At 36.5% G+C, this 125,115-nt stretch overlaps 8 protein-coding genes and 9 non-coding genes across 18 annotated transcripts; 12 read left to right on the top strand and 5 right to left on the bottom strand.

Moving 5' to 3' along the window:
* Positions 1–23,235: 23,235 nt before the first annotated feature.
* Trnay-gua (transfer RNA tyrosine (anticodon GUA)) lies at positions 23,236–23,342 on the bottom strand. The gene is made up of 2 exons: positions 23,306–23,342; positions 23,236–23,271 (listed from the first exon to the last, which is right to left on the bottom strand). It is a non-coding gene; the product is annotated as a tRNA-Tyr (tRNA).
* A 229-nt stretch (positions 23,343–23,571) lies between these two features.
* Positions 23,572–23,689, top strand: Trnay-gua (transfer RNA tyrosine (anticodon GUA)). Its single transcript has 2 exons — positions 23,572–23,608; positions 23,654–23,689. It is a non-coding gene; the product is annotated as a tRNA-Tyr (tRNA).
* Positions 23,690–27,964: 4,275 nt separating this feature from the next.
* Positions 27,965–28,078, bottom strand: Trnay-gua (transfer RNA tyrosine (anticodon GUA)). Its single transcript has 2 exons — positions 28,042–28,078; positions 27,965–28,000 (listed from the first exon to the last, which is right to left on the bottom strand). It is a non-coding gene; the product is annotated as a tRNA-Tyr (tRNA).
* Positions 28,079–28,193: 115 nt separating this feature from the next.
* On the top strand, positions 28,194–28,308 carry Trnay-gua (transfer RNA tyrosine (anticodon GUA)). The gene is made up of 2 exons: positions 28,194–28,230; positions 28,273–28,308. It is a non-coding gene; the product is annotated as a tRNA-Tyr (tRNA).
* Positions 28,309–28,744: 436 nt separating this feature from the next.
* On the top strand, positions 28,745–28,859 carry Trnay-gua (transfer RNA tyrosine (anticodon GUA)). The gene is made up of 2 exons: positions 28,745–28,781; positions 28,824–28,859. It is a non-coding gene; the product is annotated as a tRNA-Tyr (tRNA).
* A 1,326-nt stretch (positions 28,860–30,185) lies between these two features.
* Trnay-gua (transfer RNA tyrosine (anticodon GUA)) lies at positions 30,186–30,302 on the bottom strand. Its single transcript has 2 exons — positions 30,266–30,302; positions 30,186–30,221 (listed from the first exon to the last, which is right to left on the bottom strand). It is a non-coding gene; the product is annotated as a tRNA-Tyr (tRNA).
* A 156-nt stretch (positions 30,303–30,458) lies between these two features.
* On the top strand, positions 30,459–30,575 carry Trnay-gua (transfer RNA tyrosine (anticodon GUA)). The gene is made up of 2 exons: positions 30,459–30,495; positions 30,540–30,575. It is a non-coding gene; the product is annotated as a tRNA-Tyr (tRNA).
* A 7,104-nt stretch (positions 30,576–37,679) lies between these two features.
* On the top strand, positions 37,680–37,794 carry Trnay-gua (transfer RNA tyrosine (anticodon GUA)). The gene is made up of 2 exons: positions 37,680–37,716; positions 37,759–37,794. It is a non-coding gene; the product is annotated as a tRNA-Tyr (tRNA).
* Positions 37,795–39,365: 1,571 nt separating this feature from the next.
* Positions 39,366–39,482, top strand: Trnay-gua (transfer RNA tyrosine (anticodon GUA)). The gene is made up of 2 exons: positions 39,366–39,402; positions 39,447–39,482. It is a non-coding gene; the product is annotated as a tRNA-Tyr (tRNA).
* A 23,479-nt stretch (positions 39,483–62,961) lies between these two features.
* On the top strand, positions 62,962–66,823 carry LOC120412789 (tubulin monoglutamylase TTLL4). The gene is given in 7 exon segments (XM_039573378.2): positions 62,962–63,185; positions 63,278–64,462; positions 64,464–64,866; positions 64,921–65,843; positions 65,905–66,066; positions 66,127–66,405; positions 66,491–66,823. Coding segments are annotated over 7 exon segments (3,333 nt in total). The 5' UTR covers positions 62,962–63,056; the 3' UTR covers positions 66,743–66,823.
* A 3,698-nt stretch (positions 66,824–70,521) lies between these two features.
* Positions 70,522–72,561, top strand: LOC120412798 (uncharacterized). Its single transcript, XM_039573389.2, has 2 exons — positions 70,522–70,530; positions 71,531–72,561. Exons 1-2 carry the CDS (start codon positions 70,522–70,524, stop codon positions 71,849–71,851), a joined length of 330 nt encoding a protein of 109 aa, XP_039429323.2. The 3' UTR covers positions 71,852–72,561.
* Positions 72,562–75,041: 2,480 nt separating this feature from the next.
* LOC120412820 (uncharacterized) lies at positions 75,042–77,805 on the bottom strand. The gene is made up of 3 exons (XM_039573427.2): positions 77,002–77,805; positions 76,811–76,932; positions 75,042–76,746 (listed from the first exon to the last, which is right to left on the bottom strand). Exons 1-3 carry the CDS (start codon positions 77,507–77,509, stop codon positions 75,334–75,336), a joined length of 2,043 nt encoding a protein of 680 aa, XP_039429361.1. The 5' UTR covers positions 77,510–77,805; the 3' UTR covers positions 75,042–75,333.
* Positions 77,806–79,832: 2,027 nt separating this feature from the next.
* On the bottom strand, positions 79,833–81,059 carry LOC120412821 (uncharacterized). The gene is made up of 2 exons (XM_039573428.2): positions 80,891–81,059; positions 79,833–80,826 (listed from the first exon to the last, which is right to left on the bottom strand). The coding sequence occupies exons 1-2, from the start codon at positions 80,974–80,976 to the stop codon at positions 80,022–80,024; spliced, it is 891 nt and encodes a 296-aa protein (XP_039429362.1). The 5' UTR covers positions 80,977–81,059; the 3' UTR covers positions 79,833–80,021.
* Positions 81,060–81,073: 14 nt separating this feature from the next.
* Positions 81,074–81,711, top strand: LOC120412822 (28S ribosomal protein S21, mitochondrial). Its single transcript, XM_039573429.2, has 2 exons — positions 81,074–81,187; positions 81,320–81,711. The coding sequence occupies exon 2, from the start codon at positions 81,396–81,398 to the stop codon at positions 81,657–81,659; it is 264 nt and encodes an 87-aa protein (XP_039429363.1). The 5' UTR covers positions 81,074–81,187; positions 81,320–81,395; the 3' UTR covers positions 81,660–81,711.
* Positions 81,712–85,461: 3,750 nt separating this feature from the next.
* On the top strand, positions 85,462–106,015 carry LOC120412826 (probable actin-related protein 2/3 complex subunit 2). 2 transcript variants are annotated; one of them, XM_052707976.1, is made up of 8 exons: positions 85,462–86,195; positions 98,475–98,568; positions 98,816–99,114; positions 99,195–99,415; positions 99,491–99,582; positions 104,326–104,435; positions 104,509–104,571; positions 105,058–106,015. In XM_052707976.1, exons 1-7 carry the CDS (start codon positions 86,122–86,124, stop codon positions 104,534–104,536), a joined length of 918 nt encoding a protein of 305 aa, XP_052563936.1. In that variant the 5' UTR covers positions 85,462–86,121; the 3' UTR covers positions 104,537–104,571; positions 105,058–106,015. The 2 variants fall into 2 exon arrangements, with proteins under 2 accessions (XP_052563936.1, XP_039429366.1); XM_039573432.2 differs by having other exon boundaries at positions 104,509–106,015.
* A 2,954-nt stretch (positions 106,016–108,969) lies between these two features.
* On the top strand, positions 108,970–109,829 carry LOC120412782 (transmembrane inner ear expressed protein). The gene is made up of 2 exons (XM_039573369.2): positions 108,970–109,650; positions 109,701–109,829. Exons 1-2 carry the CDS (start codon positions 109,398–109,400, stop codon positions 109,808–109,810), a joined length of 363 nt encoding a protein of 120 aa, XP_039429303.1. The 5' UTR covers positions 108,970–109,397; the 3' UTR covers positions 109,811–109,829.
* A 3,302-nt stretch (positions 109,830–113,131) lies between these two features.
* On the top strand, positions 113,132–121,229 carry LOC120412812 (uncharacterized). The gene is made up of 4 exons (XM_039573414.2): positions 113,132–113,291; positions 113,386–113,517; positions 119,243–120,008; positions 120,063–121,229. The coding sequence occupies exons 2-4, from the start codon at positions 113,410–113,412 to the stop codon at positions 120,167–120,169; spliced, it is 981 nt and encodes a 326-aa protein (XP_039429348.1). The 5' UTR covers positions 113,132–113,291; positions 113,386–113,409; the 3' UTR covers positions 120,170–121,229.
* Positions 121,230–125,115: the final 3,886 nt, after the last annotated feature.

Consider the following 125,115-nt stretch of genomic DNA (forward strand, 5'->3'; position numbering starts at 1 on the left):
ATGATTCATTACTGCGTGTTTGATTTGGCGGAAATGTTACAATTTCTTCGGGCAAACTGTACTTGACAGTTTTCTTTCAGCTCGGTTTTTGGGTTTGAAGTTTTTTTTGGTACGTTTGAAGAAATAAGAAAAATAAATTTATGAAACTTTTTAAATAACAATATTTAAGCATATTTTTAAAGCTTTTTCTACTAAAATAATTACGCAACTATTTAAATCTATCAACAAATTAAATTAAAGGTCATTTTTTTAAATGAATAAGGCCGTTTTTTTTTCAAAATCATCCTAAAAAATCAAGGGGCAATTTTTTTCCAAAAAAAAAAACTTCAAAATTTTAATGGAAGTAGACGTGCAATTAGCTGAACACATTTTAAAGTGCATTTTCCCTCGTTAATAAACATTTTTAGCCTGTTTGAGTTTGCATAAAATTATTTTGAATATTTCAAAAACATCCTGTGTATTATCCCAAAAATATTTTTTTTTGCAAAAAAAAAATATTTTGTCGATACCAAACATTCTTGCATACAACATTTTAAAAATCCCAAATCATAAAAAAAAAATAAAGAAACATTACCAAAAAGCATACATTATATAATTTACATTCAAAAATTAAATTAAAAATACAGACTCGATTATCTGAAGTTACGATTATTCGAAGTTCGACTATCCGAAGGATTGTATGAGACTTTGGATAATGTTATCATGAAGGAATTTATTTTTCGTGTTTTTTTAAATATTTTCTTACTTTTAACATCAAATTCGAGTTCTGCGACCTCATTTTATTCAAATTTAAATGGTTGATTACCTTAAAAATGACTAAATCCATTTCCTCATCTGCATCACCGCCATTTTGGCAACCGTCTTGGATTTTCAAATTCTAAATCACTTTAGCATAGTTTACAAGTCACTTAAGCTCGTCAATCAAAAATAAGACGAAGTGATTTTTCCGATGCATTCGGATAATCGAGTTTGGGCAATTTTTTGTTCTTCCACTTTTTTTTCAGGGGAGTTCTTTTAAAATGTCTAACAATCAAACTAATTTTACAATACAAGTTGATAATAACTAGAACCTGCATGTATGTTTCCGATTAGGTAAACCATTATAACAAATATAAAATCAAAAAATATTTTTCTGCTAAAAGAACTCCAAAGTAAAGTCATATTTTCAATCAATATTTTAATTGCAATCATTTCAAGATACAAGTATTTTTTAAATACTTTACTTTATTTTTATTTTATATTAAAAAATATGATTTTTTATTATTATCATGCTCAATAATGATTTATTTCATACATGATTTCCTTAACTATTTTATTTACAAGTGGACACATATTTTCTCGAGTTGAAATTTGAAAAATGAGGTTGTTTGATTTGAGGTTGACGAAATTTGAAAAATGAGGTTGTTTGATTTGTTCTAACAACACACCGCTCGTGCAGCCACGCATGGCGTAAATTTGTTTTGATGAAAAATAAAAATTATGATAATTTTTAAGATTAAATTTTGAAAATGAAAATTATTAAATATAATTTGAATCATTTTATCCTTACTAACATTTCAGTCAATGGCATGAATATTTATTTTGCATTGATGAATTGAAATTTATTAGTTGCTAGATTTACATATGTTCCATACAGTTAACAATTCAAAAAATAAAAAAAGATTTGGTAATTGATAAAAAAAAACATTCTTTCTCTAATCACAATGTAATTTTATTATTTCTCAAAAATAAACGAAGAAAAAAGCAAACTATCAATGTTCTCAAAGAACTGTTCATCATTCTTCTATTTACCAAAATAATATTATTCATGCACTCCAAAAAAAATTTCAAACACAAATTTAAAATAAATTTTCCTTAAATGATTCCTTAGAAAAATAATAATACCTTTTAATAACTTGAAAATGCACAAATTTTAAATTAAAGTCGTTTAAATAAAATTTAAGTTTGAAAAATAATACATTTTTTTTCTATCTAAGTCAATTTTTATACACTGAAATTTTTACCACAAAGGAATCTAACAATTTTATGAGATTCGTGAGATTTGGCTATCCAGAAAATTTGATTCGATATCTTCTTTTAAAATAAATCAAAAAACAAAATCCTCAAAAAAAATGTGAAACTCAAAATCAACTTATTCTACGCAAAATTTCTGACTTTTTTAAGGAGTTGCTTTGGAGAATTTGAACGGTGCGGGTCGCGGTTAACACGCCGGATTTTCGTTGCCGTTTCCGTCTTTGTTTTTTCGCGATGTTTGCCAGTTGCTTTGGAGAATTTGAACGGTGCGCGTCGCGGTCATCACGCCGGATTTTCGTTGCTGTTTCCGTTTTTTTTTTTTTGCCCCCCGATTGTGTGTGTATTTCGACCCGGACGATTTCGCGATGTTTGACAGTTGCTTTGGAGAATTCGAACGGTGCGGGTCGCGGTTAACACGCCGGATTTTCGTTGCCGTTTCCGTCTTTGTTTTCCCCCCGATTGTGTGTGTATTTCGACCCGGACGATTTCGCGATGTTTGCCAGTTGCTTTGGAGAATTTGAACGGTGCGGGTCGCGGTCATCACGCCGGATTTTCGTTGCTGTTTCCGTCTTTGTTTTCCCCCCGATTGTGTGTGTTTTTCGGTCCGGGCGGTTTCGCGTTTTCGCATTTTATTTGGTTTTATCTTTCTACAGCCGGCTGTCTAAGATTGAATCATTTATGCTAAACTCAACACCAAATAACCGGGAACAATCTCATCCGCATCCTCCGACTGTTTGCCTTGAGAATGCATAATACATCACATCATTAAACAAAATTTATTGATTATTGGGTCGCATCATCATCCTCTATGATGAATCCTGGCCATTACCCTTTCCCACTAACAAAATCCCAAGTAGAAGTAGTTTTCCGGCACACGTGGGGGTGTGGATATCGTATAGAACCCACCCTTTGTAGCAACCTGTGCTAACTAACATTCCCGTCCCAATCCCCTCGAGATCTACAAACTGACATGGCGGGCGCCGTTGGTGGCCAATGACTGTTACCTATTTGCTTCAGATCTAGTTTTAATGATCTTGATGTTTTATCTTTTCAACGCATTTATACATGCTGTTGATAAGGGAAACACCATTAGATCGTTTAAGCGTATGCTCAGTTGTATTGATAGGAGATTACGGTCCTGTTCAGCAACGGAGAAGGACAACCATGGGTGGTCTCTCATGCTCATGCTCATGCAAAATTTCTGACTTTTTTAAGATAAAAAAAATCATAATTTTCAATTTTAAGAGGCAACCAAATATATCAATTAATTTACATTTTCTCGACAAGCCATCACTGGATGCGTCCTCGATGATTGTTTGACATCGACGATAAATGGCTGCACGGTCATTTGCATATTTAAATGGCTGTTGTCAGTCTGCCGGCAGCGGGTAAAAAAGAAGTGACGGCGTCAAGTCCAAGGGGTGAGCCGAGAGATGAGCGTGGAAAATCCGCGTGATTCGTGCGCTCTCTCCCGAAGCAGCGCACGTAAATTTACAGTCGTCCGTGTAATCCTGCGAGAGGGGAGCCCCGCGTCTTGAGAAATGTGTTGGTACAGCAACAATTGACGCAAATGAATAATGTAATATTTACGTTTTTTGTGTGTTTCTGTTGGTGAACGCTTTTGTTTGGTCGGGGGGATGAGGTGAGAAAATGGTCGTGCACATCGCATTTGCATATGAATTCGGGCTTGGAAGCAGTTCAAAAATGTCCAAAGAAAAGAGTTCGAGTCCGTTAAATTTCGGTGAGATTTTCAACCAAAATGTTTGATTTTGCCGCCCGAAGCCATTGTCCCCATTGACAGCCCATTGCTGGTTTTTGTAATCTCGGACAAATCACTTATTGCCTATTTATTTCCTCACCACGTTTCTCCATTCAGCAGCGTTGACAAGAAAAGACCCCGGTCGGACCGGTCCGACCATTTCTCCGTACACATTGTGTTGGTCGGCCCTTTTGGGAACCCTTCGAAATGACTTGTAAGTATTTCAATAAGCTCAAATAAATAAAAACATCTCCCCGCGTAACAATACCCGAAAAAACAGACCTGACTTGTAAAATGACTTTTTCGGCGCTCCGTTTGAAGTTTGCCGGCTTTCGGCAAACTTTCAAAAAGTTTGGGACAATTTCGGCTGAAATACGTGCGACTTTTGATCGGGATCGGATTGTCCTCCCGGAGAAAACGACACAAAAAGTAGATCATGTGAGGAAATATTGGCACTTACCGGTCGCCGCACGTATCCTTCTTGGTTCGTTGACAATCAAACTTTGAAAACTTTCATTCACAAGTGTGTGGAAGGGGCAAAGATTAAAGGACACTGCCGACTGTCTTGGTGCAGTTGGTCGGTGCCAACAGGTCTGAATGATCTGATTTTGTTTTTTTCGCATGATAGAAATCGGCACTCTCTTTCAACTTGTTCACTGTTCAAATATGTGAGAAAGCCGATTGGAGTGGTTTGATGGTTCGAATTTTATGACTTGTCATTGTCGCGATTTAATATGTGAACGAAATTCAATCAATGTGAAGGACAATTGTCATTCGGATGACATTTTTATTCGTCACAATTATTGATTTTTAACCTTTCTCCACCTACCAAACCAACTGTGGGAAATTTTCACGGTAAGTTTCCTTTTGTAACAGTGAAAATCTTTTTCAAATGATATAATTGATTGTATAAATTTATAGCTGAAACTGTTTAACTAATGGCTAAATTTTGGTAAAACGGATTCCTGACCTAATTGTTCTTACATTTTTTTTCAGAAGATGTTCCTGTTTGGAAGAGAAACTATTATTTGCATACAACAAAACCCAACAAAACAGAGGTTTATTTATAAAATAAAATCTTTGATGGTTTAATTTTGATCAAAAAATATGAGCAAAAAGTATTTAAAAAAATAAAACATCCAAATATTGACACAACACATTGACGGAACAAATGAATACAATCCAGACTCGATTATCCGAAGGTTTGTATGGGACTTCGGATAATCGAATCATGAAGAATAAATATTTTTTCGTTATTTTCTTATTTTCTGCGACCCAGATATGAAAATTGATTTTCCTCATACTTCAATACCGCCATTTACGCCAATACCGTCATCTTGAAATTAATCATTTTAAATCACTTTAGAGTAGTTTAGGGCTCATACTTATCGACAATTAAAAAGGGAGCAGTCGTGGCTGACTGGTTACGGTTTTCGCTTTGTAAGCGAATGATCGTGGGCTCGATTCCCATCTGCTCCCAACGAGAAAATTATGGAAATATGAATTTTTGAAAATCTAAACATGAACGAAAAATCAAAGTTGCTCGAACCGGGGTTCGATCCCCCGTTCTTTGGATTGGTAGAATTAGGAATACTATTACTAAAAACTATATACGCGCTGGGCCTTTGTCCATTTGAAAAGAGCTCGGAAGTTCTAAATAACGTTTGAATCCGATTGATGCAAACGTTCTTTAGGACGGGGCTTGTCGATTCAAGCTGAGGTACCTCGCGCATGGCTAGCCTGCGTAAAAAAGGGGCACCGAAGCTCGGGGGAGCTAACACCGTCCAAATGCTTATGCGAGTTATTTGCATATATAGAATACAAAATCTAAAATATATGGAAACAACTGAATTTGTAAGAAGCGACCGCGTGGTCCCGTTTGGTTAGTTGCACAAACACACTCGCACACACATACTTATCGACAATTAAAAATAAGACAATGAAAACATTTTTTTCGTGATTCGATTATCCGAAATGAAATTTTTCCTTCGGATAATCGAACTGGACTGCGTTTCCAAAAGAACCTTTGTTCCACAATACTTGAACAAAAAATAGGTATCAAAAAATTTCCAATAAATTTGTTTCAAAAGTTTTTTTTATGAAAATAAACAAATTGGAAAACAATATTCCGATGTTTTTAAAAGATTGTTATATTTCTGGAGCATCATTTGAAAGAAGCGGTACGACATTGCTCTTACGGCCTTTCATTACACGCGTTTAAATGGGACGAAAGGCCGTAAGAGCAATGTCGTACCGCCCCTTTCAAATGTTGCTCCAGATTTTTAACCCTTGAATTATTATTATTGTATTTTTATAGGTCAACTTTTTACGAACCAACAGAAGCAACATTTTTAGACGTGCTACGATCAAAATTTCACCAATAAAATTTTTTTAAACAAATTTTTAATCTTTTGAAAACTAGTTAGAAAACATTGGAAATAAAAAATGTTTTCCATCATCTTGGGTTTGATAATTTTACTTGTTTCTGTAACATTAACAATGTTTTTATGGGTCAAATTTGGCCGTTTATATGTATACCCCAAGTAACATTTTTTCCAGGAGTTCTACAAGAGCTCTTCAAGATAGCTACAGCATAGCAGTTTGGACCGCGGTAGGATAAAATTCTCTTCAAAACTTCTTCAGGAGTTTGGAAGAGTACTTGAAGAGAGTTTTATCCTACCGCGGTCCAAACTGCTATGCTGTAGCTATCTTGAAGAGCTCTTGTAGAACTCCTGGAAAAAAATGTTGCTTGGGTACATATAGTATCCCCTACTTTTTAAGTCAACATAAGTGCATACAGAAATTTGTGTTATGCCTATTGCTTCGTTTTAGCGAAATTTGCTACAAATTAAAAGCAATTGTGAAAATCACGTAAGAAAATGAAAAAACGACTTAGAAAATAAGAAATTATCAAATAGGCAAAATATAACAATTTGAGGTCGTAGAAAAGCCAAAAACTAGAACAAAAACACACAAAAAACAAATTTGATTAATGTACATAATAAAAAAAAACCAAGAAAAAATTAAACAGATTAATTAAAAATAATCAAAGAACAAAAGAAGAACTTGGTCAGACAAGAGCAAAAAAAAACAAAGCATTTATATATTCTCACAGCATTGTATGGTAAATTGTTATGTTGGACGGACAGTAAAAATAATTTTGCAATAAAGCAATGTTTTTGCCAAATGAAAAAATGCTTATTTTCTGAAGTCTCAGATAACGTTCAAATCATCTACCGATTTCTGAAAATAATTTAAATAAATCGTATATGAACCCTGTGTTGCAATAATAACTTTATTCAGTTAATCAGGCACGGCTACAACAAAGTCAATAAGTAATAAATACGCAAAAAGATGTGTTCTGATCTGTTCTGATTGATAATTTTTACATGAAATAATGCCATAGAAATAGATTCAACTTTTGTATTTCACACCGCTCAGAGAATCCTGAAATTTGATATGGCCCTGAAGCAGACGTTTTTTCTTCTATTCTAAAGCATCCTTCAGTAAAACGCACACACCCTTTCCTACTTATGTCTGCATAAGCTCTAGACACAGTACAAATTTATCGCGGCCATTAAAATAACTAAAACAGTTCATACTAGCGGGACGCACAGCACCCAATTCTGCCATCTTTTTCACCCTTCCGAAGCAAAAAAAAACTTACCCCCTCTAAACAATCAGATTTCGTTTAATTTCTCCAAAAGTTGTGTAAACTGTCAATCCGCGGGACGAACATGGGCTGAAATGTGAATCTGTGCGCGTTTTAAAGGGGTGCTTCTATCTGCTCGTGGAAAAAGGGTTCGCACTTAAATTCGGCAGAAGCTGTTTCGAAACGCACATTTGGTTGGCTGTCCTATTGACAATGAAAACAGTTTTTTAGTTATTCTTTTAAAAGGGGTGCCTTGCAACAGTCGCAGCAGTTTATGGCGGAACTGATTTGGTTGAAATAAACATAAATAAACAGTGCATGTACTCTGGTGCGTAATGCGAAGATCCGTTACACGATTAAGGATTTGGACGTGTGCGTTTGATTCGGGATGAAATGCTGTGTGTAATCGTGCAGCTGCCTGTTTTTTTTTTTATGGACGTGGCCATATCATCGAAAGCCTGTTCGTCTTATGGTCGTTTTACATGAACATTAGAATTTATCAGGAAAATACTAAAGACCGCTTCAAATGCACCATAACCTCAAACAACCACGCTTCTCCACCGCTGGATTCGCTTTGTCCTGATTGGCAACCGAAATATTCCAAATCGCATAAATATCACCGCTAACTACAAAAGGCAAAGAGCTTCGTCGCATCCCGACTGTTTGGAAACGTGCTCATGTTAATCTCTTAAACCTGTAAGAAATTCCCGTGATCAATTCTCATTTAAATTAAGCTACCCTCGGAGAGTGACGATTTCTGTTTTCCTCAGCCAAAGCCGCCAGTCAACTGCTGGTGATGAGGACATCAAACGAAGCCGATTCCTGGGGGCTTTCACTGGAACCAAGGGCAGGTTTGGCCGGCGAGGTGCAAAGCTGGCTGGCTTCCGAAGCGCTGCTGCCTTTTGATCCAACACGAGCCGACAGAAGGAATTTTCCTTCATTCATCGGTTGTTGTTGTTGCTTGATTCCACTGGGCCGATTTGGTCCTAATTCTGTAAATTATGATACTGGTGTTGCCTGGATGTGGACTGCGGTTGTGCAGATTACACGCTGAACTTGTTTGATCGACGCGGACGTGGAAAAGGGCAGCAGATTTGGGATTAAGCATGGAGTCTTCTCGAAGTGACCATTTCGCAATTTTTTTTTTTTTTTTTTTGAGTGTCTAAAATGGAAAATATAACTATGATTAGATCCCATTTGAACTTAAAAGCCGAAGCGCCAGGTATTCTCGCCATTTATTGATTTTTGTCCTATTTTGAATATCTAAAATGTCCACCAAATTGACTATTTTTTACATTATATTAACTATCAAGATTAATTAGATGCAAAATCATCTTGTATAATATGATTATGAGACACCAATTTGCAGTTCAACGTTCTGTCAGTCAATGTTCCATCCTAAACATCAGCCCGTAATTAAATTCGGTTTCTCCTCTACGCCACCACGTTGCATAATCACGTATTTGCTGATTATTTGCAAAATGTTGACTAATAGCACCTGTGGGCAGTGCATTCGCCAAACTGTGCAGTGCACCCACAAAAAAGTCCGACTAATGAGAGAACCGCGCTGCTAAATTGCTGCCCAAGCTTATGCGCTCGAAGTTGCGATCAACACTTATACGTCTCTGGCAGGTAATCACCACCGCCGGCGTGATTCGTGTCATGTCTATTTTTGCAACACCGCAACCGTACCGCTGCAAGTACCTTTTCATCAACACGGCGAGAGAAAGTTTCCAAATTCGAGAAGCATTAATAACGGGCCCTATGCGATCGTACCGCCAGCATCAATCAATCGAAGGGTTGCCGAAAAAAAATCGAACTCAAAAGATGCCGGCGTCGAGGCTTCAATAAACAAAAACGCACTCATTAGTTATTTATGTCACCACAGCTCCCCCCTCTGGGTTCCCTTCGCACCCCTGGGGGTATTCCGCGGCCAACGGCATAGATAATTATAGACTAGTCGCCGTTCGGACAGCAATGGCCGATGAACCGGACTCGCGAGCCGCAACCAGAAGCTGAATCAACCAATCAGCAGCCTTTGCGCGGGTGCCTTAAGGGGGGCCATTAAGCATGCTACACTCTCGGACCTCAGACTCGTGGAAGTACTTCAGGTGAGTGGAGTGGGGGATATCGGCAAACACTTCTCTTGGATGGTTGTCTCGTAATCCGATAGGCACGACGGTCGAGACACTGATTTTGAGAAGAGCTGAGTGGAGCTTGGAAGAACATTGCACCGGGCGCAGATTAGCATACTGATGGAGGCCACTGTTGAGACAGGTGATGATATTTTTTGTTATATGGCAAATTGCAATGGTAGAAGTTCTGAAAATTGGTATTTAAGGCATTTTTCTATATAAATCTCAGAATTTTTTATAACTATGCATGTCCTATATTTTAGTGAAAAGTGTTTTTTTTTTTAAATCAGAAAGTATTTACAATGTAAAGTTCAAAGCGTTTTCCGGCCAAATCCGAATACTTTAAAAAGAAAAAAACAATTTTAATACGTAGGTGAATGAGTAAAAAAATGCCCATAAGTTGAAGTAAAAAGAAAATATGTTGAGTCGAATGCATGTGTGAACCACATTTAAGGAATTTTATTACTTGGAGCCTAACATCCAGAGTCCCATTCACTCAAATGGCAGGTGTGAGAGGGATACACGTTTGTTTACAAAAGTTATGTGCCTTATTGAAATAGAAGGCACGACTTGTGCTTTGGTTCTTTATTTAACATACAGGATATTTTTTATTTTATTTTTTTTTCGAAACGAAACCATTTAATTTTCTTCATTCATAGAAAAAGGATCCGCATGTTTAAGCCTCGTCGAATTCTTCAGAAATCATTTTATTTCATTTGTTTGAAAATGCAAAATCGTCAAATAAAAGAAAAGAAAAGGCGCATTTCCAACTCCAAGAGGATTATTTATTTAAAGTTTAAAAATAATTTTAAAAAGCTTTTTTATCGTCCGTAAACCACGTGGTCATCTTAGGGAGAGGGGGGGGGGGGGCTTGGCGATTGTCCACGCTCCATACAAAAAAGATTTTTTTTGCTATACAATTGTCAACAAGGGGGGTTTATGGATGATCCGAAGAGAACGTTCATGGAAACATAACTACTGCAAGGCTTCATCCATGAAGTACGTCACGCTAAAATCAGCCATAATTTACCCCCCCCCCCTCCCCCCCTTTGTCACGCTTTTCCTATACTTATAACATGCAATGTCACACTTGATCAGACCCCCCCTCCCCCCCCCTAAAGCGTGACATACTTTCTGGATGACGCCCAATATATTTTAGATTTTGTAAGTATTCAAAGATTTGTATAGCATTTCACTTCAATACTCCGTTATTTACGGTACAAGACAATAACCGGGCGTATTAGATGATTCGACAATTAAAAAAAATGTTTATTTCTTATGAGTTTCAAGAGAATGGGAAAAAAATTCGTAGGTTTAAAAAACATTTAAACAATTATTGAATGGTTCCAAGTTTAAAAAAAAGATTATTAATAATTAATTAATAGCTAAGTATTAAATCCATTAACCGTAACTAAGGCTACCAACTGTACGGATTTTTTTCCTTTTAGTACGAATTTTCGACTTTCTTCGCGGATTTTTAACAGGCCGGAATTTTCGTACGGAATTTTTAGCATGATACGGATTTGTACGGAATTTCTCAGTTTAAAGTTGATTATCAATAATTCAAGAGTTTTTTAATATGTCCTATAAACATATAAAACACAATGGCTCATGGGACCTTTTAAAAAAAACTCTAGAATTGTTCTTTTCAAGTTTTTACATAACATATTTACTATTTACCCAATAAAAGATCCAAAGGCTTTCTAAAGCTAGTGAAAACCTGTGATATTTTGAATTAAAACAATGTTAATCTAAAAGCAAACTTAAAAATTTCGTAACATTTTAAGCTGCAAAAACGACACAGTTTTATAATTTCAATTCTCAAATTCCAAATTTATTCAAATAATTCCTTGACAGTTTTTGTTATACCATATCGGCAAAGTGTACGGATTTTCGCTCAGCAAGAGTTGGTAGCCATAACCATAACTACACATTTCTATATGTTTTGTACCGAGTTCGTTGGTTGGAAATCGTTAACCAGCTGTCAAAATAAACTAAATTTTATTTTATCAACCATCAGTTAAAATATTAATAGTACAGTCCAGACTTAATGATCCGAAGGCCTTAGACAAATTTCACTTCGAACAATCGAGTCTTTTTTTTGTTTTCTTATTTTTGATTGTGGAGCTTATGTTTAAAGCTAACTATGCTAAAGTGACCTAGAACTTTAAAATCGAAGATGGCGGCCAAAATGGCGATGATGAAATATTTAAAAACTTATTTTGTTATTTAATAAGCAAACAATTATTCAAATTTCACTATAATGGGGTTCCCTAACTCTAATTTTAAATAAAAAAATTGTTTTTCCTTGTTCGTGATTTGATTATTCGGGAGTTGGAATAATACAAACCCTCGGATAATCAAACTTCGGATAATCGAAACTTGGGATAATCGAGTCTTCGGATAATCGAGTCTGGACTGTAATAATGAACTTTAATATAGTCCAGACTCGATTATCCGAAGGCCTCAAATATTTTGTCTTCAGATAATTGAATCACAATTTTATTTTTTTCGTTGTCAACTACTCTAACGTGATTTAGAATTTGACAACTCAAGATGGCAGCCAAAATGGCGGTTTTTAAATATTGATAAAATTCATTTGCTTCATTCTAAATGCCAATTAACCTCTCAAATTTTATTGAAATGTGGTCGCCGATTTCGAATTTAAAACCAAAATAACATGTTGTATCACAGCTGTTCTTGAATTTGCTATTCCCATCAAACGTCAGCTTTTGTACCGTAACATAAGACGCAGCACATTTGCAACAAACAAACAATTCTCACACCACTAACGAAAACAATTCACATCAGTTTTGTTACTCCAGCACGCGTCCATCCAACATAAAAATGATCAAGTTAACTGACGCACATTTACCCCTACTTACCGAAGGCCCATGAATGTTCCCTTGCTTTAGGACCTGCAAAACACCCGTACCAACCAACACCACCAAGCATTTGCACCAAAACCCGTTTAATGTTCCATAATACCGTAATGTTGTTACTTCTGCGCTGCACAAATGTGTTGTTGTTGTTGTTGTTGTTGCTGCTGCATGTTCATCGCACCCATCGCCCCTCCAAACTGTGGCAACTTCCCTCCTCATCAACAACAACTTCTGCGCCAACTCCTCACTCACACACACCTAAATACAGCGGAATAATGTCTTTATTAGCTCCCGATTCGACTCTCTCTGTTCCGCGAGAGAAAATCTCGCGCTCGCGCGAGTTTCTCTGGAAATTCGTCGCTCTCTGCACACACACACCAAAGTTGCACCCCAGCCATCAAACTCCGCCCTTAATTTTCACACCTTGAATTTATGCTGTTACACAGTTACCTTCGCCGAATGCTGCGCTGAAGAAGGCAGCTGCTGGTCGTTGTTACCTCTGCGTTCAACGGTGTGGAACGTAAATTAAAACATAATAAAACATTATCCGCATCGTGGAACGCATGGCAGCAGCAGCAGAGCAACACCCAGTGTGATGGTGCGAGTGGAGTGTGAATTCATGATGAAAGGTAATGTTGCTACTGACAAAACCTGGTACTGGTTAGGGGGTAATCTTGTGGTGTTTTTTTTTGTAGAGTGCGCTTGTATTTATGGATTAAACCAATTTAAAACTGACATTCAAAAAAAACTGAAGAATAATCAGAAAATGTAAATACAGTCCAGACTCGATTATCCGAAGCCTCGATTATCCGAAGCCTCGATTATCCGAATTTCTATTATCAGAAGGTTTGTATTGGACTTCTGATCATTGAATCACGAACAAAAATAATCGTTTTTTCTTTTTCTTGTTTTGACATCAAATTCGAGTTCTGCGACCCCATTTTAGACATTTTTGAATAGTTGATTGCCTATTAAATATTAAAATGCATTTTTAAAATTTTATAATCGCCATTTTGGCCGCCATCTTGAATTTAAAAAAAATCATCTCAGGAATATTTTTCTTCTTATTCATTATTATTACACAACCCGACACTTTTGAATTTGATGTCAGTAAGCGCTTCAGTTTCGCCGAGATATGATAGATTTGGGCTCCTTGAACACGCTCCAATCGACAGAATTGAATTTTTGGTTTGGGTTACCCTCATACAAAAACGTGGGTGCGCATGGTTGCTTAAAATAAATCCATATAATTTATACCCAAAATTTAAAATAATTACTTCTTAGCAGGGAATCCACTAACATTCAATTCTGTCGATTGGAGCGTGTTCAGAGAGCCCAAATCTTTCATACCTTGACGGAACTGAAGGGTTTACTGACATCAACTTCAAAAATGTCGAGTTGGGTTATTATTATTATTCAGCAATTCCATTTGAAAAGAGCCTAAACCGAAAAAAAAGTTCTCCGATCGAGCTCAAAAATTTTTTGGGGGTTCCTTGGCCAAAATAATTAGACCCGTATTTTTTTTATTTGGCCATTAGGGTGACCTACATCGTGCTAGGGTGGTTCAAAAAATGGCAATTTTCGTAATTTTTCGCAAAAACCACTTTTTTTAAAAAATCATATCTCCGCGTCATTTCATCCGATTTTAGTTGTCTTAGACGCTAAAGAAAGGTGATTAGTTTGGCTATTTAAGAAAAATAGTAAGAAGTTTCAAAAATCTAGCTTAACATTTGAAAAAGTCGTATGAAAACTTAAAATGGCGTTTGGACCGTGTCTGGACCAAAGAGCTTATGTCTGAATATATTTTTATCGGATTCCTCGGAAAATTTCGCATAATTTAACAAAAATTGGCGATGTCAAACCGTACGTTTCCGAGATATGATTTTTTGAAAATAAAAACTGAGTTTTTCGACGTGCTACGCGCAAAAACAGGAAAATGACGAAATCGGCAAAAAATCAACTTTTTACACTAAAACTGCGATAACTTAAAAATTTCAGCGATGACCTATACATGTTAGGGTACCAAAAGTTGCGTATTTTAATTACGAAATTTCCGAGGTCGAGGGGGGAGAGATGGCAAACAAATAAAAAATAAATAAAAATTTGAACAACAAGCCATGGTCTCAACATTTAAATAAAAAAAATGTTTTAAAATGCATTTTACACTAGTTTAGTTGTACTGCAATCATTAGTGTTAAAAAAATGTAAGATTTGACGAAAAAAAATTTCAGTGAAAAAAAAGTTTTTGCACATCGAAAATTTTCTAAAATTTTTGAATTTTATTTTTGAACAATCCCAAACATGCTAAAAATGATTTTAAATGCAGAGAAATGCATTTTAATAAATTGATTTCAGCTGATTGCACTTGCGTTTCCATCGATTCCATTTTTTTGCACCCTGATTTTTTGAGCCGATTTTTAAGGGTTTTTTTAGCTTTTTGAAAAATACCAAGAAGGTCAAAAGCAATAAAACGAAATTAAATTGAACATTGTATAAAAATAAAAATAAACAATCATTTGAGTTAAAAAAACATTTTTGTTAAATTTTCAATTTTATTTCGTTTTTCTTCTTTTTTCAGAAGATTTTGATTAGATTTTCAATTTGAATTCAATTTAAACTTGTCAAAACTTTCATTGCTAACACATCTTCACAACTATGCCAGCTGAATAATAAAACCATTCGCTGAAAATCATCCCCGCGAAAAAAAAAACCTCTCAAACCCTTTGATCAAAACTAGCGGAACCGACCGATGTTTGAAAACAATCCGAAAATATTGTGAAATGACGTGTAATAACAGAGCGCTACTTTCTTTTCAATTCTCCGCAAAATTGCAGCCGCCAACCTCGCCGCACCGCTGCCATCATCATCAAATCAATTGAATATCCGTGCGCTGGCATCAACAGGATAATTGGGAACCAGTCAGCAGTCTTGGGATGAAAATGAAGGAAAAAAAATGTTCTTTGAATTAATAAAAAAAGGAGAGTGTCACACTTTCAACGCACAAGGAAATCGCTCACAGTGGGATTTTAAATTACGATTTGCGGTCAAAATTTGTTGATTTGTTTTGTTTTTTAAACAATATATTCAAAAGTATATAAAAAATAGTTTAACAAAAATATTTAATTTATGAAATATTTTCTTCAAAGAATGGAGTCCACTGTGCACCAGAAATCTGTGTCGGCATTTGGTCCTTGCATCTTTCCGCGCAGAGAGCATTTCAATTCCCTGATTGCTCGGTATCATCCCACAAGTTTCCCCTTTCTGGCAACGCGAAACCCCGGAAAGCAGGCAGGAATCCTTTCGTCGGCGGCGAGGACACACAAGTGAAATGGGTAGGCAGGATAAAATTATCCCAATAATGATAGGACAACAGAAGCCATATACCTTGCCCCGGGTTCAGAACCAACGTACAGATCGGAGGGAAGAAGTGTATTGCGACTCGCACACCGGGGAAGCTTTATTAACCCCAAAATTAAAGCCGCCGGGGGTTGCCGAAGTGTCGAATGTACCAAAGCAAATGCCGCCCTGCCACGGTTTTTCGATTCAGAGCAAAAGGGGTTTGCACGGGAGAGTTTTTGCTTATGGTTTCGGGACGTTTATTGCAGATTACGCATACTGCTTTTTCAAATATGATGTGTAATCTCATTGAATACACAGAAAAAAAATCATGGTAATATTACATCTGGAAAAGGGTACATCTTTTATGTCAGAAAAAAGGTGTAATTTTACCTCTGGAAATGTGTAATTTTACCACTTTTCTGGTGTAATGTCCCTTTTTCAGTCTAAATTGAGGTAAAATTAGATCATAAAAGAGGTAATATTCAACCTTCCAAAATTACACCTTCCAAATTTACATTTTTTTTCTGTGTATGTAAATAAACAATAAACTTTTTTTTTCGCATATTACCTTTAGGTTAAAATTTATTATTTTTACGCTATCATGTTCTTCGTTAAATTTCGCACAGTAATCATACAAAACCTCAAAGTAAAACGAGTCCTTCCCAAGTTTCAGCAATTTTGATGACAGCTATATCAAGGAGACAATTGCGGCACCCCTGTGGTGTAACCGATCAACTTCGGATGAAGACACATCGGCATCAGCTTCGTAACAAACCGTACAGTTTCCTCAAACAATACCTGCAGATGATCCCTCGAAAAGTTTCAAAAGTCAGAAAAGTTCAGCTTTGGCCGGCGGCACGGCTCGAAGACATCTGAAGACCCGAAACTTTGCCATTATTCGACCAACAATAGACAACGAACCCGCAACTACACAATGCTTTGTCGGTCAGGCTTCTTTTGGGTGATTGGTCGTCGTCGCTTACCTAATAATAGTTCGTCTTCGGTTTTCTTAGACCGTTGTTGCAGTTGCAGTCGGCTGCACGAGTCTTGGACGGAAAAGTTCGAGACTCTATTGAGTCCAAAAAATATGTTTAATTTATCATCTCCGAATGATACCAAACAAAACCACAGGGCCAAGAGGTGTGGTTTGATGACAGCTTCTCCGCCATTGAATGCTACCGCTCTATTTATACTTTGCCACATTTTTGGGCACCAAATCCGACTTTGGGTTTGCAGCTTGCATCTGCGTTGACACCTCGGAAGCACCACATGTCCGCCGAACACGTGTCGTCCCCCTGAGATTCGGCTAAAGTCGCCGCTATAAATTTCATTGGATTAAGTGCACGAATTAAAAATGTGTCGCGGGCCGCGACCATCTTTTATGGCCGTTTGGGTAAACTTAGTAAATTTTCTGTACGACAAGAGTCCGTTGACTTTTGAAATAAAATGGTTCAGCTGGCAGCCGTAACTTGGCCCAAAAGTCGAAACATTTTGAAAAAGTTTGCGCACTTCTAGGACACAGAACGGGCAAACAAAACATGGGTGGTTCGAGTTTTTTTAGCGGCGTTGGTATTTGGGTCGTTAAAACAAGCTTTAATAAATATTAATCTGAGTTTGTTGAACGACAGCAACATTTTATTACAAGCATGGCATGGTTGAAAAAAATTGAAATACTATTATGAATGCTGTCACTGAAAAAAAAGAAGCAAGTTCTGCGTAATTTTGAATATGGTTTTAATCAGAAACCTCCATACCTCCACTTAGTTTTACACTTCCATTATTGATTGTCACAAAACTATCAATTAATTTTTGTGCATGATTTTTTGTTGCAAAATCTCAAGCAAACTAATTACTTACAACCTTTTTGGCAGACTTATGGACGACATGTAAATTAGCATTATGGAATAACTTGTGGGTTGATCACGCATTTTTTTTATTTTTTGCAAAATCAATATTCTTAATTATATACATTATCTACTTTTTAATTTAATTTTTTTTTATCCAAATTAATTTATATTATTCAATTAAAATTATCGTCCAAACATAATAACTTTAAAAAAAAGCTACTTTTCAATGTTGCAATATTTTTTATCATGTTCTGTCATGCATTCCCAACAATCAACAGTAAAGTGTTTCTGGAAGTCATATTATATAAGGTTATAACTTGCGATTAACTGATGATATCTCAGGTTCATCAGAATGGATTACTAATCAGAAAAAAAATATCAAACACGAAAAAACACACAACGATTAATGAACGCATTGTTTTAGATATTCCTTTTATAAAAATCAAATTGTTCAGATTTATGATGAATTTGGCGAGTTTTAAGCATGCTATTTTTGAACGGATGAGTTTCAGGATTTATTTTGAAAAAAATAACTTCAGCTAACTAAGTTAAAAAAGTGTGCCATATTTTTGAGTTGTTGAATGTGATTATTTTCAAAAAAAAAATACGATTCGACATTAACACACTAAACTACGGTACTGGTTGAATGTGTTATTGTTGAGTAGATTTTTTTAATAATCATATTTAACTTGAATTGGTCCAAAGCTTTAAAAGTTTGGTCAACAAAAACCCAGTTAGAAAACATCGACCTTAACTAAACCTCGAACGTAATTTTCCGAGTCAAAACTATTAAAATATTGATCATTAAACTGACAGCAAGTTGAATAAACATTTACCATGATGGCGGCAGCCAGCAGAAATGAAAATGGAAGCTTACCAAGTGGAACTAGAGCCCGAACATTAACCGGTTTAATTGCCCCAGAGGTTGTTCATGATTCATGTCGTTACGATGTCTCGGGACTTAAGTTGATCCAGTTTGGCACGAAATTCATAAACAATACTCTCTGATGACGTCTGTTTTTTTATTCGATTCGCAACAAAGTTAAACCAGGTGACGGAACTATAGGTGTACATAAATTCCCCTTTCTCAACAAATTATTCGCTCAATGGAGCCGTAATTTCCGTAACACTCCTTTTCCCCCTAGAGGTTCCAGCGAGGTCAACCGACGCGGCGCGATGAAAGACGCCGAACTATCGGTTTGGACGAAGTATCGGTGCTGCCGTTCGCCGCCGATAATAAACTAAATAATAGAGAAAATAGGAAAATTACCCGCCCTCAAAGTGTCTGGTGAATAGAGAGCGGCTACCAACAACCCCGTCATCTCAATACATACCGCGAAGAAGACGCCAGAGGACGTACCCTCTGGGCACTTTGTTGAAGCTGCTGCTGACGATGAAGCTGCCGACGACGATGCCGTATTGTTTGCCAGAGAGCTCTTCTCACCTTTCGGATTCCCTGCTGAACCTCTTCCAGCGCACCGTGTTATGATGTCTAACGAAACGGAACGATTCCCTATTATTCAAATCCAAAATACACAACATAAACATCCAGCCAACCCCGGGGCCGAAGCAGAAGGGCTGCACTAACCAAACTCCAGGGAAAAAAAGAGGCCGAGAACTTACCGCAAATCTGTCTATCATAACTCGGGAGATTATTAATTTTCCGTCGCGCTTTGCGCCGGGCCGCCAGAGCTCGTGGTCTATCATCAATAATATTTGCCGCTGAGGTTCCCATTCACAGGAGTTGGCGCGGCATCTTCCAATACAACATTCTTTCAACTCTTGAATTACGCCCGCGAGGAACCCTCTGAACCCGCTCCTCGCTGCCTTTCTTTTCGAATTAATTTATTTGCTTTGCTGGTAGCTGCTATATGGTATCAGAGGGAAAATCATCCTCCTTTCGCGCACTCTTCATTTCCCTGGGATTCACGCAAAAGAAGTGTCGAATTACAACCTTGAATTTCGGCTCCAGAATCCCGGCAGCAGATTCTCGGGGACGACTTGCGGTGGCTTTGATCTGGCAAACTGGGTCGCTGGCGGAGCCACGCTGCGAATGTTGATCAAATTGATTCTGGTTAAAATCGATTTATGATGGACAAATAATCATCTAAATTTTGGGAATTTGTTTTTACATTTTCATTTCTGATCCAATACAAACTACACAAATTCAACTTTTCATGTCCCAATAAAATCTGCCCCTTCAACACGTGTTGCTTTTTCAAAATTCAAACATATCGCGCGGTTTTATGGTTTTAGAGCTCGACACCAGATGGCTGTTAAATTATGGATTACCGTGTCTCGGCTAGGATAAGGTTTGTGTAAACAATAACTGTAGCCCTGAGGCTGAACTTCTCAAGGTTACATGTGACCCAGGTTAGAGTAAAGTGCCTAATAGAAAGTGGGGACACGAGAAACTGAGAACCCAGCGATTTTCTGTCAAAAAATTGAGCACCTCCAAGATCTTACACATAAGGTGCTTACAATCTCTCCTTTGTCCATAGGATTTGTCAAAAAATGAACACCTTTTATTTAAACGCTTGGTAAAATTTGAGTGACCAACTGTGAGTGGTATTGCACTTTGAGTGCCTTGTCCTCACTTTCTATTAGGCACTTTAAGGTTAGAGAATCTAAAGAGAAACGGTTAGAGAATCTAAAGAGAAACGACATGGCACTCAGACACAAAAATGTAAAGTTTTTCATATTCAACAAGACACTCAGAATGTCATGCCACTCACAATGGAATACCCGATTCGAGTGGTAGTTTGACAGTTCGCTCCATAAGAAATACATTGCTCACTACCAATCGCGTCGGGTACTCCATTGATTGCTCATATGTTAACAACACCCTTTGTGCGGCGTTACACTCGATCCGAGGGTCTCCCATAAACCGAAGTCGCAGCCCTCGGCGTGGTAAAAAAGGTTCCGATAATTTCCCCGAAACACGCACGTGACACATCACAGTGTTCAAGGTAGCCTTGATCAGCCGAGTCAGCTTATCCGGGAATCCGTTCTCGTGCATAATCTGCCATAGCTGCTCACGGTTCAATCCAGCTTATCTCCATTTTTTGTAGATGAGACACACGACACCATCCATCCTCTGGTAGCTACTCCTTTCCAGATCTTGGAAATCATACAGTGAAGCGCCCTCGACAGTTTCCCTCCTCCATATTTGAAGAGCTCACCTGGTACCCGATCCTTGCCGACAGCTCTGTTATTCTTTACCTTCCTGATCTCCCTCTTTACCTTCTCCAGATCGGGTGCTGGAAACTGTTCATCAGCAGCGGGCGCTCTTAGGTCCGGAACAGACCCCAAAAAAATTAGGCAGCAAGTTTGCACTGATTTGACATTTGCTGGGGGAGTCGAAAAGATTGGTTATATTTCTGCGAAAGACAAAAAATAAACTAAGTTTTCAGTCACAGGGCGAGTTGGCACAGCCCTACTCCCGGCTCCCGCGCTGAATCTGAAACGTCAAAACGAATTTATTTTCAAAAAGTTTACTCTCTCTGCCATCTTTGAAACCGCGGCGATTGAGCAAGTTGTGGTGCGGAAGTTTGTCGCGGCAGTGCGCGTTTATTTTGCGTTTTACTTTATATTTTTTATCGGAATTTCAACCTTCAGAGTGTGCTCGCCAAGAAGCTGTAAAATGTAGGGAAAAATTGTGCAAGTGCAACCCAAATAAACGCAAAAGAAGTTCCACCTGACAGGAAAGAAAAAGAATTTCAAACACCCGCGACTGACATCTCCGTTCTTCGGGAGCGAGTGTGCGTGATTTATTTACACCCTGCTCGCGGAGCTGTGTGAGTGTGCTGCGAAATTCCCGCGCACGCGAGGCCAAAACGTAAACAAATGTACCGTACGGCAACGAACACAAACACGAAAAGTGCGTAAGTTTTGTTTACAACTACTCACGACGAAGATCGCGATTGTGTTGGTGTTGTCAGTTTTTGAACCTCGTCGTTTGTGTGGTGTCACTCGGCGCACTTTTTTGTAGCACCAATCAATAAAAAGAAAACGAGCTGATTTTAATTGGCAAAACGGCAAATTAATCGGGGAAAAGCGATAGTTTAGTGATTGTGACCAAGTGCGTGGGATGAAGTGTGCATAAACCGATAGGAAGACCAAGGATTAAGTGGATTAACCTGTCCGATAAAGGCTGCTTTGCCGAGAGCAAAAAAAATCCATCGGGCGGAAGTGCAGGGTAAGCATCATAATGGCCATCGATTACAGTCAAATTCAAGTTCAAAGGATAGAGAGCTGATTTTATTCCTAAATTACGACGAACCTTCTGAAAATCAAATTATCAATACAAATATTTTTTTTATTTAAAACATGTAATTTTAATGATTCTGGAAAGGCTTCATAAATAATATGTAAAATTTGTTGTGTTATGTACTGTCACGATTTACCCCATAAGGTCATTTTGAGCACCATTTGTTGTACAAAAAACTAATCTAATTTTTTGTCTAATTTTTAGTATTTTAATTTGTATTAACTTATTGGCCTATTCTGCCACCTCTTACCTTCTTTCCTGTTGACTTCTTATTTATTTCATATTATTATTTTTTATGTGTTTAAACGTTTTCTGCTATAGAATAATACATTAAAAAACATGGTAATATTTCATCTAGGAATGAGTACATCTTGAATCTCAGAAAGAATTTGTAATTTTAACTCTCAAAATATGTTAACATGTATATCACTTTTCCATTGCAATGCTACTTTTGAGTCTAAATTGATGTAATATTACATCATAAATGAGGTAATATTCAACCTTACAATTTTTAAAACATCCAGATTTACTTAATTTTTTACTGAGTACCAAAAAAACCTGAAAATTAAAAAAAACAGCCAAACTTGACCCCTTTCAAAATGACATTTAATAAAACAATAAAAAAAAGTCACATATTTTTTTAAATCAAATTAAACCCTAGAATTTTCTCAAATTTTGTTAGTTTCATACAAAGTCAATATAAAGACTTTTTAAAAATCTAAAAAAAAAATGTTGAAGATTTATTTTTTGAAGAATTTTTAGAGTTTCTATAAAGATAAATGAAATTCGGCATAAAAAAAATAACGAAAATATCACTTAAGTGGCCACACCCATGAACAGAGTTGCCAGATTTTATGTTTTTTAGACTCATTAGAAAGGCATTTCAATTACCTATCCAACAACGAGTAATATGACTGTATTGAGTCGATTTCTGACCACTTATTTAACATTAGGCTTTTACGGGTAATTTATTTCTGGTTTTACTTTTTTATCATAACTTATCAGCATAGGACAACCACAGCAGACAGGTTTGAATGAAAAACTAGTCCAGACCTCTAAGTACAGTTTAAAAATCAATCCAGAGAATGTATGAGCTAGAAATAATGGCATTTAGATTTAGAACATTAGTGATTTTATTTCAAAACCAATGTTTCAAAATAGTTTTACAGTCAACTCCTTGGTTGTCGATCTCTGATTTGTTGATAAATCTTCCTATTTCGATGGATTCTTCAATCCCTTCAATCAGCATACTTTGATTATTTCGTTCATCGATCCCTTCAATGTCGACAGATAGAGTTCAACTGTATTAAGAAAAAAAGAGTCAAAGTTAAAAAAATCTCCTTCGAGCCGGATTTGAACCAGCGACCTATGGATTACTATTGATGCCCCGTGAAATGACACTCCAAATCTACAGTCCACCGCTCTACCAACTGAGCTATCGAAGGCTTCAAAAACGTGATTTTTTTCAACCAAACAAGCCACTCCGCTGCCTTACGTAGAGTGAATTTAAAAGTCTACCGAATCAGCTGACCGCAGCTGCTTGGGGAGGGTAAAACGAAAACAAGTTCCACGCGATCGCCGATCGCGGTTCCATGTTTTCTGATGACCTTGCGGCGGCGGCGCAGACAAAAATCAATCATTGCATGCGGTGCAACGTTCGGGAAAGGTAACCTGCCTTCGATAGCTCAGTTGGTAGAGCGGTGGACTGTAGATGGAATTGAAATTGTTCGTACAACAATTGGAACAATTCGCAGTTATCCATAGGTCGCTGGTTCAAATCCGGCTCGAAGGAGCAGCGCAATCTTTTTTTTTTAATTAATTACTTCAGATGTCTACGCTAAAGTCGCGCGCGATGTCTTTGAACGATATCAAGGTTATAAGTACTCGGGTCGGATCGATCGTGTATGTTGCGTAACGTGCGTGATGATCATGCCGAAAATATACACACTCTCGACTTGACGCCGGAACCAGTCTCGAAGTCGTCGTTTTGCTATGGTACTCGTGGCCTAAGCCACGAGTTAGTAGTCGCGACTAAGTCGGGGTGACACCTAAATTTCTGTCCTGAATTTGGCACTTGCTGCTGTATACAAACAAACCGAAGAACCACTACCCTTACACGACCTCCGGCGGCGCGCAAATGTGAGTTGTATCAATCATTCGCGTAAGTTTGATTTGATTTTTGCCAGCGGCCGCTCTTCAAATGAGACAGCAGCACGCGCTCTGTGAACACATTCTCACATGTTGGCAAGTTTCCGGCCAGTTAGATGTCAAGGTCAGCTCGGCACTGTCAGGTCAGGAATTTAAAATCGTGTTGAAATAACGGCCTGATGTTTTGCAGGTTGAGACTCCTCTTCCTTCCTTGGGCAGAGTGGCATGACTCGTTTAGAAGGGGTAATAAAATGCACTTCGAACAAAAGTTGCACCTCTATAGTTGGCCCGGATTTATGCAAATTACGTGTTGTCACGTTTCAACACCGAAATGAAGATAAAACTGTAAGGACCTTTCCGCTTGAAGGATTGCGTGTTACTGCAAAGCAGCGTAAACTATAAAATTACCCTTTTGCCGTCGTCCTTGGCCAGGGTCAAGCTAAAATTGAAGCGATTTGTCTGGCAAAAGAGGGGTATCGTAAAATAAAATATTTATCAAAGTTGAGGAAAATCGACATCATTTAAAAGCAGCATTTTTTGTCGCGACATCGAAATGCGTTTCTGCAACTTTGTCTGAAGTGATCGCAAAATCGAATAGTTCGACACGGTACTGAAATAGACAGAAAAGTCAATCGCGGCTGATCTTGCGTTTTCTAGGTCGCCACGAAAAGGGGCTGGTCGTGTCACGGTGTTAGCAAACAATGCATGGCACACCGTGCATTCTATACATTAAATGATTAGGATTTTACATGAATGGCTCAAAATGTGTCAATTTCAATCTTGAAGAATTGTTGTATTACCTAACAAACGATAAGTCAGATGACGGTTCCGGATATAATTTACAAGCAGAGCAGTTCTCTCGAGTTTTCCGAAAAAAATAACTTTTGTATATTTTGATTTGTATGAAAGTTCATCGATTCCTTCTGTCCAAATAAGCCATTACGCATAATTAGTTTCTTCACACAAGTCTACATGCAAATTCGGGGGCTGTCCATAGAAAAAGTGCTATGTAAACATTCGCAAATCTGTATCTCGAGAAGGGATTTTCTGATCGATTTGATGTCTTCGTTTAAAGTTATGATTAGGACTATTCACACTATAAAAAACAACGCTAAAAAGATTTTGAATTTTTAAATCCAAGATGGCGGCCAAAATAACGGTAATATAATATTGAAAAAATGCATTTTATTTCTTAATAGGCAACAAACCTTCGGATAATCGAGTCTGCACCATTTTTGAGTTATAGCTTTTCTTAGGCTAAATCATTCAACAAAATTATCTTTTTTACTTAAATAAAAATAGTGTCCACCTTTGAAAAAAATATATATATTCGAAAAGCTGTGAAAATTCTCTACAATTAGCTTTTTGGACTTTGTTGGCCCGACATTTGGTTGCTGAAATATTAACTTGCAAAGAATGAATACAGTCCAGACTCGATTATCCAAAGCCTCGATTATCCGAAGTTCGATTACCCGGAGGTTTGTCTGGGACTCCGAATAATCGAACCACGATAAAAAAAATACTAAAGAGTAGTTCAGAGGTCATACTTGAGCTCGACAATAAAAAAAAGACAAAGAAAAAAAATCGCGTGATTCGATTATCCAAAGTGAATTTTTTCAGAGGCCTTAGGATAATCGAGTCTGGACTGTATCACCAAAAATGAGTTATTTTAAGCCCTCCATATTCAATTGAAAACCATTGATCAGATTTTCAATGTTAGAAAGAGAACCCTGTGTGAACTTTTCTCAACCAATTTAAAAAAAAATATGATAAAATCAAGACTTACATTTCAGAAGGTTGTAATTTATATTTTTGGGCATTTTTTGGCCCGGTCGTTAATCTTAGATAAGCTAGCTAAAAATTATCCAATTTTAAATTACAAAATCAGACCTTGTTTCCTTTAAAGTTGAATTTGTCCACCTTTGAGGTAATCTAAGCAAATTATTACTCTGGACGATAATTGACAAATGAGTAATTGTCTACGGAGATTAAAAAAAACATTTTTCGAAAATAAAAATCTCAAAACGGAACACTTTATCAAAATATTTACGACTGCAAATTTAATGTTTAGCTTAGCTTAGCTTAGCTTAGTTGACCGTACTCTAGCCGAGCATACAGCTCGCAATAGCTAGGTTGGCGCCGATAAGGAAAATAAATGCGTCAGGAATGTGCCGAATGACACATTACCACTCATTTGCCCTTTTGGTCGACTCCTCACGATCAGCGGGGGAGGGATGTGATGATTGGATACTAGGGTGCCCAGAATATGGGACTTTTTTTCAAAACCACGCTCCACAAGTTGAATATTGTTCCTTGACTAATTTTAGGACTCTGGGCCAAATATGAGCAAAATCGTTCATCATTTACCCATTGATACTCGGAGGTGAAGTTTGTATGGGAAAAATCGAAAAAATGTATGGAAAACCCAAGTTTCTTACGGTTTGGTCTGCACGGTGCGCTACTTCCATCCAAATATTCTCAAAAGTGAGATTCTTATTGGAAATTTAATGCTCTACAACTTTGTAGAACATACCAAAGCTGTAAAACTCGATCCTGAAAAGTTATTAGCGATTTAAAATAGTCATTTTTGTATGAAAAACATTTTTTTCACCAACTTTAGGCTCGGGTATCAATGGGTTAATCTCAACCAATTTCGCTCAAAATTTACAGAGATGCTTAAAATAACCCAATAAACCGTTTTCCGCTTGTGGAGCAGGGGGTCATTTTTTCTGGGCACCCTATTGGATACCCTATAGAGATGCCTAAGAACTTAGACGACCTCCAAGATATCCGGATTTGGAAGGGGAATGGGATTGATGGAATACTTCACCGACGAATGAAGTAGTGGGCATTGGTTGTTAAATATAATTAAAATTGAAATGCAGTACAATAATAAGGACATAACTAGAACGCTCTCACCAAATTCTGGGATCATCCAAACCGCTCCGTAAACTCCGATGTAAACCCCCGCTTCCTTGGCATCTCTGCCGCCGTCACCGTTGAACAGCTTCCGCAGCCACCTAGCCCTGATTTCTTCCGGAGTGAGCTCCATCTCGAATTCTTCTTAGCTTGAGATACTTCCACTTCACGGCAAATTCTTTTTATGCAAAATCAATAAGCCGGACATTTTTTTAAAATACGTGACGGATCGAAAAATAAACGCGCCCGCACACCACGACTACTACGATCCTTTACGACTGCAAATTTAATGTTGCATCTAAAATATATTTTTAAATTTAGTTTGACAATATTTTCGTTTTGTTTTTAATCTCAATTTCTTCAAAAATTAAAATCTTTGAAACCAGATTTTGCACTAAAAGATGCATTTTTTAAAGTCCCCTAGAACATAAAAAAATCAAACATAAAATATTACTTTTTTAAGGAATTTAAATGTTAGCGATTAAAAGAGAAAAATTAAAAAATCGGGATTTTTTTCGGCATACCTATTTTCTGAAAAGTCCTTATCATAACCAAAACCTTTTTTGAAGACATCAAATCGATCAGAAAATCCCTTCTCAAGATACAGATTTTTAAATATTCACATGGCGATTTTGTATAACCAGCCCAAAAAATTGTATGGATGTTTATCCAATGCAAAATGGCTTCTTTTGACATAAGGAATGCATGGACAAAATTTCATTCGAATAAATATATACAAAATTAAAAATCTCGAATAAATTTTTCTACAAAACAAACGTAAGTTTTTGAAATGAAACATCAAATTTGAATTTTTATTCAAATACACATACATAATCACTTGAAAAACGTTTAGAAAATTAGTCTAACATAATGGTTTGCATCATTTGAAGCCAAAAGTGGTATATTTCCAAAACGTTGTAACGCGTTGTTCTCCTGTAATCAATTTAAGAAAGGGAGTTATCATAATCTTTTAAATATCCTACTAAAGTTTTAAAATTTATCCATCGAGCCGGATTTGAACCAGCGACCTATGGATTACTGCGAATTGCTCAAATTTTGTATGACCAATTGTTTCATCTACAGTCCACCGCTCTACCAACTGAGCTATCGAAGGTTCACTTTTCCCTGTGGTAAAATGAGTGTCCATGAATTGCAATTTTGAATCATGGGAAAAGGTAAAGTTGAATAAATCAAATTTTGTTCAGTTGCATTGACCAGAGTCCATCGCCCCTTCGATAGCTCAGTTGGTAGAGCGGTGGACTGTAGATGAAACAATTGTTCAAGTTGTCATTTGAACAATCCGCAGTAATCCATAGGTCACTGGTTCAAATCCGGTTCGAAGGATATTTATTTTCAAGAAAGCAAAAAAAAAACAGAATGTGATCATAAGGATAAGGATATTTATTACTTCTAACTGCTTTTGAATTTTTGAACACATTTTGCTGTTTTTTTAAATCAAAATTATTGTCCCTGAATTTTTGAGTTGTGCATAAACTTAGGAAATGTCAACAAAGATCTAAAAAATATATCCTTCGAGCCGGGTTTGAACCAGCGACCTATGGATTACTGCGAGTACTTCATCAAATGATAGCTTGAAACAATAATTTTATCTACAGTCCACCGCTCTACAAACTGAACTATCGAAATTACATTATGTCGACAAAAGTTGATAGTTCATGAGTTGGTAATCTCGATGTTGGGAAAGATAATGTTCATTTTAAAGCTACAAGACAAGGGCATCTTGATTTCGTACGAAATGCACTTACGAAAATACATCGCCCCTTCGATAGCTCAGTTGGTAGAGCGGTGGACTGTAGATGATACAATTGTTCAAAGTAACATTCGAACAATTCGCAGTAATCCATAGGTCGCTGGTTCAAATCCGGCTCGAAGGAGTCTATCTATTTTGGCTTCTCCTACTCTTTCCTATAATACACCTTTTTGACTGTCAAAAATCTAAAAGGAAGGGTTCGTTAACCGACCGCATGTGTGTGTTTACGTTAGGGAAAATATCAATATAATCACTATTGGTTTCTAAACATTTGGTGAGTTTTTTTAAGTACGCAAACACCACGCTTCCGACCAACGAAAGTCCTTCCGCGCCACACTCAGCACACGTTGTTGTCGGGCATCAGAACTTCGTGTCCACACGCAGCACTTCCTCGCACAGTACGCCAACCCTAGTGCAAAACCATGACGACGACACGCGGTGCAACCCTTCGCGTATTTAGTGGGCGAAGTTTAGTTTTTAGTTCGACTAGTGAAAAGGGCTTAATGTTGAACCTGACATGAGTTTTTTTTTATGAATTGATTTTCAGCAAAAAAAATAAGTTTCTGTTTTGTAAAAAATAGTGTTGTTAATAGTTTCTTACTAAAACCAAGTCAAACTGAAAAACAGTGCCAACAATAAGGCACCATCCCCTTCCGCTATCCTGGCCGAGGAAAATAGCATGTTTTCCTTCTGCTCTGTCTGTTGCTGCTACACGCCGAGAGAAGAGTTTTCCGACCCGAGCGAGGCGGAAAAGCGCTGCTCGACAGAATTTACGATTAAAACAAAAATTTGAATCGTCCCCTCGGCACAGTCAGCTTGTGACTCGCGAACGTGCCGAACGTCGTGTTCGCCCTCAAAGCTCTCAGGAGCTGCTTCGGTTTCGAGTGTCGTTTGGAAAGTGACTTCTTTTTTTTTCCTTCTGTGAAAGTGATCATGTGAACCTTTAAGGATTTTGCAGATGATGAAAATGCAATAAAGTGGGAATTTGAACCGACTCCAGCTTTAGAAAAAAAGCTGGAAACTTTGTAGAAGAGAAGAAAGTGGAATTTTAGTGAACAGTTTTGGTGGAAGAAATCTTCAACACTGCCAAAAAAATAACTGCAAACTTATGTAGCAAGTGATTGTTGTTTGTCATTTTAAGACCAGTTGAACTGTTATTGTCATCTTGGTTTGTTACATAGAGTAAAAAAAAAAGTTTGAAGAGTAAAAATTAAACATAGAAAGTACGCTGCAAATTTTTTTTCTGAAAAATGGCCTGTCACGCTAATTTTTCTTGCGTCTGCACCTATGTAAGTAAATTAATTTAATTAGTCATACAAAATTGACGACATTGAAATTGCAGTAGTGAAAATTTGCCTGTAATCATTCCTCTTATTTGTTAGTCTTTTATTAAACTAATGCAATTGCTTACAGATTACTTTGAAAATACCCACCAAAAAAGTAATTCAACTCCTTCGAGCCGGATTTGAACCAGCGACCTATGGATTACTATTGTTAATTGCACAAATCGTGTTTGAACAATTGTTTCATCTACAGTCCACCGCTCTACCAACTGAGCTATCGAAGGTACACTTACTTAGTGAATTGAGTGCGTTCCCCAACTGCTGCCAAGTTGATCCAAGGAAAGCAGTGATTATACAGTTGAGGTTTTTCGGCCTGATCTTGACCAAACAAGGACACACGGTTCACGTACGCGAACGAATTGCCAAAATTGCATCGCACACCTTCGATAGCTCAGTTGGTAGAGCGGTGGACTGTAGATGAAACAATTGTTCAAGCACGATTTGTACAATTTTCAATAGAAATCCATAGGTCGCTGGTTCAAATTCGGCTCGAATGATTGTTTTTGGATATTTTTTCAAAATGTTATGTTTGTTTGATTGTCTACATCTAAAAAATGTTCATAAAGACTTTTTTTTAGCACTTATAACTTTTGTTAATCGAAAAATGATTGAACTTTTTTTTAATTAATTAGTTTGAATAAACACTAAACTGATTTATTATACTTCGCTAATACTAATAGGTTTAATAATATTTTTAAACCAATTTATTCTGCGGATAACAATTTTTATTGAAAGAGAGAAAAAAAAATCAAAATCAAATTATTCGCTCTACAGCATTGCCTTGGCGTTCTCGATTGCGAGATTCCTACTCGAAACTAGGTGTTCGAAGGCTTGATTGTTGAGGCAATTGCAAACCTCTTTTTACACCTCAGTTTCCATCCACCCCGGGATTCGAACTGACGACCTTTGGATTGTTAGTCCAACTGCCTACCAGCGACTCCACCGAGACAGGACCCAGGGAGACGACTCCTACACCTGGACTGAGCTAACGACCTAACCTCTAGGTTAGACCGGGGCCAACATCTACTTCCCGTCCGACGGAAGGCGTGATCAGACAAATCTCGTCTCAAAAAATGCCACCGGGACCGGGAGAGAAAACGGGTTCTAATTTATTAGACTTTCCAACGTCAAGGTACAAGTTCTTTGCCACCAAATTTATGAAGAAAATGCAAAGACCTAAAATCATGTCAGCATAAAATTAAAAAAACAGTAAGATTTTTTGGGTTTCAGCAAATTATCGAATTGTGACAAATGAAGAGTAACACTTATTTTGGACGTTTTCAAAAGAAAGGCTAGATTTTAAAATTTCGAAATAATTTGTATTGAAAAGAGCAGCAAATTTCACAAAACTTTCACAAATTAACATTTAAAAATTTAATTTGAATTGAATGGTTTCCGACTTCCGAGATATCGCGAGTTTAAAAATTAGGGTTAATGAGAAAAAATAATTTTACACAAAATTTTAACTTCAAGAGGCTGTAACTCATCAACCGGCAGTCCAATCAACAATGTCCAATAAGGAAAATTGTAGGAAATTTTCTTAACTCATCGACTAAAATATTGCAGAGGTGCTTTTCTTTCATATTTTCATGTGTTAAAATTGCAAAAAACTGAGCATTTTTGGAAAAAAAAATACCTAAAGGTACCCATTTTGAAAACAATTAATCTTTTCAAAAAATGTCCCTGGGCTTTGTCATAATGAGTGTCATAGGTTTGATGCTTGTTTGGCAAAGAGTATGATTTGATTCGATGTGGAATTAAAATCGAAGTGTTCAGCATATTGCTGAAGCTTCCATTTTTACACATGGACACCACTTCATGCTGCGAGAACCCACTTTGGCGCAGTCTCAGGGCTTAATCGATGGCCGGTAAGCTGTCATCGAGACAAGGAGGTTCTCCGATAGTGGAAATATCACATTTGTACAATGAACCGCTACATATGTGATTTTTCCCTATCTTAATGTGGGTGTCAGGTTAGGATGCGGGTTTTAAAAAAAATAGTTTTTGTAGAATTTAGGATTTTAACTATAAATATCAAGATCGGGACTGGCAACACCAGCCAGCAACAGTCTACTGTTCGGAGCTCCTCAAACTTTTCGATTTTTTTCGCCGTAATTTACCGTGATTATCCGCGAGTTTGCTGCTCCAGCATGCCAAGGGCCGGCCGTGGCCGTGGCAGTTCGAGTGCGGCCTCGAAAAACCCGCGAAGCTCATCTACCGGCAGAGTGCAGAAAGGTAAACACACCAACGCTGCATCGACCGCCATCGCGCACGGGAGCGTGCCCAGTGACGTCATCGATGAATCGCTATTACACGTGTCATACCGTCCACGTGAGTCCCCTGTACGGACGAGACAATCCACCCGGGCATCCGGGAGCACTTCCGGCCAGCAGCAGCAGCAGCAGTCCACAAGCACCACGACGACAACCACTTCCAACGTTCCCACCAGAAACGAATTTGAGATTCTGAGTGGAGAAGAAAACAACACCGACAGTGACAGCAGCAATGCTAGCGACGACGATTACGATGATAAACTTGCGCGCAAGCAAGAAAAGAAGAAAAAATGCAACTCTCCGAAGGAACGACGTCCACCTCCAATTTTTGTTTTGGAAACGTTGGCAGACGATATTGACGAGTTGCTTGAGGGACTCCAATATTGTCTGAAAATAAGTAAAACTTCTGTGCAAGTTATTACGCACAATAAACAGAATTTCGACCTGGTGGTGAAGAAGATGAAGTTGCGAAACTTCAAATTCTTCACATTTGATCCTGCAGAGAAGGTCCCTGTGAAGATCGTCCTTCAGGGATATCCGGACCGCCCGATCTCCGACCTGGAAGAACACCTGTCGGGCATCAAGGTTAAGCCTCGAGAGGTTAAGGTGCTCTCGAAATCGACAACAGTGACAGGTACGTACACATTGTACCTCCTGTACTTCGATCGTGGGTCCGTCAAAATCCAGGACTTACGGCGGATCAAAGCACTGGACGGCTTCTTCGTGACGTGGCGATTCTACACGAAGAATCCGACCGACGCAGCGCAATGCCACCGCTGTCAAAAATTCGGACACGGTTCAAGAAACTGTAATCTTCCGCCCCGGTGCGTAAAGTGCGGTGAGACCCACTTCACCGAAAGGTGCAATCTTCCGCGGAAAGACCAGCTGGGGGAAAACGCCCAGCAGCACAAAGCGCGCGTCAAGTGCGCGAACTGTGGTGGAAACCACACGGCGAATTTTCGTGGCTATGCCGCGCGGAAAAAGTACCTCGAGGAGCAGGACAAGAAGAAGAAAGCGCCAGCGTCCCGCCAACCTCCGAAGACTTCGAGCTCGAACGCTGCAGCAGCTGGCGGCGGAGCGGTTCCATCGACCAACCCAGCGTTTCCTCCCGGTTGGGGAGGTTCGTACGCTAGAGTAGCCGCTTCTGGGAGCGGTACTTCACCGGGACAAGCAGACGTCACCGGAGATGACCTCTTCACGCTTCCCGAGTTTTTCGCTCTTGCTGGAGAGATGCTCACGCGCTTTCGTGCCTGCCGGAACAAGGCAGAACAATTCCAAGCTCTTAGTGAGCTGATGATGAAGTATATCTACAACGGATAAGCTGCCTAGTGCAGCGCAGTTTTTTCGACGTCAACAGACAAAACAAATTGTGATCTAGTTTTAAGCTTTTCTATTTCTATCCTTTTCCTTAGCAAATTTCGAAGGTTTTTTTTTTAAATAATTTTTCCTTCTCTTGGCAAATCCATTGTTAGAATATCCAATTACATCAAAATGAACTATAGTACAAATCATAGTTGAAAGGTACTCCAAAACTCTATTAGGTTATAAAAATTACGATATTGTGAATTGATTATTTACTAATAAAAACTAATTGAATTGAATTGAACTATAAATATCAACTTTTTATACTTTGCATTTAGTTATTTAGGGACAAAATTAGTAACAGTGAATTTAGTAATTCTATCAGAATCGGTGATTTTCATTCAAGTAGCATAAAAACCATTATGATTTGTCAAAATTTCCGTAGAGTCTCGATCAATCAATAGTGAAATGATATCGGACTTAATTCGTTGATCTGTTGAACTAACGGTTGTCGGATTATGATTGTATCGATCATTGTTGCGAATCGAGGATCTACTGGAATTCTGACGATCAAATGGTCGTCTCTTTTTCAATTCACGACTTGTAAAATATGAACTGTTATTTTTTTTTTGTTTTTTAAAAGAAGCCAGACTTTTAAAATGTCGGGGATTTGAGATAAGAGTAGCTTTCGGATAGGGTCTTTAAATCTTGTATTCAATTCAAGTTAGGTAGTTATCCGCAAATGAATATTTGGACTTATATGAATAATTGAACATTTTGGACTTATGAATAACACACAACTGTGCATTTATTTTAGAGTCAGATCCATACAGCGTCAGTGTTTATTTGGTCGAAGTGTACTAATTCATTGGCAGATCTGGTTCTAGTTGTAATGTACGACAAGACTACTGACGGACGTGACAGGACAAGGGCCCAGTTTGGAAGTTTCGACATCAACGATGTGCGGCTGGATCACCCCCCTAAAAAAAAAAAAAAAAAAAACAAAAAAAAAAAATTGGCTTAACATTTGAAAAAGTCGTATGAAAACTTAAAATGGCGTTTTTACCGTGTCTGGACCAAAGAGTCTAGTCTGAACATATTTTTATCAGATTCTTCGGAAAATTTCACATATTAAAAATTTGGCGTATTCGAACCGTACGTTTCCGAGATATGATTTTTGCCTCCCTCACCTTACTGAGGAAAGGCTATAAAATCACTCGAAAAACGAAATTCTTAATTTGACCTCTTAGACCCAACTTCATGTATACATATCGACTCAGAATCAAATTCTGTGGGTGGGATGTTGATCAAAAAAATTGCACTGGATTATCTCGGCACTGGCTGAACCGATTTTGACCGTCTTGGTCTCATTCGATCCGTCTTGGGGTTCCATAGGTCGCTATTGTAAATGATAAAGTTTAGTTAAGTACTTCAAAAGCTATGCTAAAAAAACGATTTTCACCAAAGTCCGGAAGATTGTAAAAAGGGTGGTTTTTGTAAGAAACCCCGTCATGTTATACATTTTTAGAAAGGTATTTAAAAGACCTTTTCAACGAGTTCAAAAGATTGAAGATCTGACAACCCTATCAAAAGTTATAAGCACATAAGTGCCCTGAATTATGAAGATCTGACTACCCAATCTGATGTTATGAATAATGAATCAAGTTGATAGAACACTGAAAGGTTCGCCCTTTTGTATCTATTTTGGATATCATTACCCTCTAAATGTGAGGAAGGCACCAACCATCTAAGGGTGGATTAAGTAACGTTTTGAAAATAAAAACTGAGGTTTTCGACGCGCCATGCGCAAAAACAGAAAAATTACGAAAACTAGAAAAAAAACTCCATTTCACTAAAACTGCGATAACTTTAAAACTTCAGCGATAACCAATACATGTTTGGGTGAAAATTTTGATACCCGAGATGTCTTAGAAGATTAAAAAATACATTTTTCTAAAACGTGGCCTATTACGTGAAAACGGAACAATTTATCAAAATAATTTTGAATTTATTTTCGACTGCAAATTAAATTTTGTACGTAAAATTGATTTTTAAAATTTAGTTTGACTATATTTTTGATTTTTTTCCCAAAATTTAAATTCCTTAAAAAATTTGGTAAAAAAATACCTTTTTTTAATCCTAAAGCTGATAAAAATTTTATTTAATGTTTTTTGTCAACCCCTCAAAGTTGGCCCTGAAATTGATTTAAAATGCATTCCCCTGCGTTTAAAATCATTTTTAGCATGTTTGGGTTGATTTAAACATCCTTTGAATATTTTTTTTTTAATTTCGATGTTTAGTGTCGCAAAAAGTATTTTTTCGTTTTTTCTTACTTTTTTGAAAACTAATGATTGGAAAACAACTGAACTAGTGAAAAATGCATTTTAAAACGCTTTTTGCATACAAATGTTGGGACTGTGGGTTGTTATTTCATTTTTTTTTTTACTTTTTTTGATTATTATGTAAAATTGTCCGGGGAACATGATGGTGATAAAATAAAACAAATAAAATTTAAGGAGTTGGTCAAAACTAAATGTTAATACTTGAATCGTTAAAATATAATATTAGTGGGCATTCAAGGGTTAAAATTTTATTTTTATCGAATTCCTTTTTTTCTATAAAATGCAACCTGTAGAAAGTCTTTTGCTCAAATAGTTGCAAAGTTATGATTAAAAGAAAAAAAGTTTAAAAAAAACCTGAAAAAAGAGGGCGGTGCCAAAAATAGAGGGATGGTCCAATCAGCACCAAACTTGGGATTTCTGTTAACTATCGATAGATGAACGTTCCCTCCAAGTTTGCTCCAAATCGGTGAAGGTCGAGTCCAAAAGTGTACTCAGTTGACCTAGAATAACCCATGTTTAATTTAAGTTTTTTTAATGAAACATCATATTTGAATTTTTATTCAAATACACATAGGGGAAATCTACCCATTTTAATCCTAATAAGCGGTCGTGTTTGAATGATGCTGGATAATCTAGAGTCTCCCTTGAATTTTACTAAAACCAAGTACACCAACGAGTAGAGCAAGTTTTTGTGAACATTTCTGTTTATTTTCACTTTCACTAAAAGTTATTCTATTTCTTTACCAAGCATTTAACAAAAAAAAATTCCCAAGGGTATTCTAATCGAGGCGAATGCATTGGGCCACGCCCATTTTTCTAATATCGGCTTAGTTCTTTTTTCTTCCAACACTCTGTCGAGTGTTGCCATTTGCGCTGACAGTTCAAACGAACACTCACGAAAAGTGGCATTTATAGGGAAAGTTTCCTGGCATCGCTGGCTGTGCTGCTGGTGGTGTTGACGGCCAGCCTTTGTTCTTTTTTGCCTTCGTCTCTCGCCCGGTTTTCTTCAGCCTTCGTTTGGAATGCAAAGTGAAAATTGAAACGTCAAACGACTTGGCGCGTTTGTTTTTTTGATGGCGCTTGCTAATTTATTACATTTTTCGGGATTATTCTTCAAGTGAGTGCCTTACTAATGATCAAAAGAACATGTTGCCGGTAGTTGGAAGCCATTTCATATCTTAAGCGCCGTGAAAAAGTAAGCGAAAGTGAAAAGTTAATTTTGGCGATATTCATTAAGCGTTTGAGGGATTCTCGTGTGTGTCACTGTGTGTGCCAACAAAATGATGAGAAGTGGTCTCGCAAAATACAAATTATGATCAAAAGTGCATTAAATGTGATCTTTTTGGCCAGTAAGTGGCATACATTTGCGTGCTTACTCGAGGCGGTGCTGTTGCTGGTAAGTTTATAGCCCAAATAGTATTTTTGGAGCTTTAATCGAGCATCAAACTCTCCATATGACGAAGATAGGTGTTTGATTGGAAAGGGTAGATTTCCCCTACATAATCACTTGAAAAGCGTTTACAAAATTAGTGTAACATAATGGTTTGCATCATTTGAAGCCAAATGTGGTATAATTCCAAAACGTTGTAACGCGTTGTTCTCCTGTAGTCAATTGAAGGCTTCATATTGACAAGACAAGAGCGTCTTGTTCACGTACGAATTGCACAAACAAAAATACATCGCCCCTTCGATAGCTCAGTTGGTAGAGCGGTGGACTGTAGATGAAATCATTGTTCAAGCTATAATTTGAACAGCTCGCAGTAATCCATAGGTCGCTGGTTCAAATCCGGCTCGAAGGAGTTCTATCTATTTTGGCTTCCCCTACTCTTTTGTCTCAAACACCTTTTCGATGTTCAAGCTCAGAAGCAATTTAGGGTTCGTTAACCGACCGCATGTGTGTCTGTGTGTGTACGTTAGGGAAAATATCAATATAATCACTATTGGTTTCTCTAAACATTTGGTGAGTTTTTTTTAAGGACGCAAACACCACGCTTCCGACCAACGAAAGTCCTTCCGCGCCACACGTTGTGTCGGGCATCAGAACTTCGTGTCCACACGCAGCACTTCCTCGCACAGTACGCCTACCGTAGTGCAAAACCATGACGATGACGACGACACGCGGTGCAACCCTTCGCGTATTTAGTGGGCGAAGTTTAGTTTTTAGTTGGACTAGTGAAAAGGGCTTTATTATTAACCCTGTCATTAGTGTTTTTTTCAGAATTGACCAACAAAAAAAAATCTGCTTTTGTTTTGTAAAAAAATAGTTTGTTATGAATAGTTTCTTACTAAACTGAAATAACAGTGCCAACAATAGGGCACCTTCCCCTCCCGCTGTACTGGCCGAGGAAAATAGCATGTTTTCCTTCTGCTCTGTCTGTTGCTGCTACTCGCCAAGAGAAGAGTTTTCCGACCCGAGCGAGGCGGAAAAGCGCTGCTCAACAGAATTTACGATTAAAACAAAAATTTGAATCGTCCCCTCGGCACAGTCAGCTTGTGACTCGCGAACGTGCCGAACGTCGTGTTCGCCCTCAAAGCTCTCAAGAACTGCTTCGGTTTCGAGTGTCGTTTGGAAAGTGACTTCTTTTTTTTTGCTTCTGTGAAAGTGATCATGTGAACCTTTAAGGATTTTGCAGATGAAGAAAATGCAATAAAGTGGGAATTTAAACTGATTTCATCTGTAGCAAAAACGGTGAAAATTTTGTAGAAGAGAAGAAAGTGGAATTTTTAGTGAACAGTTTTAGTGAAAGAAATCTTCAACACTGCCAAAAAAATAACTGCAAACTTATGTAGCAAGTGATTGTTGTTTGTCATTTTAAGTCCAGTTAAACTGTTATTGTAATCTTGGTTTGTGAATAAGTTCAAAAGTTTGAAGAGTGAAAATTAAACATAGAAAGTACGCTGCAAAATTTAATTCTGAAAAATGGCCTGTCACGCTAATTTTTCTTGCGTCTGCACCTATGTAAGTAAATTAATTTAATTAGTCATATAAAATTGACAACATTGAAATTGCAGTAGTGAAAATTTGCCTTAAACATTTTAAATTTAAATAAATCCATTTACTTACAGAGTACTTAAAATATACCTAACAAAAACATATAGATTTTTCCCACCAAAAAAGTAATTCAACTCCTTCGAGCCGGATTTGAACCAGCGACCTATGGATTATTATTGAAAGTTGTACAAATCATGTTTGTACCAACTGAGCTATCGAAGGTACACTCACTTAGTGAATTGAGTGCGTTCCCCAACTGCTGCCAAGTTGATCCAAGGAAAGCAGTGATTGTACAGTTGAGTGTTTTCGGCCTGATCTTGACCAAACAAGGACGCACGGTTCACGTACGCGAACGCATTGCCAAAATTGCATCGCACACCTTCGATAGCTCAGTTGGTAGAGCGGTGGACTGTAGATGAAACAATTGTTCAAACACGATTTGTACAATTGTCGATAGTTATCCATAGGTCGCTGGTTCAAATCCGGCTCGAAGGATTGTTTTAAGATTTTTTTATTGTTATGGCTGTTTGATTATCTACTTAAACAAAAAATCCAGGAATAGTTTTTTTTTGCATTTATAACTTTTGTTAATTGATAAATGATTGTATTTTTTTATAATTCATTGGGTTGAATAAACACTAAACTGATTTACTATACTTCGCTAATACTCATTGGTTTATTCAATGTTTGAAAACCAATTTATTCTACGGATAAATTTTTTAATTGAAAGAGGGAAAACGGGTTCTAATTTGTTAGACTTTCCAACGTCAAAGTACAAGTTCTTTGCCACCAAATTTATGAAGAAAATGCAAAGACCTAAAATCATGTTAACAGTATAAAATTATAAAAACAGTAAGATTTTTTGGGTTTCAGCAAATTCTCGAATTGTTAATATGAAAAGTAACACTTATTTTGGACATTTTCAAAAGAAAGGCTAGATTTTAATATTTCGAAATAATTTGTATTAAAAAGAGCAGCAAATTTCACAAAACTTTCACAATTTATCATTAAAAATTTAATTTGAATTGAATAGTTTCCGACCTCCGAGATATCGTGAGTTTTAAAAACAGGGTTTATTAGGTGACACCACTAGCGTGCCCAGATCCTCAAGGAAGGTGGGGCAACAATATGAGCGTTTTGAAAATTTCGTCGTTTATGGACACCCCCTTGGCAATTTTAAAACAAATTTCTGAGGATGGTGAGGCAACTGCCCCATGTTGCCCCACCCTGTGCACGCTAGTGGGTGACTCTGAGAATACGTAATTTTACACAAAATTTGAACTTTAAGAGGCTGTAACTCATCAACCAGCAGTCCAATCAACAAAAAAATGTTGGAAATTTTCTCAGCCTTTCGAAAAGAATTTTGTAAAATTTTATATTTAAAAAAAAATACCTAAAAATGCTTATAATTTGAGAACAATGCACCTTTTCAAAAAATGCGTTAAGTCATTAGAGACTGTAAATTTGATTTTGCATTTCAAAATGATTTTGAAATTTAGTTTGACAATATTTTAGATTTTTTTTTAAAAACAACATTTTGTATTCATAAAATTCGAAGATGTGCCAAATTTTGCACCATCTCAAACTCTAGCGCAAAAGAAGTATTTTTTTAGTCCCCTAAAACTTATCAGAAAATTTCCAAAATAAAAAAAATACTAAAAATTGCTTCTTTTGACAATAGATGGCCAAAAATATAAAAAAAAAGATCTGCGAAAAAAAATTGAGAATTACTCATGAGTTTTCAAACGTATTTTTTCGGAAGTTCAATAAATTTAGCATTAGGTTGACCCTTTGGACGTTTGACTGGGGGAGTTTTTTAGTCCTCTAAAACTTATCCTAAAATTTCCAAAATTTAAAAAATACTAAAAATTGCTTCTTTTGACAATGAATGGACAAAAAAACGATTTGCGAAAAAAAAAATTAGAATTCCTCATTAGTTTTCAAACGTATTTTTTTCGGAAGTTCAGCAAATTTCGCATAAGATTGGCCCTTTGGAGGTTTGTTGTGACTCTTTTATTGCTTTTATTAATGTGGAGATTTTGTTTCAAATATTGAATATAAAGAATCGCATTGAAAATGTTACAATTTTTTAGTGGCCTACTGCGTAATATTTACCGCAGAGATGATTCGTTGAATGGGATTGAGCTTGAGCACGGGGTGCTCAAACAACAAGACGGTTTTAAATCAACAGAGGAGAAAGAAGGGTCATTAAAAACACTTTTTTGAGCAAAAACACGTTTCAGACTAGTTTTGACGACGCTGTATCTTTTGACAAGAGCAAGATAGCACCTTACTTTCTTCGGGAAAGTTCTAAAGGATTTACACAATTTTAACGCTATTGTAATGATTTTAAAATTCAATTCCAAATTACAGAAATAAAAATCCAAAAAAACAGGGTTTTCCATACAAATTTCTTTAAAAAAATAGGTTTTGTCTGATTTGACTTGATAATTTAAAAAATCATATAACGACAAGCCATTCTAATGTACAGTACAATATTTGGTTGAGTAGACATTTCTCTATTTGTGTTACTTTTAATAACCTTTAAACTAGATTTTTCGGATAAAAGGACTGTAAAAATTTCAAGAAATACTAAACAAAGACCGATGCATTAAGTTACGTTTTTCACTTAATTTTAGGATTTTTGAAATTATAGGGGCGAAAAAATAAAAAGTTAAAAAAATTAAATTGCAGGCCACGGTGTCAACACTTACACCTGTCCAGTTGTTTTGCAATCATTAATTTCCAAAATTTCTCAGTATTGACGAATGTAATTTGTAATTTCATAAAAGTTCAAAATATTTTTAAACAAGCCCAAACATGCTAAATATGATTATCAATGCAGAAAAAGGCATTTTAGATTGTTCTCAGTTGATTAGACTTCTATTTCCATTGAAATTTTGATGTTTTTTGAAAAAAAAATGGTTTTGTCCCCTTATTTTTCGGACCAATTTTGAAGGGGGGGATGACATAAACTTTGAAAAATATTTGCAACGGCCTTATTGGGACAAAATCATTAAAATAAATACAGTGATAACCTTTATCAATGCAAAAAAAAAACTATCACCAAGCAAATATTAGTGCACCGGTTGATGTGGGGACATGGAGGACATAAAATTTTGTCACCCTTGATCCACTTCCAGAGTGCTGAAAACATACAACTTGCTCACCGGCTGCAACCTGGCCTACCCCACCAGCTATCGGTTGGCTCTCGGCTCCCCCGGAAAGTGGAGAACACTTTGGGTGTGTCCTTTTCACGGCTGCCAGGAAAAACTTCATCAAGACAAAGTTCGGTGACAGTCTACTGTTGATGAGGTGGCCGGAATCATAAATCAAGTTGACACGCGATTTTTTGTTTCATTTTGGTGGGTTTTGCTGTAATAAAGAGCGCTTTCCAGACATTAGTCACTATGTGGCATGCCAGTTGCACACCAGACTATATGGGGATTAAGTGTGTTGAAAGTGTCATTAGAACTCATAACTCACACAACCAGCCTTGGCAACATAGTATATGGTATCGATAGCATAGAAACGACGGGCACACAATGTTGGCGAAGGTGAGTCCTTCCAAAAGTGCCTGCCACTGTGCTTGAACTGCCACTATGGAAATGATACATGAACACAAAATAAACAAGAACACTCGATTTGTGCCTACCTTCCGCTTCCCCTCCCAGCTGCAAGAGGTGGTACAAATTCATGGTCCCTGCCCCATACTCCCGAAAGTCAATGAACTGTTGTACCAGGTTGCACCCTCTACCAAAAAAAGAAAAAAACGTTTACGTGCTACATTTTGCTGGAGTTTGATTGACGGAACCGCAACTTCTCGCAATTTGTGCAACGCTCACCCCCCGCCCCATTCCAAGTCAAGTATATTTTTACACCTTTATCAGCGTTTATTTTCGGTGTGGTGGTAACCCAAAAATACACTTTAGACGTCGAAAATATATACATCGGTGACCTACAAAAGTAACAGTTGAGGCTTTTGATTGGTGTGACGTTTCTCGGGAGGAGGCTCGATTTCAACGTTCATTGCTCCAAAGTTGCAACAACAACAACAACGACGAAACTAGGGCAGCAAACTCCGATGTGCTCTGGGAAGGATTGCATTCTTCGAGTTGAGTGTTGAGCACTTTTAATTAAAAATTTCTGACAGGCAAATTTCGGCTTCGTCTAGACAAGTTGCTTGGAATCGCGTTCGAGTGCTCTTTCAGCAGCACTCGCAGAACATAAAGTCGGCAACCTCAGTCCGTTATCCTTTACCTAACCGGAAACTAAAGTTTTCGCTAGGCTGCAGAGTACTTGTCTAACACAGGGTAATCAAGGTGCAAGCCTTTTCGTGACTTTCAAATCCTTGCTCTTTCTTGACTATTAGGGAAAACTTGAAAAAAAGGTTCAAACATGTCTCACTACTTTTTAAGACAACTTTAATATTCTGAAAACTTTCAAACTTTGCTTCAAATACTTAAAAGAGGCATACTTGAAACACTTATTTTATAGAGCGGGTTCGATCTACTGCCCAATTTATTTCATTTTTTTATTTTTCCCGTGTTTAGGAGGTAATTTTGAGCAACTTTTGTTCTACGAAAAACTTGACTTCTCTTGTTTTATATTTTTCTTGTTTTATTTTTAGTATTTAAATTTGCTTTTATCTTGTTCAGTTTATGTATGTTTTAAGTAGTATTTGGCATATTCTACCGCCTCCTATCATAAAAATTTGCCTGTTTAATTTTTTTATGTTTTTACAGTCACTTTTTCATTTTTTTGCTTGTTTTTCACATTTTGTGCTATAAAATGGCACCATTATCATTTAACTTGTAACAAAATGCGTAGAGGCAAAGTCACATAAAACAAGTAAAACTTCCAACCCATAAATTTTCTAAAATTTTAAGAGTTCTTCTTTCCAATGCTTTTTTAAATCAAAAATTGTTTGAAAAATGGATTTTTGGCGATTTTTTAAATCGAAGCCCGTTTAAAGGCGGGGTTGGGTTGTAGAGGGTTAATTTGACTAAATTATTGTTTTTTTAAGTAGAAATCAAAACTGTACCGAAATTGGTCTGCAAATTCCTTCCTTAAATATATTCTATTCAAGGGTCCTGATTTTCGGCTCAAGATCAAAAAATCATTCAATCATCAACGAACGAATATTTGCCAACTGAAGCGCGCAATCATTCACGAGCGAACACGAACCGTTAGCTGCCAGCGCCTTGGCCAATCGCTTCACACAGCAAAACAAATAGGGCAAATATACCCTTTCTAATCAAACACCTATCTTCGTCATATGGAGAGTTTGATGCTAGATTAAAGCTCCAAAAATATTATTTAGGCTATAAACTTACCAGCAACAGCACCGCCTATAGTAAGCACGCAAATTTACTTACTGGCCAAAAAGATCAAATTTAATGCATTTTTGGTCATAATTTCTATTTTGCGAGACCATTTCTCATCATTTTGGTGGCACACACATCCACACGCAAGATGAAAGGTTAACTGCTTAACGATAGTCGCCATCAATATCTTTTCACTTGCGCTAACGATTTCAAAGCGCTTAAGATATAAAATTGCTTCCAACTACCGGCAACATGTTCTTTTGCACATTAGTTAGTCACTCACTTGAAAAATAATCCCGAAACATGTAAATAATTAGCAAGCACCATCAAAAAAACAAACGCGCCAAGTCGTTTGACGTTTCAATTTTGAATACCCATTCCAATCGAAGGCTGAAGAAAACCGAGCGAGGAGCGAAGGCAAATAAAGAACAAAGGGTGGCCACCAACACCACCAACATGCTGGTGCAGCGCCTGTTGGAGTGAGCAAGTGCTGCCAGGAAACTTTCGCTATAAATGCTACTTTTCGTGAGTGTTCGCTTAAAATTTCATCAATTTTGGCAGCACTAAGCAGACCCAAAAGAGCGCTGGAAGAAAAAAAGAACTAAGCTGAAAATAGAAAAATGGGCGTGGCCCAATGCACTCGACTGATTAGAATGCATTTTTGAAATATTTTTTTTAAATGCTTGTAAAAGGAATAGCATAACTTTTAATAAAAGTGAAAATTAACAGAAATGTTCACAAAAAGTTGCTCTACTCGTTGGTGTACTTGGTTTTAATAAATTTCAAGGAACAATCCAGATTATCCAGCATCATTCAAACACGACCGCTTATTAGGCTTAAAATGGGCATATTTCCCCTACTTTGTGAATTTCTTTGCCTACTTCGTCCGTCGACCCAACGAATATGTTCAGAGAGGAGAGAATCTAGCAAAATACCAGCGAGGCGCTCATCTGACCTGCTCTACCACAGTTTGCCTTCGATTTGTATTTGGCATGTTTGAAACTGCTGTTAAATGTGTCTTTAAACGTTGTGTTATCAACAAAGTTGCAAAACATTTTTGATTTTTTTTTTTTTTTTTTTTTGTAAACAATAACTATCACTTTTAAGCCCAAACTTCCCTACAATTTCCGTCTACCGCCTTTCGGCGATCGATTCCAAAGCAAATTAAATCCTGTCTAATGACCTAGTTAAAACAGTACCGCCTGATTGGCTCGTTGATAATAAACACTGCCACATTTTATTATTTAGACCTTTCTTTGTTTCGACGTTGATTAGCGCATTTTAGTGGGAGTTCAATGACATGACCACTTCTCGGCGATGGCGTTGAGTTCATTTTTGTTTTGAAACAAAACAGAAATCTGAAGCTTCGCGTGTAGTTGCGCTGCTGTCAGACGTCCAAAATCTAATAACTTTCCATCATGAAGTCGCTTCCACACGCAACTCCTCCGAAAGCTCTACTTAGAGTGACGTAACGCAGCTAAAAAGGATTATACGCTGCTGATTAGCGTCAAACGAGGAAGCATTTTTTCCAGGTTGATGTGCTTTTTGAACACATTTTCCCTTAAGCTCATTTGCATGCGGAACAGCCATATGCGCGGCCTGGGAAATTGGATATCCAACCCTTACCCAACAACATGAACGTACAGAGTGTGTAAACACACCAGGTCGTTTATAATAGCTGCCCTAACTTTGTGTCAAGCTCCTCGCATAATGTTAGCTTTAGGGTGATATTATCTTTTTAAAAGTTGGATACTAAATATTTTTTTGAATTCAATGCAAATCGAATATTTTACAAATATTTTGAAAAAAAATAATATATTAGTTAATCACACGCAAGTTCCGCTTCACCACCCTAAGCAGCTTATTCCAGACCATGCTCACCCAACCCCCGCAGGTTGACTGGTTGAATGTTTTGACGTGTTTTGCCTCTCTGGGTATATTCTTCGTTGGAAATCCTTATAACTTCCTGCCAAGGACGACCCTGGATGTTAATGCCACTTAGGCAAAGAAGAGGGAAAACGAGCATCTACTTAACATACTTTGCCCAAGTACGCCGCCGCCGCCACTATCATACCTGTCGTTGTTGTTTATTCCAGCAATTTACTCTACCTTTGATCAGGTCTCGTGCGATTCATGGGCTTGAAGGAAAAACTGACGAGCTACCCTCAGAGACGAAAGGTGCTTGAAGCTTTTCTTCGTGTGCTGTCAGAGACAGAGAGAGAAAACGGCGAACTTTTACGAACCATAGGAAAATATGGTTCGGAGCGTTTCGCGACGAAGAGAAAAGTCGCGTTAGGGAAAACGCACACACACAGTTTTGTTCGTGCAAATTGTCCCCCAAAGAGAAGAGTTCTTTGCAGGCGATTCTTTACGGTGACTGCCGATTAGGAACGAATAAAAGTGGCACTGCATTAAAATGGTGTAATTTTGACGATTTTTTTCACTAAATTACTTAAAACTATTGAATTTATTGCAAAAAATTGTGAACAAGTTTTGAATCTTTTACCTAAGGGTGCCCAAAAGCGAGACCTTTTGCTCCCCCAAAATGTTGGCACTTACCATTGGCGAGATAGGCTGCCAACCCAAAAAAGTTCTTGGTAAATAAAAAAAAATCATTTTTAGATGAAAAATCTAATTTGTAATTGAAAATAACGTTATTTTAATTTAATTTATTTTTTATTATTTACTCATCTATCTCTATTATCATTTTTTTTCTTTTTGATAAAAAGGATCGGTTTCAAGTTATAACATCCCAAGTTTATATTTTTCGAAAAATATTCAGTTTTTTTCTATTTAAATATATTTCATGAAGGAGATGCATTTTTTTGTTTTTATGATCAAGTGACCTTTGGAAAGGGCTAAAACGCTTATTTTGGACATTTAAAAATGTTGTATGTAGAAAAAAGAAGACAATTAAAAAACTTATAATGTTTACATTGAAAATTATACCAATAGTTTCCGAGATATCTGAGATTTTAAAATTTTGTTTGACAATATTTCAGAATTTCCTGAGCCAAATCGATAAGAAAATCCTTTTCAAAATAATGACTAACCCGCAAAATGGGATGGAGGACAAAATTTCATCTCAATGGAAAACATAGAACATTAAAAATCTCGTAAAAACTACATATTTCTAAAGCAGGGCTGCCCAACCTCCGGCCCGCATAGCCATTTTATCCGGCACGCAACATCTTTTGATTTTTTCCAATGGCTTGTCTTTTTTAAGTTCAAAAAATGTTTAAGTTCAATTGTTTAAACTTTAAAATAAAAAAATAAGTAGAAATTACACCTGAAAACTTTTTTTTTATTTCGTAAAAATGTGAAATATATTTGAAAACTTGGATTGTTGGCTAGTTTTTGTTGCGTATTTTTCAAATTGAAGGATATCTTTTTCAAGGATGAATAAAAATTGTATTTTGAAAGAATGGGTGAGCATGCTTGTAATAGAAAAAAATAGAATAAATTTTAAGGGATAAAATTTAGCTTGAAAAAGGTTTAAAGTTTAAAGCTATTTCATCAATCTTAAAATGAAGATCGCTGCAAATATTTAAAAAAATTAAAATCTTTCTGAAGAAATCAGGGAGCAATAAAGTATTTTTCATATTTAACATTAAAAAAATAAGAATAATAAATTGAAAACTTTATACATTTTTCTACATTGCACAGTGGGCCAAATCGGACCCAAAATCGTACTTAATTAAACACGGCTGGTTTCCATGTATGAAAACTAATGTGTCTTATGTAAAAAAAATCCGGGAAATCGATTGGTGATCCACTACGCGAAACGGCAAAGGGTCAATTTTGCCCCAATTGGGTCCTAAAATGAAGCTTAGATTGCTGATATTATTGTTTACAGCGATAAAGCTTATTTTTCTGAGTACAATGACCCTTTGTACGACCACAAAGAGTTTAAAATGAATTTTTAACCTCGCGGTCCTTCTTGACAGAAAAGTTCCTACTTGACAGCTCGTTCCAAGGGGACCATAGTTGATCCATCGAAAAAATGTTGTCTTGTCATTTTTTTTGCATTAAGGGTGCACAGCAACGAAGGAAGTTGTTGTCTTATTTTTCCAAAATTGTCAAACTTACGGACCCAATCCTGCAACAACGGGATTGTAAAATAAGTCAAACTTTGTTGTAAATTACTTTATGGACAGTACTTTAGGGGATGAATGAAAAATCATATCGATAGTTCCCGTAGTTTTTAAGATACTAAAATGTCTGTAACAAAAATCTGGGTGCAGAAGCTCTGGTTGATGTGCACCGTTAAAATGAAAAAAAAAGTGATCAGAAATGGTTTTTTATCGTGTTTTTTACCGTTGTACATAAAAATTGACATAGGGCTTTAGTACCCAATTCCCAATGTTTCAACATTTTTTTCTTAAAAATCGCTCTGTATTTAGAAAGGAGGCTTTATGCGGCCATCCAAAATGCACTTAACTTATGTGAAAATGTCCCAGGAATTCAGTAAAAATAACCACTTGCATCGCAAAAATCATCTAGGGTCCATTTAATCCAAATTTTGCCATAAAGAATTTTTGGACGTTTTCAAATGTTAGGTAAGATTAAAAAAAAATAAAATATTTTTATCGGAAAGATCAGACAATTTTACATAAGAATGACTATATCTCGGGTGAGTTTTCAAAAAGCCGTAAAAGCCCAAGAGGGAGCTGTGTGCTATCCCTCGCCATGTCCAGACTAAAATCCATGCTAGAGCTCTCAGACCAAAAAGCAAAAAATAAACAATCTTGGTTTTGGACATAGGTACTCACAAATCGTCCCGCTCGTGTGGATCAATCGGACCGCGCACTGGACTCACAATCCAGAGGTTGCTGGTTCGAATCCCGCGGCGGGCGCTCTAAAATTCTAAGTGTAAATATGGGTATCCGGCGCCGTCGCTCCGTGCCGTACTCAAACATTTAGGAGCCCAGGGCGGCGAAGTCCTTGTAGTTAAAAGTAAGACACTAGTGGTTGGTACTAGCAATGGTGGCAGACAGCTATAAAGTCAACTTCATTCACTCACAAATCTAGCTAAGACAATTTAAAAAAAAAAAATTGTATTTCATTTAAACATTCTTTTCACGACGGGAAATTATTGAATATTTCGGCGTCGTGAACACAAACATTTAAATTAAGCAGTTTAGAGCCTTACTCGTCCAATTTAATTTTTGATCGCGTTTTTGGTGTCCACCTAAACAATTTTGAAATTAGTTATGCGGATTTATGATTCCTCACGTTTCATCATTCCCTTTTAAGAGCCACCATGACCTCCGACATTAATATTCGTTTTTCTTCAAATTGAAACAATATTTCATTTGTTTTTAGTTTAGGGCACTTGAAAGACGTGTAGATGAACAATCTCAATCATTTTTTAAATTGATTTTTTGTGAGTATGTCGAATGCCGATACAATAAGGGCTTTGTTTACTAATCTTACGTCCTTTTGAGAACTAATCCGAGACATACACTTGATAGTTTGTCACATTTACGATGATCAAGAAGCCTCAAGTTTAAAAAATTGATAATATTTCAGGACAGTGTTGCCAGCGTTTGAAATTTAATGGTTATTGTAAAGGCATTTCAAAATCTTCTCCGGAAAAAATATTAAATAAATTCAAATTTCCCACACCGTGCCAAACTGTCCCTTTCAGCTTCGCCAACTTATCCTTGCCCTGCTTTGCGGAGGCTCCTTCATTCATTGAGAAGACGACGACGAAAATTAAAAAAGCTCTTTCACAGGACTCGTGAGCAACGGTTGAGAGTGCCATTATAGATGATGGCGGCGACGATGGTGTGTGTGCTCTCTTTCATTGTCGTCGTCGGCGTTGATGAACGAACGTGCACTTTGTGCCACGGACAACAAACGAAAATTTTCTGTGACTGTGTGCAGTTGAGCAGTTATGACTATTTTGCAGTGAATTGTGATATTTTTGCTTGGATGGACGCCTTCGTTTTGTTGTTGAAATTAGTGTGAGGAAATTTTGCTAAAGTGCTCCCTTGTTTGTGCGATATTTGGAGTGAGTAATTCCACAGAAATGTGAATTCGTCCTAAATTAAACTTTCTTAACGAGGGTGTAGGAAAATTTTGGATTAATTTCCAGTGCCAAAAATAGACGCATAAAATAAAAGGAACGAAAAACCTAAAATATTCCAATTACACCTGACATAATTCGCCTGCCAATTAGCAGCCACTCAGAAAGAGCTTGGCTGGGGAAAATTAGTCATCGGATTATTGACGCTGTTACAGGTGAAAATCTGGCTGGTGACAGCACGCGAGTGGGTGGGTGGCCATTACAAGCAAATTCGGGGAAAATTTGTCACCCGCTGATGATGTGAAGGGAAATGGAAAATGTCTCACAAGACGTGACTTTTTTTTACTTCTGCAATTTCGCTCTGTTTTTCGCGACGACCCTCAAGAACGTTCTCTCGAATAGTGTTTCATTGTGTGCGCGTGCAAAATCTCTCAATGTGCTGGTAAAGTGAAGGTGGATGAACAACAACAATACATAAAACCAGCATGGCGACAAACATAAAAAAAAGATACGCGCGAATTTCGTTGTCACGATCTTGACACGAACGAAACGTGGGTTCTAGGTGTGACGTCTGATGGCGAGATAAGATTGTATTTGTATGTTTACAATGTTTGACGGGGGAAAATTTGGCGCGATTGCGACATGTGCTTTGAGGAGGGCTTCCGTAAAGTGGTGGGAATCCAATTTGTGAAGCGATAATGTATATTATTAGAAGGGAAATGGGTCTGTTTATGTTGTAATTAAATTATTTAGTTATTTTGTGTCCAATTGTTCAAAATTTGCCGATTTAAGTACTTTTTCTGTAGATTTGTTATGTTTTACAATTTTTATCGTTCGAAATTTTCTTTTTTTTGTTGTATATGATTTTTTTTCTATTTTCTCATACTTTTGTTCTATTTGAATGAACGATAGAAAATTAATGATATTTGTAAATTCCATTGAATTTTTCATTAATTATTTTTTCATGTCCTGGCAAGCAACGAAACGGCCTTCTTTTTTAACACAACAGGAGTTCAGAAAAAATCATCTTGAACGATTTGATGCTCCCACCAGCTTGCTTGGTTGCATATGCGTATGCGGACGAATCTGTTTATACTCTTGGACAAAGTTGTTCCCTGGAACACGGACTAGGGCATAAAGTTTTTGAAAATTCAAAAAAAAAATCTTTTACTAATTTTTATTAGATCTAAAAATTGTTGTGAGATTCAAAAATAACAATTACATAAACAATATTTGAAGGGTTTATTTAAACTAAAAATACTTGATGTCTTTTAACCGACCTGTACTTTAGAAAAAAAAAATGAGAAGTTGCAAAGTTCTGAATACTTTAGAATCGATTGAAAAAGTAATTCAGTGGACATTTCTATTTTTAATTATTTTTTATTGCGCTCTGTTTTTTTGGGAAAAATAATAATAGAAGTACGAATACTAATTCTTTTTGCCTTCTTCCTTTGCTTATAATCTTAAATAAGTCTCCAAGATATACCTTTAGATACAACAAAAAGGGTGATTATTTACACAATTTGAAAGCTCCGATAAATAGCTCGTCTGAACTTTCGAGTTCTGCGTCCCTATTTTAAATAAATTAAAAAAGTTAAATGTCTATTAAAATACAAAAAGCATTTTTCAACATTTCATCACCGCCTTTGGAAATTTCAGTCTATGAAAATTTATGCTCGATAATCAAAATTAAGCCAAAGAAAAAATAATGTGATTTGATTATCCAAAGAGGAACTTTCCTTGGCGTTCGGAAAATCGAGTATTTTGCTTGAAATTCAAATTTATTTATTTTTTCAAAGAATTAAAAATGGGCGGCATTTTTGCAATGCTTCACAAAAACATAAAAATACAGATTTTGGGAATAATTTTTTTGTGTTGTTTTATTTAATTAGTCAACACTGTGAAGAAACCAAATCGGTCAGAAAATTCCTTCACGAGCTATAGATTTTCAAAATATTGGCATAGCATTTTTTTATAGAAAAAAAATATGGAGAGGAAAACTTTTATGCAAAATTGCTTCTTTTTCCGATGGAAGAATCCGTTCAAAAAATAAATCAAGTATTCTTAAAATTTGGTCAAAAGTTTTAAATTCACAATTTGATTTGATTTGATTTGATTTGATTTGATTTGATTTGATTTGATTTGATTTGATTTGATTTGATTTGATTTGATTTGATTTTTTTCAGAATTTAAAAAAAGTCCGTGAAAAAGTCGGCATTATATATAAAAAAAAATATCCTCAAAAGAGAATTGAAAATTATTCAAATATGAGCTCATACCAACCCTCTTTTTTACCGATTTACCAAAAATACAAAACAAATAAAATCAGGATGTCAAAAAGGTCTCTAGTATCGTGGAAAAAGTGGTTAGAATCCAATTTGTGAAGCAAAAATGTATATTATTAGAAGGGAAATGGGTCAAGATGTCAAAAAGGTCTCTAGTATCGTGGAAATATAAATATCAGATAATTGATGTTTTGGTTGGATAATCGAGTTTAAAAAAATCACTAAACATGGCTTTTTATTTTTTTTTATTGACTTTTAAAATTTAACTTAAAGTGAAAAATCATGTTTTCATTCTAAATAAACAACAAGCAACATCTTCTCTCACGGCGAAATATTCCACAACTCATCTATAAATCACTTTTCGCTGGCATTTCCACAAAAACATTCCTCCTACGCACCACACTTCAAATATTTATTAAGAAAAATAAAAACACCGTCCAAAGAGGTGCTGGTGCCCCTGAAAAACACGTTCGCTTAGTCACATTTTCCATGCCGCCGAGACGAGACGCGGTGGAAAATCTGACGAAGAAGAAAATAAAAACTCATTCTCGATTGATGTGTCGCAAATACCTTCCTCCTCCCCAGTTGTCGAAATAACCGGTAACGCGGAACATTCCTGGCTGGCCACGGACGGACGCGTGGAGATATTTTTAGTCCTAATGGCCACTGCTGGCTGACTGGTTATTTTGTTACCAGGCCCCAAAGTGTAGTGGGGGGGAAGGAAAAGATCGAATTTCGCCCAGCAATTTTGAAAAGTGGCGGGACCTTGACTCCTCGTGACACGGTCTGCGCACGTGGCTAGAAACTTTTGAGCCGCACTGTGAACGCGTGGAGTTGAAGTGATACGGGAAACGTGTTTGATAACAGGTCTAGCTTTAACACACACCACAAAGACGAATGTCAGTTTATCAAACCTTTGTTATACACATACGCTATCACTTCTAGAATAAGATTTGAAAATGACGAAGGAAAATATCACAATATTTTTTTTTATTCGGTCATCCCACTTTGTCATTAAAATCAATAAAGAGTTAGAAATTTGAATCTTCAAAAATTTGATTACAATTTCATCGATTGATGAGCCACGATTATTTTGGCTGTTAAACTCAATGATTTCAAAATGTTGCCCCATCGTTATCACCAACACGTCGAAGGCACATGGGAGCGAGAATCGCTTGTTGACTCTTCTCAACAATAATAACATGTTGTGTCCGATTCACTCTTTCTCTCTCTTTCGATGTGAGAAAGTCGCGCTTTTGTTGTTGTTCAATCGAAATCTCGCCACTATCGCAAGCATACGAACATTTTCATTCAGTAGTTGTACAATGGATTGGGTTTTTTATTGTTGTATATGTTTCTCATCAGACGCTCTCACCAAGTCTCATGAGCACCATACGTGTAGGTTTGAATCGAGTGCGGTTGTTGCCATCGCAGGATTCTTGATTCAGTTAACTGTGGGCTGAGGTTCTAATTGGAACGAATTTTAAAAAAATGCGTAAAAAATTGTTTGAATACTTATTTTATAATCGAATACGAAATTATTTTAAGATTATTTTCAATCATTTAAACCTTCATTCTGAAATGGATGCTTTAACATCTTCAGCCATCATTCAAAAAATGTAAGATTTTATGAAAACATTTTTTTTTTGCGAAAAAAACACTTTTTGTGGTACTGTGAGGTACTGTGCACCGACAATTCTCAAAAAATTTAGAGATTTTTTAATAAACCTAAACTGCCCATGTTCGCATAAATGTCCCATATGCAAAAACAGCAAGCTGAGAAAAACGCATTTGAAGTTTGTCCCATACATCCCATACATATGGGACATTTATGCGATCAGGGGCAGTAAACATGCTCAAAAAATTTCTAAACGCAGGGGAATGAGGGGAATGCGTTTTAAATTGATTTCAGCTGATTGCACCTTATTTTTATCAAAATTTGGATGTTTTTTGAAAAAATATATTTTTTTGCTCCCTGATTTTTCGGGCCGACTTTGAAAGGGGGGTGACAGAAACTTTTAAAAATATTTGTACCCGCCTAAGAGATAACTGTTGCAAATATGATTCATTCCTACATCTTAATTTTAAGAAAGAGAGATAAAAAAATAAAAATTGTTCATTTCTATTTTGACTTTTTTTTCCGATTGGGCTGAAATAACATGAAATCATAGACTTTAAAAAAATCATAAAAAATTTGGTCGTTGCAAATATTTTTTAGGTCAAAGTTTCTTACACACAACAATATAAAAAAAAAATCCAAATTCCAGTAAGGCAAGATTGCTGTTGTCTTGTCATTATTATGTTATTTAAAAAAATCTTATTTTGGGATAACTTTTTCACGAAAAATACACAGCAAACAAGTAGTAATCCAATAGTAAATGGCCTGGGTGTAAAATAAATTTTGCGTCATTTTATAAATTTCTGCGTAATATTACACTCTGAAATATGTAGCTCATCAGTATGGGAAACCTACTTGATCGAAATGTCAAGCTTATATATGCATTTATCCTTTCCATTCCTCGTTGGTCTGATGGCCGAGCGGGCTAAGGCGCCAGTCCTTACTGTTGGTGAATCCCGTCGGTAGCAACTTTTTTTTGTGTTTACAAAAATTGTACATGCAGTGTGTAATATTAAGTGTCTTTTTTGACGAAGGTGATGTACATGCTTTTGCATGCGATTTTACCATCGGATTTTTTTGCTGTGTACTTTTTGCTGAGCTTTGTACTAATTCCAATATTTAACGAAATATATCAAAATGATTTCAAATATACTAGAGATTTTAACAGTGTAGGAAAATTCAAACAGTTTTTATTTCATTGAAGTTCACAAAAAATATATTTTTGCTCCTTTATTGTCTAAAATATTTTTTTTTTAATTTTTGAGTTATTTATATTTGTCACGATCTTTATTTTCAGAAAATGAATTTTCTTGTATTTTTAAAATTTGCAAGGTATTTTTTTTCCTGAAAAGTTATTCTGGAAAAAAACATATTTTTTATGACACCCTTTTTCATTCTCTTAAAAAAAAAAATTTTATTTTGTTTGTCGAAAACGCAGTCAAAACTGTTAAAACATTCATTTAAAAGTTTCTTCTGTACATTTATAACTAACAATCCAATTTTCAAATATATGTCACATAGAAAATGTTGTTTTCTGGTGTAATTTTTAAATAAACATGCGATTCTGAATTTATTTAATTCGGATCATCGGATCATTGTTTTCAAAGAATAAAGTTCAAACAAAACAATAACAAATTGGAACAAAAATAAATATATTTAAAAAAAGACACAAGCAGCGATTGTCCACGCTCCATAGATATGTTTGTACACCTGGTTTATGGATGGTGCCGCGTTTATTAATGCATTACAATGCACTTAAACATCACAATTGAAGCAAGACCTACTACGTTAAGTTAACGACAAAGACGATTCGTTGAATTGGATTGAGTTGGAGCAAATCATTTTTAAACATTTTAACTAATGCAATCCAGCCTCGTAACAATTTCACTTCGGATAATCAAATCTTCGGAGTTAAGAATCACAAAAAAAATATATCGCTGTTTTATTTTTGATTCTAGAGCTCGGATATGGCCCCAAGTGATTAAGAATTTTTAAATTCAAAATTACGGCCAAACCGCTCTATGAAATATTGAAGAATTGCGGATAATCGAGTCTGGATTGTTAAGATTTTTAAATTCATTCAGCTTCTTTACAACACATTATTTCCTCAAAACTATTCCAACGACCCACAGTCGTCTGCCTGATTGACCATCAATGCGAACGTTTTCCTTCCTCCCACACGCAAAGCCGACATTAGTCTTTTAAGACTTAAAATTAGGCTTTATCGAACCTAACCGTGTTAAGTCTTTTTAAGCCTAATGATGGGTTAGTCTTTAAAAGACTAGTTTCGTTTTAGTACGAAAAAGGCTAAATTTTAGGCTTAATGTTATCGTCAAAAAGCCTAAATTTTAGTCTTTTTCGAGAATGCGAGGGGATCAGAGCGGACATAATCCAAGATGGCGGAACTTGATTAAGACTTATTTTTAGGCATAAAAAGACTTATTTATAGGTTTAAAAGACTAATTTTTAGGCTTTTGCAGGGAATTGGAGGGGATCAAAGCGGACGTAATCCAAGATGGCGGAACTTGATTAAGACTTATTTTTAGGCCTAAAAAGACTTATTTATAGGTTTAAAAGACTAAATTTTAGGCTTTTGCAGGGAATTGGAGGGGATCAAAGCGGACGTAATCCAAGATGGCGGAACTTGATTAAGACTTATTTTTAGGCTTAAAAAGACTTATTTATAGGTTTAAAAGACTAATTTTTAGGCTTTTGCAGGGAATTGGAGGGGATCAAAGCGGACGTAATCCAAGATGGCGGAACTTGATTAAAACTTATTGTTAGGCCTAAAAAGACTTATTTATAGGTTTAAAAGACTAATTTTTAGGCTTTTGCAGGGAATGGGAGGGGATCAAAGCGGACATAATCCAAGATGGCGGAACCTGATTAAGACTTAATTTTAGGCCTAAAAAGAATTATTTATAGGTTTAAAAGACTAATTTTTAGGCTTTTGTAGGGAATGGGAGTGGATCAAAGCGGACGTAATCCAAGATGGCGGAACTTGATTAAGACTTATTTTTAGGCCTAAAAAGACTTATTTATAGGTTTAAAAGACTAATTTTTAGGCTTTTGCAGGGAATGGGAGGGGATCAAAGAGGACATAATCCAAGATGGCGGAACCTGTTTAAGACTTATTTTTAGGCCTGAAAAGCCTAGGGGATCAAAATGGCGGGAACAAAGGGTAGAAAATAAAATATTGTTATATATTATTTAAATATTTATAAAAAAAATTTTATTCGGTAATTTCGCAATACAACAGATTCACGGATGCGTTCAGCTATGACCTGAAAATAAAAAAAAATCAATATTTTGAAGATGAGTTGTGACAGTTTGATAGTTATTTAAAAATTGGGTGGGTCTCGTGGCGCAGGGGTAGCGGCTTCGGCTGCCGATCCCGATGATGCTATGAGACGCGGGTTCGATTCCCGCCTTATCCACTGAGCTTCTATCGGATGGTGAAGTAAAACGTCGGTCCCGGTTTCTCCTGTCTCGTCAGAGGCGCTGGAGCAGAAATCCCACGTTAGAGGAAGGCCATGCCCCGGGGGGCGTAGTGCCAATAGTTTCGTTTTTTTTTTTCGTGATTTCATTTAAGTGAGAGAGACAGTAAATTAAGAGTTAGAGTTTAGCTCAGAACTAGATTGGCGTAGTTTGATTAGATCTGAAGAATAAAAGAATTAAAGAATTAAAGAATTAAAGAATTAAAGAATTAAAGAATTAAAGAATTAAAGAATTAAAGAATTAAAGAATTAAAGAATTAAAGAATTAAAGAATTAAAGAATTAAAGAATTAAAGAATTAAAGAATTAAAGAATTAAAGAATTAAAGAATTAAAGAATTAAAGAATTAAAGAATTAAAGAATTAAAGAATTAAAGAATTAAAGAATTAAAGAATTAAAGAATTAAAGAATTAAAGAATTAAAGAATTAAAGAATTAAAGAATTAAAGAATTAAAGAATTAAAGAATTAAAGAATTAAAGAATTAAAGAATTAAAGAATTAAAGAATTTAAGAATTAAAGAATTTAAGAATTTAAGAATTTAAGAATTTAAGAATTTAAGAATTTAAGAATTTAAGAATTTAAGAATTTAAGAATTGAAGAATTTAAGAATTTAAGAATTTAAGAATTGAAGAATTTAAGAATTTAAGAATTTAAGAATTTAAGAATTTAAAAAATTTAGAATTTAAAAAATTTAGAATTTAAGAATTTAAGAATTTAAGAATTTAAGAATTTAAGAATTTAAGAATTTAAGAATTTAAGAATTTAAGAATTTAAGAATTTAAGAATTTAAGAATTTAAGAATTTAAGAATTTAAGAAATTAAGAATTTAAGAATTTAAGAATTTAAGAATTTAAGAATTTAAGAATTTAAGAATTTAAGAATTTAAGAATTTAAGAATTTAAGAATTTAAGAATTTAAGAATTTAAGAATTTAAGAATTTAAGAATTTAAGAATTTAAGAATTTAAGAATTTAAGAATTTAAGAATTTAAGAATTTAAGAATTTAAGAATTTAGGAATTTAAGAATTTAAGAATTTAAGAATTTAAGAATTTAACGGTGCACATCAACCATAGCTTTTGCACCCAGATTTTTGTTACAGACAATTTAGTATCTTCAAAACTACGGGTACTATCGACATATTTTTTTGTTCATCCCCTAAAGTACTGTCCACAAAGCAATTTACAACAAAGTTTGATTAATTTTACAATCCCGTTATTGCAGGATTGGGTTCGTAAGTTTGACAATTTTGGAATAAGAAGACAACAACTTCCTTCGTTGCTGTGCACCCTTAAGAATTTAAGAATTTAAGAATTTAAGAATTTAAGAATTTAAGAATTTAAGAATTTAAGAATTTAAGAAATTAAGAATTTAAGAATTTAAGAATTTAACAATTTAAGAATTTTAGAGTTTTAGAATTTAGAATTTAAGAATTTTAGAATTTTAGAATTTTAGAATTTTAGAATTTTAGAATTTTAGAATTTTAGAATTTTAGAATTTTAGAATTTTAGAATTTTAGAATTTTAGAATTTTAGAATTTTAGAATTTTTGAATAATGAAATTTTGAATTTTTGAGTTTAGAATTTTAGAATTTTAGAATTTTAGGATTTTAGAATTTTAGAATTTTAGAATTTTAGAATTTTAGAATTTTAGAATTTTAGAATTTTAGAATTTTAGAATTTTAGAATTTTAGAATTTTAGAATTTTTTGAATTTTAGAATTTTAGAATTTTAGAATTTTAGAATTTTTTGAATTTTAGAATTTTAGAATTTTAGAATTTTAGAATTATAGAATTTTAGAATTTTAGAATTTTAGAATTTTAGAATTTTTAAATTTTTAAATTTTTGAATTTTAGAATTTTAGAATTTTTTGAATTTTAGAATTTTAGAATTTTAGAATTTTAGAATTATAGAATTTTAGAATTTTAGAATTTTAGAATTTTAGAATTTTAGAATTTTAGAATTTTAGAATTTTAGAATTTTAGAATTTTAGAATTTTAGAATTTTAGAATTTTAGAATTTTAGAATTTTAGAATTTTAGAATTTTAGAATTTTAGAATTTTAGAATTTTAGAATTTTAGAATTTTAGAATTTTAGAATTTTAGAATTTTAGAATTTTAGAATTTTAGAATTTTAGAATTTTAGAATTTTAGAATTTTAGAATTTTAGAATTTTAGAATTTTAGAATTTTAGAATTTTAGAATTTTAGAATTTTAGAATTTTAGAATTTTAGAATTTTAGAATTTTAGAATTTTAGAATTTTAGAATTTTAGAATTTTAGAATTTTAGAATTTTAGAATTTTAGAATTTTAGAATTTTAGAATTTTAGAATTTTAGAATTTTAGAATTTTAGAATTTAGAATTTTAGAATTTTAGAATTTTAGAATTTTAGAATTTTAGAATTTTAGAATTTTAGAATTTTAGAATTTTAGAATTTTAGAATTTTAGAATTTTAGAATTTTAGAATTTTAGAATTTTAGAATTTTAGAATTTTAGAATTTTAGAATTTTAGAATTTTAGAATTTTAGAATTTTAGAAATTTAGAATTTTAGAATTTTAGAATTTTAGAATTTTAGAATTTTAGAAATTTAGAAATTTAGAAATTTAGAATTTTAGAATTATAGAATTTTAGAATTTTAGAATTTTAGAATTTTAGAATTTTAGAATTTTAGAATTTTAGAATTTTAGAATTTTAGAATTTTAGAATTTTAAAATTTTAGAATTTCTGAATTTTTAAATTTTTGAATTTTTAAATTTTTAAATTTTTAAATTTTTGAATTTTTGAATTTTTGAACTTTTGAATTTTTGAATTTTTTTATTTTTGAATTTTAGAATTTTAGAATTTTGGAATTTTGGAATTTTGGATTTTTGGTATTTTGGTTTTTTGGAATTTTTGAACTTTTGAATTTTTTGAATTTTTGAACTTTAGAATTCTTGAATTTTTAAAATTTTGAATTTTTGAATTTTTAAATTTTTGAATTTTCAAATTTTTGAATTTTTGAATTTTTGAATTTTTTGTATTTTTGAATTTTTAAATTTTAGAATATTTGAATTTTGGATTTTTTTAATTTTAGAATTTTTGGATTTTAGAATTTTTGAATTTTAGAATTTTTTATTTTAGAATTTTTAATTTTAGAATTTTTAAATTTTTGAAATTTGGAAATTTGGAATTTTTAAATTTTTGAATTTATAATTTTTTGAATTTTAGAATTTTAGAATTTTAGAATTTTAGAATTTTAGAATTTTAGAATTTTAGAATTTTAGAATTTTAGAATTTTAGAATTTTAGAATTTTAGAATTTTAGAATTTTAGAATTTTAGAATTTTAGAATTTTAGAATTTTAGAATTTTAAAATTTTAGAATTTCTGAATTTTTAAATTTTTGAATTTTTAAATTTTTAAATTTTTGAATTTTTGAATTTTTGAACTTTTGAATTTTTGAATTTTTTTATTTTTGAATTTTAGAATTTTAGAATTTTGGAATTTTGGATTTTTGGTATTTTGGTTTTTTGGAATTTTTGAACTTTTGAATTTTTTGAATTTTTGAACTTTAGAATTCTTGAATTTTTAAAATTTTGAATTTTTGAATTTTTAAATTTTTGAATTTTCAAATTTTTGAATTTTTGAATTTTTGAATTTTTTGTATTTTTGAATTTTTAAATTTTAGAATATTTGAATTTTGGATTTTTTTAATTTTAGAATTTTTGGATTTTAGAATTTTTGAATTTTAGAATTTTTTATTTTAGAATTTTTAATTTTAGAATTTTTAAATTTTTGAAATTTGGAAATTTGGAATTTTTAAATTTTTGAATTTATAATTTTTTGAATTTTGGAAATTTTGAATTTTAAAAATTTTAAATTTTTGAACACACACACACACACACGGAGTAGCACTCACGCAAATTTTCAAAATTGCGCTCATACACACACACACACACACACACACACACACCACTCATACACACTCATTCACAAACACAACCACCACCACCACCATCATTTTCACCGCCACCGTCGGTTGTCCACTCCCGCTTCGTTGTCCTTTTACGCTTCCACTTTGAATTTCAATCCCCGGCGGATTGATTCCGAGATTTTCTGTCCTCTGTTGTCGCACTCAAAACTTCCTCCAGCACTCACAAACACAACGCCGTCCACAAAAAAGAATGTTCCTTCCCTCCTCCATCTGCAGAAAAACACGGCTCAATTCACGCCTTCCCGTCCTCCTCCACCATACCGAGAACCAGAATTTACCGTTCGGCCGCTTACTCACTCCGGCCGAACCTTCCGGCAGGAAAAACACAAAAACTTACCTGCAAACTGGCCAAAATCCTGCCCCGTCCGACGAACTGCAACCTCCACCGGCAACTTTCAACTTTTTCTGATTTGACATGTCAAATCGTGAACCAAAGTTTATAGTACAGAAAAGCCTTAAATTTAGTCTTTTTCTAAGTTTTGCACTAAGTTCTAAAAAAAGCCTAAAATTTAGGCCCAAAAAAAGACTAATTTTTAGGCCTTTTTCTGACAATACTGACCGAACTTCAAAAAAGGCTAAAAATAAGTCTTTAAAGACTAATGCCGGTTTTCCGTGCAAGTCTACCGGGCTTCGAGCCACTTGCCTCCTTCATTGAACACCGTTCCAACAATGCGTTGTTCCAATCGCGCCACAACAACAACGTTCTCTCGCCAGCCAGCCAACACACCATCACCCCGACGGTGCCCAGGTGTGTTGGTTCAAACACGCGCTTTTACCGAAGCCAAATAATAAAAACAAGATTCTGGGAATAAAACAAATCTCGCGCCGAGAGAGCGCCGGAGAGAACGGAAATAAAACGGTCCACGTCTGAGAGAGTGTGTGTGTGCTGGTCTGGTGGGATAAGAACGTGATTAATTTTGTTGGCGACCTGCGATTCGACTGTCAAATTTCAAGTCCGCAGAGTTGGGTTGCGCCTTCAGGTTAGTACCGGGTGCTTCGAACGTGCTGGGAAAAGGGTCTCCAGGTGTTTTGTGAGTTCGAAGAGTTTGATCGACACGATGCCAAGCGGCCTACAGTGGTGTGGTACAGTTTGGCCTTTTCGAAGCTAACAGTATAGAGACAGAGCGCGATACATACCTATACAGTCAGTGGGAAGGCAAAGGCGGTGCGTAAAAAATGGAGAGCACTTTGTCGTAACTGCGTTTCGCGAATTGCTCTTGGCGGTGCGCGGCCCACAGTCGTTCACGATCATCATCAGAGCGCCACATCAGTGTGGTTTGTCTGGTCACGAATAAGTCACACTCCGGGCTTAGTAGAATGAACAACGTGCTCCCCATCGGTGGATGCATCATCAGCTAAGCAGCTCCAAAGTGCCTTCTTTCACCTCTCTTCCCTGCGCTACGACGATGAGGGCAGTCGTTCTTAAAATAATCTCCGCGTTGTTATATTTGTGCTACGAGTGTTTCCACTATGTAATAATCCGCTGTCTAATTGCGTTCTGCGCAAATAAAAATGTGCTCTCACACTGAGACTAACAAGGGGGTGACATTCTTCTTCGTTCCAGATAACGACGAAATTCGCCACCGTGATGGACTTTAAGCAGCAAAACGGCAGCAGTCCCGGCCAGACACAACAGCTACGCAGCAACTCCCGGCTGTGGCACCAGTCTTCAACGGCGACGAACGGAGCATCGTCAGTAGCAACAATTGCGCCCCAGAAAGTCACCATGCGAAGGCGGTGTCGCAGCGAATCTTGGAGTGAAAGTCTTCCCATGGCGCCGATGATGTACCACGAGGTGAAGAGCGGCAAGTCGCGTCTCCAGCAGGGTCATGGTCACAGCAGAGCACGAGGTGGTGAGGTTCCAACGCTGCTGATTGAGTCGTTCAGCTTGCAGGGCAATGGCCGGAAGCAGTCGGACCTGTTGCCCAGCATCACCATCAACAGCGCAAAGGAGAACGTCATCCAGAACGGTGTCAACGCGAAGGACGTCTACCTGAGCGATCTGGATGGTTATAGGAAGGATCGCCGCAATGGGTACTACATGGCAGGAGAGCGACAACTCGAGTCGCGCTTTGCGCGGAACCTGGAAAGCTCTTTCAACCCTCGGATGGACCGTCGGAAAATGCGAGCAAGAAGTGAGTCGGAACCGCATGAGATCTACACCAGTCCGACCGTGTTTGGCAGTGGTAGAACCTACTCCGGTTGGAGTGCCCACCGGGACCAGGTTCGGGATGTATCCCTGAAGCGAACCCGCGACACAATTTCCCCAACCTTAGAAGCTGACGAAGCCCTGGAAGCGATGTGTTCCTCAATCAACTCGAAAGATTCACCCCCTTCTAAAATCCTGAACGCCAACGACACAGCCAGCCTTGACGAAGCTGTCAACCGGGCGGCGGCATCGCTTCAAAAACGTAAGGTAACTAAAACGGCCCAGAACGCCGTCAACGGAGCGCGAGCTACAAAAACGGTTCGCACCCGAACCGGCTCCACGGTCAACATCTACAAATCCAGCCTAAAATCCGCCCCGACGTCCGTCTCGGCCATCGTAGCCTCCGGCGGAGTCGTTGCCGCCAACATGGGTCGCAAATCGGTCTCGCCTCCACTGCTCCTTCTCAAACCGGGAACTACCTCACCAACTCCGTCCGGAATGTCGACCGGCACGAGCGGTGGCGAGTCCGTGCACACACAAGACCTCGACACGGAAACCATCGGCCACTCGGATCTGGCAGAAGACGACCTGGACGACGAACGAGTGCGACGGCGAAGAGGACGACCTGGACGACGACGATGTCCTGCCCGAGGACGACGAAGTGCTGAACGGGTCCATCACCGACTCCGAGGACAACTACCAAACCCATCTCGCAGCGTACCAGGCTCGTGCCAAGTCCAACTCGACCTCCCCGTCGCCATCGCCATCGATTCGCGGACCGGTGACCTCGATCGGTTGCGTGCACGGCGGTTGCCCCCCGGAGGGACCGCTCGCACCCAGTTTATTCGCCTACGTACCGCCCTACATCACGTTCTCGACGCACGAGGAAAAGGGACCGCCGATGCCACCGGCCATTCACAAAGTGCTCAAGTGGAAGATGACGCTGATCACGCCGATCGTGGTGCGTAAAGTCCTACTCAACAGCGGGTTCCGGTTGCTCAAGAGTAAGTTCTTTTAATTCTCGTCAAAATAAATTCACTAACAATCTACTTTTCCAGAAACCAACGACTGGGTCGGCATCTGGGGCAAGCACATGAAGAGCCCCTGCTTTAAGACGCTCCGGCCGTATCAAAAGTTCAACCACCTGCCGGGAAGCTTCCAAATCGGGCGCAAAGATCGAGTGTGGCGCAACCTGCAGACGCAGATGAACCGCCACGGCAAGAAGGAGTTCGGTTTCATGCCGCGCACGTACATCATACCTCAGGATTTGAAGCTGCTGCGTCAGATGTGGCCCCGGTACAGTCAGCGGGGCTGCAAGTGGATCATCAAGCCACCGGCGTCGGCGCGAGGAACGGGGATCAAGGTCGTCAACCGGTGGTCCCAAATCCCCAAACGGAAGCCACTGATCGTGCAGCGGTACGTCGAGCGCCCGCTGCTCATCAACGGAAGCAAGTTCGACCTGCGGCTGTACGTGCTCGTTACGTCGATCAATCCGCTGCGCGTTTACATGCACACCGACGGACTTGCCCGGTTTGCTTCCGTCAAGTACAGCGAAAAGTCGGACACGCTCAGCGATCGATACATGCATTTAACCAACTACAGTATTAACAAGCTGTCCGACAAGTACAGCGCCAACGAGGACGCGGACGCCTGCCAGGGCCACAAGTGGACCATCAAATCCCTGTGGACGTACTTTAACGAAAAGGGCGTCAACACCGACCGACTGTGGGGAGCGCTTCGGAACCTGGTCCTGCGAACGGTACTCGCCGGCGAAGGCCCCATCCACGCCATGTCCAAGCTGAACGTGGGCAACCGGTACAACTGCTACGAACTGTTCGGCATCGACGTCCTGCTCGACTCCGAGCTCGTGCCGTGGCTGCTGGAAGTTAACATATCACCGTCCCTCCATTCCGCGTCCACGCTGGACGCCCACGTAAAAGGTCCGCTCGTGAAGGCGCTGCTCAACACCGCCATGTATCAGGTGGGTTTGCTGGAACGTTTGTTCTAAGGTTCTCCTTGCTAATTATTATTTTTGTTCACAGGTTCCTCCCAGGATACCGCAGGCGGAGCAGAAAGAAATCCTCGCCAGCCAGGGCTTGGCTGGTCCGCTGTGCTTCGACAAACGCATCTACGTGACCGCCCTGTCGAAGGTCGAGCGAGTGAAACACAACCAGTTCATCCAGAAGGACGTGGGCAGGGAAGATGTCAGTTCAAAATAATGTGTACTTTGAAAAATTTATTCTAAAAGATGACTTTCTTTCCAGTATCTCAGCCCCATCCTCGACGAGCTAACCCCGGACGACGTGCGCTGTTTGCTGCTCGCCGAAGACGAACTTGCCAGAAGTGCCCCGCTGGAACGGATCCTTCCAGCGCCCAACAGCCACCGCTACATCGGCTTTACCGAACACCCTCGGTACTACAACCGATTGCTGGACGCGTGGGAACACCGATACTGCCATAACCGCGCCGACGGAATCACCCTGCTGCAGTCGCTGTGCGCCCAGAAAGTCCACCTCCAGGTACCGCCGAGCACGCTGAAAAAGGTAAGATCAAAACCTCCCCTCTCCCCCACCTCTTTTTCTTCTTCTTGCGCTCCCAAGTCCACCTCACACTGTACAATTTCCATAGCGTCAAGAACTCGCCAAACAACAACAGCCACAAATGCCACAAGCACAGCTCAAACCACCACACCAAACAACACATCAACAGCAACAACTCAAGAAAGCTCAAAATCCAAAATTCACATCTCAAGCGTGCACTGACCGCGCACACAAATGCACAAAGCATCAACATCCCGAAGCCGATCCACCACAAATTACCTCCAACCGTCCCTACCTGCCCCGAAAACCGAAGAACTCCAACCTCCCAATGCTCCTCTGAGTCTCCAAACTTCTCTTTCTCTCTCTTTTTACTAAATTTTCTATTAACGTTTTATTAAAAAAAATACCAATATTTACAGCAGTTTCTCTTTACAATATGTAAATACGTGCCGTTAATACTTTATCACTAGCATTCTTCACACCGTTCTTTTACTCTCTTCAACCTCAAATAATCTTTTCAAACTTTTTTACCTAAACTTTCACGCGTTTGTTAAACAAAAAAAAACCCTCCGCGATTGCGTCCGCAATCGCCCGCGCGCGCGCTGTACAAAACCTAATCCGCCAAAAAACCATATCGAAAATACCAAAATCATCCACGAACCAAAAAAACAAAAATCTAAACCTTGCGCGGAAATCAGGAATTTTGGGACGCCTTTCGGATAGCGTACTGGCGTTGCCGAACGATACAGGGTCGTAAGTGCCAACCATTCATGCAATTCCTTTTTTTAGGTCGATTTTTGATTTATTAAAAAAAAAACAAGTATTTTTTGCGAATAGAAATTTATAAATTCTTTTTTTTTATTGGAGCAAACAATGCCTTCAGCAGAATTTATAATTTTATATTTTATTTTCCTACTATTGCTAATGAATTTCTTTGATTGACCTTTTTCGTTCGGCAAAATAATATATTTTATGAAGCGTGCCAGCAGCCAGAGTTTTGCAACGTTCATTAGAGTTAGAGCTAGAAGTTTCTTAGTTGATAGTGATGATATTGAGTCGGTGAAGTTGAAATTCAATTAAATTTAGGGTAGAGATTTCCAACAGTGTTGGTTTTATGTTAATTACAAATAAAGTAGGAAGAGGTTTTTAAATAATGTAATTTTTCAATTTTCAAATTTATGTAACTCCAGTGAACATTCCTACATACTTTTCTTGGTATTCTCAAAAAACAAAACGGCCTACTTTTCGAAGCAAAAAATAACAGTTTTCAGCACTTGTATCGAAAAGAAGTACCAATTTATTATTTCGGCGGAGAAACATAAGTTTTGCTGTTTTAGGGAATCACAAAACAAAATGTATTCAACTCGTTACAAAACTCGATTTTTTCAGCACTCTCCAACATCGTAAACCGTTAACCTCTTTGGACAAATGTGGTGCTGAAAAAATCATATTTTTGCATGAGTCGTAAATTTATCCAACCGAGTTTGATAAATACGACGAGTTCTGAAAAAATCAAGTTTTGCAACGAGTTGAATACCATTTTTTCGTTTTCCGGGAAAAACCATTGAAAGGCTAGTACGGTGCTCGGAAGAAACTTAAAACTCCATACAAAAAAACTACTAAACAAACGGTCAAGGATAGGGTCAAGACAAAAAATTCTTAGAAAATAAAATGAATGAAATTAAATTATTTATTACAGTCCAGACTCGATTATCCGAAGTTTCGATTATCCGAAGGTTTGTATGGGACTTTTTTTTATTTTCTTGTTTTTAACATAAAATTCGAGTTCTGCGACCCCATTTTAGTCAAATTTGAGTTGTTGATTGACTATTAAAAAGTAAAATGCATTTTTTCAATATTGAGTCACCGCCATTGTGGCGCCATCTTGGATTTAATTTTTTTGAATAATTTTAGCGTAATCTAGGGGTTATACTTAAGCTTAACAATAAAAAAAAAGACAAAGACATTATTTTCGTTATTCGATTATCCGAAGTAATTTTTGTCCGGGTTCTTCGGATAATCGAGTCGAGGACTGTATTCGATATACTAAAATTGAAAATCCAGAATTGACTAATAAGGTCAACACGTAGAATCTTGAAATGCTTAACATTTAATGGACGGATTTTGTTTATTGCAAAAAAAATAAGTAAAACAGAGGGTAAAACCCATAACAAAAACCATTTATCTTTTAAAAAAACGAAAATTTGAAACTCAAAAAATACAAATATCAAATAAATAGAAAGCAAAATAGACATCAGAAATTCTGAACATAAAAAAATAACCTATTTCTATCAAATTTCACTTCGTATTATTTAATCACGAACTTTTTATTTTTCTCAAAATTTGTATCTCTAACCTAAAAAATGCAATGAAGTTATTTAATTTTCTGTAATACAAGATAGCGTAAAAAATGGCGCCATTTAAGAAATAAAAAAATAAAAAAAAATAACGTCATATTTTTTAACTTTTGAATTTATAAAATTCGTGATTGAAAGAATTTTAGAATCGAAAAATGTAAGAATTTATTTCAGTTCAATTCAAGTATCGAGAAAATCTACTGAAGGAAAAAAAAACGTTACTTAATTCACCTTTAGGTGGTTGGTGCCTTCCTCGCATTCAATACACTACACAGCATCAAAAAAGTGTATAAATAACACTTATTTTTATTAATCTTATAGATCCGGCCTAAAAAAAGTGTATTAAAAACACTAACGTACTTATAACTTTTGATAGGGTTGTCAGATCTTCAATCTCGTGGGCTTGTTGGAAAGGCTTTTGATTACCTATCCAACGATGGGTCGCATGATAGATCCGAACACCTTTTTCATCAAGATATTTGAGATCCGGCCAAAAAAAGTGTATAAATAACACTTAAGTGCTCATAACTTTTGATGGGGTTGTCAGATTTTCAATCTTTTGAACGCGTTGGAAAGGTCTTTCAAATACCTTTTTAACAATATATATCATGACGGGTTTTCTTACAAAAACCACCCTTTTTACAATCTTCCGAAGTTTAGCTAAAATCGTTTTTTAAGCATAACTTTTGAAGTACTTTTCTAAACTTCATAATATTAACTAGGGTCTTGAAGGACCCCAAGCCGGATCTAATGAGACCAAAACGGTCCAAATCGGTCCAACGAGTCCGGAGATAATCGTGTGCATATTTTTCGGTGCACGGACTCACATCCAGACACACGCACAGACACACGCACAGACATTTGTTCAGAATTTGATTCTGAGTCGATAGGTATACGTGAAGGCGGGTCTACGAGGTCGAATTAAGAAGTTCATTTTTCGAGTGATTTTATAGCCTTTCCTCATTGAGGTGAGGAAGGCAAAAATACAAAAAAACCTGCGAAATAGAAAAACCTCCAAAGCAGATTTTCAAACATAAGAATTTTTTTAATTTCAGAAGTTTTAATTTATAATATTTTAATTCATATAAATTTAATTTTTTTTTTGTTGAGATGGGATTTAGAAATTTTAGAATTGCTGAAAATAGATCATTTTATAAGTAATGCACAACTTTTCTTGACCGCGTTCCTTCCGAGCTCCGTATTAACCTTTAGTCAGTGAAACGTTTGTTTCCTCGCTTAAATGTTAATTGCCGCCAAGATAAGAGTGTCAAATTGTTAAAGAGTATCAAAAAGTATTACTTTATTTTTTTTCTTAAAAATATTTTTTCTAATGCAAAAAAAAGAACAAAAGAACGGAAATCTTAATTTTTAAATGACTTTGTATAACTTTAAAACGACTTACTCTAGAAATTTTTGTTTTAAAATTTAAAAAAAACTATCTTTTTAGTCTATACAAAATGCAAAAAACTTGAAATCTTTGGTTTTGCCCTTTCCATATGTTAATTGAGATTTAAAGTTTCAGATTTATTTTCTACTTGAAAGTTGAGTTTTTGTTCACTATTTGAAAAATTTGAAATTTTCAGGGTTTTTAAGTATCAACATAACTTTTATAAGATTAAAATTAAACACAATTCTCGATTAAATTTTCAAAAGGACCTATCTGCATAGGAAACCCATGAGGGATAGGTTGTTTTGAAAATTTAATCTAGAATTGATGAATATTTATTTTTAAATAAGGATTATCGAATTTTGGTCGTAGAAGATGGTGAAAGTAGCACTGGTCTAATCGAAAACGAACATCCCATCACAAATATTGTATCGGCCAGGCTTACTACGTAAAGTTTGCCGCAGAAATGATAAATTGAAATGTCAGCTATTAGATCGTATTCTCATGTTACCAACACTGCTTAAACAATATAGTTTTTTAGATTTCGATTTTTTCCTTTGTGTGTACATTAATCATTTTTAATTCTACGAACGTTCGAGAACACATATAACTTTTTGAATCGGTAAATATATCAGAAAACTGAACAAAAACACATTGTTTGCGATTTTCATATTTTTTATCAGAGAATTGAATTCATAATATATGTTTGTAATATGAAACAATGCCTTTAATTACTACTCGTTTATCTTTATTATTATTCGTCAAAAGGCCATCGAAGATATAATCGAAACCCTGAACAAACAAGGAGACTTCACCTTATTTAGAACTATTTAGTCCGATTAATTAGTACACACACAGTTCTAGATAGCTCCCATCCCATGGTACCAAACCAAACAAGCGTTTATCCCTAGCTGTAAAAAGAAGGTAATTCCTAGAGTCGAAGTGTTTTGTTGCGCGTTCCGTTTTGTGAACTACTAGAGCGTTTGTCTTTCAGCGTAGCGAATTCAAACCGAATCCACCCCCTTGTGAACTGATCCTTATCCTCTCATCCACGTGATCATCCGTCCATAGCCCGACACCCCATCAACCACCCACCCAGCATCACATTTTAGCAAATTCGTGACCCGCCCATCCTTAGAGAGAGTACGTGTATTACATCCCGATTCATTCTCATTCGAGCCAAATTAGTGCGTCTCAATATCCGTGCCATCACCCTTCTCATTCTCTTGATGTTGTAATTGACTGTAATAATTGTATATTTATGAAAGCCGCCGAGCAAATGACCCCCACCCCCCAAAAAATCACCCCTTCAGAAACGTGTTACGAACCCAAACCTAACACCGGCTCTCTCTCGGGACCTTTCGCAGGACTCCAGCAGTAACAGGCCGCCGGTGCCGACGCAGCAGCACCAGCGCCTGACAACAGTACAACCAACAGCGAAAACAGCGGCTCCCAGGACAGCGGCGTCCACTCGGAACCGCCGTCGGGCCCTTGTTCGGCGTTCCACTCGCAGGACTCGATCGACCAGCTCCCGAACGAGCAGGAACCCCAGCTGATGGACTCCAGCGAGGCGGTGAAGGCCGACCAAGCCGACGAGGACAACATCCGGTTGGGCGACAAAATTAAGCTCATTCTGGACGATGCGTTGCTGCTGAAGCAGCAGCAGTGCGGTGACACCGAGAATGCCATTATTGTACAGCAGTAGAGGAAGCGTGCGTGAGTAGACAATTTCAATTCTTTTAATTTCATCCCGTCGAGGAAGCGCTGGGCTGCACAGTCTCTTGTTTGAACAATTTCGCGCTAGACACGGGTTCGCGAGTCGTGGCAAAAAGACTGAAATACGATGTGTTCTCCAACAATGAAGTTATGAGCAAGAGTGCGAGCGCGTGCGAATGTGGACAAAAAAAAACTACCCAAAACAAAAAAAATACGCAAAAGTCTTACTTATAAACAGTAGATTCGGTAGAAATGTTAGCAGCCGGAAAGTTATCTCGTACCAGTTGAAGTGTTTCGCAGCTATAGAATTTCTATAAACAAAGTTAAACAAACACACAAAAAATACTCCAACCTTTAAGCAGCGGAGAAATGAAGAATATTGGTTAGCCTGTGATTTCTCCCCCTCCTCTAAATTTTAAAATTGAGTCCGGCAAGCTCGCGAAATCACGTCGTTTAAAGAGTAGCAGCAGAAATTAGGAGATTTTTTCAAATAAAAATCTAACCAACAACGACGTTGAGAGCGAAATGTGAAAGCAAATTTCGCACTCCAAATTGTACAATATCGGCGAATACACACACGATTGAACACAACAGAAATTCTAACGCGATAGGTTAAGAAAAAAAACACAAATAGGAATGAAATTAGGTCAAGTAAATTGAAAATAAAGCAAAACAAAATCGTTTAGTAAAGTACATCGTAAAGAAGCGGTGTGTGGTGCTTCTTGTATCCGAAAGTCCCAAATTATGATATTATACTAATACTCACCAAAATCAATTATAAACCCCCTATACATTTACTTCCCCGTCAAACAGAAGGTGTGATCAGACAAATCTCGTCTCGAAAAATGCCACCGGGACCTTCTGGGATCGAACCCAGGCTCTATAATTTAACATTCCAACGCCCAAAGCTCCAAAAAAGTTCGAACGGTAAATTCAACTCGATATTTCTCGGGCATAACTCAACCAATCAAGATGATTCTTCTTTCTAGTGATTTGTTAGGATGTCTAGATGATTCTAGAACTTTGCAGAACTTAATTTGATCAAATCTGTAATTTTTGCGATCAAAAACATCGTTCCAACTTTTTTTTTCGCGTGTTATCATTTTAAAAAAGGTGGAACGATGTTTTCGGTCGCAGAAATTACAGATTTCGACGCCAACATTTCAAAAAGCATCATGTACAAACCATGCGTTTTGAGAAAAACGCATTTGAATGTTGAGCATCCATTTTCAATTCCCATTTTAAAATAAAAGCAAAATAAGATGTTCTAATGATAACAAACGATGAAAAACGTTGCTTTTATTGATACTTGATCATCCAAATTCAATAAAATATTATTTCTTTAATTTTATTTGAGAAAAACAAACATAACTTCTTTTGAAATCACCAACGTCTTGATCACCCTGCTGTCATTGAGGGGGACGCTTTGTTATGATTCGTTTTTCTTCGCCGAATGTACATGGCGCTTTGTTCATGTTGCTTTTTTTTCGTCACGAGGTTCATGTAGTCTTTTGTTTGACAGGTTGACAGGGCTGTATAAACAGGGACTGCTGATGGCAGAGATTTTGTTTATGTTACTTTATTTAAAATCATGATTAAACAGACTTTACTGAAGTAACTTTTGCTCATTTTTGGTGGAGAGGTAGCTTATTAGGAGTACTTTTAGAATATGCAATAACCCAGAAAGTGTCAAAATGTACATGATGCCTTTTGAAATGTAACTGTCGATTTGTTCAAATCAAGTTCTGCAATATTTTAGGATCATCTAGACATTCTTACAAATCACTGGAAACAAGAATCGTCCCGATTGGTTGAGTAATCCTCGAGAACCAGCGAGTTGAAGTTACCGTTCCACCTTTTTTGAGAGGTTTGGACGTCCGTGTAAGTTTGACATGCGTTGGGCGTTCCAGTGTTAAAATATATAGTTGCCGGAATTAAAAAAATAAACTTCCGAAAATTTAAAAAAATGCATTTTAATAATTCAGAAACTTTAAATTCAATAGAATTTATTTGAAGATTTTTTTTAAGAATTTCAGAATCAAAGAATCAGAAAAAAAAGAATTCTCGAAAGAATTTTCAAAAGGTCTTATTTGCATAGGAAACCCATGACTCATGGGTTGTTTTGAAAATTTACTCTGGCTTGAAGAAATGCATTCAAGAATTGAGGAATTTAAAAATTTAAGAATTTAAGAATTTGAGAATTTAAGAATTTAAGAATTTAAGAATTTAAGAATTTTAAGAATTTTAAGAATTTAAGAATTTACGAACATAAGAATTTAAGAATTTAAGAATTTTAAGAATTTAAGAATTTAAGAATGTTTGAATTTTTGAATTTAATAATTTAAGAATTTAAGAATTTAAGAATTTAAGAATTTAAGAATTTAAGAATTTAAGAATTTAACAATTTCAGAATTTAAGAATTTAAGTATTTAAAAATTTAAGAATTTAACAATTTCAGAATTTAAGAATTTAAGAATTTAAGGATTTAAGAATTTAAGAATTTAAGAATTTAAGAATTTAAGAATTTAAGAATTTAAGAATTTAAGAATTTAAGAATTTAAGAATTTAAGAATTTAAGAATTTAAGAATTTAAGAATTTAAGAATTTAAGAATTTAATAATTTAAGAATTAGGGATTTAAGAATTTAAGAATTTAAGAATTTAAGAATTTAAGAATTTAAGAATTTAAGAATTTAAGAATTTAAGAATTTAAGAATTTAAGAATTTAAGAATGTAAGAATTTAGGAATTTAAGAATTTAAGAATTTAAAAATTTAAGAATTTAAAAATTTAAGAATTTCAGAATTTCAGAATTTCGGAATTTAAGAATTTCAGAATTTAAGAATTTAAAAATTTAAGAATTTCCGAATTTCCGAATTTCAGAATTTTAGAATTTAAGAATTTGGAAATTTGGGAATTTAAGATTTTTTTTTTGAATTGCTGAATTTTAGATTTTTTACATTTAGTATTACAGAATTTTTAAAAGCTAGAAATTACGATTTTTTGATATTCCCGACCCCCTTCCCACTCCCAGTCAAAATCTTAAAAATATGAATACACAATTTCATAAACATTCGCCGTTTGAGGAAATTGATCTTTTCAGCCATTTGGCTTGTTGTTCCATTATTCAAAACAAAATATTTAATGAAACGAATACAATTGTATTTAAAACTTGTTTTATTATCAAAAAATGTAGACATTCTACTTCTAACTTATAAACTCTTGAAGAAGGCATTTTGTATCTTTCTGAAAATGTTTTACGAATAAATTGGTGTGTTTTTTCCACGTTTTGTACATCAACACATTAAAATGGTCAAATCCGATTAAATTTAAGCTACAAATACAATCAGGTTGAAAACAAATCACTCTTAACGCTACTCGAAATTAAACAAAATATCGTCAGGTAGTCGCAAAAAACGATGGCAGCCTCGGGCAATAGCTCTGCGTCGAGCTAAACAAGAGCGTCATTCGACCTAGTGAACGTTCTCCTTATTCTCGCGCTTGATGCGTTTCGGGTGGGAATTCGCAGGGGTTGAAGTGGCCACTGCTGCCGGTGCTGCCGTGGCCGAGTTGACAGCTGAAGCAGCCGATGACGTGTCTTTCACGAACTGCGTCATGGTTCGCTGTGAGGACGCAGCCGGGGTTCGGCCGACCTTCATCCGGCTCATCTTGTTCTCGTCGGCACACTTGGTGGTGATGGCCGTTCGGACCATCGGTTCCGTGACGTTGCAGGAACGGGTGATTATGGAGATGATGTCGGTGATGATGGTTTGATCGAGCTTGTCCTTGACGGGTTTGGCGCGATCTCCCATGAAGGCCGGCGAGGGTCGTCCGGTGAGGGTGTGCGAGGCCAGTTTTTCACGGGTGAAGAGGGTCATGAGGAGTTTGCGAGTCGCGGCTTTGTAGTTGTTCCAGTTGATTGCACGGAGCACTTGCTTCTTGACCATGGTGTTGTTGGGGCCAATCGGAGTTAGCTCGCTATCGTCGCCACCGTCATCGTCGGCCCAATCTTTGAGGACGTCCTTCACGGCAGATCTTTTGTTGGCTTCGCAGGCTGCCGGCGAGTTGGAGTGCTGCGAGTGAACGCTAGCGTTGCTGAGGCTGAGAGCAGACGCGGAGAATCGTTTGGAGAAGTTGAGGCTTTGGTTCTTTGGTGTGGACGTATTCGAGGCGTTGTCATCTTTGACCGAGAACCGACTCTGGCTGAAGGACATGTTGCTGTCATCGTGCTGCAGCGCGATGTGGTCTATCACCAGATTGTCGGCGGTTGTTTCGAGGATCGCGGACGATTTCTGCGCGTACGACTCAGCCACACTGGACGCTTGGTCACGGCTTTCCTCGCCACCGGTTCCCAACACAACGTAGCTTGCTGCGGGCGGAATGCCAGGACTTTTAACCTCGGTTATCTCGTATTTGAACTCGTTGCGCTGCGTTGACGACTCGACCTTCACCGTTAGCTGCTGCAGCGTTTCGGCAAACGAGCTGAGCTTTTCCATCATGTCGAACATCATCTTCCGGTTGTACTCATTCTCCATGCGAACGCTCTTCTGCTCCGCCAGGATCGACTCCTGCAGCGACAGGATTCTGGCCAGCTCCGGAGGACTCACCACCGTCGTCGTCCGCTGAGGCTCGTTGGGGAAGAATTTGGCATCGGTTTGCGTTTGCTGGTCGAACGTCATCGGCGGCGGTGCTCGGAGAACTGCCGGACCGACAGGCACGTGCATGGACATGATCGACGGGGAGGGCGATATCACGCGCTCCGGCGGTTTGCAGTTGTTGACCCAGTTGGCCACGTGTGACTGCACCGGCATCGGCTCGTACTCGGGGCTCACCGGTTCCAGGTCGTCGTGGGATTGGTTGTCGGTTCGGCGACGCTTGGATTGATGCTGGAAGAGGGTGCAATTTAACGAGTTAGAGATTAGGCAACTGAGTAGCTTGTAGCACTCTCACCTCGACATTCCCATTGCTGATCTGATGGTTCTGGTCCTGGGATGCCACGGATAACCGGTGCAGGTTCTCCGCTGCCATCTTCCGCAGCTGGGACAGCTCGGTGTCGATGAACTGCTTGTCGTCTGTAATCACACCAAAGCCGAGTTAGAAGATCCAATTGGAACGGCCCAATGTTCAAAAGTCGAACTTACCAGAAATTATTACCACTGTAGCCTGCTGAATTTTGTTGCCTCGTTTCACGAAGATCGTCTTCCCGGTGTGGATGGTTTCCTTCCCCCTTCCTAGACCGTGCAGGACCAGTTCTGAAGAATCGATCACGGAGTATGTGTTGGGTTCCCCCGCCGGCATTTCCCACTCGATGAGCAGCCACATTTTGGACTGATGTATTTGTTGCTGTTGCTGCTGCTGGACATGATGGACTGCAGGTGTTTCAATCTTCATCAGCACCGGGTGTTGCGTCCCAGTGGGGAGTGTGTGGTTCAGGATCGTGGGCTTTTCCGCTTGAATCGTCTTCGCCGAGGCACCCATATGCTGCTGCTGGGGCGTCTGACGACCGTACTGCTGAATTGGAGCGGATGTCGTGTACTGGTGGCCAGCTTCCGAAGGAACTGCCATCACTCCCTGGATCGGATTGTTGTTCATCGGGACGAAGTGTTGCCCATAGTGCATGGCAATATCGCTGCTCTGTATCGTTGCCATGTTGTGTGCTCCGCCAACCAGCAGCTGTTCCTGCTGACGGGTTCTCGTCGGCAACAGGAATTCCTTTCCAACAACAAAATCCAATAGACGACTATCGGAACTCACTGCACTTGGGTTGGGGGACGGATCCTATTGAATCCGAAACACTAATCACAACAATGCTAATGCTAGCTAAACCGGTCAACTTAACCCGAAAACACTCTACACTGGACAACGAGGCCACAAAAAATGCGAATCCTGGTCAGGCGTTTAACCCGCAGCGGGCAGGCAGGCAGGACGACAGACGAACGATACCACCTGGAATGGAGTGGAAGAAGAACCGAGAGAGTACAAAAACCGCCAAATGCCAAAGTCTGGTGCGGCGTTCGTTGTCGTATAAATACATGGATGCGGCGCGCACAAGGCACACCAATACGCATGTGGCATTTAATTGGTATAAATGTGTCCAAGGGACTCTTCTTCCTTTTTGATTCATAAAAACGGTTTGTGTACACTCTTGCAAACGTATCCGGATGGGCACCTGGAAGTGTGTATGTGAGCATCGGCAAATACAATAAAGATGTGGGGAATTTTTTCAGACGATTGAAACATAAAAATTTCAAACTGATCGTTAAACATGAAGTCTTAATTTACAGTAAAAAAGTGGTACCTACTTAATTTTGAATTGACGGCGAAAAAAGATGAACTATCTAGAAAACATATATATTTTTAATGAGGCTGCAACTTGCATGACCAAAAAATCTAAATATATCTAAATGAAAATAACTGTTTCAATCAAAAATGATTTATACATTTAAAATTATTTTCAACTGAATGCACATCTAATTTCATTGGAATTTGGAAAACTTTTTGTTTACCCCTGATTTGTCGAGCCAAGGGGGTGTGGGAAGGAAATAAACTTTGAAAATATTATAGCAACGGCCTGATTGAAGCAAAAAGAATCACCAAATGCTTTTGAAAAAATGTGCAAAATATTTTTTTAGGAATTCATGAACAATATTTCTTCAGTAGGTTTAAAAGTGAGGTATGAAACGAAAAAAAATATTTTTTTTATAAACAGCTCATCTTCAATGTGCTGTTACAAATTTTATTTTAAGTGTTTGTCACTCTTTCAAAATCGGCCCTAAAAATCAGGGGAAAAAATATTTTTTCAAATAACTTCAAAATTTCAAAGGAAATTTAAGTGCAACCAGCTAAAATTGATTTTAAATTTTTCTCTTGCGTTTAGAATCACTTTTTTGACATGTTTGGGTTAATTAAAAAAATCTTTATTTTTTTTAAATGTTCGATGTTTAGTATTGCAAAAAGTTTTCTTTTGCTGAAATTATTACATTTTTTGAAAACATATGATTGCAAAACAACTGAACTAGTGCAAAATGCATTTCAAAATACTTTTTTCATTGAAATTTTGAGACTATGGCTTTTTTCAATTTTTATATTTTTATTCGACCAGAGCCAAGGGACAAAAACTTTGAAAAATATTTGCATCGGCCTTAAAACCCAATCATTGTTATATGATGGTAAGCCGCTGTAAAACTCTTTTTAGGAATCGATATCAGTACATTTTAAGACAGATCCCTTATGTTTTTAAATGTTCACAAAAATTTAATCCTGTAACACCCCAGTATTTACTGAAATTTAAGTGTGTAGGACATGTGACGATTCTCACTGAATTTTATGCTAGAAACATATTTATATGTTGTATTTGTGAAATCCAGAGTTTTTTTTTGAAAAGGACCAATAAACTATTGTCTTTCATATGTTTATAGGACCTAATAAAAAAAAAACTCTAGAAATGAAAGCGCAACAATATTTCTTCATGTTTTACAACCTTATTGGAAAATTCAAGCTTTTTCAACGAGAGACTGCTTGAAGCCAAAGAATCTGGACCCAATCCATACCGTCACAGTGCTGTTACTGTGACTATGTGAGAGTGTGCGCTTACATAAAGCGGGTTTAAATTGAGCATCATAACTTACCCTTACTCTTTTAATTTTGATCAATCAATAATCAGCAAAATCGCTCCTTGTCTAGATTTGTCTGATAAGTGATTCGGTTCTGATAAGATTTCATTGGCAAGAATGCACCTTTCCAACATATAATTTACTAAAAAATTTGGTATATAATGCCCAGAAAAAATAAAAAGCACCCTCCACTCATACAAGCAACGTCTTCAATAAGAATTTACATAAAACTGTGCATTACCTGGACGTGCTACCACTTTCCTGTTTTGGCATCCTTCGCAAGACTTCTTTTGTTCTTTTTATGCATCCAGCATGCGGATGAAACTTTATTGCCGGCATTAAAATTTAAACAACTTTGTATGGTGAAGCTTTTTACAGAACATTTTATTTAAGTTTTAAACATATTTTCAGCTATGTACCTATAGGTACATTTTTAAAATTTATGGCGTTTATTTATTCATAAATATTAATTAATATTATTTTATTAGATTGACAAAAAAAATCTAAACATTATACAGTTTGAATAAGAAAACGATTACAATTTAATATCATTTGGAATATTTCCCGACCAGCTCCCCGAGCAGCCGCTGCTGCGATCCAGTGAGCTGCTTGCAGTGGCTCAGCTCATCCCGTACAGCAATCAACGATTCAATGTCCTTAGCCTGGCAGGACACAACCAACGACTGCAGTAGAAAGAACAACTCCTCGCTAAGCACGCTGGCTCCCGTCTGCTGTCCGTCTCCAATGGCCGAGTAGCGCTCGATAAACTTGTGGTCATAGCGAACCGACGGCGGCAGTTGCAGCAGACACAGCAGCAGCAACCGGGTCACCTCGACCCGCTGCATCACCTGGGGGTACATCGCTTCGCAGCGACGCTCCGTTACGTCGTCGTAGATTTCCGTGAGCTTCTCGAACGCTGCCACGTAGTCGTGAATTTTGATGCTTTCCTCCGCGGACTGTTCCAGATCCCAAATCCGGTGGCTTGGTGAGCTAAAGTTGCTCGTGATTTCCACGTTTGGGCTGATTTCCTTCAACTCGCGAATGATCGCGGCTTTGGTTACGGAGTCGTCCGGCAATCGGGACAGCGCTTGGGTGTAGCAGCGGAAGGCTCCCTCCAGGTGATCGCCGGAAGCATTCTCCGGGTTGATTTTGATCTGCTTTTCGTTGGCCTTCCGGAAGGCACGGGCAGCCTTTAGCAAAGCATCGACCTCGCCCGGTTCATTTCCGATCATTTTCTCGCACTTGCCCTGGCCCATGTAGCACAGGGCAGCATACTCGGGCAGGAAACAGTTGAAATTGACCGCGAGCAACGCGAACTCGTCAGCCACTTCCGATACATTTGGGGCAAATTGTCTGAAAATAAATCAGTAAATTTTTTAGTTTAACTTCGTTTAAATTTATTAGATCGTCGACTCACTTGAAAAACACTCGCTGAATTTTCTTCAATTTGTTGCATGTTGTTTTATACTGCTGAATGAGATCCTTTTGGTATTGACTCGACATTATTAACACAAAACAATTATTTGCTATTGTAAATTTTGTTCAATGAACACGCAATTACACCACAACATAAATCCAAATCCTGGTTCCTTTTTATGCTGCGAGATGCGATGTAAACAATGTAGCATAAATTTAAATGTCAAAAGTGTCAAAACAAAAAAAAACAGATCTGTCAAAGAGGAACTTTGGAAGGTTGCATGTGCTGATTGTTGAGGTAATTTTTGATTAAATTTGTGGTTTTAGGCAATTTAAAAAGCAATTTAACAATAGTTTTTGCTTTAGTGTACTTAGCTTCATAAACCAGTTCAAAAAACTAATGGTAAATAACTTTCCCTCATAATTCCAGCGAACGCCGCCAATCCAACTTTACGCAACACCCAAAACATAAAAGCCAACCAACCCGAGCAGAAAAAGAGGCGAAAATGCGTCACGCCAAGTTTATCGCCCGAACGGTGCTGGTGCAGAACAACAACATCGAGGAGGCCTGCCGGGTGTTGAACCGGATCCTGGGCAAAGAGGAAATCTTCGACCAGTTCCGGCGCACGCGCTTCTACGAGAAGCCGTTCCAGACCCGGCGCCGTGTCAACTTTGAGCGCTGCAAGGCCATCTACAACGAGGACATGAACCGCAAGATTCAGTTTGTGCTGCGGAAAAACCGGGTCGATCCGTTTCCGGGGTGTCAGTAAGGTGGGTGGTGTGTATGTAAAGAGCGGAAAATAAAAAGAGTTAATCGTAACAGGTTCCGGTGTGGTTTGTAACGATGATGACCGGCCCAAACTATGGAGGATGCATATAAAAGGTTTAAATTACAGTTTAATAAACAACATTTTCAGTTTAGTTTCCTCTGGAGTATTTTATTGGAAATTCCAAATAAACATTTTTTTAATTTTTTATTTGTTTGAATAGAACATTAAAATTAAACTTTTGAATTAAGCAGAAGCATCAACAAAAATGTTTTTACAGAATTTTGTTCAATTTTTTTGGCCCAAGCCATAGTTTCAAGGTTTCCGTGGAAAAAGTGTTTTGAAATGCATTTTACACTAGTTCAATTGTTTTGCAATCATTAGTTTTCAAAAAATGTAAGATTTGACAAAAACAAAATTTTGGCGAAAATAAAACTTTTTGCGATAACAAACGTCAAACATTTTCAAAAATTCCAAAGATTTCTAAATCAACCAACACATGCTTAACATTATTCTAAACGCAGGGGAATATATTTTAAATTGATTTCAGCTGATGGCACTTAAATTTACATTGAAATTTTGAAGTTTCTTTTTTAAATATATTTGTTTTGCCCTCTGATTTTTCGGGCCAACTTTGAAGGGAGGAGACAAAAACTTTGAATAAAATTTGTACCAGCTTTATTGTCTGTATTTATGTCGCTCAACTACTTAATCCCGTAAAGAAGTTTCTTTTTCAAAATACTTTGAAATTTCAATAGAAGCAAGACTGCAAGAATTTTTTATGTTTCGTACCGCCGTTTTAGGCCGTTGCAAATATTTTTTTCTGATTTTTTTTTATTGGCAGTGATACCACGTGATTGTCAGAAAATAGTTATAGTGATTTTTTTTCTTTTTTTTAATTTTGGGAACATTGTACTTTTTAGTGCGTTTGTAATCTCCACCCTCTACTGCCCATATTTTTTCGCCGATTTTTTATTTTCTCTTGTTCAGGAGGTCAAGTATGAGCACATTTTGTTCTGTTTTTTGTTTTTCTTGTTTTTTTTTTAGTATTTTTAATTTGTATTTATCTTGTTTGAATTATGATTGTCTTTGATAGTATTTGGCCCGAGATTTGGCCTTTTCTACCACCTCCTATTATTACATTTTGCCTTTCTAATTTTTTCATATTTTTTTCATGTTTAAATATAGGAAATGTTAGTAGAAAATACAGCTAAAGTTGACCCCTTAAAAAATTGAACTTTTTTAAAAACATTGGCAAAGTCACATAAAACAAGCCAAACTTTCATTTTTTTTTTTTAATTTAAGAGTTCTTCTTTCCAATGATTTTTAAAGATCGAAAATTGGTTGAAAAATGGATTTTTGGCGAATTTTCAAACAATCAGAATACAATGGCAAATTGTTTTAACCTTTTCAATCCTCAATAAAAAAAAATGTTTTTAATTAAATACACCAAATAACGTATTATAATTTCTCAATATTTTATTCCTATGGAGTTTTTATTCTTTCCTTATTGCTCGGCTGTATATAATTAGGCTTAGTGATTTTTCACGCTTAAACAAAATTTTCACGGAGACCACTATTCAACAACTCAAAATTTTACGTAAATTTCACGGAGTATGAAAAATGCTAAAAAAAAAACCAAATAACCTATTAAATCTTATGTTAAACAACCGGAAACATTTGTACCCTTAATTATATATTAAGCATTTAAGACAAGTGATTTTTCAAGCTGAAAATTTCTAGTTCCCAGGAGACCATTTAAAGAAATTATCAAATTATGTTGGAATTTCACGAGACTAAGAAAAACTAAAATATAACAGAAAATTAATTTTTTTTTAGTTTAAAATAATATTATAAAGTCTGAATCGTTTAATTTCGAATAAACCAAATTTTAACCATAAAATTTATTTTGGATTTTTTCCTTAAAAATAAAATGGTAGTTAATTTTTTATGTATTACATGGAATTTACCTAGCACATTGAACACTGCAATTAGTTTTCAAAAATCTGAGTTTTCAAAAACTATAGATGGACATTTCACTTATATTCATGCTACAAGTGATAATAAATGCAAGAAAATGCATTTGTTTTCTCTTGATTGCACTTCTATTAGATAAACATTTTGCAGTATTTAAAAAAAATATTGTTAATGTTCCTGAATATAAACAAAATTACTAAAAATCAATTTTCAATTTTATCAATTTTCTTTTTAAATTTGAGGCAAAAAATATACTTTTTTAAAGTTTCTGTGAAAAAAAAAAACAGGATATCAACCTTAAAAACACGGAGTGCTACGATTATTTTTTAAGACAATTTTAAAAGGGAGGGAGACAAAAATATGCATACAATCAGACATGCATTGGCACGCTCTGCACTGGCACTTCAGATTAGCACTTACCTCAAGTTCTACGCACACTGCGCATTGCACAGTGCTAGTGCTATTTTTTAGCACTCCCATATAGCACGCCCAAGACATTTCACTAGTCTAGGTGGTTAATTTATTGCTTTTCCATAATTTGGGATACTGTTTGCGTCCCCAAAGGCCACAAGCGTTGATCCATTCGCCCAAAACAAATTTTCATGTTCCCTTGCCTATTTGAAGATTTTTCTTTATTTTTTTGAAGATTTTCTAAAAGAAAAAAAAGCGCTTTTATCACACCACAATGAAAAAAAGTTTACCTTGCAGAGAATAGAACCATGGACCTCTCACTTCTAAGTCCTGAACGCAAGCACTGCACTAAACTTTCAGATAAAAATTGATGGAATTATTTGCGTGACGTTCCACTAGTCGACGTCACTCAATTCAAGATAAACAAATGAAAAAAGCGTCTTAGTTACCAGTTTCGTTAGAGTGCAAGGGCGAGTGCTATGATTGAAAGCGCAGTGCTATTCGCTAAAATAGCACGCGTGCTAGCCGCGCGCGGTGCCAATGCATGTCTGCATACAATGTTTGCATTAGAACTCTTGAGTTGAAGTTTAAGATTTGAAGGGAACTCAAACATTAAAATAGAATTGTAACAACATTTGAAGAAGTGAGTACATAGTCAAGTAAAAAACAATTGAAATAAAAAACATGGTTTACCACGGAAAAGTAAGACTGCAGGCATTGAGGCTAATACAAATTTTATTTAATAATTTTATTTAATAATTTATTCACGTTTTTCAATCAAATTTACATTTAAACATTGTGGATAACTTATTTGTTAAATTTGTTGTTTTATGCATTGATTTCAGAAAATCCTTAAATTGCACGGGATTTCACGGAAAATATGGAATTTCACGAAATTCACGCTATCCGCGAAATCAAATAAATGTTTGAGAACCTAAAATTGAGCAATTTTTAAAACTGATCTCAGTTTTTTTTCAAAATTTACTTGCAAGTAAATTTATAAATGTTTTCGTGGAAAATCTTTGAACATTATAAAATAAATACAGACATTATACAACTTATTGTTATAAAATTTATATTTTGTACATGTTATTTTTTTATACATGTGTTTTTTTCATCTCTCTAAAGCTTTTATTATGCAGAGTTGAAACTTTATATAATTTACATAAAAATGGTTTTTGGATGAAATATTTATTAAATGTTTTGGATTTAAGAAATTGAAAAAAAAAATCACGGGATGTTTTCGAAATAAAATCAGACACACAAAGTTTCTTCACCCAAAATCTGGCATCTCTGCCGAAACCGTGACCCCGCCCTCCCCCACGAAACGTCACCCGCGGGTCCGCCATTTTGCCAATTTTGAAAACTGTTTCGCCCGCTGTCATTTACGTCAAACTCGCACTTTTCGACACTCGACAGCAGCAGAACCAGTCATCATCGTTCCGCCGCGGCTGGGGCCTGCCGTTTTGCTGCTGCCATTCCAAGTGTAGAAAGAAAAGGAGAGAAAAAACCTCCCTGTTGGATGCAGCCGCAGTAAAAAGTGGTGTGTGAAAAAGTAGCAAGGAACTTCCATCGAGGCACGACACTCCCCACAAAAGTGTGTCATCGACGAGCCCGAGGATTTACGTCGGAGGCTCTTAAACGGAGGACCAAATTCCGACGACGACGACGACGGGGGTTTGACACATTTCGTTCGTTCGAGAGCACCACCTAGTTGAGGAGCCGACCTCCTCCACCCCTCGACTGTGCCCCTCCTCTCTTCGGTGGCGGAGAGATTTCGCCTTCTGCCACAACAAGCCGCCCCCGGACAGAGGGTCAGAAAGAGCCGGCACGAAACCCCCGCGGAAGAGAGTGCAAGGAAGAAAGTGTGGAGTGTGTGTGTTCTGTTGTTTTACATCCTAGATGTTTGGCCGATTTTCGCAGGCCGCAGTGTCCCTGGTTGTGTCGTCCCGGGTGTTCAAAGCCCTTCCCTAAGAAACTAGTGGAACAGCGAGACCGTTCCACTTCCGGTGGTGGATCGTGGTAGTGGCAGGGAGCCAATTTCAGGAAGACCCGACCCGTGAGCTGATGAGCCAAAATGATTCTGCTGGAGATCAATAACCGGATCGTGGAGGAAACTCTGACCGTCAAGTTCAAGAATGCAATCGCTGGGTGAGTAAGACCTCCCTTCTTCGACTATGTGTCATCCCGGGCGGAAGAACCCCCCTTTCGCGCTGGTGGTGGTCAGTAGGGTGTTGATGACACGATAATGTGGTCTCGCTGCTGCTGCTGCTGGAAGAAGAAGAATCCGTAGTTGGGGGCAAGAAGGACTGTGTATGCGAAAAGAGAGAAGACAGTGTTGAAGGAAGGAAGGAAAGCAAAAAATTGCTTGCAGAGTCAGTGTGTGTTGTGCTCTGTGATGCAGCAAAAGTTGGGTGGCGATGACGACATACAACTCGCTGGTCGGTCCGTGGGGCTCCTGGTGTGGCTTGACCAAACTCGGGGTGATAAGAACCAAACAACTTCATTTAAGAGAGTACATTAACTGAATCTGTGCAACCCTATGCCTATGGGAACCATCAATATAATGTTTGATTACATAAAACTTTGAAATATTGACTACAAAACAATTTTCAACAATTTTAGATTATGTTCACAATTAAATTGTTGCAGGAATGAGTCCTAAATACATTTTTTTGATGGGTAATCAAATCAGTCAAAGATACAAAGTTAAGCATTTTGTTTAACTCATAAAATGTTGAGCAATTCGGTCATTCGATTTTTTTTATATCAGGCTGAAACTTTTTTGGTGCCTTCGGTATGCCCAAAAAAGCCATTCTGCATCATTAGTTTGTCCATATAATTTTCCATACAAATTTGGCAGCTGTCCATACACAAATGATTTATGAAAGTTGGAAAATCTGTATCTTTGGAAGGAATTTTTTGATCGATTTGGTGTCTTCGGCAAAGTTGTAGGTATGGATACGGACTACACTGAAAAAATAATGATACACGGTTAAAATTTGTTTTGGTGATTTTTAATTTTACTTTTTGTCACTTAAACTTTATTTGCAAAAAATAACACTATTTTTATTTTTTTTGATTTTCTGATATGTTTAAGGGTTGATGTCCCCTAACTTTTCAGTTCCCCAACTTTTCAGAAATTACCAGAGTGAGCAAAAAATCTTTGGCCGAGTTATGTAAATGTAATATGTAATGTAAAATGTATGTAAAATCAAATTTGCAATCAAAAAGTACTTAAGTGAAATTTTGATAAAGTGCACCGTTTTCAAGTTATAGCCATTTTCAGGTAACTTTTTTGAAAATAGTAGCAGTTATTCATTTTTTTAAATTAGTGCCCATGTTTGCCCACTCTTGAAAAAAATATTTTTGAAAAGCTGAGAAAATTCTTTTATATTTTGCATTTTTGAACTTTGTTGATACGACCCTTAGTTGCTGAGATATTGCCATGCAAAGATTTAAAACAGGAAAATAGATTTTTTCTAAGTCTTACCCAAACAACCCAACATTTTCTAATGTCGATATCTCAGCAACTAATGGTCCGATTTTCAATGTTAAAATATGAAACTTTAATGAAACTTTCTTATCTTTTCGAAAAAATAATTTCATTTTTTAAAATCAAGACTAACATTTTAAAGTGACAATTTTTTTATCAACATCCCATCACACACACAGACATTTGCTCAGAAATTGATTCTGAGTCGACATGTATACGTGAAGGTGGGTCTACGAGGTCAAATTACGAAGTTCAATTTTCGAGTGATTGTATAGCCTTTCCTTATTGAGGTGAGGAAAACACACATACTGAGTCACTTGACGTTTTACCTATTCTCGTCTAAGGCTGACGAAAATAAGCGAGAAGCGAAAGCAAATAAGGTACAAAGGCCGGCCACTAATACTACCAACAGCGCTTGTAAGAGTGAGGGTGTTTACTGAAAAACCATGGATTTGGACCATGGATCATGGATATTCTTGATGGTCGAGCATAAGTATGACTCATAAACTACTCTAAAATGATTAAGAATGTTTAAATCCAATATGGCAGCCAAAATAACGGTGATAACATGTTGAAAAATTGCATTGTAAAAGGCAATCAAATATTCAAATTTGACTAAAGTGGGGTAGCAGAACTCGAATTTGGTGTTAAAAGCAAGAAAATAAAAAAATACGATTTTTTTGTGCTCGTGATTCGATTATTCGAAAAATCTAACTTCAGAAAATCTAACTTCGAATAATCGAAACTTCGGATAATCGAGGCTCCATAGATCAGAAATCACACACCCATCACCGAACGAATCTTTGCCGACTGGAGCGCGCAACCATTCGCGAGCGAACACGACACGCTGGCTGCCAGCGGCTTGCTCAATCGCTTCACTCAGCGAAACAAATACTTCGAGAATTTTTCTCCTTACTCCGTCCGTCCGTCATACACGAATATGCTCAGAGAGGAGAGAGCCTTAAAAAATACTAGCGCGACGCTCACTTGGCTTACACTGCAGTCAATTAGAATTTGGCATGGTGGAAATTGCTGCCCAATGTGTCCTTGATGGTGTGTAAACAACAAAGTTGCAAAATATTATTGATATCATTGGTTTTAAGCAAATTCTTAACTGATCAAAGCAAAGCCGATAACAAACTATTTCAGTCAGCTTTGAGGTTTTTACGAAATCGGGGTGAGTGAGAGGGAGAGCAAAGAGAGAGTGTTCAGTAGCGATTGGTGTGGAAGTGACAAACGGTAGGAATACATTAGAGCAGTTTAGTTTTACGTCGCGCTACATTTGTGCTCGCGAGTGACTGAATCTTTTTGGAGCAATCAAGACTCTTGCTTACACATTTTGATAAATTTATTTTTTGATAAATTCAATAAGTAGGGGAACCATACCCTTTTTCAGCCTATTTCTATTATCGGCCTATCAGCACTTTGATCATGAATTGCAGCTTTCATAAAGTGTTTTTGACTGTTCCAAAGTAATTAATAGCTCAAACAAAAGTGAGCAAGCTACTCTCCATTGTTGATACATCTGAAAATGTTGAGTTAATAGCGGAAAACGGCAAAAGTGATGAGAATTGGTCAAACGGCTTAGAGTTATTAAAATGGGTATATTTCCCCTACATTAGAACATACGTTCTTTCCTCCAATGAACATTATGTGTATTTTTTGTCGCATTTTCTAGCATTGTAAGGGGTCGTGCATAAACCACGTGGCCTTTTTTTGGAGAATTTTTGACCCCCCCCTCCCCCCTCATGGTTTTTCGTGGTTTCACGCCAACCCCCCCCCCCCCCCTATATGGCCACGTGGCTTTTTCCTCCCAGGTGAAAAATCTTTAAAAAAAACAAAATAAGTATAGATTTCAAAAATGTTTATCCACAAATGATGTACCGTCAGTGGTGGTGACTTTTGGTCAAAAAACGATATTACTGTTGTTATTTTAACGCAATAAAAACATTTCAAATTATATCGAAATAAATAATGTTGGGGAATGCTCCTGAATTTACCATCAGTTTCCCAGAATATGGCTAGTATAATCACACCGTTCATAAATGCCAATCGTTTTAAAATTAACTCAAACTCACCCTTTAGAAGGGGTGACATTGGGTCAAATAGAAAACATTTTAATTTGTGTAGGTGCTGTAACACCATTAAAACCAATTTAATAATATATAAAAAAAAACAGAAATTCACTTAAAAGTGTTAAAAAAGTATGATATCACAAAGTTTAAGGTAAATAATAACAGCATAACAATTTATTGAAATGGTACAGAAAGTAAAAAATACTCTCAACAAAACAAGCAACTTAGTAAAACATATGTATTCAAAATTATGGAATTGCAGTGCAATTGTTTGCATCCAGAATAAATATGCTTTAAGAATTAAAGCTATTTTGATATATAAACAGCATTCATGATTTAATTTAAATGCGCTTTTAAATATTTTTTTTAAAATCGAAATTAATTAAATAGAAAAGTTTTGTTTCAGGAAAAAGATATTTTCATTTTATTTTAAGGAAAATATCTAGTTATGAAAGCTCCTAGTTAATATTTATTTTATTCCAAACATTCATAAAAATCCAAACTAAAGCAACTTTTCTTTTTAATTAAGCATGATTCCAATGATTCAGTGTGCCCAAAAAAGTCGAGCTGTTTAATTTTTTTCTCCATACAAGAATCAGAGACAGGGACAAACATTCAATATTACGACCTTTTGAAATATTTGTCTTAATTTTTTTTTTGAAAATATTGATTTCGAAAAGATCGGAAAATTTCACGAAAGTTTTATTTATAAACATTGAAAATCGCACCATTAGTTGCTGAGATATCGACATAAGAAAATTATGGGTGTTTGGGTAGTAAACATCAATTTTTCTGTTTTAAAATCTTTGCATGGCAATATCTCAGCAACAAAGCAACATAAAATTTTCTCAGCATTTCAAAAATATTTTTTTTTTCAAAATTGGGCAAACATGGGCACTTTTTTTTTTAATTAATAACTGCAACTATTTTTTAAAAAAAAGTTACCTAAAAATAGCTATAACTTGAAAACGGTGAACTTTATGAAAATTTCACTAATTTACTTTTAGATTGCAAATTCGATTTTACATCGAAAAATAAGATTGCAATTAAGTTGCGGTCAATATTTCGATTTTTTTTTAATCAGTATTGATTCAAAAATTCATAACTCAAACAACGATTTTTTGCCCGTTCTGGAAATTTCTGAAAAGTTGGCAAAATTAAAAAAAGAAAATAGTGTTTTTTTTTTGCAAATCATGTTTTAGTGACAAAAAGTGAAATTAAAAATCAGCAAAGTAAATTACCATTTATCATTTTTTTTTCAGTGTAGTCCTTATCCATACCTACAACTTTGCCGAAACCACCAAATCGACCAAAAATTTCTTCAAAAGATACAGATTTTTTAATTTTCATTGCTGCCAAATTTGTATGGAAAACTATATGGACAAACTAATGATGCAAAATGGCTTGGGCACCAAAAAAGGTTTCAGACGGATTAAAAAAATCAAAAATTAAAATTTAAGAATAAAGACCGATTTTGTATAGAATTGCTCGAAAATCGATTTTGTGTCTTTGGAAAAGTTGTAGACAACGCGCTAAAAATCATTATTTTAGTCATGGACATCCAAATTGTTTAAGTCTTACTATTACTTTAAATTGATTTTGCTATCGACTACGTGTTTTGATAAATTTAAAAAAGATTGAGCTAATATTTGGAATTTATTTTATTTTTTTTTCAGTTGTTTAAATAGGCAATTATCTACGATTTAAGATTTTTGATCCAACTTTTGGTTGCTGAGATATTACCTCAAAATAAATACAAAAAAAAATTAAATAAGTTAGTTTTTCAATCTGTTCAATATCTTTGAAATTATTCACACTGGGACGCCCAACGCATGTCCAATATACACGGATGCCAAAGCCTCCCTAAAACGTTGGAACGGTAACTTCAACTCACAGGTTTTCGGGCTTGTCTCCGCGGAATTTCGGGCCATTTTTTTTTACTAGAGCAAACAAAAGTTGGAACGACGTTTTTGATCGCATAAATTACAGATTTGATCAAATCGAGTTCTGCAAAGTTTAAGGATCATCTAGACATCCTTTTAATTCACTCAAAAAAAAAATTTCCCGGTTGGTTGAGTTATGCCCGAGAACCAGCGAGTTGAAAATACCGTTCCATCTTTTTTAAGGAGTTTTATTTATGTTGATCTTTAACGGCATTGTATTGAAATTTGGGCCGAGACCGTGGTGTAGGGGTAAGCGTGATTGCCTCTCACCCAGTCGGCCTGGGTTCGATCCCAGACGGTCCCGGTGGCATTTTTCGAGATGAGATTTGTCTGATCACGCCTTCCGTCGGACGGGAAGTAAATGTTGGCCCCGGACTAACCTAAAAAGGTTAGGTCGTTAGCTCAGTCCAGGTGTAGGAGTCGTCTCCCTGGGTCCTGTCTCGGTGGAGTCGCTGGTAGGCAGTTGGACTAACAATCCAAAGGTCGTCAGTTCGAATCCCGGGGTGGATGGAAGCTTAGGTGTAAAAAGAGGTTTGCAATTGCCTCAACAATCAAGCCTTCGAACACCTAGTTTCGAGTAGGAATCTCGTAATCGAGGACGCCAAGGCAAAGCTGTAGAGCGAATAATTTTTTTTTTTATTTTTTTGTATTGAAATTTATTTCACAAATTGATATCGGCATTTAAAAATTAAGTGCCTCTTTAAAACTTAAATTATTTTAATGTGTCTATATATTTGAGAGGTTTTATCTCAAATATGAAGTTGAGGGTATAGTATATTTTCTCAGCTTAAAGAAAAACTAATATTTTCAGGAAAGGGCACCTTTGGCCCCTATTTTTTTAATCTTGAAATTAATTGAGAACCAAAAACAATGTTTGCTTGAAGCTCGTTTTTTTTTCTCTAAAAATCTAAAATGTTTGCCCATGTTTCTCTTTAGCTCAAGAGATGGTCCCTATTAACATAAAAAAAACTAAAAAAAAAAATACCTACAACTTTGACGATGGATAGTAAACGTGTATTTTATGAAATGTTATGTAATATAACAATCCGAATTGTGTAACCCATGAAATAAGGAATATATTTTAGACCATAATATTCATCAAATTTTTTGGTGAATCTTAAAGTATGTATCGTTCGTTTTTTCGTTACTGGTTATTTTTTAATGTTAGACGTTTCACTTGCAAATGAGGTAGTGAAACTGAAATTTTGCGCGATAATCCTGAAATTGGGGTTTTTAGTTTCTTTGTACTTAAAAAAATATTGCATGAGAGAGGAGATACAAGATATCTTGAGTTTGTTTTAAGTGTCAAAAGGAAATCTTTCGATTAAGATTCCTCGATCACTTATAGGACCAGCTACGGTAATTAGCTGAGATCTGAGATTTTGAAAATTATTTTTTTTTCGCAGAGAATCATTTTTAGACACTTCATTTATAATAAATATTTAGTTTTTTGCCTTGTTACGAAAATCTTATAAAATTGTCAGCAATATTTATTTTTTAAGTTGTTGTTTTTAAGTTGTTCCAAACAAATTTGAAAGCACATTTTTAGCTACTTGATACCATCAACAAAAAAATTAAATTGTGTTTGCATTTTGGTACGCATTTTTTAGGGTATATTAACTTTGGATATTGTCACTTTATTTTTTAACAGCTTTGAAACTTTGGCAAGACGTAGTTACATGAGTATAAAAAGTGTACATTCAATAACAGGCTCAAAGTATTGATATGAATCTGCCGAAATATATAATTCAATATTGAATTGGAAAATATTATGACATTGAAATATAAGTAATAATTTTAAACACAATAATTGTATGGTTTTGAATTGTAACAAAAATTGTATGCATATAAGTTAATTCAAAGCGCGTATTTTTTTGTTTTTTTTAAGAAAAGATTTTTTTTAAGGCCACGTGGTCAGCCGTCGACCCCCCCCCTCCCCCCCATGGCTTTTCATGGTTTTTTTCGGTCGGATTTCGGACCCCCTCCCCCCCCCTAAGGAGACCACGTGGTTTATGCACGACCCCTAACAGTTGAGTCATAACACTACATCTGTGACCACATACCATCCCAGTTAACCATCCTCTATTCTCGTTACTCGTCATACGTAAACATAAACGTTTGCAAACTGTTTTTTAGTTCAGGGTTGTCGGCAGTTGTTGTGAGACTGCAAATCAGTCACAGAACAGTCTGCGATCCAGTAGCGCACACATATATTGCACTTTTATCACATCGAATGCCCCACAGTCATCCATGCCCATAAGTAACAGAGTCTATACATATCGGCTTGAAAGACGAGCAAAAAAAAAAATAACTCTAAAATCGACATAATTGTATGTACATATCATATCACGTACGTCCGCCAAAGTTGCCATGTGGCTCCTTGCCTTTCATGGCCAGTTGCGCGGAGCAGTTGGACCAAAGCAAGACTGAGACAGTATAATTGCATCAGTTGCACCGTTTAGCAAAATCCTCTCTTGGGCAGTGATTCCTCCTCCTGCTGATGGTGGCACATCGATCATACCAACCGATATCGATGTTATTTGCACCCGAGCAAGTAAATAAAAGGATCGAAATCGAAAAAGTTGACTTCAGCCGTGTGTCACCAGAGCGTTTGCTTATCTCAATCTCGACACACCAAGTCACAAACAGTTTCATACAATTTTATTTTATTTTATCTTTTTTCCGTTCACCCTTATCAGCAACAACTCGAAAGTTGAAGGAAAAGAAGAAGAAGAAAAAACGAACCACTTATTGATAAGGCAAACGACGGAACGGCCGCAAAGAATTAGGGAGCGGCGGATACACGCTAATTCCGTAACCTCTGCGTTTTAGATTAAGCGCAGCGGTTTGGTTTCGCCTTGGCATGACTTAATCGGATGCCAAAAAGTGGGCCGACTAATGTATGTGGAAACTTGCGCATAATTTAATTTAGCTTTCGCACAACAAAGATGGGTCAAACCCCGCTGCTGTTGATGGCGAAGCATGTTTTAAACACAAGATAAACAAAAGCATTATGATGGCCATCAGAAGTGTTTCGTTTTGTATTTGGCCCTTGCTTTTAACTTTTATGAGAAAGTAAGTTGAAAATAATGTTAAAAATTTATTTCTTTTTTACCGTTCCAATAAATGTAACGACCATCTTAATTTTTAAAACTAATAGAATAGAACAAATTTAAGTTATAGTTTTGCTTGCTTCTTTTTATTCGAAATTACCGAATTAATGAATTATTTTTTTAAAATATCAATTTTCGAACAATTTTAAGTTATAGTATATATAAGTAGGTTATTTTGAGCTACATTTATTCTGAAAAAAACTTGACTTGTCTCGATTTGTGCTATTCTTCTTTCATTTTCAGTACAGTCCTGACTCGATTATCCGAAGGCCTTGGCAAAATTTCACTTCGGATAATTGAATCAAAAAAAAAATCTTAGACTTATTTGTGATTGTTGAGCTTAAGGGGTTACATACATGTAAATCGACAAAAAAAGTCAGAGGTTGGTGTGAGCACACACTTAATTTTATTTAAATCTGTTTTAATATGCATTAAAATATACATTTTTATCTATTATCAAAACAAATTAGAAGACATTTGGTTTTATCATTGCCGAGCTATAGCTATTTGAAGTTAGCAGTTTCAAAAAACGGGTGCCTCGATATCTTAATACTGCCTTGACCAAAGCGGCTCAAAATTTTTGTGAAGACTCATTAAACCGGTCCTGACGAAGGCCGATTTTCAAAAAACTTTTTTTAAAAAAAGAAAAAAATATTTTTGTGTTTTTCATATAAAAAATCATCAGTTTTTGATTTTAGTATTCTTTTTGTAAACCAAAAATTTCAAAATCGGGCTTCGTCATGCACACGGGATATGTCTTGGGAGTCTTCACCCCAAATTTCAGCCTATTTGGTCCATCCCATCTAGAGATATCGTGGCACCCGTAAATCAACTCGGTGTTTAGAGAAAAACGCTCACAAAGTTTGACAGTTAACTTTGCGCATGGCAAAATCGTGAACTTAAATCGACTCTTACTAAGTTTAGTCACGATATATCTTCATGATACTTTCAGGAGTGATTGAAAATCATATTTTAAGTGGATTTTATCAATTTTCTGCTATACGAAATTTTGTGTTTTTCTACATGTATGTAGCCCCTTAAGTATGACTACTAATTTAGTAGTTTAAAACTGCTCAAAAGTGATTTAAAACTTTCAAATCCAAGATGGCAATTTTCAAATCCAGATGATTCAAAAATAAATAACTCGCTCAAATATTTTTGTCACAACCTGGAAATTTCTGAAAAGTTGGCATTTGATGTCCTCTAAAACATATCAGAAAATAAAAAAAAAATAAAAGTAGTGTTTTTTTGCAAATCAAGTTTTAGTGACAAAAAGATAAATAAAAAATCACCAATTTTTTTTTACCGTGTATCATTTTTTTCCAGTGTAGTCCATATCCATACCTACAACTTTGCCGAAGACACCAAATCGATCAAAAAATTCCTTCAAAAGATACAGATTTTTGAATTTTCATACATCATTTTTGTATGGCCAGCTGCCAAATTTTATGAAAAATTATATGGACAAACTAATGATGCAAAATGGCTTCTTTGGGCATACTGAAGGCACCAAAAAAGTTTCAGTCGGATTAAAAAATACAAAAAAAAATCGAATGACCGAAATCTGAGAGAACTGCTCAGGACTGACTGCGTTTGTGTTGGATTAGAGATTAGATCTATTTTGATATATTCGGAATCCACAGGTCAATTCTGGAGAAACATTTTGAAAGGGCACATAAGCACGCAATATCAAATAAAATAAGTTAAATAACTTTTTTTGTGATTTTTTATTTCACTTTTTGTCACTAAATCTTGATTTGCAAAAATACACAATTTAATTTTTTTTTTTTAGTTTTCTGATATGTTTTAGGGGACATCAAATGCCAACTTTTCAGAAATTTCCAGAATAGGCAAAAAATCTTTGACCGAGTTCTAAATTTTTTAATCAATACTGATTTTCAAAAAATCGAAATATTAGTCGCAAAAAATTTTCAACTTCTTTTTCCAATGTAAAATCGAATTTGCAATCAAACAGTACTTCAGCGATTTTTTTTATAAAGTGCACCATTTTCAAATTATAGCCATGTTTAAATAACTTTTTTGAAAACAATTGCAGTTATTCATTTTTTTAAATTAGTACTCATGTTTGCCCTCTTTTGAAAAATATTTCTGAAAAGCTGAGCAGATTTTCTATATTTTGCTTAAGGGCGTAATATTGAATGTTTAAAAAAAACTCAAAATAAAATTTGCACCAGCCTAAAATTACATGTATTTCAATGTACTTTTTTTTCGAAATATTTAGTACGTCATCAAATCGGCGTCCAAAATAACACAAAAGTCCCTCTGACACAAATTTTTTATCTCTTAACGGTTTCGAGCTAAGAATGACCGAGAAACATGTCTTCATGTAAGAAGAATCCAGAAAAATTTAAAGGGGTCGTACCGCCCCTCCGTCACGAGATATCGAAAAGTGGACATCGGATTCGTGATCTAGGACTAATTACCCACGAAAATTGAAAAGGGGTTTAGGCAACTTTTTCCGATTTCGTGTGAGTTGACCTTTTACTTTTAACCCTCTACTGCCCAATTTTTTTTTTCGAAAATATTTATTTTTCCCGTGTTCAGGCGATTATTTTGACCAACTTTTGTTCTACGAAAAACTTTACTTCTCTTGTTTTATGTTTTTAGTATTTTAATTTGCATTTTTCTTGTTTAGTTTATGTTTGTTTTTGGTAGTATTTGGCCTATTCTGCAACCTAATATAATTACATTTTGCCTATCTAATTTTTTCACGTTTTTATAGTCACTTTTTCAATTTTTTGCATGTTTTTCACATTTTCTGCTATAGAATGGCACCATCATCATTTAAATTGCCAAAAAATGCGTAGAGGCATAGTCTGGGACACTACAAAAATTACTGCATACTTCTTTTTACTGAAAATAAAGGAAATGTTAGTAAAAAACACAGCCAAAGTTGACCCCTAAAAAAGTGACATTTTTAAAAACATTGGCAAAGTCACATAAAACAAGTAAAACTTCCAACCCTGAAATTTTCTAAAATTTCAAGAGTTCTTCTTGCCAATGCTTTTGAAAGATCAAAAATCGGTTGGAAAATTGATTTTTGGCGATTTTTTAAATCGAAGCCCGTCTTAAGGCGGGGTTAGGTTGTAGAGGGTTATTATTTCGCCCTGTAACTTTGCTTGTAACCTGATTATTTTCTTTTTTTTTAATTTGTGGACAATATGTACTATCCACACAAAACAAATGTTCAGATCAGAGATTTGCTCTTCTGATATTTTTCAATTTTCTTTACATGATTCAGAATGACATATTGATTAGGTATCTCTCCATTCAAATCAAGTTTGCGCCATAAATCTTCGCACCAGGATCCGAATGAGGCAGAGGGCCACACACCCACGCGGTGTATGGTCTGGTATGCTCATTCGGCATCAGCAGCTACTGCCCATGTTCGCATAAATGTCCCATATGCAAAAACAGCAAGCTGAGAAAAACGCATTTGAAGTTTGTCCCATACATAAGGCTACGTGTTAAATTTTCGCGAAAAAACTGGATTTCCTCCTGATACCTAGAACAAAGTACTGGATGTTATATGCTCTTTCGAAAGAGCACACAATTTTGAACCAAACTGCATCAATAACTCGAAATCGATGAAAATGCATATGGGACATTTATGCGATCAGGGGCAGAGCAGCAGCTATGACTCACATCGACGAAACCTCTGTGCCTGTGATGAATAATTTTTATTCCTCTAATCACTTGCTACTTAGCTACTGGTGGACATATCGCGCCACCAACAGCTGCTTGTGCACGTTTTACTCATTGAACATCTTTTTCTATTCCAGCAACAAAGCCGAATCCATCGATGTCACCGTGGCGGACTTTGACGGCGTGTTGTTTCACATTTCCAACATCAACGGAGACAAAACTAAAGTGAGAGTAAGTATCGCACACCACCATCATCATCACCACGAGTCAGGCTGGGTGCATTTGTTCAAATTGTTTGTTCAGCGAAAGCAAAAGTAAAACGTGCATGCACTGGCCGATCATTATCTAATTTATGCTCGGTCGGTTCGCGCGGTCAGTGACACCGTTGAGCGATCCCGGTGCAAATTGGAAAATGATGCCAAAATTTGGATGATAAGGTCAATTTGTTTATGTGTTTGGTGATTTTTCTTGTCCGCAGGTCAGTATATCGCTCAAGTTCTACAAGCAGCTGCAGGAGCACGGCGCGGACGAACTGCTGAAGCGAGAGTATGGCGACCTGCTCATCACACCGCCCGAGGACGGCTACAACGTGTCGGTGCTGGTCGACCTGGAGCAGATCCCCGACAACTGGGAGGAAACGGTGCGGAAGATTGGCCTGCTGAAGCGGAACTGCTTCGCGTCCGTGTTCGAAAAGTACTTTGACTTTCAGTCCCAGGGCGAGGGTGAAGCCGAGGCGCAGAAGCGGGCGGTCATCAACTACAGGAACGACGAAACAATGTAAGGAATTCGGGGGCTCTTCCCTTGCACGATAGCATACCTATACAATCAATTAAATTCCAACCCAACTCAACCGACAGGTACGTGGACGCAAAGTCGGACCGAGTGACGGTGGTGTTCAGTACGATATTCCGCGACGAGGACGACGTAGTGTTAGGCAAAGTGTTCATGCAGGAGCTGCGCGAGGGCCGGAGGGCGTCCCACACGGCGCCCCAGGTGCTGTTCTCCCACCGGGAACCACCGCTCGAGCTGGCCAACACGGGAGCGCGGGTCGGCGAAAACATCGGCTACGTAACGTTCGGTAGGTTTCGAGGTCCCGAGGGAGATTGTGGTTGGGTGAGCGTTTCTCATTGTATTTCTTCTCTTTTAATTTTAGTTCTATTCCCGAGGCACACATCAAAAGAGACGCGTGATAACACGATTAATCTAATCCACATGTTCCGTGATTACTTGCATTATCATATTAAGGTGAGTAGATTTTTGTTTGGCTTGGTGGTTTCAATAAAAAGTCTGAGAATGGCGGAATGGCGTTTGATAACGTAGTTCATGTTAGTACTAGAATTCAATGTTGATGTTGGAAAACGATAGATTTTCTTTTAAATTGTATAATTTTTTTAAATAATTTGCACGTCCAGGTGACAAAAACTTTAAATAAAATTTGTACCAGCCTAAACTGATAGAAAAAAATACAAACTGAAATTGAGATATCCAAAAGCTGACACCGAAAGACACAGAGATATTTTCAGGATGTGTAGTTGAAAGTGTTTACTTTTAGAACCAAACAAACGGTTTTGCGCCAAAATGCATCATTTTGAAAAATAAAGCAGATTTAATATTGGTTCAAAATCACGTAAACATAGTTATAACTCCTCAATAAAAGCTAAAAACCTTTTGCTGTCTTCGGCAAAAATGTGTTATTTCATGTTATAAACCACTCTTCAGAACATAGTAGGTCGCTAAAATACTAACCTTTTGAGCAGTGTTGGAATTCGAGCGAGAAGAAGGAAAGCTTTTCTCACTCGGGAGCGATAACTTTAAAAGATAGCCTTTATCAAGTACAACAACTCTTCCGAAGACATTATTTGGCTAGGGCCTCAATGAACCCTCTATAATCCAACTCCGCCTTTAGACGGGCTTCGATTAAAAAAACAATCTTTTTTTCAAAATTTTGTTGATCTTGAAAAAGCATTGGAAAGAAGAACTCTTCAAATTTTAGAAAATTTATTGGTTGGAAGTTTTACTTGATTCTTTATTTATTTAAAAACTTTTACATTACAACAATCACTTCCCTAATGAACACAGTGTGTTCCTTGAAAGGGTTGTAATTAGAACTGGTTAAAATATTTAGAAGAAATTCAAAGCATAAAGACTACTAACATTTCTTATATTTTAAGTAAAAAGAAGTATGCAGTAAATGTTATAGTGCCTCAGACTACCCAAGTAACATTTTTAAACCAACTAGCCACCACCAAGTTTTATTAAAGGTTTATTGTAGCATCTTGATTGCCTAATAGTTTTATTTGGGCATTCACCGCAACCAACAAGCAAGAGCTAATTAATAGGTTCTAACAGGGTTTTATGCCTCGGACATAAAACCGGGTGGAAATAAAAGCCGACTGGCTTTCAATAAGGTTTTATGAAAGTTTTAATAGAGGCTTGAAAACCAGATGGCAATGCCATGCCAAACGGTTTTATCGCATGCTTTGTTAAAACTTAGGGTGTTGTAGCTGTCAAGTGCCAGTAGGCATGTTAAAAGATCACTTAAAACCATAAGCTCCTTAAAGAGCATTTATCGCGGCCAAATAGCAGTGCATAAATATGGCACTAAACGCGTGCTCTGATTGAATATGATTGACCGCCATCTTGATTGAAAAAATAGAAAACTGAAAAATTTGATTTAAATTTGATGGAAACACACATTTATGCTGAATTTCTGGTATGATTTATATAGCGATAGATGTTTGAAAATATTTTGAACATTTTTTTCAAAGAATTGCAATAAAATATTTTTTAACATTAAACACTGTGATTACAAAATATTGATTTTTGATGAAGCGAGTTGTATTTTTTGGCTCTATCTCCCCTACATTTATCAATAAAATTTCAACCGCAGCTGAATTTGAGCCATCAATTGTGAGAAATAAGCTTTCAAATTATTTGGATTACCTCTAATATCTATTATTTATCATCGCCATTTTTGACAACCATCTCCATAATTTCATTTGGCAAGACGAAGACTTATTTTTGCCAAAATAAAACCTATTTGGCATAAGACGTTTGAAGACGTATGAAATGTCATTTTTCCATAACTCCTGACTAGGTTTTAACAAAGGTTTTATCAAGGCTTTGAGGATGTTGTTAGGATTCAGTTGTAAAGCCTTGAACTCCTATGTAGGTTTTTTAAATAGGCCGTAACAACCTTTTGCGGAGGTCCTTTTGGGTTTTAAGTGGGGTTTATCAAGGTTCTGGAGAGTTTGTTACGACTAAGGGGTTTTAATGTTGGTTTTGGCTGATAGGTTTTATAGCGGTTGTGACAGCTTTGATAAAGCCTAAAATGTTACTTGGGTATGCCTCTACGCATTTTTTTACAATTTAAATGATAAAGGTGACTTTGTATAGCAGAAAATGTGAAAAACAAGCAAAAAATTGAAAAAGTGACTGTTGAAACACGAAAAAATTAGATGGGCAAAATGTAATGATAGGAGGTGGTAACCAAAAACAAACATGAACTAAACAAGATAAATGCAAATTAAAATACTAAAAATTAAACAAGAAAAACATAATGGGTTAAAGGAGTTAACAATTTATTTCATTTAAGTCAAGTCGGGAATTCGCTGAAATCCGCAAAAAAAAAATCTGGAAAATGTCTAGAATTTACTCAAATTAGGAAATTTTCTAGTACTTTTGTACCCGACCCTCTCCGATTTCAAAGAAACTTTGCAGAGAAGTGTCCTAGGCTTATATAAACCATTTTTGTGTATATGAAGCCAATTGCGCTCGAGATCGAAGCAAACCGTGCGCGAGTGTTGACGTTTGTAAATTTCACTCCACGTTTTTTCTCGTATTAAAAAAATCGGTGAATTTTCTTCCAAAAAATTAAATTATGGTGATATCCGGTGGAAAAATTGGTGGTCAAGGATAAGCGGTCAGGGGAAAGTGATTTCCAGCGAAAAATTAGAAGCACAACCTTCTGAATTTTCCGAAAAAGAGTATGGTGTCAGCTTGAGCCTGTTGCAGAAACCAAAGCTGATTCCCGGATTCCAACGGGAGAAATCTTCACGGTCAGGATTTTCCAGCAGCAGCAACTTATCTGCAGATGGCGATCTTCATCCAGTACACTACACTTCCGGACAAAGGGAGGACCCTTTGGCAACGTCATCAATCACAGCTACAAATCGTGATACAGTTGGCTGTTTCAAGTTTATCGATGGAGGTTCAGCGGTTCGCAAATTTAACAACAAAACGGGCAACTCCAGAAATTCAAATGAAGCTGGTCTTGAAGATATCATTATTCGGTGAGCACGTTCCTTTTATAAAACAAAAAAAACCCCTCTCACTAATATTCTAACATTCGCTCACACCAATCAAGACATCCATCCAAAACAAACTTATATATAAAACATCTGCTTACTAAATACGCGCTGATTTCTTGTCCACAGATAAGAAATCGGAAGTTCTGAATAACGTTTGTATCCGATTGATGCAAACGTTCTTTAGAGCGGGGCTTGTCGGTTCAAGCTGAGGTACCTCGCGTACGGCTAGCCTACGTTGAAATGAGTCACCGAAGCTCGGCAGAGCTAACACCCACCAAATGCCTATGCGAGTTATTTGCATGTATAGAATGGAAATCGAAAATATATGGAAACAACTCAATTTGTAAGAAGCGATCGCGTGGTCCCGTTTGGTTGGTTGCACACACACACACACACATATGAAGCCAATTGCGCTCGAAAATGACATTTGAGAAGGGCGTAAGGGCCGTGGTGCCGTGGTGTAGGGGTAAGCGTGATTGCCTCTCACCCAGTCGGCCTGGGATCGATCCCAGGAGGTCCCGGTGGCAAATTTTGAGACAAGATTTGTCTGATCACGCCTTCCGTCGGACAGGGAAGTAAATGTTGGCCCGGTCTAACCTAGAGGTTAGTTCGATAGCTCAGTCCAGGTGTAGGAGTCGTCTCCCTGGGTCCTGTCTCGGTGGAGTCGCTGGTAGGCAGTTGGACTAACAATCCAAAGGTCGTCAGTTCTAATCCCGGGGTGGATGGAAGCTAAGGTGTAAAAAGAGGTTTGCAATTGCCTAAAAAATCAAGCCTTCGAACACCTAGTTTCGAGTAGGAATCTCGTAATCGAGAACGCCAAGGCAATGCTGTAGAGCGAATAATTTGATTTTGATTTTTGTAAGTTATTTAAATATTTTTGCATTTCGCAATTTGAAAATTATTTTATCTCAAAGCCGTTGCATCATATCAAAAAGTGGTCAAAGACAAACTTGTAGAAAATTACTTTTAGATTTTTGGACGGGCTATCTGAAAAAATACACTGAAAGAAAAATACACACCACTTCTATGAGATTTTTAGATTTTTAGGTTTGATAGTCAAATTTTAAGGTGATGATAGGGTTTTTTTTTCGTTCAAAATTTTTTAAGTAGCCTAAGATGTTGCAAAAAAAAAAATTACGAAAATGCACGATGCTATATCTCTACTTAACAAATACAAAAATCATTTGCTAAAACTGTTTTTTTTTTTTTGAAAAGTGGTCTTAACGTTAAAGTTTTCAAAAACCGATTTTGGGAATCGTTTCCCCAGACAATTTTACATAAAAGTCTCTATATTGATCATTGTCCTATGTCGAATCCTTGGTGGTTTTTTGGCGATTTCTATATGACAGACTTGATTTTTCAGTCTAGTAAATATTTTTACCGGAAAGCTCGTCCAATTTCCCATAAGTTTGCCTTTAACAGTTTTTATTTTTTTATGTCTATTCATTGAAATCGAAGAGGGTCGGGTACAAAAGTACCAGAAAATTCCCGATTTGAGCTGGAATTGCTCTCTTTAAAAAGTTGCATTTTGAGTTTTCCTAAAACTTTTTATTTCTTGTCATTCTTCTCAAATATTTTTAAATACCAGGTTTCTCCATCAAGCACCGTTAAATTTAATAAACCTTCTGCTACATCACACTTATTAAACCTTTTGTCTGTGCATTTCTGCTCATTTCAGTGTTCGAAAGCGTACATCCACTCGCGGATGCGGGCAAAGACGTCGGAATTCTTGAAGGTGCTCAACCGTGCTCGACCCGAGCCGAAAAATACGGAAAAGAAAACTATAACGTAAGTTTCTTTAAAATTATCTTGTTTTTTTGCTTGATGACTAATTTGATGTATTGTTTTACTTTTTTTTCAGTGGGCGAACATTTATCAGAAAGGAATGATTTTGGAACTCATCTGACATCTAGTTGTTAAATGTGTAAGTAAATATTTACTAATGATTAAACGAGAACACACACTCACACATGCGGACGCCTCTTCCGGTGTCCTGGAGGAATATAAGAAAGTGGAAACAAAAGTAAACAGGTGTGCATGTGGTTTTCCCAAAACTAGAAGAAACCTGGAAACGCTAGCAGAACAATGATTGTGCATAAATAGAAATCGAAAATAGTAAAAAAACAGCATTTAAAGGTGAAAAATTAAACCGAAAAATTATGAAAATTGTAACTTGTAATCAATACTACTTTCCGGAACATTAATTAGGAAGTTTAGCAGTAAAATTCCTAAATCGCCGCTGCCAACAAGAAATAAAATTTACAGTTATTATAAAAGTAATTATAATAAAACCATTTTTAAAAAAGTTTAAATATTTTATTTAAATAACGGAACAAATTGCAATTATCTTCGAATGAATGAATATAATGGACAGCCTCTAGTGGACTACTAAAGTTTATATACCTAATAGGAAAGCAATTGGAAAGGAGATGCAAATCGTTGCGAGTGAGAGCAGTTGGTGTGGGGCGAACGCGAACGCACTGTTGGAACAACCCTCGTCAACAACCCGTTCTCTTCAGTGTGTCATGTCAGCCGATCAGAGAGAAAGGATAAAAAGATAATCTTAGTGAAATGTTTCGCACAATTCCGAGATTATATCGCGAACCCCAAAGGGAGAGTAAACGAGTGCGTGTAAAAGCTGATTCAAAGAGCGTCCCCCCCTAATCTAGTGTAAAACTATTTACTAAAATACTAATGCTAAGAAGATAAAGCGAGAGAAACAAAACAAAAAAACTACCAGACTAAACCAATGTTGTTTATGAGTAGTCAGTTGCAATTGTTCAATGGAGACGTGTAAAGTAATTTGTTTGCCGACACCCCAATGCTAACGCAAACGAGAAGTCCGACACTGGAAGAACAGCAAAATTTGTAAGAAAAAGGTACGTTTTGGAAGGAAAAATTAGTCAAAATCAAATAAATAGCAAAAAACATCATAAATCCCGAACTGTGCGTAACTTTCCACGTAAATTACAACAACAAAAAAAAAACGCAACCTAAAGAAAACTACTTAAACGCAAGCAAACGCCGTTGTGTCGCGGGAAACTACATTAATTAAGCAAATCCACAATTTGGGCAACGTTTCGTGAGCATGCGTCTTTTTTATAGCCGCAAGCAAAGCAAATAAAAACAAGAAAATATATGAATCGAAATTGGCTCGGCAGAGAACGTATGAAGCAAAAACAAAACAAACAAAAAAAGAGATGATCAAAACATGCAAAGATTTATTGCTTTGCGAAAATTAAGCTAGCACTAAACCGAGTTGAGGAGGAGAACACACACAAAAACAAGTGGTTTATTCGACAACTATGAACACGATGAGGAATAAATTAAAACTAATAAATTGAAACGTGTAAGATATATTGACACTAGTTCGAGCTGTTTGAATTACTCTTGATGACATTAATCCTTCTTGCTGGGTAAAACGCAAAGCTTGGTCCGTAGATCAATCAATAAATCGGCGTTTTTTTTTCTTTTTACAGCAGATGTTTCATAAGCTCATCATTTTCAGAGAATATTCAATGAAAGGTGTTTAAATTGTTGAATAAAAATATCAGAATATTTTTGCATGGTTCAATTTTAAGGCTCTTCTGAGTGATTCTAAACGTTTTCGCAAACCGACTTTTCTTTGTATTTTTTTAATTTGAATGAAACTTTTTCAATTCCCTATTTCAAATGAATCCATTTTGCTTCATTTCTTTCCATACAAACCTTTGAGCTAAGTTCGAAAATCTTTATCTTCAGAACTGATTTTCTGAGAGATTTGGAACCTTCGGCAAAGTTGTAGGTTATAATTAGGACTTTTCAGAAAAAAAACTGCTTCATGGAAACAAAATTCCAAAATTTCTTTGTATATTTTTATTTGGATTAAACTTTATCCATGCATTTTCTATGTCGAAAGAAGTATTGATTCGCAATAGTTTCAATTTTCGACATTAAAAATCGGAGCAATAGTTTCTAAGATATCCACAGTTGAACATTGCAGGCTTATTAGGTGATACTTAGAGATACTCATTTTCATCGATTTGAATTCGTTGTGAGGTTGTACATATCTGAGATCAGAAACTAATCGCCCGATTTTCAAAAATATTTTTTTCCCTAGGTCCCTTTTTTAAGATTTTTTTTAACTCAAAATCGTAGATTTTTACCTAAATGTTTAAACCCGTATACTGCCGTTCTACGCATAATTGTCCCATGTTCAAAAAAGTGCACATGAGAAAAAAGCGATTGAAATTTTTCGACCGATTTCTGTGTTTCTTCGCATAATTGTCCCGTAGGTTCCTATTCGCCCTATGTGTCCCTAATCGCCCCCGTTAGCAGTTTATCACCCTTGCTATATAACGGGTAAACAAGGCATAATGCTTCGTAAAACTAATGATTCCGTGTAAGAAAATACTTGGTGGGACAATTATGTGTAGAAGTTTAACGATGGGACAAACAGACTTGGTGTTGTTTTTAATGAGTTTCCGAACAAAGTACCAGATTTTATGTGTTTTTCTTAAAGTACACGTCAAACTAAACTTAAAAATGTCATAAAGACAAAATCGTCAAAAAATGACAAGGGACAATTATGCGTAGAACGGCAGTGTACTTTATTTAAAAAAATGTACTTTTCAATTCTGTTTAAAATTTTGAGCCAAACCAGTTAAGGTATAAGGGTCACTTATTATCGTTGAAGTTTGTATGGGAATCCGCAAAAAAGTATGGGGAAAAGCAGAAATTTCAAAATTCCACCAAAAGGTGGTGTTCAATGTGTCGGATCATTGGCAAGTGTGAGATTCTTGAGTGAAGTTTTACGACAAACAACTTTGTCGAAGACCGCAAAACGATTCGAGTTAACTACTCGTCTGGCAATTTTAAATAAGAAGTTTTTGTATGAAGAGATTTTTGTCATTAACTTTCACGATCTATAGCGACCCTTAAACCATAAACGAGCTTGCTTATCACCAGAAAATAGGATCTAAGGGGTGGGTCCCCCGAGCAACAATTTACAACCACAAAATTCACTAAAAGTAAAAGTCTCTATTTAATATGTTAAACTGCCTTACCCAAAGCGTTCTCGAAGCGAACCGAGTTGATATTTTGATGGAACACTTTTTTATTTGAGTTTGAAAATTATGCTATTTTTTCACTAAAATGTCAATAACTCCCTTTAAATTTAACCAAATGGGATGCTTCTCCCTGCAGTTTGTTATTTTTTAAGCCCTTTCAGATGCATTTTGAATTTTGAAATTAAATTGAATTTTGCTTAAGTTATAGCCTTTTTAAGATTTTTGACGTTCTTGAACCTTCAAACTTTGTGTCCCGATTTGCCCCACTTCCCGTTGACCTAGAGATGCTAGTTGTATATGTACAAACAACCCCTGAAAATTTCAGGCAGATTGGTGAGGTCGATACGAGATGGGTATGCTTTGCTCGTGGACTCACTCTTAAGTTTAAAGGGTTGTCAGTGCCCTCATTAGAAACTTAAACCTTGTGAAATGTGGCAGTGCGTGGCCGAATGGTTACGCTGTCCGCTTTGTAAGTGGATGATTCTGGGTTCGATTCCCATCTGCTCCAACCTTCCATCGGATGAGGAAGTAAGATGTCGGTCCCGGCCTTGGTTGTTAGGCCGTTAAGTCATTCCAGGTGTAGGAGTCGTCTCCATGCCATAAGTGCAAACAACACACCAAACCAAGCCTACTCCGGTGGAATCGCTGGCGGCGGTTGGACTCGCAATCCAAAGGTCGTCAGTTCAAACACTGGGGTGGAAGGTTCCTTGGAGTAGAAAGAGGTTTGGGTGCTCTCCCCATTCAAGCTTTCGGACTCCTAGGTTCGAGCAGAACCTTGCAATAGAGACCACAAAAGACCCGGGGGTCGTTAATGTGGATGGTTTGATTTTTTTTTGAACCTTGTGAAATTTTCAGTTTTTTTCTCTATGAAAATAATTATGATATTTTAGAATCAAGTGTAACCTGTGAAAAAAAACTAATACACTTATTTCTGATATTTTCAAATTTTTTGTCTAGATTTTTAAATCAATTCCATAGAGTCCGGTGCAGGTTTAGTTTAACGTCCCTATATAGCTAACCTGTGCCCAAATACTTTTTTTTATTTTAAAGTATCCGTACAATATGTGTAAATGGAGACGCAAGTTCATTGACGTGAAACACCATTCGTCTCCATCACACAGTAGATACCGTTCACCAAAACACATGACAAAAATGTGATAAAAAAAATTCGCACACGGACATCCTGACACAGAACGATTTGTCCCGACCTGTTAAGGCACATAATTTCGCTTAAGATATGGCACGCAACTGGACGTCGGTTGAGCAACCCCGTTCCAGGAAAAGGAAAAAACACAGAAAAGAGCGCACATAAACCAAGCAGCAGGTGGCACTCCTTAATATTTGCCTTGCCTCACCCATGGCTTTCAACTGTGAATAAAAACTACCATCTTTTTGTTCGGAAACCACCCACTAAAGCATGCACACGCAGACGACAGAAAGGAGTGTAAATACGTTGGGGGCCACTCCTTGGCAGCCGTCGCCGTTTCCGCTGCCGTTTCGGTGTGGAATTTCAACCCCTGAAGAACTGAAGCTCCGAGCAGGACGACGGCAGTACGCGACTGGAAACGGCGCAGTGTGAATTGGCGATTGGTGATTACGCGATAAAGATCTTGGCAGCTGCTACAAATCGCGTTGACAAATTGCAACGGCTTTAAATCAATCGCGGAGCATTAAAAGACCCCCCCTCCCCCCTTCTTCTGCGATGGATCAGGACGCGGAAGCCATCCTGGAGCACGAGACCAGTCTGGGGTTGCGCGTTTGGCAGCTCATGTTCATCTGTCTAGGCTCGGTGCTGGCCGTGGTGGTGATGCTGTGCTGTTGCATCCGGTTCCGAATTCCACGCACCAAGCAGGACATCGAGGCGGACTACCGGCGGAAGCGGCTGACCAGAAAGTTTCGCGAGCGGCTCGACTGCATGAACAATACCGAGATTGACGAGATGGACCTGCTGAAAGGTTTGGTGTTTTTTTTTTGCGGGTCAAGGATTATTGTGTTTGCCTTTCAGCGCTCGATCGGGTACGGCAACAGTGTCTGGTGGAGGCGCAGAAATCCAGTCGGAACGAAGTGGTCGTGAATTTTGAGTACCACGATGGTGATGTGTTTAAAAGTGCTTAAATACTTTGAATAAAATCATTTCTATTTCTGATAATTTTTTGTTTGAATAAATCAAGTTTCGAATAACAGCAATTCGTTGAAATAATTTACAAAGTTTTAAATATAATTATCTTAAAAGTGATTGTCAGATCGATTAGGTGTTTTCAGTAAAATAGTAAATGGGATTGTTTTAAATCACACAAAAGGTATTCCAAGTGCAGGAAAGCCCGCCCTAGAGTTGGTACAGACAAGCAAGTATCAACCTAAGCCTGCTTCAGTGGACTCGCAATCCAATGGTCGTCAGTTCAAATCTCGGGATGGAACTGTCCATGGTGTTAAAAGAGGCCTGCGTGCTCTCGCTTTAATCAAGCTCTCGGAAGCCAAATAGAAGTTGTGCAGTTTTCCAGGACCTGTGGCTTTTCCTGCGATTGGTTGCATTTTATTGCAATTTCAGCCGAAGTAATGTTCTACGTTTTCGAAATTCATAGTTTCAATAGGTCTCATTCTTAAATTTTCAAATTGATTTGATGTATTCGACAAAGTTTTTTTAATATGGCATAAAGAAAAAATATTTTATCTATTTTAAATTTTCACTGCAAAACATATTAATCAAAATCTTTTTTCTGAAATATAGATTTTTTATTTTTTTATGATGATAAAAGGTATCTTGTGGCACAGTGCAAAATGTTGCAAATTCTTTTTTCTGGAGTCATGAATGTTTGAACAAAATATCTAGAGTTTCATTTCTAGAGTTTTTTTTTTGAAGAGGTCCTATAATCTATTGGGTTTTATATGTTTATAGGACCTATTAAAAAAAACTCAAGATTTGAACCTATAAAAGACTACAGATTATAGGACCTTCTAAAAAATATATGTTATGTTAAAAAGCAAAACTAAATTTGCAATCAAATTTTTTTTTTTAATTTGGAGGTGGGCAAAACCACTCTTTTTTAGGATCCGCTCACTTTTGCTCGCTCATCAAAATGAGCGGCTCTTTTAAACGGCTCTTTCGCCCTTTTTTAAAAAAAAATAATGAAAAGGCTATTTTCAAAATGGTGTTGTTATTAAGATTATTTATTGGACTTTTCCAATTTATTTTAAAAGAAAAACTTAAAACGAGAAGATTCGCTTAAAATCCATAGGTCTTGACGGTTTTGGTGTCAATTTTTCTGATCTAAACGTTGAGATAATGGACTCGTAGCTTGGAGAAAATTGCTATTAATTTTACAACATTACATTGATTTTTGCTCAAATTTATGTTCAGGTATTACCTACATTAAAGTATCTTTATGATCAGTTGTGTGAAAAAAATATTTTATTTTGTTTAGAAAATCATTCACTTTTAGAGTAATTTCAAAGAAAACTAAGAAACTGAAAATAAGGATTAGAAACCTTATATATTTCAAATATTGTCATAAATGCTATTTAGAATCATTCAATGTATCTTGGTGAGAAAGTTGCAATAGATCTTTTAACGAAATATGCCGAATCAGCTCTAAAAAAAATCTGCTGTTTTTTATCCTTATTTACTTAAAAAATACACTACCGCTCTAATCTAGTCCGTCCCAAATGTAAAAACAGCAAACCGAGAAAAACGCAAGACAGATTTGTACCGAAAAAGTTGAATTTTCTACTGTTTTCTGGAATAAACTGCTATATTTTATTAGTTTTTCTGAAAGTTCACATGATTTTGAACCAAACTGCAGCATTAACTCAAAATTGACGAAATTACATATGGGACGGACTTGAATTGAGCGGCAGTACACCGTGGGATAATTTTGACTAATTTGGCAATATGTTATAAGCATTTTTGAAATAAAATTTTCATTTCTCAAAAACAAATTTAATAATACAATTTGACAATTGATAACAGATGTGGTAACGTATATTCAACAAATTTCATTGATTTTTGACAGACTTTCTTGCCAAATAGACCAAATTATTATCTTTTTCTAAATTTACAATTTTCTCATAGAAAAATCAAACAAATATTGGAGAGTTGTACACCAAATTGTTGGAAATAATTTTTCTCACCCGAATTCGGCAGAAGTTTTGTAAAAATGTTGATTATGGAGGAAAAAAACACATTTTTTCAAAAAATCATAGGTTTAAGCTATTTGTTCATAGGTGGCGACATGTGTCTTTTAGCTTTGCTGCAAATCCTCTATACCCTTTATCCCATTCCAAATGGTCGTAACGCTTGCTTAAGGCGTATCTTACACCTTTCTCTCTATGAACAATTTCAAGCGGGTTTTTGGGATACGGTGGAAAGTTTTCCTTGTCCCTTTAAAAAAGAGGGGACTATCAACACATTCTGTCCTGAAGATGGGATATGTCTGCAATACATTGAATTACCCTTTTTCATCGAGAAATTATGCAGCAAAATTGTGTTCATTTGTAAACTGCCATCTATGATTTCACCATGGAACCACATCTTACCCATTATTTGACCATGCGCAGTTCATCCGAAAGATTTACTCTCCGCCTTTCTCTGCTCACTCTCCTCACTTGTTCGAATGAAGTTTCACAACAGGCAGTCGATTGAGCCTGAGTATATTTATTTTATGAATAAACCAACACAATACATGAATGAACGATTGGTTCTCTCGCTCTTTGAACTTTTTGTTTGAGCGTTGATGAACCCAAGATATTTTCGTTTTGGGTTGTACAAAATCGAATGTAATTTTTTTTTTGTAAAACCCTGTCAATCTGCCAGCACAATTTATTGTTTGAAAAATAATATTGTAACAGCTTTAAATCTAAAATGATTTCATATTTTTTAATTCCCCTTTGTTTCTTATTATGGGCTATCCGCAATCAATTTGCTTGGAATATTTCACTAAGCATAGGAGTTTGAATCAGTGGAAATGAATCCGAGCTTCTACAATGGAAAAGTAATAAAATTAAAAACTTGACGTATGGTTTGTAAAATTTCAAAATCTACGGTAAGTTGACGTTTCCATATCAAAGGTAAACAAACAACTGCATAGCAACGTATATAAGCCCAGCAAGTTTTCTAAGGTGATTGTAGATGACGGCCGTAAGTTCCGTACTTTTCTAAGTAACTTGTCTATTTTACCTTACTTATTTATTCTAAGCTAAATGATTGTGGATAGTCCATAACCCAGAGCCAAGATTATAGGTTACCAAGATTTTCGTTCATTGAGCTCAAAAAATATTACAAATAATATTCTCAGGATCTACAATAATGTCGAAAAGATTGCGTATACGAATCACAGCAAGCTTGTGTTCATCAAGTTTTACGTTCAACACTTTTGAACACCCCCATCGGCACACATTTCGAGCCTCTCTCCAAATTCTTCCTCTCACCTGAGCAGAGTATTATTCTGCCTTCAACCGAGCCTGCTTTCGACTCCGGTCTTCAGTTGCAAGCGAACGATAAAAACATTCGAACCGTAGTCGTCCGTCGGTCGCGTTCAGGTTCAGCTTTATTCGCCAAGTCGCATTAGATACTCTCGGAGCAGAAGGGACAGAGAGCGAGGTAACCTTCTGGAAGATAAACCAGTTTCAACCTTGGAAACGCCTCTCGGAAGTGTTTTGCTAAAGTTTTTCGGTGTGATATTTTGTCCAAACAGGGTTAAGGAGTACAACCACCCACGATGACCATCCTCACGAAGCCCTTTGGGGACGCCAAGAAGCCGGAGAAGACCGTCCTGCCCCTGGTGGGAGATCCCGCGGGAGTTGGGGCCGTGCCCAGTGCGCCATCTGTAAGTTTTGCTTATTTACCGAGTTATATCATCCAATTTGGGGCCCCGATTTTCACAACATTGGATAATGAGCTCGTGCGAGCCAACCGGAATCGCTCGATATCGGTTCGAGTTTTAAATTCGTCGGAAAATGGATGAAAATGCTGGAAACTTAATTAGCCTCTCGTAATGGAACAATTTTCCAAGCGCATTGAACCGTCGACTTACTTGAGGGGGGGTCTCAAAATGAAAGCATGATTCACGCGTACGAATCTTTGTTGGCCTTGTCCAGGCAAATCATCTGGAGAAGAAGAAAATAAAAGTTGGTAGAGAAAAAGAGAAAGGAAAAAAATAATACAAGTGCCACCATTTTAGTTTCGTTTCTCGAACCGTGGCCTGAGTACACAGTCGTAAAAAGCAAACAATGCAGAAAAAGATAAGCTTCAAATGGTTCGAATTTCCTCTCTGCTCTGCGAGGAGACCTGGTTTTGGTTGAATTCCCAAAGCTGAACAGGGATTTCCTCTGTTCTCGGTATGTAGAAAGCGATTTTTTTTTCTTTGCATTTTTCATTCCAGTCAGCCAAGTCAGAAACATTAAGCTTTAACTTTATTGACGATGACGAAGTGCGCTTCCATGTATTGGTCCACTTAGTTGCCGATACTAAAGTGGTCGCTCTGTAACTCCCCGCGCATACACACACACATACAAATCGTTACGTGCGTGTTTCCATGTGTTGTTTTCAACTTGCAGCACTAACTCTTGATGTGCGGTGCTGGAAAAATCGATATCAGTGTTATACCTACTGCAAAAGTTGGTGTTATTTTCCCTCCATGCCTCCACGAAGTGCGCTTTAAATTTTTCATAGTTGGGAAATGCTTTGATTACAGGGATTGCATACACGTCGAGATTGGATTCGCCGTTTGACTCTTTGCTCTCGCGCAATTAGCGCAAAGGGGTTGATCGATATTTATTTTGTTTTGAAACAATATACGAAATGCTGAAATTTGATAACACATGAAAATTTGGCATTACATCTGAAAAAATAATTAGACTGTAAAAACACATTAAAGGCGTTTTAAATAGTTAAATCAGTCTTTTCCATTACACGTAAATTTAGTTCACCATTAAAAATTGCCCATTCCACAAAGTTGTCTCCATCAAGATAACAAACTTCATATCAATTAATGGAGACGCCTGGTTTTTGAGGCTTTGAATGGAGCCGCTTGGTTTTGGATAATTTCAATGGAGACGCTCAGTTTTTAACACTGAAACGCTTGGGTTGTCATTTGAACTTTATTTTTTGCATCATCCTGCAAAAATAAATGACGTGATGTTCCAACCGGAAACGGTGCACTAAGCTGATGTCGATCACTGGCCAATTGGAACCAGCTCCGGTGCCCCGTACGGCTTAAGCATGTCAATTATTGTTGCAGGATGATGTATTAGGATGATGCCTTCAAGTTTTGTTGGTTTGTGGTAAAGTTTTTGTTATATTCACCAAAACCCATGTAGGAGAGCCTAGGTACCCCACCCGAGCGTTTGAGTGTTAAAGTGTTAGTTAAAGAATAGGTATTTTAAAACCGATTAAGAACCAAAAAAATTAAAAATAAAACAATGGATTTTTGAATTTTGGATGAATTTTTAAATTTTTATTTATTTATTGTTTTGCTTGGAGGTGTGCATTATTAAATGTGACTTTACTATTGTTTTGAAAATGATAATTATATATTTCAACTTTGGCTGAGTTTTTTAAGTATCTCTTATGATGATTGAATTAGATACCGGTGATTGACCAAAGGTTGTTTGAACATTTTGTGTTTTGGATTGAAATATGTCGTCGGGAGACCAGTGCAAATTTTTTTTGAAGATATTTTTTATCAATTTTATAATAAATTTTGATTTTATTGTTTAAAAGAGTCACTGAAAATTGATAGAATAATGTTAATAAATAATTTCTCATCAAAATGCCTTCATAGACTCCAACTGACATGTTTTGCGAATGTTTGAACACACTATACAGTACAGACTCGATTATCCGAAGCCTCGATTATCCGAAGGTTTATCAAGAATCTTGATTCAAGATAATCAAATCACAAAAAAAAAATTTTGAATTTTCTTATTTTTAACATCAAATTTAAATTATGCTACCCCATTTTAGTCAAATTTGAATTGAGATTGCCTATTAAATTACAAAATGCATTTTAACAATACTTCATCACCGCTATTTTGGATTTAAAAACTCTAAATCACGTTAGAGTAACGTCATGATTCGAATTCCCGGACGCTTCGAACCCCGGACACCTCATCTTGTTTTATCAATTATTTGTGTATAAGTTCGCATTATGAATGTCAAACTTTGTTATTTGATGAATTCTAACATAAACTTTCATTTAAAGTTTGTTTAAACGCTGTATTTAATGCCAAAACAATAAAATAAAATTATAAGTTTACCAAAAATGTGAAATATTTCACGGAAATATTTCATAAGCGTCCGAAGCACCGGGAAGGCAAAGCAGAAATTTATGGTTTTGATTTCCTTAAATTCTAGTAAATTTTCATATGAACTATTGATTGTTTTGATGTTATTAGCTAATTTGAGACATAAAGAAAGCCATTCACTAACATTTCAGTCCAAATTAGTGCGATTCAAAATTGAGTGTCCGGAATTCGAAGCAAAAGTGTCCGGATTTCGAATCAGTCTTTATCAGTGTGCGGGATTTGGTTGAAGCACAACAAGTCATTTTAATTTTAAAATTCTGATGAAAATTGTTAGAAAACACATATTTTGCATGCATTCTCTTAAAACTGACTGTTTATAATAACTTATTACGTGATTTTTTGCCAACTATAACAAAAATTATATGCTACTAAGTGTCCGGATTTCGAATCATGAAGTCATTAAGCTCAACAATCAAAAATAAGACAACGTAAAACGCGTGAATGTTATGTGCCGTCAAGTCAAGGCAATATCGACATGAACTACTTTTTAAAACATGTGCTGAAAACTTTAACATTTTAGAACTTCAATGGATACTTAAAAGTAATACTCTAAAGAGATTTAGAATTTTTAAATCCGAGATGGCGGCCAAAATGGCGATGATCAAATGTTGAAAAATGCATTTTTTTTAATTTTACATGCAAACAACCATTCAAATTTGACTAAAATAGGGTCGCAGAACTCGAATTTCATACAAACCTTTGGATAATCGAACTTAGGATAATCGAAACTTCGGAGAATCGAGGCTTCGGATAATCGAGTCTGGACTGTACTTTTGTTTCTAGCAGTGAAAAGTAGGCCGTTTCGTTATTCGAGAATGACAGGAAAAGTATCTAAGTATTTTCACGATGGAATTGCTAATTAAAAATGATTGCAGATTGTAAAAAAATCACAGAACAAGATTCCAAAATACAGAGACACCTCTTTTTAGGCGGTGACGTTATGCTTTTTATTTCGTAGATTTCTCTTAAACCATACAATATTTTTGCAAGCTTCAAAAAGCGTTTTGGGAGCGTTCTTTTATTACGTAACGCAAAATTTGGGATTTTTGACCCCCCTCCCCCCCCTTTGTAACAAATCGTAACAGATGAGCCATACCCCCTACCCCCCCTGTAACGCGTAACGCAAGGTCTTTTTGCAAATTTTTATGAGTGCTTATATGAAAATTTTGCGTTACGTAACAGAATTTTTCAGCACACCCCCCCCCTCCCCCAATTTTCGTAACATTTCGTAACAGACACCGACACCCCCTCCCCCCCCCCTAACTGCGTTACGTAATAAAAGAACGCTCCCTTTGTAGATCTGAACGAAATCTACAAATTGCTTTTAAAACATTGCAAAAATGCTGCGTCGTTTCAGAGAAATCGACAAATTAGAAAAACGTAACGCACCGGTGATCCCACATATAAATTTTGGATCATAATTTGATATTGTTTAATAGTTTTTAATGTTTCAATAAAGTGATGCCATTTACAACATTTGAGTAGGCGGTGCCCATCGTAAGAAAATATAATTAATTGTGAATGAGCTATTAAATTGGTTGAAAATGGCTTATAGCGAATTCGAGGCTTGGAGCAAATCTTCAACAACCTATAAATTTTGCATATCAATTCGAAATTTAATGTGTTCTTGTTATGCTTTGCAATGACATTAACATTTTTATTTGTTTTAAATCACAACCATATTTATGGGGAGGCAAAACACTGGGTAGTAGAATTGTCAAAGTTTTTTTTTTCGGCGAATTTTTTCATACGATTAGTATGATCCTTTGAAGTGAATTTTTGTTGCTCAAATTTGACGACATTAAATGAACGCATTATCGTGATCAAATTGCTGGATTTCTAAACGAAAATCAATTCCTGCCACGAGCCGAACAATATTTCATAAAAAATCATGACACAGCAACAACCAGTAATGAGAAAATGATTTATGTGTACATTCTAAGCTCTAAATAGCTTATGATTAGTGCAATCATACGGCAATAATCACCTCCCGAGTGCATCAGCTGTATATTGGAGTGAACCCCATATTACGAAATATTTAAATTGATTCTGACGCACAATCCAATCGGAAGCACTAATAAATCGTCCAGACGGTGAAAATAAGTGATTGAATGTAATTTTATTGGCCCGACTGGAAAATCCCCTGCGCTTTTGTATGTATTGGCTGATGTACAGTAATGGCCAGGGTGGTTTCCAACCGTAACTTTTCACTTGTTTTTTTTTATTGGAAACCATAACAACATTTTTGATATCTAGAGTTTTTTTATTAGGTCCTATAAACATATGAAAGACAATAGTTTATTGGTCCTTTTCAAAAAAAACTCTAGATATTATTTGTTTTGCTAGTATTTAAGTCAATTTAAAAAAATAGCCACCAAAAAAATCCGACATGATTGCCAATTTCTGCCAGGATCCACCCTAGCTTGAAAAAGAAACAACTCGCAAATTATGGCAAGTTCTCGAGGTTGCGAAACGACCATGTGGCGGACCGGCTATAGAACATTCTTCCATTAAAAGCAGGCGCAACATCATCAGAATTGCCGATACATGCTCTTTCCTTACTTTACCTGCCTGCCTGCCGTCTCTACCTGCGTTTGATGGATGCTTTTGTGACGTTAGGTTGAAGAATAAGAAACGTAAATACTTGCCGAGCATATTTGTTGTTGCACTTTCATCATCGCACTGGCTGGGGAAGGTGCTTCCATAGGTGTAAATTGATAATTAACGTTTGCTGTATGTATTTTTCCTTATTTTGTGCTTTGTATGCGCATTTGGGTGAATTTTTCCATAGCCGCTGCCGTGGGTACATATTTGTGGCTATATCTGGCATTAAAAATATTCATTTTGTTTTATCACTGACTTAAAAGAAGATAAAACGCGCACGATTATATGACTCTCAGTTGAGTTATTTTTAACAATCTACAATTCATTGTGCAGTTCATTTAAAATAATGAGTAATCATGTTGATACTAGCTTTACTGGAATGTGGTCAATCAGGAAATTTCTCGATAAAATATCGCAAATTTACACAACCTTGAATGTTACAGAGAACTGATAATGAATAGAACAATCACAAGCTAAAGCAAATTAATTTATGACTGAAAATTTGAAAGGATGGAAACCGGTTCGTTGGCAAAATGACCCAAAAACCGTCAAGGTTATTCCGCGTTTTAATCATTTACCGTTCATTGCGTTTAAATTATTGATGGACCGGAAATCATTTATCAACCTATTAATTAATTGCAGGATGGCCCGCACGACGATGAGTCGGCCGCATCGAGCATTATTCTGATCCGCCGGGCGCGCCGTTACTCGTCGGCCACCACATACATCCTGTTCCTGATTGCGCTGTTGATTACGTCGCTCGGAATTATCGCCGGAGTGTTCTACTACCGTCAGATGTCGCACGCCCGGAGCCACATGCGGTTCCATGGCTTCTGCCAGATCCCGTACGACTCGACCAACGTCAACGACAACAACGTCATGTTCATGAACTCGATGCTGCGCGACGACAGCGACGACGGACTGTTCAACGCCGCCCTGAACCGGCTCGGCCGCTTCGACAAGTGGCCCATGGAGAGCAGCAGCAACAGTGAGAGCCAGGCCGAACCCGACAACGACAACGTGGCCGACCAGTTCTTCAAGGAGGAATTCGAGCTGGGACTGTCCGACGACGAGAACTACTCCAAGATCGATGTGCCCGTGTTCCGAGGCCAGCGCCAGGGCCGTTTCCTGCACGACTTCAAGTTCAACCAGTCCGGCATTATCGACAAGGACAGCGGCCGCTGCTTCCTGATGCCGCTGGATCGGGAGACGGTGCTGCCGCCCAAGTCGCTGCGCGATCTGATCGAGAAGATGTGGAACGGCTACTACAACATCAACACCAACACCGTGCGCAAGAACATGCGGGTCATCACGCCGGAGCTGACTGACCTGAGCGACGTTTCGCCCCGAATCACCAAAGAGTGCGAGGACATGAAGCTCTACCGGCTGGAGAAACTCGTCTCCGGGGGTAAGTCAAAAGTTCAAGTTCAAAATGTCACCAACTCATTTTCTCACTTTGCAGTTTACAAGCGGTCAGCCGACCTCCACGAGCACGCCAAGTTTGCCGAGTTCGGAGGCAACTACATCTCGGTGATTGACATTCAAAACCTGGAGGATATTGCCAACTAGAGGTGCGGCACCAACATCCTGTAATAATTGTAATTTATAAACTTACTACAAAACAAAAAATCAGAATCCAACTAGTTTGTACGTGAAGGGGAACAGATGAAACCAAATTGATTCAAGAGAACAAAACCTAATAATGGGAGGGATGAAACGAGAATCGTAACAGATTTTTTAAACAAAACCGGAGAGTCAACAAGCTCTCAGCAAGGAATACCTTCAACCGATGGTGCGATAGAAATAATTAACCGATCGTGCGGGTGATTTGAGCGCAAAAGACAGTATTGAAAACTCTACTAACAATAGCATAAAGCGCATTCGGGAAATCTAAAATTGGCATCCAGCAAACAGATGATGTGCAAAGAAACTTTTAACTTACAAGTATGCTTACTATTTTTTTCTGTTTTAAAGTAACAACGTCTAGTACACTCAAAACTATGTGTCCGTTAAAAAAAAACCTTTTTTCGATAGTTTTGCTAAAACTTTGTATTAGATTGCGGTGAAAATGTGATACAGTAGTCCCCGTTTTGGATGGTTTTGTTCGTCCAAAGTAAATCATAGTGAGGAAAGCAACCTAAATCTATAGTGCAAACATCTGCAACTAAGTTTCAACGAATAATAAACAATACAGAGAAGAAAAAAGAAAATTGTTACCCATAATAAAACAAAAACAAAAAGTGCGGGAAATGTATGTTAGTTATAAAAAGAAATCTTGAATTCGTCAATATATTTAAACAGTGTTTACCAGTTTTGTGCAACGGCATTGTTTTGTGAGAAAATTGTCCACGTTGAAGCAGTTTACCCGTGTTGTGTTGTTGTAATTTGGTTTTCGCTTTAAACAGACACAGGTTTGGTTGAACAGTTAAATAAAATCACCTCGTTGTAAGTGTAATACTTGTACATTCAACTCGCTGCACATACGCATTGGCACACAGAGACACACAACAAACGCCACAGCAGGACATGTGGCGATTAAGAAACCAATGAATGTTGTGAGCCATCACAAACAATAAAATGAATTGCCGTTTACATCAAAACATTGAAATAAAGTTTTATTAGAAACCAAGCTAAATGTGGGTTTACTTTCTCTTTTACTATTTTGCTATATTTGTTGTTTCAATTTGTTTTGTTCTATTTGTACGATATAAGTAAGTTCTCTCTTTTTAAATAATATTGAAAAATATTAAAATTGAACAAGCCATAGTCTAAACATTTGAATGCAAAAAGAGTTTAAAAATGCATTTTACACTAGTTCAGTTGTTTTGCAATCATCAGAAAGCAAAAATGTTGGCTAAAAAAAAAACTTTTTACGATACTAATAGGGCTGGTAAAGTTTTTGTCTCCAAAACTTTAAATAATATTTGTACCAGCCTAAACGAAAGTTTATGGATTAACCTATATTCAGGTTAAAAATTCTATATTTTTATCAATATTTTCTAAATATTGTACAATAAGGACTTATTTAGCCAAAATAGCATCATTCGCCCTAAAAATGTTAAATAATTTTAACTTCATTACTCATTTCTTTTGGGTGGGATTGTAAGAAGTTCAATAATTTGGGACTATCGGAAAGATCTTTAAAATACCTTTCTTTAAAAAAAAACAAAAAATGACAGATTTTCTTTGATTCGTTAATTTAAATGGAACTGCATTAGAGAATTCAAATACAAATACAATTTGATTCTGAGTCATACATGAAAAGGTCTACAACAAGGGTGACCAAACGTGGCCCGCGGACTCAATTTGAATGATCATGTAAAATGGCCCGCTGACCACTTGTAAAATAATTTTAATACTTTTTCAAAACTTAGGTTTATTTAATACCGTCAGTGGGGGTGACATTGGGTCTGGGGGGTGAGATTGGGCCAAAGTGATTTTTTACGGATTTTACCATTTCTCAGGTTCTTTTCAATGAAAATGAATTCTTTTGAAAGGGTTGTGTAGGGGACATCTTAAGATGACTTCGCTGAAAAATCTCGTTCCTAGAACAAATCCTGTTATTTTGGCAGATGTCTAAAGTTGGGGTACGTTTTTGGCCAAAAATGCCCTCTCGAAAAATCATTTTTCTAATATTTTTGTAAGAATTGCTCGAAAACTACCCAAATGTTTGAAAATCTCCACTTCAAACATTGTAGCGTGTCAATACGATTCCCTCGAACAAGAAACACTGTTGCATGACTTGTTTTTACCATATCGTTGTATTTGAGCATCATTTTAGTTTCATTTGACCCAATGACACCCCCTCTAAGGGGTGAGATTGGGTCAATTTTCAAACAATTGGCATTTAAGGTAGTGTTCATCAAAATCCACCATATTTTGGGAAAATGTTAGTAAACTATCTAAGAACAAATCTACGTTGAAAGATTTTCAATGTTATTTAAATTGTTTTTGTTATTAAGAAAATACGAGAGGTGTATCGTTTTTTGACCCATAGTCACCCCCACTGACGGTACCGTCATCAGGGATGACATTGGGTCTGGGGTGTGAGATTGGGTCATACAAAAATGCTGAAATTTGTATGACCCAATCTCATCCCCCAGACCCAATGTCACCCCAGATGACCGTACTTTATGCTAATCCTTTTTATTTTTTATTTATAAAAAAACTAGTATAATTTATTAATATTTTGATTTCACACGTTAGTGTTAGTGATATGTAAATACTAGTAAATATCGTCAAAACATTCTTCAAACTGCTGAATTCAGCTGAAATCAATTAAAAATGCATTCCTCTGCGCCTAAAATCATTTTGAGCATGTTCGGGTTTATGCAAAAATAATTTGAATTTCAGTGAATTTTCGATGATCAGTGAGGTAATCAATGTTGAATCAATGTTTTTTCGCTAAATTTTTTTTTTTCGTCGAATCAAAACATTTTTTGAAAACAGTGAACTTTACGGGTTTTTGAAACAGCTTCCAATGTTTTTTTAACTAAGGTCATTTAACTAAATACATTTTTTTAAACCTAAAAGTTTTAGGCTAAAACAAAAAATTAACAATACTGATAGAAAACTTTAAAAATAACAGAAATTTGAAAAAACTTCAAGCCATTTAAATTTAAATAACATAATTTCATTTTTTTTAAATTTATTTTGTAAATTTGGCTCGCAAGCACATTTGAGCTTCAAATTTGGCCCGATCTCCAAAAACTTTGAGCACCCCTGGTCTACAAGGTCAAGTTAAAAAGTTCATTTTTCGAGTGATTGCAGTAAGGTGAGGAAGGCAAAAAAACATTCATTCGAAAGTGTTAAATTTGTATAGGAAGATATTCTCAAAAGTTTTTTTATGTAAACGGTTCCTTCATTTATTTATTTTTGTGAGTCAACTCAAGATGAAAAAGTGTTCGGAAAAATTCATTATCGCAATATTGTGAGTGTTGAAAAGTTCTCCTGCCGTTCCTCCACATAATAGACCGATTTTGATGTTTCGTCATCAAAAAATAGTCTGATTCGGTGTAAATTTCAGAAAACTTTTACAAAATGTCAATGTAGTTAGTTAGTTAGTTAGAGTCGAGAACAGAACACTGATGAAGTCTGCAAGTAGTAGACGAAATACGTATCTGTCAAGATATTAAAAATATATAGCGGAATTAAAAGGAACAACTCGTCTCTTTGTATTCACAGTTAGTTAGTTAGTTTTGATGAAATTTTTTATTTTTCGCGAAAAAAAAACTTTGCAGTACTGTATATTGGAATTTTACAAAAATTTCAAATATTTTTATTCGAGTCCAAACATGCTAAATATAATTTTTAATGCAGGAAAATGGATTTCAAATTGTTTTTAAGTTGATTATACTTCTATTTCCATAAACATTTTGAAACTTTTTGAAGAACATTTTTTTGCCCCTTGATTTTTCGTACAACTTTTGACACAATCATTGAAAGATATTTGCAATGGCCTAACTGATGGAAAATGCTGTATCAAATATTTTAAACCTTTTTTATAATATTTCTTGTAAGTTTCTACAACTCTTGACTTTTTTTTGATAAGGTCCTATAAACAAATGTAAACATTGAGTGTATCCCTTTCACACCTTATGTCAAATTCCATCGGAGTAAGCGGGATACACTCAATGTTTGCTTTTGTTTATAGGACCTTATCAAAAAAAAGTCAAGAACTATGCCTAAGATTTTATATAGATCATAAAAAGCTTCTCAAAATACTTTTTTTTCTAATTCACAGTTTACTTACTCATTTCGTACACCCGGAAAGTAAATCTAATAGATAGGGGCAGGGGGGGCAGAATGGCCCGCCTAAGTAAATTGCGCCAAAAACCATAGAAAACATGAAAACTTACGAATTCAGTGTAGTAGGCTTATGCTTTGGGATGTACCCTTCAATGTTGTATACTTGGTTGATGAAATTTTTTAGCTTAAAACTATTTTTGAGCCACTTAAAAAAAAAAAAGTTTTTTCGACTACTTTTCCAGGGTGCGGGGCAGAATGGGCCACCCTGCGGGGCAGAATGGGCCACCTTAGAAAACAAGCCATTTCGTCTAATACAACGTTGAAGGGAGATAAGAAATGACTTAAGGTACCTTTCTAACATAGTTTCCATGAAGTTAGACCACTTAAATAAAAATAGTCACTTACCAAAACAAACATTTTTGAAAATAGTGTTAATATATTGAAAATGGACACTATTTTTACATTTAATCATCAAAACAACTAAAAAATCAACTAATGTTGCATTAAACGTTATTTGTGAAGCTACCAGGAGTGAAATAATCCATTTAATCCAAATTTCATAACTTTTGATTGTTTTTATAAGGCAGGATAAGGGTGGTCCATTCTGCCCCCAAGTGGATTTTAATTTAACACTTCCACCACCAAGCCTCTAAATGATTTTAAGGTTCCGTTGTTGTTTGTTTCCTTGGTAGTATCATCTAGTAACGTTATAAGCATTGAGCAAACTTTTTCAAACAATCCAACTTTTCAGAAAGCTTATTTAAAAA

This window comes from Culex pipiens, chromosome 2 (assembly GCF_016801865.2).
Source record: "Culex pipiens pallens isolate TS chromosome 2, TS_CPP_V2, whole genome shotgun sequence".
NCBI lineage: Eukaryota > Metazoa > Arthropoda > Insecta > Diptera > Culicidae > Culex > Culex pipiens.

Bases quoted from the DNA above. Each gene is read 5' to 3' on its own strand.
- LOC120412820 (XM_039573427.2), bottom strand. From the start codon at position 77,509: ATGGCAACGATACAGAGCAGCGATATTGCCATGCACTATGGGCAACAC. The intron at 76,933-77,001 runs GTAAGTTCGACT...GTGTGATTACAG, and splicing joins TACAGTGGTAATAATTTCTG to ACGACAAGCAGTTCATCGAC. The intron at 76,747-76,810 runs GTGAGAGTGCTA...ACCCTCTTCCAG, and splicing joins TCAGCAATGGGAATGTCGAG to CATCAATCCAAGCGTCGCCG.
- LOC120412821 (XM_039573428.2), bottom strand. From the start codon at position 80,976: ATGTCGAGTCAATACCAAAAGGATCTCATTCAGCAGTATAAAACAACA. The intron at 80,827-80,890 runs GTGAGTCGACGA...ATTTATTTTCAG, and splicing joins ATTCAGCGAGTGTTTTTCAA to ACAATTTGCCCCAAATGTAT.
- LOC120412822 (XM_039573429.2), top strand. From the start codon at position 81,396: ATGCGTCACGCCAAGTTTATCGCCCGAACGGTGCTGGTGCAGAACAAC.
- LOC120412826 (XM_039573432.2), top strand. From the start codon at position 86,122: ATGATTCTGCTGGAGATCAATAACCGGATCGTGGAGGAAACTCTGACC. The intron at 98,569-98,815 runs GTAAGTATCGCA...TCTTGTCCGCAG, and splicing joins GAGACAAAACTAAAGTGAGA to GTCAGTATATCGCTCAAGTT. The intron at 99,583-104,325 runs GTGAGTAGATTT...TGCTCATTTCAG, and splicing joins ACTTGCATTATCATATTAAG to TGTTCGAAAGCGTACATCCA.
- LOC120412782 (XM_039573369.2), top strand. From the start codon at position 109,398: ATGGATCAGGACGCGGAAGCCATCCTGGAGCACGAGACCAGTCTGGGG. The intron at 109,651-109,700 runs GTTTGGTGTTTT...TTTGCCTTTCAG, and splicing joins CGAGATGGACCTGCTGAAAG to CGCTCGATCGGGTACGGCAA.
- LOC120412812 (XM_039573414.2), top strand. From the start codon at position 113,410: ATGACCATCCTCACGAAGCCCTTTGGGGACGCCAAGAAGCCGGAGAAG. The intron at 113,518-119,242 runs GTAAGTTTTGCT...AATTAATTGCAG, and splicing joins CCGTGCCCAGTGCGCCATCT to GATGGCCCGCACGACGATGA. The intron at 120,009-120,062 runs GTAAGTCAAAAG...CTCACTTTGCAG, and splicing joins GGAGAAACTCGTCTCCGGGG to TTTACAAGCGGTCAGCCGAC.